Source organism: Cynocephalus volans, chromosome 1, assembly GCF_027409185.1.
Source record: "Cynocephalus volans isolate mCynVol1 chromosome 1, mCynVol1.pri, whole genome shotgun sequence".
Taxonomy (NCBI): domain Eukaryota; kingdom Metazoa; phylum Chordata; class Mammalia; order Dermoptera; family Cynocephalidae; genus Cynocephalus; species Cynocephalus volans.
In genome coordinates this window covers 299,683,305-299,827,483 of record NC_084460.1, presented here as the reverse complement: position 1 = coordinate 299,827,483, position 144,179 = coordinate 299,683,305, and the positions used below count along the sequence as shown (strand labels likewise).

The 144,179-nt window shown below is 45.5% G+C and overlaps 3 protein-coding genes across 7 annotated transcripts in view; all 3 read right to left on the bottom strand.

Moving 5' to 3' along the window:
• ESPNL (espin like) overlaps positions 1–14,520 on the bottom strand; it is a 28,517-nt gene extending 13,997 nt beyond the window's left edge. For both annotated transcript variants that reach the window (XM_063101103.1, XM_063101107.1), the window contains exons 1-4: positions 14,227–14,520; positions 13,051–13,241; positions 10,367–10,553; positions 8,214–8,396 (exon numbers count right to left, since the gene is read on the bottom strand). In XM_063101103.1, coding sequence (XP_062957173.1) covers positions 8,214–8,396; positions 10,367–10,553; positions 13,051–13,241; positions 14,227–14,520 — 855 coding nt within the window. The remainder of the gene's footprint in view (positions 1–8,213; positions 8,397–10,366; positions 10,554–13,050; positions 13,242–14,226) is intronic.
• A 1,060-nt stretch (positions 14,521–15,580) lies between these two features.
• SCLY (selenocysteine lyase) lies at positions 15,581–55,024 on the bottom strand. 2 transcript variants are annotated; one of them, XM_063101116.1, is made up of 12 exons: positions 54,962–55,024; positions 52,660–52,772; positions 46,467–46,567; positions 40,233–40,413; positions 33,349–33,476; positions 31,694–31,858; positions 30,585–30,691; positions 22,855–22,891; positions 20,214–20,297; positions 19,692–19,791; positions 18,311–18,386; positions 15,581–16,862 (listed from the first exon to the last, which is right to left on the bottom strand). In XM_063101116.1, exons 1-12 carry the CDS (start codon positions 55,015–55,017, stop codon positions 16,709–16,711), a joined length of 1,302 nt encoding a protein of 433 aa, XP_062957186.1. In that variant the 5' UTR covers positions 55,018–55,024; the 3' UTR covers positions 15,581–16,708. The 2 variants fall into 2 exon arrangements, with proteins under 2 accessions (XP_062957186.1, XP_062957192.1); XM_063101122.1 differs by lacking the exon at positions 54,962–55,024 and adding an exon at positions 46,871–46,968 and having other exon boundaries at positions 52,660–52,748.
• A 16,850-nt stretch (positions 55,025–71,874) lies between these two features.
• Positions 71,875–133,249, bottom strand: UBE2F (ubiquitin conjugating enzyme E2 F (putative)). Of its 3 annotated transcripts, XM_063099923.1 has the most exons (10): positions 133,105–133,212; positions 128,387–128,520; positions 117,148–117,177; positions 113,442–113,507; positions 93,629–93,696; positions 85,825–85,895; positions 81,198–81,255; positions 79,658–79,690; positions 77,098–77,160; positions 71,875–72,748 (listed from the first exon to the last, which is right to left on the bottom strand). In XM_063099923.1, exons 2-10 carry the CDS (start codon positions 128,502–128,504, stop codon positions 72,698–72,700), a joined length of 558 nt encoding a protein of 185 aa, XP_062955993.1. In that variant the 5' UTR covers positions 128,505–128,520; positions 133,105–133,212; the 3' UTR covers positions 71,875–72,697. The 3 variants fall into 3 exon arrangements, with proteins under 3 accessions (XP_062955993.1, XP_062956009.1, XP_062956001.1); XM_063099939.1 differs by lacking the exon at positions 128,387–128,520 and having other exon boundaries at positions 133,105–133,249; XM_063099931.1 differs by lacking the exon at positions 117,148–117,177.
• Positions 133,250–144,179: the final 10,930 nt, after the last annotated feature.

Below are 144,179 nucleotides of genomic sequence, written 5' to 3'. Positions count from 1 at the left end.
CACTGGCCTGACAGACACCACCAGTCTCCCAGCCTCCTTTAGTGGCACTCCACGGTCCAGCTAGTGGGCCAGCCACTGTGACCTCAGGGGTGAATGTCTTGTCCCTGGGGGGTGGGGGGGGTACATGAACGGTCCTTCTCGGGAGGGGTTCCCTTCCTCCTGCCATCAGTGCCACAGCCATCCTGGAGGCCAGGGTGTGAGGAGAGGCCAGAGCCACCAGAGGAGGGTAGGCAAGAAGGCGGGAACAGCCCAGGACCCTGGTGGCCTTGCAGACCCACAAGACCCAGGCCAGAAGCCTGGGCTCCACACGTGTTGCTGAGCAAGAAGAGTGCACACCGAGGCGGGCCCTGGTCGCGCCCGCTGAGTGCACGCCTCAGGGGACACTGCCCTCCACAGAGTCAAGGTCTCGGGTGCAGTGGGCCACGCCATCTCTCCCAGCTGTGCGCCCCCAGCTGAGGTACAAGAGCAACCTCCAGGGACAGGCCAACCCGGGTGTGGCCGTGTGCCAGTGAAGCTTTATTTATGGGCACTGACGTTTTCACTTCATATGTCTCCTGTGTCATGAGATAGTCTTCTTTTCTATTTTTCCCCCAGTCACTTAAAAATGTGAAAACTATTTTTTAGCTGGGGGCCCACAGAAGGCCAGGCGCTGGGCCAGCATCTGCCAGAGCCCAAGTCGCCATCCCCAGCCTGGAGGCTGCCAGGCAGCAGGAACAGGATGATGCCCTAAGGGGCTGAGCCCACGGCCAGGCATGGTCAGGACGCAGGAACCACTCGTCAGCTGTGCAAGGAGGCTGGGGCCAGAGAGGGTTAGGGAAGGTCGCTGCAGCGGCCCCGGGAGAAGGCAGCAGCCCAGGCGCTGTGGCCGCGTGAGCCGCAGGAGCCTCCTGGGACGGGGTGGGGGGTGCCTGGAGTGGAGCCTGCCGGGGGGGAGGGGAGGCTGGGATGGGGTGAAGGGAGGTCACGGGGCTGCAGGAGCATGGGGCATGGGGGTCACAGCAGAAGCAGTGTGGAGGAAGGGGAACAGAGTGGCAGGCCTGGTCCCAGACGGTGCTGGAGATGGAGAGAGGGCACAGCCCCGACCACCGGCCGCGGTGTGGGGGAGGGAGAGACCTTTCCCACAGAAGCAAGGACCCATCACTGCTGGGGTTTGTGCACAGAGGGTGGGTGGGGACAGACAACACATACTGAAGTCTGGGAATCTGTGAGGCGGCCACGCCAGTGTAAAAACAGGTGAGCTGGTGGATCCACTTCAGGAAGGAGGAAACCAGGTGGATCGGACCAATCCACTCCTCAAGGACAGGGTAAACATGGACCAAATGTAAAAATTAACTTTCTAAAGCATCAAAGAGATAACAAAGAAGTGGGGAATGACCAGGCCAAACTCAGGAGAAAAGGAAAACCAGGGGGAGAGGGGAGGTGAGCACAACACTCGGAACCGCCTTTGCCCCAAGAACGCGATGACGCAGGAGAAAATCATAAAACTGAGCTGTTCTTACGGCAGCCCCAGGAGCCTGAGGAGGCCAGCAACAGGGCAGGGTCCAGCAGAGGTGAGGACTCTGACGAACCACCTCCCACTGCAGGCTGAGGGCGCCACCCTCAGAGCAAAGGGAAGCCAGTCCTCTGGTCCCTGCCACCAAGGTGGTCCAGGGAACGTCCAGCCTGGATGTGGGTTAAGATAATCCTGGGTTTGTAATGTCCACAAATGCCTGGCAGAGGGAAATACGATCTCACCCAAGGCCTCCAATTACTCCCACAATTATTTTTCAATTATAATGTCCAGCACACAGTCAACAAAAATCAGGAATACAAGGAAATAAGACACCAAAAATGGGAATAAGAAGATTCGACTCACATGAAATAGATCCACAAAGACCTGAGAACAGACAGACTATAAAACAACTGTGCTTACTACTTTAAAGAAACAAACCAAACTTGAAAATTTAGGCATGGAATTATAAACTATAAAAAGTGACATGGTTTGAAAAATAACTAATTAGGTCTGGAACAGAAAAATACTTACAAAATTAAGAACTAAAGCTGAGGAATTCGTGAACTATTATACAGAAGGACAATCCGGAATACAGCACAGAGAAACAAAAAGATGAAAACAGAAAAACCAGTAGATACGATAAGGTCCAACACACATGTATTATTAATCTCAGAAAGAGAGGAGAAACAAAATGAGGCCGAGGTAATACCGGGAGAGAGAACGGCTGAGAATTTTACAGAATGGATGACAAACACCAAAGCACAAATTCAAGAAGCTCAGACAATCTCGAGTAGAATAAACGAATAGCAATCCACCTGACCGTACCATAGCGAAACTCTGGAAATCCGAAGAGAAAAAGAGATGAACTTCAAAAGAGTGGCCCCTGATGGCTGACTTTCTGGCAACAACAACAGAAGCCAGAAGGTAATGAATAATATTTTCAAAACACCAAAAGAGAATGACCAGAAATTACCAAACTATAATTCTATACCCAGCAAAAATATTCTTCAGTACTGAAGACGAAATAAAGATATTGCAAGGCAAACAAACAAAACAGAGCAGAATTTTCCAGCAGCAAACCCACACTAAGGGAAAATCTAAGATTTACTTGAGGCTGAAGGAAAGTGACTCCACCCCAGTAATTCCACGGCTAGGTATATACCCCAAAGAACTGAAACAACAACTTGAGCTCACACAACGTGTACGTGAATGTTTACAGAAGTACCATTCACGACAGCCAAAAGGTGGAAGAGACCCAAATTCCATCAACGAATAAGTGGATAAACAAAATGTGGTATATCCATAGAATGGAATATTATTCAGCCATAAAAAGGAATGAAATTCCGACACGTGCTACAACATCGATGAGCCTCGAAAGCATTATGCCACATGTCAGCTACATACAAAAGGCCACATATTGTATAATTTCATTCATATGAAATACCGCAATAGGTAAATCCATAGAGACGGAAAGTAGATTTGTGGTCTCCAGGGGTTGGGCTAGGGGAAATGGGGGGTGTCTGCTTAATGGGTATGGGGTTTCCTTCTGGGGGTGAATGAAAGTGTTTTGGAACTAAGTAGAGGTGATGGGTGCACAACATTGTGAATGCACTAAATGCCACTGAATTGTCCACTTTTAAATGGTTACTTTTTTGTATGTGAATCTTACCTCAAAAATATATATATTACCTCCCAGAATGCTATACAATTCTTACAACTTAGACTGTTGTAAGAATCTCGTATTGTCTAGGAAGAGAGTGAAAGGATTGATTAACTTTAGATTTGGTTAAATTAAGGATTCAAGCTGTAATTTTAAGGCAACTAAAAGCACATAGTGTATAAATTCCAATACGGTAGAGGAAAAATAGTGGAATGACTTTCTAAAAATACAAAAGAAGATGTGGTGGCCACAGAAATGTGCCTTTCAGGTCTAAAACAGCAGGGGGTGTAGGTGATGACGGTCCTGCTGCTGCCTCCAAATCCAGCCCCAATTTCCTGCCGAGGCTCACTTCCCGCGCCATGGCCCCACATCCCGCGCCATGGCCCCACATCCCGCGCCATGGCCCCACATCCCGCGCCATGGCCCCACTTCCCGCGCCATGGCCCCACTTCCCGCGCCATGGCCCCACATCCCGCGCCATGGCCCCACATCCCGCGCCATGGCCCCACTTCCCGCGCCATGGCCCCACATCCCGCGCCATGGCCCCACATCCCGCGCCATGGCCCCACATCCCGCGCCATGGCCCCACATCCCGCGCCATGGCCCCACTTCCCGCGCCATGGCCCCACATCCCGCGCCATGGCCCCACATCCCGCGCCATGGCCCCACATCCCGCGCCATGGCCCCAGCTCCCACACTTTTCATGCGCATCTAATCCTTTCCTGGCCTCTCTTTCTTGGAGGACCTGAACTAAACAGAAGATAGGGAAAGGTAAAATAACCTAAATTAGAAAAGATAAATTAAAAGTTCAAAATAAGAGGGCAAAAAGAAACTCCTAAATATTAGTAAATACTCTGACTATAAATGAACTAAATGCACCGGCAGATAAAGATTGTCAGGCTGGTAAAAAAGTTAAATAGATTGCATGTGGTCAACTACAGATACGGGGAAAACATAAGAATTCAGAACGCTGAAAGCAAAGTACAGAATAAGATTTATCACGCAAAGAACTAATGGGAAAAAAGCTCCTGGTATCTACAGTGATATATCAGATAAAACAGACTAGACATGGACCTTTCAAATATACAAACAAATGGTCACAGGATTATAGGATAGGAAAACACAGACAAATCCAGAATCATAGTCAGAGAATTTAATACACTTCTCTCCAGCAATTTGAAGTCCAACAGACAAAAATTTGTACATATATAGATTTGAAGGACACAATCAACAAATAGACGTAATGTATATATAAAAAACAATCCACAGATTCTACAGTCTTTTCAAGAACATACTAAACACTTATAAAAATTGACAATAACAGGGATATAAAGTAAGTTATAATAAAGATCAAAGGATTGAAATCCTCAGAGTATATTTTCTGACTACAGTGCAATCAAATAGAAATCAATAACAAATAGATAACATGAAAACCTTCGTGTTTGAAAATTAAGAAACACACTTCCAAGTAATCTTTGGGGCAAAGAAGAATCCAAATGGGAATTAGAGCATATTTTTAATTGAACAATTATGAAATTGTGGGACATAGCTAAAGCAGTACTTAGACAGCAAGTTATAGCCTTAAATAAATATGTTAGAAAAGAAAAACGATTGAAAGTAAATGAGGTAGGCATGTATCTCAAGAATTTAGGAAAGAAAACAGAACAAAAGAAGTAATAAAAATAAATGCAGAAAATAATGTAATAGGAAAACAAACATTCATTAGAGAGAATTGACTGCTTTTTTGGAGGACCTTGAACAAGCCAAAACCTAAATTGTCAAATGTATTAGCATAAAGTTATTTATAATATTATCAGCATTCTCTATTGCCTATAAGACAGTTAGTGGTTTCCCTGTTTTTTATTCCTGATATTGCTCACTTTTACCTAAATATTGAAAAACTAAATATTGAGTAACCTTTGTTAAGTCTGATTGAGACAAAAAGAGAAAGGTAAAAATAACCAATATCAGGAATAAAAAATGGGGAAATCACCAAATGTCCTACAGGCAATAAAAAATAACAAGAATATTATAAATAACTTTAGGCCAAGACATTTGACAACTTAGGTAAAATCAATTCCCAGAACTTTTCTAGGGGGAAAAAATCCTAGAAAATAAAATTTACTAAAACCGATACACACATAAAATAGAAAATGATAGTAGTTCTATAATTAATTAAATTATATTAGTAATTAAAAACCTTCCCTCAAAGAAAATGCCAGATCCAGATGGCTTCACTAGTGAATTCTACCAAACATTTAAAGAAGTAAGTCTAATGTAACCAAATTTCCCAAAGAAGAGAAAAATAGGAAACACTCCCTAATTCATAGCATGACCTTAATACAGAAATCCAACAAGGACAGAACAAGAAAGGGACATTACAAGACAATTTTACTCAAGAATAGAGGCCAAAATCCTAAACAAAATGTTAGCAAATTAAATTCAGCTATAGATCAAAGAAATAATATATCATGACAAGGGTGAATTTATTCTAGGAATGCAAGGTTGGTTTGATGTTTAAAAAATAATCAGTGTAGATCCAGCAATTCTGTTTCTTGGTATTTATCAAAAGCATCAAAAGCAGCATCTCAAAGCGCTATCTGCACGCCCACGCTCGCTGCAGCATTATTCACAACAGCCCAAAAGCAGAAGCGCCCAAATGTCCACTAACAGATGAGCGGATAAAGGAAGATGGGGTATATACATAGAATGGAATATTATTCAGCCTTAGAAAAGAAGAAATCCTCACACATGCTACAACATAGATGAACCTTGAGGACATTCGCTAAGTGAAATAAGCCAGTCACAAAAGGACAAATGCTGTATGACTCCTCTTCTATGAGGCACATAAAGTAGTCAAATTGACAGAACCAGAGAGTAGAGCGGTGGTTGCCAGGGCCTGCGAGGACGGGCAGAGGGGGCACAGGGCTTCAGGTCTGCAAGATGAGAAAGTTCTGGAGACCTGTGGCACAACAATGTGAATACACTTAACACCATACACTTAGAAATAGTTAAGATGGCATGTTTTATGTTAAGTGGTTTTTAAAAATCACAACTAAAATTTTAAAAGAGTAATCAGTGTAATTCATACCACTGAAAGAATAAAGACTGGGATATATTGAAACTTAAAACATACTAAAAATAATCATTGGTGCCCTTTAGAGGCTGCTAGAACACCAATTCATTATTTTGAAGTTTTGTTTCTTAAAATGGGGAAAAAATTGTCACAGCCAAGAGGAGTTTAAGGAGACTTGATGACTAAACACAATGTGGCATCATGAATGGGATTCTGGAACAGAAAAAGGACATTAGGTAAAAACTTAGGAAATCTAAACAAAATATGGGCTTTAATTAATAATGTGGTATCAATTTTGGTTCATTAACTGTGACAAATGTACTATATTAAAGTAAGTCATTAACAATAGCGGAAAATGGATGTGGGGTATATAGGAACTCTGTACTATTTTCTCAATTTTTCTATAAATCTAAAACTATTCTAAACTGTTCTAAAATAAAAATTTATTTTAAAAGACGGCCAGGGACAGGGGAGAACAAGCATTATCCTGCATTTCCTGGATAAAGTACGAATATATCTTTAGAACTGTTAGTGGATTAAAAGATTTAAACGACCAATCAACGTGTGGACCTAATTTAGATATCGATGGTAACAGGGAAATTCCTTAATATCAAGAAATTACTGTGAATTATATTATATTAAGCAATTACTGGGAATTATTTTTTAGGTGTGACAATGGTTTGAAATTATGACTTTAAAAAAAAAAAAAAAAAGGCATTCTCATCTCTTGGAGATGTCTGCTAAAGCCTTCATGAATAAAACAACATGGCGTCTCTGATTTGCTCTTAAACGATCCCGCGGGGCGGGAGGGAGAGTCTGGAGTGAAGGCAGGCGGGGGACACGCTGTGTGTTCCTAATCCCACAACCAAGAGATTTAATGGGAAAGTTCTCCGCACCGAGGCTTTGCTTATTTTGTTTTCAGAGTTCAGGAGGGCGTGGAGCCAGAGGAGTCTGGGTTTATCTGTTAAACTTCCTGAGCTCCTACAGAATGTTTCGTCTGTAAGAAGATTTTACTGCTTAAAAAAGTTTGAAAACCACTGACCCGGGCTCCCTTTCCCTGTATGCGGAGGGGCCTGCGTGAGCCACAAGGCACTGAGCTCAGAGCCCTTCCTGCCACCAGCTGCCTGTCAGGGTGCACCTCCCGGGTCCCACACCCAGACCTGCGGCCCTGTGAGGCCCACCTAAGACAGGTGCCTCCTCTTTGCCAAGCGCCTCTGACCGATCCGTCACCTCCTCCCAGATTCTTTTTTGATGGAGCAGGACAGAGGGTGACTGCAGGGGCATTTGCAGAACTTTGCTCTTCTTTCCAGGCCCGTGGTTGACCCCAGCCCTCCCCATCTAGGGAGGGACAGAGACTGGGGACACAGACGTCGGGGTGTGAGTTGTGCAGGGCTGGGAGGGGTAAGTGGTGGTGGGGGCCTCAGGACTTGAGGGGCGAAGAGTTGGGGAGAGACTTCCAGCAGGGCTGCTGGCAGCGGGGACTGGGCCTCCTCTGCATTCTTCAAAAGGTGACCTCAGTCCCAAACGCTTCCAATGGCCCTTCGTTGCTGCGCTGTGTGTGATGCTTTTACTGGACACTGCTGAGACTGGGCCACTGGGGCCCCCAAGATTTACTTAAATAATAGCAAAGGGCTGACATCTCGCCCCTGGCACGGCTCTGTTAGTTCCCAGCAGAGGGCCGGTAGTCAAGGACTATCCTGGGAAGACTGTCACCAAGACCAGTCCTGAGCAGGCAGCAGGGAGCCTCTGTGCAAAAGGAGGGGGCACGAGAGCATGGAGTTTGGATCCTGCCACATGACTTTGGGCAACTGACTTTGCCCCTCTGAGCCTCAGTTTACCCATCTGTAAAAGGGGAGTTATCGAACCTATCCAACAGGGTTGCTGTGAGGGTTGACGCATTTAGAAAGCGCCTGGGCATGGTGAGCGCTCGGTAACTGCTCACCCTGAGTCTCCAGGACCTACCTGGCGGCTTCCCCATGCCTCACCTCCATCTGCCCGTTCTCTGCTGCGTCGTGGAGGGGGGTGCCGCCCCAGGAGTCTCTCATAATGGGGGCGCCCATCAGCAAGAGCCGGTCTAGAATGGGCGTGTGGCCGCCTCTGGCTGCAAAGTGGAGGGCCGTGGCCCCCTCATTATCCCGCACCGTCAGGCCGATGTCAGTGAAGGTGACCTGGGGAAGGAGGAGCAGAGGGAGGTGGCCCAGCCAGCACAGGCTGGATGTGGGTGATCACTCCTAGAAGAAGGGGCGTGGAGGAGAGGGGAGCTCAGAGCAGAAGTAGGAGCTGACCCTGGCTGTGGCAGAGGCAGCCTCCTGGCTGTTTAGTGCACTTGCCACCTGCAGCCCTGACGGATCCCACACTCAGCTCCATGTGTTAGGAAAAGGACAACCAGCTGGGAACAGGACCCTCCCATCCCCAGAGTGGGCGGCCTGGCTGGAGGCTGCCGAGGGATTCCTCATCTGGAAAGGCCTTTCTGGCCCTGGCTGCTGCTTCCCTCAGCACAGCCTTTGGGGCTCACGGACACCTGTCCCTTCTTCCCCATGCCTCTGAGCTGCTGCTGTTTCTCCCAGCCCATGGGCTCACGTGCACATGGCCAGAGAAGACCAGCACTGGGGCTCACCCCAGCACCCGGAGCCAGGCACAGGGTGGGCACATTTGGGAGGCCATGGTCTGCGGTGACCAGGTCAGAACTGCAGGAAAGTGAGGACGGCCAGGTGGGGCAGATGTCTGGGGAGCTGTGCAGCAGGGAGCTTCCTCCTGTGAGGGCCGACCCCGGGGCAGCGGGCAGTGCATGCACAGACGAGGCGCTGGTGGGTGCCGCAGGTGCTGCGCAGGGAGGCAGGAGCCAAATGCAGCAGCCACTGGGGCCAAGGTGAGCAGGCTGGGTGGCATCCTGGGGGCAAGGGGGAATCCTTGCTCCTTCCTTTCAATAAACATCTCCTGAGCCCCGACTATGTGCCAGGCACGGGGGATGCAGCAAATGGACAAAATGTCTGCCCTCAAGGAGCTCCTGGAACTTATAGTCCGGGGAGAGGAACAGACAACCTCAGGGTAAGGAAGTCAAACGCAATTTGTCAGGTGTTGGTGCTGTGGGGCAAAGGAAGTGGGACGGGGCTGGGCAGGTGGCTGCCATCCTAAATGAGGTGGGCAGGGAAGGCCCAAGGGCACCTGGGAAGCTACATGCCCAACACAGGGTGCAGGACGTGCAAAGGCCCTGAGGCAGGAGTGAGTTCAACCTGCGGGAGAAAGAGCTGGAGCCTGGAGGAGGCCCCACGGCAGGTGTGGGTGTCTGAGCAGGGCACAGTTTTCCCTTCTCCACCAGCAGCCGGGGTGACCTTCTGAAATGCCAGACAGATCCTGCTACTCCTGGCTAGAGCCTTCCATGGCTCCCCAGTACCCTCAGGAAAGAGCCCTGGTCCTCCCAGGGCCTCTGTCTGCTCTTCCCGCCCCACCCCAGGCCCCAGCGTACCAGGCTCTCCCACCTTTGAAAGAGCTGTGACCTACTCTGGGAACTTGCTTTGGGCCCTGCTCTTTGTCCAGCCACCTCCTGTCCATCTTCAGTTCTGCCCGCAGTGTCACCTCCTTAGGGGGGCCTCCTCTCCTCTCAGGCTTCATCCAGGGTCTGTAATGGACCCTCCGAGCTCCAGGACCCCCCATCTGGTCTGGTTTTTTGTTGTGGAGGCAGGAAGTCCCCAGCTCACCCTTTAAGAAGACATCCTGCCACTCTGTGCTCAGGGGGTTGGGGGCTTTCTTCCTGAAAGAGGCCTGAATGAACGGTCCAGAAGGGAAGAGGGGTGGGGACTGACCCAGGGTTCTGTGGCCAAGTGGCCTGGGCACTGGTGACAGGACACGTCACCTGGGGTGACGCCAACCCTGAGAGCGCCCAGAAGACCCTCAGGACTCCTGCGGGAGGGAGTGGCCAGGAGAGTCCCAGAGAGCCTCGGCGCCCCGGTCCCCTTCCCCGTCCCCGCAGGGCTGCAGGCGCTTCGGTCACAGCGCACACACAGTGCTGGCGGGCAAAGCTGGGGGACCCCGCGGGGCCGCACACAGGCGCTCGGGAGCCATGGCGGCACATCTGCTGCCCCAGCAGCCCTGTGTCCTCACCACCCTGGTGGTCCCCCGGCCCCCGGCGCCCCCTTACCAGCCAGACGACGAGCGAGTAGTGGCCGCGGGCCGCAGCGGCGTGCAGCGCGCTCATGCCGTCCAGGGCGCGCAGGTGCACGTCGGCGCCGCAGTCCTTCACCAGGAACTGCGCCAGGTGCAGGTGGCCCTCCTGGCAGGCCAGGTACAGCGGGGAGGCGCCGCTGCGCGTCCGCAGGTTCACGCCACTGCAGGGGACGGAGGGCTCAGGCGGCGCGGGCCGGGCGTGCACGGGGCCCTGACTGGTGTGTGGGGCTGGGGGGCGTCCTGGGCACCGGGCTCGCCTGGCTGTGCCACCTCTCCCCCTCCCCCACTCGTAGGGATGCAGGGTGGGGGAGGGGAAGGCCGGCCCCGGATCCTGCTCTTAAAAAGGGCCTTGAGTGGGACAGCAGCCGTGGGCACTCAGGACTGGCACCCGAATTCCAGTCCCCAGGCAGGATGGACCAAATCCCAGTCTACCCTCAGGTTGCTGTTGGGCCCAGGTGAGTCCTGGGTCCCCAGTGACCAGCTGCAGGAGGGCGTGGTCCCTATCCAAGGCTGACCCCATCCCCTGGTGACACAGACGTCGCTGCTGACCCCTGACCCCTGCCCTTTAGGGACTGAGTTTCCCAAATTCCTTCCAGCTGCCGCCCCTGGCTGGGCGCCCCAGTGGCTGTGCACCCTGTCCCTGCCCGTCTTCCTCTCCTTCTGACTTCTGGGTCCAGGCTGCAAACACCAATCTTTCTGGGATTTGATTCTGAATTCTCAGTCATACCCGTGGAAACACACAAATGACCCCCAGCTCCCGCAAGGGTTTCCCTCTGCGTTTGAGCCCCTCTGTGGCTGGTGGTGTCTGAATGCCACCGCTCCCTCAGTGGCGGCCGTGAGGAGCTGGGCGGGAAGCCTCTGGCATCCGCTCCTCAGCTCTCCTGGCTCAGCCTGCTTGTCCTCTGAGGCTGCTGACCAAGCCCCCCGCCCTGTCCCACACCCTCCACCTCCAGGGCCCTCGGGCTGGCTGCGTCTCGGGTGGGGGAGGCTGGTCAGCAAGGACACGCTCTCACCAGTGCCCTACAACTGTCCCCACCCCCACTTCTTATGGAGAGTCCAGCCACAGGTCTCAGCTGGCAGAAGGGGAAACTGAGGCCAAGAGCACAATGATTGGCCCAAGGGCCTGTGCCTTGGTTTGAGACCCTCCTCCCATGAAGTCCGTGCTAAGGCCAGCCTCCTGCTGTCCTCTGTTGCTAGTAAGATGGACACAGGGCCCTGGTGGGTGGCCCTGGACTCAGACCCACACCATGTGTGCTCTACCCACGCAGGGGCTCCTCTGTGCCCTGGACCCACAGAGCCAAAGAGTCCACTTCCTTGTGGAATGTAACCCAAAGGGCCGTCTGTGCACCTTGGTGCCATTCCCGAGGGGAGGGTCCGTGCTTGCACCAGACTCTGCTGGGGTCCTTGACCTGAACTAGGATTAGACCAGGCAGGTGTCCAGCGCAATGGCCACCAGGGGGTGGGTGATGCAGCCAGCAGGTCTGGAGCAGCCCTCTCTCAGCCATGTGGGAATGTGGGCCAGGAGCACGGGACCTTCTCATTTGTGTGTATGAGAACACGTGAGTGCACATGTATGTATTTATGCACGTGTGTGCGTGCGCACGTGTACTGCGCTTGCGTGTGTGTGCGTGCAGGCACACATGTTAAAGTGAAGTCTCCCAGTTTTCAATGGCGGAAACTACTTTAAAAGCTGCGAGGTCTAAGAGACACTGTGGCCACCAGGCCTGGGGGTGTGTGGGAAGAGCTGCAGAAGCGAATCCCTTTGCCTTTGCCGAGTGGTCCAGATGGGAAGACCCAGGAATAAGGACACTACTCTACAACGGAGCTGTCAGGGCTTGTCCCAGAATAAACGTGGGTGGCCGGGACAAGAGACATCCAAACAGGAGGTCTGGTCAGAGGCTGCAGCCTCCTGGGGAGAAAGGCAGCAGGTGGACACCAAGGTCTGCTCCACCAGGATGAGCCTGGGACACATGATGGCCAGGAGGTGAAGGGCCTGTTACTATGACAACAGTGGCCCTTTGTGTAGGGCAAGGACCCGGTTGAGGAAGGGAAGTCCTGCTGCCACCTGCCTCGGCTGGCCAGTCCCTGTCTCTGGCCCTCCCTCTTCTCCATCTACCAACTCTGGTGGGTGGGCATGGGGCCTCTGAGACGACGGGAGCAGCCCCCAGCTCAGGGGGCTCCCAGTGCAGGGGCCAGGACCGTGCAGAGGGCAGCAAATCCAGGCCAATGTACTGGGGCCTCAGTGCCCCCAAGTCCATGCCACAACCTCTGATCCCCCAGGAGACTGTAGGTGCACACACGTCGCCAGCATGCCCACTTTCCCAGCTATTATGGGCCCTGAGGTGCCCAGGCAGGGCTGGGAGCCACCCCCAGCATCTCAGCAGCCTCCTAGCTGTTCTCACTGCCCCCTTCAGTGCCCATGCCACATACCCGCATTGCCTGAGGCACCTGGCCTAGCACTGGCACTGCCCGCAGCCTGCAGGGAAAGTCCCTTCCTGAACCCCACTCAGAGCCTCGGCCCCACTCTGCCCACCCTCTGGCTCCAGACTTGCCCACGTGGGGACGGTGACAGCGTGCCTGCCCTGCAGAGCCCACCTCAAAGGCCACGGCACGTCCTCCTCTCCCATGCTGCCCCACAGAGGGACTTCAGCTCCTCACCTGCTGTGGGCGGCTGCCAGGAGCTTCAGGCAGGTCAGGTCCCCACTGACGGCGGCGTGGTGCAGTGGCAAGGCCCCCTCCAGCGTCTCCAGCGTGGCCGAGTGGCCCTCTTGGAGCAGCCACTCCACCAGGACTGGGTGTCCAAAGCGGGCGGCCAGGTGCAGTGGGGAGACACCTGAGGCATCTTGGTCCTACCGAGGCACAGGCCAGTCAGTGAGCCAGTGGCGGGCGCTGATCCCCTCTGCTGGGCAGCACCATCATCCAGAGCCAGCTGCTGGGGCTGGTCTCGGGTGAGGACCCTGCACAGCCTGCAGGCAATGTGACAGGTTCTCTGTCCTGCCTCCTTCCCTCTGTTTCTCTCACAACACAGGACGGAACTCTCCCTGCTGGGAATGAGTGAGGCCACCTGCGAGGACTCAAGTCCAAGACTTGTAAGTCCAAGCCCTGTGATCCTGGCCGTCCCGGCTCCTTCCAGCTCAGCTGAGCCCCTGTAGCCACTGCCCTCTCTGCTCACCTGCCCAGCAGTGCCCATGATGGGTGTCCCAGGATGCCAGCTTCTGGGCCTTTGTTCCCCCTCCCTGCCTCCAGAGCCCTCCGCCAGCCTCAGGTCCTCCAGGCCAGGGAGCAGACCTGGGCATTGTCCAAGGGCCTCATGATCAGAGATGAGTCAAGAAATGGGCTCGGCTCCCACTTGCTGCTTTCAGGGTTACAGGAAGAACCTGTGAGAACAGGTCTGATGAAGGCGGGAGCAGCTCAGTGCTCTGAAGAGCCACATGCCAGGGAGTCCCAGTGGGTCTTTCTGACCCCCACCCTGACACTGGCCTCCAGGAGGGTGTCCTAAGGCCCGTTAGAGCCCTGCTCCCCATCCTCCCAGGAACTCAGCAAGGTTAAGTGCAGCTCAGCGGGCCTGTGCCTGTACAAAGGGGCCAGGGTGAGTGCCCCTCTGCCCCCTGGGGCCCCTGGCTCCCGCACCAAGTTCCTACTGCATCTCTTTATGGACCCATTTTTAGACTCTTTGGGAAACAGTTCCTGTCAGTCAGTCCTGATCAGAGACGGGGTCCTGAACACTGGCAAGACTCCTACTGGCAATGCCAAGCACTCCTGTGATCAGACCTTTGGGCTCACACCTCCCCCACTCCTCCTGCAGACCACAGCCCCCACCCCGCCTCTGCTCACCTGCAGACCACAGCCCCCGTCGCGGACGAGCCAGCACAGCTCGGCCAGGTTGCCCGTGGCAGCAGCATCATGCACTGGTGTGGCCCCGTTATGGGCCTGCTGGTTGCTGGGCAGCTTGGCCCGCTGCACCAGGAACTTGACGCAGGCCAGGTGGCCAGCCCGGGTGGCATGGTGCACCAGGCCAGCCCCCAGGGCATCGGTGATGTCCGGGCCCAGGGTGCCAGCCTCTAGCAGCTGCTTCAAGGTGGCCACATCCCCGTCCTTGGCGGCCGCAAGCGCCCGCTGCCCCTCCATCCTCTGGCTCTGGCTCTCAGCAGCAGCTCGTACACAGTCCTGGGCTTCCTGTTTCAGGTGTGGACGCAGCTGCCGGCTCTGGTTACCCGATAAGCAGTGCACAGGGCAGATGGGAGGCGGCAGCAGAGGGGCAGGCCTGGGGACCAGCCCTCACAGTCCAGCCCAAGCCACTCCCACGGTGCCTGAAGGCCAGGTCCCAGAGCTGCTGTGGGCACAGGTCACAGGGGAACGGCCTGTACCAGTTTAGGCCAGGGGATGGATGCCAGCTAGCAGAGGCGGGAGGCTCACCTGCTGGCCCAGACGCTGCCAGGAGGCTGGAACCTGTCTTTTCCTCCTGGCGCCTCCCTCCCATCAGCAGGGTGAGGGGACAGGAACGATCACCAAGTTTTTTGTAGGAGTTCTGAGCGGCCATGCGGGGACTACCTGGGAGGATTTTCCTCCACCTCCATGGAAGGGCAGACTTGCCCAGTATGTCTGCATGTTGGCTGTGTCATTGCCCAGCGAGCTGAGGGCCCCTGCCCATGGGGAATCTGCCTGGATCCTGGCCTGCAACTGGCTCTAGGCCCTGGAGGCTCCTGTGGACCTCTGGGGAAGCTGGCGGCTCTGTAGGGCCTGTGATGGGCACAGGCCCTGACACTGGGTACATATCCAGGGGACTGCTGGACAGGAAGCCAAGGTGAGAACAAGGGCCTCAGACCCCACCTCCCCCAGCCCTCTCCAGCTGCAGTGACCGAGCCTCTGTGGCTGCAGCCAGAGGTCCCAAGTGCATTCTTTAAGAGTTGCTGAGCATATCTTTCCAGATTGTTCTTTTCAGTGGTCTGGACACCCCATAGTTCTTTGCTAGGGAAATTAGGACCACCACAGCATCTTTCTGGGAGCAGCAGGAAGCTGCAGATTAGGGACCTACTTTTGGGTGCTCCCAGAGCTCCCATTTCAAGCTGAATCTCTTTTACAATGGTAAACTGGGAGGCATGGCACACATGCAGGTGCAGACACTCCCGGGCCCCGATAGGGCTGGGCAGAGGGCCTGCAGCGCCCATTAGAAAAACCACAGCATGCCTGAGCAAGCACGGAAATCTTTTATTAGTTAATTTCCGACAATTATGTCCTCAATGTCACTATGTAGTTCTCTGTACTTAAAACCACACATTATATATTCCATTGAAAATCACTCCTATGTAAATATTGATGTTTGATGTATGTCAGAATGCAAGACATTTTATGTAGATAAAATAATCCTTTTGCAAATAGAAGAAAGAATAAGATGAAAGTTGAGTTAGGGATGATCTGATTTCCCACCACAGGAATGACCCAGAGTCCCACAGGCACCGGCTGACCCATGACCCAACGACTTTGGAGTTGAAACCCTGAGTAAAGGATCAAAGGAGAAAGTTGGGAGAGGCCTGGGTGACTTTGGGTGGGGAAGCATACGGTGACCTACAGCACCAAGGGATGGCGGATAGGACAGGTGCACATCTGCCAGGAATGCGTCCTGATGTGGACGAGGGAGGTCGGTGACGTGGGAAGGGCAGTGGCCACTAAGCAGAGAGCAGGGCCCGGCCTGAGGCAGCCACCACTCAGCTGGGGTCACCGTACACTGAGGTCAGAGAAGGACGGTGTGGCAGGGCTGACTGAGGCAGCATTGAGAAGGGGCTTGGAAAGGGCCCTGGGGGCGGCCCCTCTGCAAATGTGTGCGTGGGAGGCCACAATCAAAGCAAAAAAATGAAGTTTCCTATTTTCATCATGGCAATCAACTGACAATGAATTATAAATACATGAATTTTATATTCCGCATAAAAACACCACCTTCCAGGAAGCGTGCTCACAACGGGCTCGCCCAATCCCCATAGGGGAGTGCGGACGTGGCCAAAACGTTTCCACTTCAACCTGCGCCATTTGGCAGCAGGGGACAGGACGATCCTAGGTGGGCATTGGTGTCCTGAGTGTGTGAGGACTGCACGGGGTCTGTGTGCCGGCAGACTGTGTCCAGGGGAGCAAGCCCAGGGCACATGCACAAACTGCCCAGCACTCAGACACTGCAGCACAGAATGAAAACGGAGAGAGAAGTTGGTCACTGTGGAGCTGCCCCCAGGAGGGGACGGAGGTGAGCGCTGGCGCCTGCGAAGGGCTTCCTATGAGCGAAGTGGCCGGGCTGTGTCCTCGCTGCACGGCAGGGCAGCCCCCGGCTCTAGGCCTGGCCCTCCAGCCGGGCCACGGCCTGCTTCAGGTCCCGCACGACGAGGTCCACATCGGCCCTGGTGGTGCTGCGGCCCACACTGAGCCGGAGCGCGTTCCTGGCCACATCGAAGGGGATGCCACAGCTCAGCAGCACTGGGGACGGCCTGGAGGGGTGAGGAGACTGGGGTCAGCTGCTGCCAGGGGAGCGCTCTCCTTGGCACTTCTTGGACACTGGGAAGAGACGCTGTCCCCGGTGCTCCCAGCCAAGTCCCCAAGTTGGGGCTGTGTCGCCCCATGGCCCACCTGCCAGCCTGGCTCCATGTCCTCCACACAACTCCCAACCCATCCTTCCCCCGCTGGACTCCCTCAGCCCACCCACAGCTCAAGGTCTGGCTCAGACACCGTCCCCGGTCCCCATCCCAGGTTTGCTTATGCTCAGAGCTCGGGGCTGCACCCCCTCATACACTTAGCCCCTCTCCCCTGCAGTGCGGAGGCTGTCCCAGCAGTCAGCTGTGTCCTGCTTGGCGCTGAACCCTGGAACCCAGGGCTTTCTTGTCCTTCACGGATAAGGCAAAGCGCCTCAGCTCCTACAGGCATGCCTGAGCCAGCTGGGTAGCTGCCCGGCACCTGGCACGATGCCCTGCACACACTAGGGGCCTGGCTAGCCACTGTGTGGGAGGCGTCCTTGAAGCAGGACGGCCGGGGCTGGCCACAGCACACCTGCCCCTCACTATGACAACGCAACATCCGTCCTTGCCGCAGTCTAGCTGAGAGGGTGCGCTCACCGCCTCCAGCCCCCATAGCTGAGTCATGTCCTGGGTGAGGGCAAGACCAGGAGGGCACAGCCTCAAGCCAGTGGCCTGCCCCCAAACCCCCTTAGTAGCTGGGCCCTGCATAGAAGGGCCCTCAACCAGGTCCCCCAGGCCCTAAGGACACTCCTGTGGGCTCTGGCCCAGCCCAGTTCCTCCCCCACCACCTTAAACCTCTCCCAACCCGGGGGGAGGGTGACTTTGCTTTCTGTTCCAGGCGGGCACAGAAGCCATCAGAGGGGTGCCCCTGCTTCCTGCAGCAAGAGCTGTGAGGTCTGCCTCCCCCTTTCCTTCCTACCCTCAAGGGCCCTTGGCCCTTCCAAGCTGTATAGCCAGCCTCTCCCCTCCCCGCAAGCCTCCTCTCCTCAGCTCTATGGCTGTTAAGACCACAGACCCTGTGCCTGCCAGCTTGACCACTCTGTGCCTCAGCTTTCTCGTCTGAGAAATGGGCTACTCACAGATCCTCCCTCGCAGAGCCATGATGAGCATTGTGGGCAATGGCCACCTCAGTGCAGTCAGGGACAGCCCCCACATGCCCGCCCTCCCCTCCGCACCTCCCACCCCTCCTTTGCACCCAAGCTGGCCATGGCCTTGCTGCTCTTGATGGTGACTCTGGCTGCCAGCGCCAGCCCTGAGGGACCATCTGCTGCTAATTGTGGCTCTGCCCTCCCTGGGAGCCCTGGCCCCTTCATCCAGCTGCAACCCCACCTCCCACCACTCGTGACACTCCTCTTCCTCCACAGCTCTGCTGCTCGGTGCCCTCTCCCTCTGCCTGAGTGCTGGATGTGGTGAGGAGCACTTACTGGTCCCCGTGGTCAGAGTGGCACGCGGCTCCCACACTGGCCAGCAGAGTCCGGCACTGTGCGAGCACCAGGCGGCCTGCAGAGACAGAGCACACGCCCCTAAGACCGGGTGAAGGCCCCGGGCCACCTGCTCTGCCCTTTCCTTGCCTCCTGAGCCCCTCAGGCCTCCTCCTCCCCCCACCCCCCCGCTCCAGGCCACAGTGACAGGCTCACAACAGGACACGAACAGCTTCTGCCCCACCTTGGCTGCAGGAAAGCAGTCGCTATTCTGCCTCATAAGACTGGCCTGGAAAATAGTATTTCTAATCACTTGCCGTCAGACACCAGGAATTCTGACTGGCTGCGTTTCTTAGCAGCTTGTTGCCCTGGTAATATTTAAATTTACATCTGTGCTTTCTAAGGGAGGGACACTCGGAAGTTCTCTAGGCCAGGAGGCGCTTCTCTCTTTCACAAGCACAGAGAGGAAACATTTAAAAATTCAACAACTGCTGATGTAAATAAAATGAGGAGCTGTCTCATTTAAGTCAACATGGGCCATCCCAGACTTCTGCCCCCAGAAAACACAGGAAAGATGACAGAGGGACTTTCCACGTGTGGCAATGGGTCTGACAGGACCGCAGAGGAGCCTACCCCTCCCCGCCAGCCACGCTCACGCTCACACAGCCACAGGTCCACCAGGTTTCTCTGCATCATCCAGGAAGACAAAGGAGGCAACACCCTCCTCTGCTCAGCAGCCTGAACCCAGCCTGCAGACACAGCTCATCTGAGGTCTCAGGGCCATGACCTCCGCCCAAATGACACCCGGCTGCTCAGTGCTGCACTCCAGCTCTCAGGGGACCAGGGCAGCCACGTTTCACACGCATCTGGGGCAGGAGAGGCCCCGACCACTCCGCATGGGAGGCAGACGTCGCAGGAACAAATGAAATCCGCGGGTTTGCACTTCATGCGTTTCCGCAGCCAGTGTCTAACGTGGACTGACTCTACTTCCCTCACTCTCATAAAGTATCTTATAAAGACTGCTAACAAAAATGGGCAAGCTAGTCTAAAACTCAGCTACTTTTCTTTCTTTCCCTAACACTTTGCAGGTCGGTGCTGCTGACCGGCGTCAGCACCAAGCACCATCCACATCCAAAGCGTCAGTGAAAGGAGCAAAGCCGGGGACAGAAGATGCTGGTGACAGGAGCCCCAGTGGACCACAGAACAGCCAGCCGATGGGACCGCTCTGCTGTCTGCGCTGGACTGGGCTCATCGGGGCAAATGCCCTCTGACACCACCAGCCGTGTCACGCTCGGGCGGCCCATGGTGAGTGGCCTAGAGCCAAGTCCAGGCAGCACAGGTGCAGCGCACACCATGGAGAGACTGAGAGGGGACAGGCAGTCACCTTGAAGCTGGGGTCCCCGGATGGAAAAGTTACAGGTATTGGGAAGCCGCTCGGTCCCTGGAAACTGGCTATTCAAATGGATTCTCTTATCAAATTCAGTCTGAAAAAAATAAATGAAATATTCGGTGACAGCTTCAAAGACCCCTCCTCTCCCCACCAGCAACTGTTTGAACTTTAGACTTTTCTAAAAACAAAACCTCAGTGTATAAACATTTACCTTATTGACAAGCATCTGCCTATAATAGTTAAGGAGACTGACTGTGGAAAGCAAAGTTAATTAGGAGAAAAAAGAAATGTTCTGAATATCTATGTACTGTCTACGTACAATCACTGAATAACTATCTCTGGTATTGACTTGGTCTAGGTCCGTCTTTGGGGGTTTCTGACTCCAACTTCCTTCTCAGCACTGAACCCCTCCTCTCTTTCCTCCATACCTTCTGCATTCCTGACCTTCCAGCTGCATCCCCGTCAGCACAGGTGCCACATCCTGCACCACCACGTCCCATCCCGCACAGCACTAACCTTCAGCCTCTCCTCCAGGTAGTCTCTAATGTCTTTCATGTGGGCCTCGTAAGCCTCGCAGTTCTGGGTGACCAGCTCCGCGGCCTGGGGACACAGACACCAGTGCATGGAAGCGCACTCACCATTGCAAAACAGAGACACCAACAAAGCCACAAACAGCACAGATGATGCTTCCTGCTGAGGGCGACGTGTCCTCAAGCTGCTCACTCTCCAGAGCATTGTAAGCAGAGGTATTTTCTGAGTGCCGACCACGTGTGGGGACACAATGCGTGCTGCGAAGGCTGCCTCTGCTTGTACAAGTTTACTCACAGGGACTTCCTGATTGCTCTGGCACAATAAGCCCCCACGGGATCCCACTCCTCAAGGAACCTATGTTCTAGAGGCAGAGAGACAGATCAAAACATGCGGAGAGGTGAACAGACTCACACCAACGGTGTCAGTGCCATGGAGGGACTGAGAGGGCCATATGGCGGAGGGCTGACAGAGCGTGCCAGGGCAGGAAGCACTTTCCAGCAACGGCCCTGCAGGGGGACAGACAGCTGTGTCCCTGGGACGGGGGCCCAGTGTGGCAGATGGAGAGCGAGGAAGGGGGAAAGGGAGAGATTTGCAGGCCCCGCAGGCCCAGTGACGAGCTGGATCTGAAGGTAAGTGCAATGGCAAATGCAATTAGATTCTGAGTAGGGGACGAGATGATATGATTTGCACATTTAACGATCATTCTGGCTGCAGCTGGCATCCAGCACCAGATGGGGACAACTTGTCTAGGGTTGGGGGCCATGAAAACGACAAGAGGCAGGTCCCTGATATATTTTGGATGCAGAACAGACAGGCCTGGTTGCTGCACCAGGTGCAGGGGACAAGGACAAGGAAGGGACCAAGGACAGCTCTTAGATTTCTGAAGTGAGAACATGGATGGTGAGAGGTACCTTGGGGCGAGAGGGCAGGACAGAGGAGAGAGATCAGGACATGTTTTACACCCAGAGGAAACGTCTAGGAAGCAGGTGGGATGTGGATCTCCCAGGAGAAAGTTCAAAGTCATGAGCACAGGCTGGTTGTGCAGCCCGGGGCCAGAATGGGTGTAGGAAGAGCGCCAACAGGTAACAAGGGAGGAAGGGAACAGGTGTGGAGGGCAAGCTGGAGAGGAGGGTGTCCCGACAGCAGCTGGTGCCCAGTCATGGCCAGTGCTGCGGGAGGCTGAGGGCAGGGACGTGCCCAGGGGACATGATCACAGGGTGTGGCTGGGGCCTCCTCCACAAGCTTCAGGGAGGAAGAGGAAGGCTGACTGGCCCCAAGGATAGAAGGAAAGGTGGGGAGAGAGTGGGATGGAGGGCCTGGGAGAGAGGAGTTGAAGGCTGGGGGAACATTCCAGTAAAGAGGAAAGTGATGACATGCCAGAGGGGACAACCGCAGCAGGCTCTTCTAAAGTGGGCATAGGGAAGGGACGTAAAACTGAAGGGACCTTGACATGGCTGCCTGCACAGATGGAGTCCAGCCTAGGCAGGGAAAGAGCTCTGTCCAGAGTGAGGCTGGAGAACTGCTGGGGGCAGGGGCGGTGCTGGGGCCAAGGCCGAGCCGTGGGCATCTGCACAGTTATGGGTGCAGGTGCATCCACAGGAGGGGGGCTGTGAGCCCTGGCTTAGGACGCTGCTGTAATGCCCATCCTGCAGGTTGAGGGGCTTGGCCCAAGGCACAGGCAAGTGACGCTACAGGCAAGTGACGCCTTGAGCCGGAATCTGAACCCAGGGCATCTCCAAGCGGGGGACCTCATCACACTTCATCGCTGGCTCAGCTGGGGGCAGGTGCTGGACTCCCACTTAACACCCTTCCCTCTAGTAAATGCAGCCTTAGCTATCACAGCGCAATGCTTAAATGCAACTGTAGCCAGTGAAGAATACAACTTTGAGTATTCTGAGTAGCAGTAAATTCCTTCATACTCTTCCCAAGGGCCTACTATGCGCCCAGCCCTTCTGTACTGGGGATACTGAGGCAGACAAGGCCAAGTCCCCGCTTATGGCACTGACGAGCCCCTCTCAGGGGATGTTGGTGGGGGTCGGTGTACATATAGATATAGAACATCAACTGGGGAAAGTACAGCAGGGTGGGAGCAGAGAGAGACAGTGAGGGACACGGACAGGCTACTGTGGATGCGGCTCATGGGGGGCTGCCTGGAGGAGGCGGCCTCTGAGCAGAGCCCGTGTGCAAACACCCGGGTGTAGCTGGCACCCCGGCTTCCACATCAGGAAACTCCGGCTCCAGTAGTTTCTGCTCCACGCCCCAGTGGAGAGCTGGCAATGGGTGCTGTACTGGACCATGGTGGCCTCCAACCCCACAGGTAAACTGGGGACAGAGCCGGTGGTGCAGGGGCTGCTGACGGCTGTGGGAGCAAGCAAAGCACGGGCCTGACTCTGTCTTGCTGGAATGATGTCATGGTGCTTCTCATATTAGAAGAGACAATGAGCTTCATCCTTTTAGATGCTAAGCATGTGCAACCCACCCTACAGATCTCGGAAAGTACAGTCCTCCAGGTGGATAAAGTTCTAGGCTTTTTCTCAGTCCATTTAGCCCTGGGCTCCTACTAAAGCCACTGGGGAAACTGATGACAAAGAGATGGGAGCATCTGCTCCAGGTTGCCATGGCTTACCTTCCCAAGGCCAGCAATCATTGGGGTGTTCTCTGTCCTGTAAGAGACCAGGGTTTAGCAAGAATAAATAAATGCCCCAGGAAGGAATCCTGTCTACACGAAAATCACTGTGTTAAAATACAAACAAAATCACACCATCTCCCCTCAACATGTGCCACACAATTGCCACAGTGGGTTGGCAGGCCCCCAAACTTTCCATGCAAGGTTCTTACCCGTCTGGGGCCATGACGGTCAACAGGGCCCACTGTGGGCAACATACATTGGGTGTGCACAGTGACAATTCCATGTGGACCCGATCCTACACAGAGAAAGCCCTCCTCCCACGGGCCCCAAGAGCACACCTCTTTGGTCCCCACTGCCAAGCCAGGGAAGAGTCCAACAGCTCATCCCCAACACTGTTCCCTTCAGATGACAGTGTGGAGGGCACCAACGTTAATAAAGCGAATGTAGTTTTAGCAAGGCCAAAGCCCCTCAGTTTTAGGAACAGCCTAACTTTTTAGAATTACACATAGAAATGCTAAGCTTGGGAAAAACAGAAAACTTTCCCAGGACTAAAGTCTCTGTTGTAGATAAAAAAATTGTAACACAGCAAAAATGCTTGCTCCAAGGACAGTCGTGCTCGGTGCAGCTAAACCTAATGATGGGAAAGTGTGTGGACTAAAGGCTTCAAGGCTGCTGGTTGGGGGATGTTTTCCTCATCTTGTCTTCAGCTGTTTCTTTGTTTCTTGGGAAACTAAGTGCTGCCATGATGATTATCTCATGGTTTTTTTTGTAACCACCTATGTTCCTTTTCTGTAACTTTCTTGCCAGACAATAAAAACTGAGAGAAAACCTCATTCAGGGTTATTTCTTAGGAATTCTTCTCGCTTGAAAGAATTTCCTGGGATTAACCCCTTCTGGGCCTCTCACTGCTGTGGAGAAATGGGCTTTGAGTAACCCTCTGCATCTCTATCACCCTGGGAGAGGTGACATGACAGTGTAACATGGGACAGGGGAGAGTCCTTTGTGCTAGAGAGGTCAAGCACCAGCAAGAAAGCGCTTGTGTGTGTGCGTGTGTGGGCATTTTCAGAAACTTTTTTTTCAGAAAAATCAAAGCATTAACTTAATAATTTTCTTAATCTAAGTTTGGCTGCTGCTAGCCAATAGGTGACACTTTCTCTGCACCCTCACAAGCATCTGGTGTGGTCACTACTTTTATTTTGTTTTACTTTACATTTATTCTGATAGGTGTACAGTGGTATCTCATTGGGGCTTTCATTTGCACTTCCCTAATAACTAATGCTGTTGAACATCTCTTCATGTGCTTATTGCTATCTGTGTACCCTCTGGTGAAACGTGTTTATGTCTTTTGCCCATTTTCTGATCGAATTGTTTTTCTGCTTTTGAGTTTCATGAGTTATTTATATTCGTATGTTCTAGATTCTAGCCCTTTCGAGGATCTGTCATTTGAAAATGTTTCCTCCTACTGTGTAGCTCATCTTTTCGTCTTCTTAATAAAGTCTTTCACAGAGCAAAAGTTTTAAATTTTGAAGCCCAATTAAAAAATTTTTCCTTTTATGGGTCATGCTTTTGGTGTCAAGGCTAAGAACTCTTTGCCTGGTCCTAGATCCTAAAGATTTTCTACTTTTTTCCTAAAAGTTTTGGAGTTTTATGTTCCACATTTAATTTCATGGTCTATTTTGAGTTAATATTTCATAAGCTGTGAGACATAGATCAAGGTTCATTTTTTGCCTATGGATGTCTCATTGCTCTGCCACCAGCTGTTGAAAGGCAGTCTTTCCTCCATTGGATTGATCTGCAGCTCTGTCTTGTGTCTTTTCTGTTCTACTGATGAACTTGCTGGGATTTGGGCAGAAATGGTGAGGCTTGTATATCAACTCAGGGAGAACTGACGTCTTTACTATGCTGCATCTTACAGTCCATGAACTAATGTGTCTCTCCACTCAGATCTTCGTTATAATTTCTTTCATCCACATTGCGTAGTGTTCAGCATACAAGTTCTATACATTTTCTTAGATTTATATCTGAGTAGTTTTGTTTGATTATAAATGGTATTTATTGTATTTTTAATTTTATCGTCCATCTGTTCATTACTGGTATATAAAAATACAGTGAATTTCTGCATGTTTATCTTGTGTCCCGCAACCTCGCAACCTCGCTGTACTCACTTATTAGTTCTTGCACATTCCTTGGGATTTTCAACACAGACAATCAAGTGATCTGATTAGGGACAGTTTTTCCTCTTCCCTTCTGATCTGTGTACCTTTTACTTTCTTTTCTTGCCTTACTGCACTGATTAGAAATGCTAGCAGTACGCTGGATAAGTGTAGTGACAGCAGACAGCCTGCCTTGTTCCCAATCATAGGGGTAAAGCCCTTAGGCGTTCACCATTAAATACAATGTTAGCTGTAGGTCTTACATAGATGCTCTTTTCATTTGAGGAAGTCCCCATCTTATCCTATTATTCTGAGAGTTTTTAACATGAATGACTGTTAACTTTTATCAAATACTCTTTCTGCATCAAGTGATATGATCATGTTATTTTTCTTCTTTATTTGTTAGCCTGTTAAATGGTGGGTTACACGGACTGATTTTTAAATATTGAGACAGCTTTGCATCATTGGAGTAAACTTCATGTATTAATCCATTTCTGTTGCTTATAACATAAATACCCGAAACTGGGTAATTTGTGAAGAAACAAAATTTATTGCTTATAGTTTTGGAAACTGTGAACTTCAAAGTCCAGGGAACACATCTGATTAGGGCTTTACATGGGCTTTCACATGGTGAACCGGGGAGCTAGAGAGAGAGACTAACCTCTTCACTGGTTCTCCTTTTAAAAATCCTCAGAACAATGCCCATGACCACCATTAAACCATCAACTTGTTAATCCATTTACGAGGGCACCCACCTTTCAACTACCATAATAGGATTTCCCACTCCCTTAAACTGTCACAGTGGGGTTAAGTTTCCAATTCATGGTCTTTCAGGGACACAATTCAACACACAGCACTCCATTTGGTCATGGTCTTTTTATGTATTGCTGAATTCTATTTGCTAACATTCTGTCATGTGGAATATACTATAAAGCATATGTACTTCACAGGGCCTGGTTTTCCAAAGCCTTGCAGTTTCAAATATTGACCTTGTGGAGGACTGGAAATTTCCCTCAGGGTATAAGTCTCTGTTGCAAGATAAGGATTGTGGCACAGCAGGTTGCTGGCTCAAAGACAGACTAGTTACTGATTGTTATGTAAAGATACTGAGAAATTGATGTTAAGAAGGAATGTTGCTGAGATCCAGCTTTTGTTGATAGGACCACTTAATTGTCTACTGGAATGTCATCTGGCTTGTTTCACTGAAAGTTTCCAGCCTATACTGTTAAACTATAACCCCACCTTTGTTCTCTTCCTGTAACTTCCCAGTCTGGAAAATAAATGCAGGAAGAGAACCCCAATTTGGCGTTAATTTCCCAAGGAAGGGATCCCTCTGTCTTGAGGGTTCCAGGAGATCAACCACTTCGGGGCCTCTCACTGCTCAGAAGAGATGGGCTTTGAGTAATCCTTTCATCGCTGTCACCCAGGGGAAGTGGGGTGACAAATCCGTGCGGGGCAAAGCAACACTGTCAAAAAATTTTGCATCTAAATTCATGAGGATACTTGTCTGTAGCTTTGTTTTTTGTGCCGTCTTTGTCTGGTTTTGGTATCAGGGTGATACCAGCTTCATAAAATATGCTGGGAAGTGTCCCCTCCTCGTCTATTTTCTGGAAGAGATTGTATAGAAATGGTTTTAACTCTTCTTTAAACATTGGGCAGAATTCTCTAGTGAAACCATCCGGGCCTGGAGATTTCTTATTGAGGAAGTTAATTTACAAATCCAATTTTGTAATAGTTACAGAGCTATTCAAATGATCTATTTCATAAGTGAGCTGTGGTAGTCTGTGATTTTGAGCAAGTGGTCCACTTCATCTAAGTTGTCATCTTTATATGTGGTACAAGTGTTTGTAGCATTCCTTTATTACCTTTTTGATTCTGCTGTCTGTAATGATATCCTTTGTTTCGTTCCTGAGATTGTGTCTTCTCTCTTTTTTTTTGTCAGTCTTGTTACAGGTTATCAATTTTATTGATTTTTTTTTTTTCAAAGAGCCAGCTCTTTGTTTCATTAATTTTCTTCTTTTTTCTGTTTTCAATTTCATTGACTGCTGTCTTATCTTTATTTCCTTTTTTGTTTGCTTTGGTTTTATTTTGCTCTTCTTTTTCTAGGTTCTTCAGGTGGGAGCTTATATTATTGAGATTTTCCCTCTTTTCTAACATGCATTTAGTGCTATAAATTTCCCTTTGTGTCCCACAAATTTTGATATATTTTGTTTTTTTCATTCTCATACCTTGATGTTCATGATTTGTTGTATTTTCATTCAGTTCATTGTACTTATTTAACTCTCTTGAGACTTCCTCTTTGACCCATGGGTTGTTTAGAAGTATTTCTAGAAGTTGTTTCTAAGTATTCAGAAATTTTCCTATTATCTTTCTGTTACTGACTTCTAGTTTGATTCCAGTGTGGTCAGAAGACACATGCTGTATAATATCAATTCTTTTAAATTTATTTGGGTTCATTTAATGGCACAGAATATGATCTTAGTATATATCCCATGGCAATGGAAAATAATGTGTATTTCGCTGTTGCTGGGTGAAGTGTTCTAAACATGTTGATGTTCTAAACACCTTGTTGGTTGATGGTGTTCTTTAGTTCTTTTATAACCTTGTTAATTTTCTGTCTAGTTATTCTATCCATTACTGAGAGAGGGGTGTTGAGGTCTCCAACTATAATTGTGGATTTATCTATTTTTCTTTTCAGTTCCATCAGTTTCTCTTTCATATATTTCACACTGCTATTGTATTGTTCAGTCCTTACACATTTACAATTGCTATGTAATCTTGGTGGATTGACCCTTTTATCATGAAATAATGTCCCTTTTCTGTCTCTGGTAATTTTCTTTACTCTTGAATCTACTTTATCTAATATTATACAACCACTCTTGCTTTTCTTTTAATGTTTGCGTGATGTGTTTTTTTCCCCACCTTTTACTTTCAGGCTGTCTCTATCACTATATTTGAAATGAGTTTCTTGTAGATAGCATAGAGTTGGGTATTTTTTTCTTTTTGGAAGCTGGCTGATACATGGATCAAACCTTAGACTGTGGCATTATCAGCACCATACTCTAACCAACTGAGCTAACCAGCCAGCTTTTTAAAAATTCACTCTGCTAATCTCTTTCTTTTAACTGGTATATTTACACCATTTACACTCAATGTGTAATTACAGAAATGTTAGGGCTTTAAGTCTGCCATTTTACTTTTTGTGTTCTGTTTGCTCTGTTTATTTGATTCTGTTTTCTTTTTCATGCCTTTCTAGGAGTTACCATTTTTTAGAATTTGGTTTTGATTTATATATACTGTATTTGAATATCTGTCTCTCTGTATAGTTTTTTTAGTGACTGCTGTAGGTACTACATTATACGTATTTATAAAACTTGTCACAGTCTGGCTGGCTGGTTAGCTCAGTTGGTTAGAATGCAGCCTTATAAGACCAAGATCATGGGTTTGGATCCCTGCACTGGCCAGCCACAAAAACAAAAAACAAAAAAACCAACAAAAAAAACCCACACCACCCCAAACTTCAGTCATCTTACCAGTTCAAGTATGGAAACCTTATCTCTTTTTAGGTCCCTTTACCTTTGTCTTTATATAATTATTGTAAGTATTTCCTTCTCCTCTTTGGTGACAAATTCTCTTAGTTTTCCTTCATCTGATAATAGATTCCTGAAGGATATGGTTTCTGAATTTAGGTTATTAGCTTAACAGTTTTCTTTGAGCACTTAAAAAACAATGTGCTACTTTCTTCTGGTCCCTATGGTTTGTGATGAGAAATCCACTGTCATTCAAATTGTTTTTCCTCTACTGGTAAGGTGTCATTTTCTCTGACTGCTTTCAAGAGCTTTTTCTGTCTTTCATTTTGAGAAGTTTAATTCTATGTCCTGGCATGGATTTCTCTGAGTTTATACTACTTGTAATTTGCTCAGCTTCTTGCAACCTGTAGGTTTATGTTTCTTGCCAAATTTGGGAAGTTTTTCAGCCACTGTTTCTTCAAGCACTTTTTTAGTACCCTGTCCTCTTTCTCCTCTCCTTTGGGGACTTCAGTGAAATGAATGTTATATCGTTTGTTACAGTCTCACAGGTCCCTGGAGCTCTGTCCATTTTTCTCCCAGTCTATTTCCTCTCTGCTGCACAGATTTCTACCATTCTATCTTTCAGTTCACTGGCTCCTTCCTTCGTCCTCCCATTCTGCTGCTGAGCCCATCCACTGAGCTTTTTATTTTGCTTATTATAGTTTTTAGTTTTAAAATTTCCATTTGGTTCTTCTTTACATCTTCTTTCTCTTTGCTGACACTTTCATTTCATTTGTTTTATGTTCATAATTTCTCACTGAACATTTTTATTGTGTCTGTTGTAAAGTATTTGTCAGATATTCCAACATCTTTGTCATCTCAGTGTAGGCATCAATCGATTATCTCCGCTCATTCAATTTGAGACCTTTCTGGCTCTTGATATGACAAATGATTTTCTACTGAAACGTGAACGTATTCAAATTATAAGAGTCTGTATCTTAATTAACCTTTTGGTTTTTGCTGGCTTTTTCTGACAGTGAACTTGCAGAGGAAAGAGTGTGCCTCCTCATTACTGCCAGGCGGAGGTAGGAGTTCAGGTTCCTTACTCAGCTGTGTTGACAACCCAAGGGAGGAAGTTCTTTGTTACTGACGGGTGTGGGTGGACGTCCAGGGCCCCCATATGGTCTCTACTGAGACAATGGTGGGGGTGCCTCATAACTGACTGGCAAGGATGAAAGTCCTGGTTCCCCAGTTGGCCTTCTCTGACACGCATGGTGGGGTTATGGGGGTGTCTCATTACAGCCTGTGTGGGTGGAAGTCTTGGCCTTTGCTGCTGTGCGTAGGGGTGGCAGCAGAGTTTTCTCTGTGGTGACTGGCTGGAGTAAAGCAGGTGTTGTCTAAAAGTTTTCTGTCTTGCTAGGCAATCTCTTTCCTGGTCTGGTGGCTAGAATGAGCAAGCTTTAGCTGGAGCATCTTCTGTCTGCCCTTACTGGTGTTTCTGGGTTTCTGGCTTCTTCAGCTCTAACTGTGGGATATAAGAGGCAAAAAGAAAACCCAGGGAACTTACCACCAAGTTTCCAGTCTCTCCCTCTTCTTATAAAGTGTCTGACAAAAAGTGTGATGCTGGTTCCAACTAACTTCCTGATTACAACAACACTGCACATACTGGGGACACAGGAGCTATCAGAAAAGAAACCAGGGTGTGCCTACATAGCCCCCAGATCCCCACAGTTAAGAGAACAGCAGCACATCTCACCCATAAAAGGTCTGGTAGCATCCCTTTAGTGGGATGGGCCACAATACAGGGGGGATTGGATGCTCTGATGAAATCAAAAGCAGCAGAGATTTCCTTTATCAGCTTTGAATCATTCCCAAAGAAACTACAGATTTTGTGAGTGTAGAAATTTACCAGTAGAGCCAATTCTGATTTAGTAGTGATGTGAACTATGCTATCACAGTGCTTCCAAGAGACGTAAGAAACAGCAGAATGTTTCTTTTAAAATGTCACTGCTCTACAGACAAACGTCATGGCCAGTAGGTCAGAGACTTTAACTTTCTACCTTACCCAGGCCTGTAATTCCATTCTTGTCCACCTCCAAACAGCATAGGGTACAGAGGGGTCAGTTCACCAAGCCCTCGTATGTAAAGTGCACCAATCCTGGGACCATAGAACTGGAATAGAAAATCAGTCATTTAGTCAACAAGAACTTTCCAAGGTCCTACCCTGTATATAGGCTAAGTGCTTAGAGGCATACAGAAGAATACTCTGTAATGTATATTCCTGGTGCTTCCAGAGTCACAAAAGCCTTTGGGGGCAGGGCAGGGCCCCAGCCTGAGGCAGGGCAGGTGCTGAACTTCCGTTCCCAGCTCTGCAAAACTCTGTGGGCAGAACTCCCCTGCACATCATGTGGCAGAATTTGTAAAAGGAGAGGGGTTGTAACTAGAAATTGCCCAGGGCATTTCTTGCATATGATTCCACATTTCTAATTCGTAGGATACAAAACTTTTAAGTGTCACAGTGTCAGGCCAGCATATACAGTCCTTTGGAAACTAGCTAAAGATTGTGCTTCAAAATTGAGTACTAAAACAATTTCAGGTCCTAGTCAGTGGCCAGAAAGATAAGTAAAAGCTTCAGAAAGCTCCTCGCTATTAACTATTTTCCCCATACTCCACCTTAAAGATAAGAGTTGCTAAAACTAACCCTTTATGCTGACAAGCCACATTTCAAATCAAGTAAGAGAAAGCAACAACTTCTTGAACCCTGCATCTCCTGTCCTGGGGGTCTCTGTGGGGGCCGACGAGGCCTCTGCATGTGCTCTCCCTGCTGTAGAGAACACTCACTACCTAGCCAAGACCCCCAGCCTTACATTCTCCCCTTATACCTCAAGGTCTCCACCAGCTTTGCCACATATGGTTGGGGTGTCCCCATTATCCCTGTCATGACACTTGTCAAGTGGCTTCCTGGCTGCCATTGGTCTTCCCTTCTTAAAGCTCCTGAGGACAGGATTTGTGCGAGTGCCCCAGGGCCTTGCTCATGGGAGGCACGCAAGGTTAACTGGACTGAAAACTGAATTATCAATGGTGCTGTGGATTCTGCTCTAATGAGGGCCTTAAGCCAACTAGGCACCTTCCCTTCCCCTCCTCCAGGAGGAGTAGAGGCCTTTGGAGACGTACCTTGTGCCCTACAATCGTAAGGAAGTCCACACCCAGGTCCTGCACGTCCACACGCCTTTTCCCCAATGCCTGTGCAGCATCTGTGTGCACGAGAATGCGAGGCAGCCCAGAAGCTACCCTTTTCTGGTTCAGGGCCTTAATGCGTCGACTGATTTCAGGGACAGCCTAAAGCGGGGGAAAATAAACAGTTGAGTATGTTGCTTTGATTTGATGGAGACTGAATGAAAGAAATAACGAGTAGTTAATGAGGACAGACACAAAGCGACAAAATTGAAGAATAGAGGAAAAGAAGAGGCCCAAGCTGAGAAACATGAAAATACAATAGTATCAGTCCATTCTGTGCTGCTATGACAGAAATACCTGAGATTAGGTAATTTATAAAGAACAGAGGTTTATTTGGCTTATGATTCTGGGACAGCTGCATCTGGTGCGGGCCTCAGGCTGCTTCTACTCATGGTGGAAAGTGGCAGCAGCCCCAGATCTATAAGACCCAGATCTATAAGGCCACTGGCAATGTGCAACACTGGCCTGGAAAAGCCACAGGCACCAACGCAGCCCACTGGGCTACACTTGGCAGAGCTGTGGTAGTTGTGCTGCCCAAGGTTTTAGGAGTCCAAATGCCCAACTGTGCCCAGGATGTAGGACTAGGAATCAAAGAAGATTATTTTGGAGCTTTAAGACTTAACGTCTCTGGGCCAGCCCGTGGCTCACTCGGGAGAGTGTGGTGCTGATAACACCAAGGCCACGGGTTCGGATCCCATATAGGGATGGCCGGTTAGCTCACTGGCTGGGCATGGTGCTGACAACACCAAGTCAAGGGTTAAGATCCCCTTACCGGTCATCTTTTAAAAAAAAAAAAAAAAAAAAAAAGACTTAATGTCTGCCCTGCTGAATTTCGGATTTGAGTAGGGCCTGTTTCTCCTTTTTTCTGGCCTATTCCTCCCTGTTGGAATGGGAATGTGTACCCAATGTCTGTTCCACCATTGTATCTTGGAAGTAGATAAATTTGTTTTTGATTTTTACAGGTTCACAGCTGGAAGAACTTTTGCTTTTGGTCTCAGATGAGACTTTGGACTTTTAAGTTGGTGCTGGAACAAGCGAAGACTTTTGGGACTGTTGGGATGGAATGATTGTATTTTGTATGTGAGAGCGACATGAGTTTTGGGGGCCAGGGGCAGAATGATAGAGTTTGGATGTATTGTCCCCTCCAAAACTCGTGGAAATTTGATCCTTAATATGGCAGTGTTGGGAGCTGTTTTGAGTCATGGGGGCAGATCCCTCATGAATGGATTAATGCTGTCCCTAAGTGGGGGGTTAATGAATGAGTTCTCGCTCTATTAGTTCCCATGAGAGCTGATTGTATAAAGGACCCTGGCACCTCCTCTCTCTCTCTCTCTCTCTTCCTCTTGCCATGTGATCTGCTTGTACCCGCCAGCTGCTTGCCACTTTCTGCCATGAGTAGAAGCAGCCTGAGGCCCATGCCTGATGCAGCTGCTCCAGAATCATAAGCCAAATAAACCTGTTCTTTAAAAATTACCTAGTCTCAGGTATTCTGTTATAGCAACACAAAATGGACTAATACAACCATAAGGTGGAGTCTAAGCTACCTTTCTTCCCCATCAGATTTTCTTAAAAAGAAAAAAAGGCTGATTCACCATGATGACACCAGTCTCATTGTTGGCCAGCATGATGGTCACGAGGCACGTGGTTGGGCGAATGGCCGCAAGGATGTCATCAACCTCTGCCTGCCCGTTCACCTTGGACACTGGGACAAAGGTGACCACTGAGATACAAAACACAAGTACCAAGGTTAACCATACAAATTAATTTCTCTTGAAATTTCATCTAGATATAGCTTCTCAAAACTATTTTCCACAGTAATAAAAATAATTAATTGTCAAAGTTTAGGAAATTATAAGGAATGAATATAAGCAACCCAGAAATAATCACTGCCAGATGTTTCAACTTGAATGTTTCTTGAACACAGACAAATTTGTTTCATGGAACATATACTCCTTTCTGCTTCTAAAAGGACCCATGGGGAAGTAATACACCAGGGATGAAGGCCCACTCTCAGTTTACAAGAACATCTTAATGCATCAAATACTTAACTTTCACTCACGCAACAATGTATCAACATTTGTGAAACACCTACTATGTGTCAGGTACTGTTCCAGGATTTATGATCCCATCACTGCAGATTAAAAATAAGCAGAGGTGATTAGATTGAACGTTTTATTTTAAAATGGTGGAGACAAAAGTAGCCACTGCCCACTCAAGTCCCACTGAAATGAGAGAATAGATATTTCTCTAAACTTGAGTGAAATTACAATATCAATAAGGGGAATCACCTGCGGACCAGGAATTTTGAGAAATCCCCCAAATATACAAAGATGATGACAACATTAGATTAATAAGAGTAGGGGGGGAAACCACTCAGAACACTTAAAGGCAAACATGAAAGGATCTGGTGAGCATCCAAATCAGGGTGAAAAACATGAAGAGCAGGGCCAGAGGCAGCTACTGAGGCAGGAAAAGACCTGGGTTCAGATGTCTGAGCATGCCAACTCATACCTAGCAAAGCAAAGGTACTGGCCTCAGGCTAAGACAGAGCACCACACATCCAAGAGATGAATGACAGACAACAGGCAGCTCCTGGGATGGAGGTAGGAGGTAGGAAAGGGAGAAGAACTTGTGGCATCCACTATAGGACTCAAAGAAGAGCAAAGGAAAGGCAACTCTGCCTAAGAGAGACACAGAGGAAAAGGTGGAAGGGGGACCTACATAGCTTGCCAGTCACTACTCCCACCACCTTAAAGAGAGCCCACAGTGAACCCTCTCTTCCAGGGAGACACCTCCTAGGGAAAAAGATCTAGAACTGAAAATGAGCCCTCCCTAGCCACATATGTCAAACAACGGAATGCTTCATTCATCAATATGGACAATTTGTCAAGAATATAGAACAAGGCAGGAGGGGAAGTGGTGGATTAATGGGTACAAAACTATGCTATGTACCTTAAGTCAATCATTGTACAGTATATGAATGTAGTGAAACAACACACTGTACCCCACATATATATAAAATTAAATATTAAAATAAAAAGAATTTTTAGAAAAACAATATATAACAAATATAAACATATATGCACCCAATGATAGAGCCCCAGAATACACAAAGCAAAAACTGACAGATTCAAATGGAAAAATAGACAATTGATCAATAACAGTTGGGTAACTTAAAACCACATTTTCAATAATGAATACAGCAACTAGGCAGAATTTTTAAAAGGGAACAGTAGACTTGAACAACACTATAAACCAACTAGACCTAACAGACATCTATAAAACACTCCACCCAACAATAGCAGAATACACATTCTTCTCAAGTGCACATGAAGAATTCTCTAGAATGAATTTTTAAAGGATTAATAAAGTATGAATAATAAAGTATGTTTTCTAACCATATGGAATAAAATTAGGAATTAGTAACAGAAAGAAATCTTAGAAATTAAAAACTACATGGAAATTAAACAGCAAACTTCTAAATATCTAATCAGTTAAAGAAAAATTTACAAGGGGAATTAGAAAATACTTAGAGATGAATGAAAATGGATATACAAATATTAAAACACATGGGATGCTGATAAAGCCCAGCTTAGAGGGAAATTTATATTTGCAAATGCCTATATTAAAAAAGAAAAAATGATTTCAAATTAATAACTACCTGTCTTAAAAAAGAAGAGGAAATTAAAACTAAAATACATAGAAGAAAGGAAATAATAAGGATTAGGGTAGAAAAGAGCAGAGAAACAACACAGAAAAGTCAAAAGTTCTTTAAAAAGGGTATAAAAAAAAAGAAGACAAGTATTTAGCTAAATTGATCAAAAGAAGAGGAGAAGAATAAAATTACTAAAATCATGAAGGAAATATATCAACTTTACAGAAATAAGAAAGATTATAAGATACTACTATAATCAATTATATGCCAACAAATTAGATAACAGATGACATGGACAAATTCCTAGATGGACACAAACAACTGAGGAGGACTCAGGAAGAAATATAAGGTCTAAATTGAGCTATAACAAGTAAAAAGATCAAATCAGTAATTTAAAAATTCTTCACAATGAAAAGCCCAGTCCCAGATGATGTCACTGGTGAATTCTATCAAACATTTAAGGAAGAATTAATACCAAGTCTTCACAAACTCTTCCAGAAAATAGAAGAGGAGGGGACATTTTCCAACTAATTAATCCTATGAGGTAATTCTACCCCGGCACTAAGCTAGAAAAAGACATCACAAGAAAACTACAGCCAATACTTCTTATGAATATTGACACAAAAATCCCAACAAAATATTAGTGAGCCAATTCTAGAAACATAAGAAAAAGATTATACACCATGACCAAACGGGATTTATCCCAGGAATGCAAGACTAGTTTAATGTCCAAAAATCAGTGTAACACACCATTATCAACAGAATGAAGAACAAAATCACATGATCATCCCAATAAATGCAGAAAAAGCATTTAACAAATCTAACATCTCTTCATGATAAAAACACAACGAATGGGAATAGAGGGGAACTTCCTCAGCCTGACAAGAGGCATCTACAAAAACCCACAGCTATCATCATACTTACTGATGAAAAATGAATGCCATCCCCCCAAGCCCAGGAACAAGACATGGATGTCCACTCCTGCCACTTCTACTCAACATTGTACTGGAGGTTCTAGCCAGGGCAATTAGGTAAGAAAACGAAATTAAAGGAATACACACTGGACAAGTAAAACTGTCTCTATCTGCAGATGACATGATTTTCTACACAGAAAATACTAAAGAATCCACTAAAAACTATTAGAACTAATAAATGAGTTCAGCAAGGTTGCAGAATACAAGATTAATATGCAAAGTCAACTGTATTTATATACAATAGCAATGAATGATCTAAAAATGAAATAAGAAAACAATTCCATCTATAATAGCATCAAAAAAGTGAAATACATAAGGATAAATTTAGTGCAAAACTTGACTCTGAAAACTATAAAAATTGTTTGAAAATTTTAAAATAACCAGAACGACATCACACATACATGGAATGAAAGACAATAGTGTTAAGATGGCAATACTGACCAAATTGATCTACAAATTTAATGCAATCCCTTCCAAACTCCTAGTTAGATTTTTTTGTGGAAATTAACAATCTGATCCTAAAATTATTTAGGGAATTCAAGGGACTCAGAATAGCTAAAACAATCTTGATAAAGAAGAAAAAATTTGGAGGATTCACACATCCCAATTTCAAAACCACAAAGCTACAGGAAAACAGTTTGGTATCTACATAAAAACAGACATATAGATCAATGGAATTGAACTGAGAGTCCAGAAATAAATTTTCACATACTTGTACATGATCAATTGATTTTTGACAATAGTACCCATATCATTCATGCAAAAGCATGAAGTTGGACTCTTACCTCACACCATATGCAAAATTCACTCAAAATGCATCAGAGACCTAAAGGTAAGCACTAAAACTATAAAACTCTCAGGAGAAAATATAGGAGCAAATCTTCATGACCTTGGGTAGGGCAAAGCCTTCTTAGATATGACATGAGAGACCAAAAAAAAAAAAAAAAAAACCACACAGATTTCATTAAAAGCAAAACCTTTCATTCTTCAAAGGATAACATTGGGAGAGAAGAGAAAACCCCTAGGATGGGAGAAAATACTTGCAAATTATACATCTGACAAGGAACCTGTATCAAGCATATATAAAGAACATTTACAACTCAATAATGAAAATATGGGCAAGGATTTGAATAGACATTTCTCCAAGAAGACATATACAAATGGCCAATAAGTACATGAAAAGATGCTCAAAACTATTTAGCGGGCCGAGCCCATGGCACACTTGGTAGAGTGCTGCGCTGGCAGCGCGGCGACGCTCCCGCCACGGGTTCGGATCCTATATAGGACTGACCGGTGCACTCACTGGCTGAGTGCCGGTCATGAAAAAAAATGACAAAAAAAAAAAAAAAAAAACTATTTAGCCATCAGGGAACTGCAAATCAAAACCACAATGAGATACTACTTTACAACCACTAGAAGGGCTATAATAAAAAAGACAAATAAAAAAGATAACAAATGTTAGTGAGGATATGGAGAAAGTGGAACCATCATAACCTGCTCATGGGAATATATAATGGTATAGCTACTTTGGAAAACAAAGGTTAAGGTAAAACACAGAGTGACCTCAGAAATTGTCAAACATGGAGTTACCATACGACCCAGCGTCCCCAATCATAGGTACAGACCCAAGAGAAATGAAATATATATCTGCACAAAACCTCATATACAAATGGTCATAGTAGCATTATTCATAGTAGCCAAAAAATGGTAGCAATCTAAATATCTATCAACTGATGAATGGATAAATAAAATGTGGTCTATATATACAATGGATTATTATTCATCCATAAAAAGGAATTAAGAACTTATTCATGCTACAACATGGGTAAACCTTGAAAACATTATGCTGAGTGAAAGAAGCCAGTTACAAAAGACCACATACTGCACGATTCCATCCATACCAAAGTTCAGAACAGGCAAATCTACAGAGACAGAAAGTAGATTAGTGGTTGCCTGGAGTTGAGGGAAATGAAGATTTAGAGTTGATTGGTACAAGGCTTCTTTCTGGGGTGATGAAAATGTTCTGTAATTGGTTGTCGTGATGGTTGTACAACTCTGTGTATATACTCACAACCGGTGAATCGTACACTTTAAAGGGGTGGATCATACCTCATTAAGGCTGATGTCTAAAGAAAACCACTGGGCGATGTGCAGATGAAGGGGTGTGAGGAAGTCTCAGGGTCCAGTCCTCATTTTTATATTGGGGAGTCAACAACAAATGCTTGAGCTGATAAACCAAGAAATGCAGATCATGTTTTTTAAGCTTTTTAGTATTAAAATGAAAGTAACTGGAATTACACAGATAACCACAGAAAAACTCAAAGCGAACTGTGACAGTGGCTGTCTGTGAGGAGGACTAGGCAGGGAAGAGCCTTCACTTTTTCTTCATGTTTCTATAACGTTTTTGCTATTTCCAACACAGGCACATCTATACTTTTTAAAATCTTTGTATGATTTTAAACAAGGTTAAATGCAACAGTAACTAATAATGATCTCCACTAAGTTGCCCTTCCCTGTATTAGTAAAACACAGAAAAAAAGGTATCAGGGACTAAAAGTAACTACGACTTACATAAGAAAGTTGGATCACGGGCCGGCCCGTGGCTCACTCGGTAGAGTGCGGTGCTGATAACACCAAGGCCACGGGTTCGGATCCTATATAGGGATGGCCGGTTAGCTCACTGGCTGAGCGTGGTGCTGACAACACCAAGCCAAGGGTTGAGATCCCCTTACCGGTCATCTTTTTTTAAAAAAAAAAAAGAAAGTTGGATCTGACATTTTTTTTAAATGGTGAAAAATTTAATCTTGGCATCTAAATCCTTCATGTGAATATTTTCATCTGTTTGCAAGCATTCATGTAAGACCATGAAGAAAAAAACTTTTCCAGCAGTCAAAGAAGAAAATCAGTTAAAAGGCTTCATAGTCAAATCAAGCAGCTCTGCTACCGTCCCTCAATCTTCAAGATAAAAATACTTTCCTTTTGTTCACCTTCAGGTTCCAGGCAGATTAGATAAGAAAGAATGGTGAGAAGAAAATCATTTTCGTATTTACAGGAGAGTGTCAATTGACCTTGGCTGTCCTCTGGGAAGAAAAGGGCTCTTCACATTTTCACAAGTTAATAGTCTACACCCCCTGAACGTGTTACTCCTTCTTGAGACTTCCTATCACAGGACAAGTGAAAGGACACCCAGTCCGTGTGTGTGTGACAGTGACTTCTGTCACTGCTGGCCAAGCTTGCCTCCTCCCTCAGACTGCCTCACAAGCTGCAGGCCGTCGCCCACAGGCCTCCCGTGCGGCTCCTGCTTCCCACTCCCACGGTGACAGGCCCTCGCCTCCTCTGTGTGGACATAAGGTCCAGCGGGAGCTCATTTATTATTGTCTTCACACCGGAAGTTTACGTTTATTTGATCCTTCATATCAGAGGACGTGGGAGTCAAGATTTAATTATTAAAAGCAAATAGTGAAAAGCATTATTTATCAATTTATAGACACACCATTTAAAGGTTAAATACTTATTGTATATGAGTTTCAAATATCATTCAGTAATACAAATCACTAGTTCTACACATTGGTGATCAATTTTTTTTCCTAAGGAAAAGTGGTGGCCTTTACCAACTCCCTGTGTGGCAGGAGGGATGCAGCGTACCCATGCTCCTAGAAGGGCAGGCGGGAAGCCCGCATGCAGGGGAGCACGTGCTCCAGCCTTGCACCCTGCACACAGTGAGTGAGTCAGGGCCAGGGAGAGCTGAAACTCCATGTCCAAGGTCCATCCCGGCTCTGCCCACGGGCCACCCTCCCCAGTGGAGCTCAGCAGGCTGGTTCCAGGGCCGGTCCCCGCATTCACTCACCAGCCACTTGTTCTTCTGCCAGGTGTTCCAGGGGCAGACGGATGGAGTCGTGTTCCACTGTGCACGTGATGAAATGGGGCTTGGCCCCCTGCACTGGGCTGTGATGCTCAGCCGTGTCCCCCTTAGAGGTTTGGTTTTCATGGAAATATTTCACCATGGAATGGATTACTAAATTATTTGCCTGCGGAGACACAGTAGAAAAAGCATTTACAAAAACTGTCCTAAGGGAAGAGCTAGAGTAACAATCTCTCTCTTTTGTCATTTCCTTTTGTGGCTAACACTTAAAAAGATAATAGCCTCAAAAAATTAAACTTCCTGAGCTGCATCTTTTGAAAGACCTGTGGGTTTCAAACTTTTAAAAATTTTGGAATTCATTTTCAGTCAATTATGTCTATTTCATTGTTGAGCCACATTATGAATTTCCAAATTTTACACACCGGTCAAAAGAGAATGTTTCACCCAAGCGCCCATTGCTAGTGGGAGTATAAATTGGCATGAGGCATATGTATTATTAAGCGCCATGTGGCATACATGTCAAACAAACCCTTTGACCTGGCAATTCTGTTTCTCATACTTTTTCCCACAGCTACACTTGTACAGAAGCAAACTGATGGATGTGAAGGTTATTTGCTAAGTGTAGCATTGGTGTAACAGCAAAACCTTGGACAGCCCTTAAATGTCCAATAAAGGAACTTGTTAGATAAATTACAGGACATTCACTCAAAGGACACCAAGTGGATGTAAAAAACACCAAGAAAATGCTTAATATGCTGATGTTGAAAGATCCCAAATATATTGTTTTAAAAAAAGGTGGCAAACATATATGGTATCCTACAATTTGTATAACAAGGGGGAAATAAATACACATTTGCTTATATATGCAAAAGAATCCTTTATAAGGTAAAAAGGGAAGAATATACAAAGCTACATGCTTATTTGCTTTTAATGCACAGGCTGTATCTCTGGAGGACGTGAAAGAAAACAGCAATATTGGTCTCCTGCAGGGAGAGGAAGTGGATGACTGAGAGATTGGGGTGGAAGAAAACTTTTCTCTCATTGCTAAGTCTGGCAGAAAAGTGTGTAAAATATAAACATAGAGCTTAAGGAAAAGTAGCACAGTGAATACCTGGGTTTGCAGACAAAGAATCCTGCCCAAGCCACGGGAGTCCCTCCAGCCCCCCCCCCCCCCCCCCCCGCAGGGCTAACACCCGCCCCGGCAATCATTTCCTTGCTTTTCTTTATACTTTCACTTCCTGTGTAAGCATCCCTAATCAACATTGTTTAGCCTCTTTTTGACCTTCATATGAATGGAACTGAACTGAATTTTCCTCTCAATTAGAGACTTGACCTATTCGAGTATCTGAGAACAGTCCACAGCGGAATCTTGGCAGAAGCTGCTTGTACTGAGCCGAGACACTCACATAGAGCAGCCTGCACTCAGAGTACTCCGATGCCACCGAGAGCTTAATAGGTGTGCCCCGGGGTGGGGGGAACCGAGGAAGCGACCTAGTGTTTCATCCAAATCTGAGAAGCACCAAATTTAAAAAAGGTGAGGAACTGGTCAGGGATGTGCAATTCAGATATGCTTCGATAAAGAGATGGGTGGTTCTTTTAAAGTCCCAGGTCAAACCCTTGTAGAAACACTGATGCCCAGCACAGAGACTCTGGGTCCAGAAGGAAGGCCTTCTAGGCTCCATGGGGCTGCAAGGCCCTGCAATCCCCTTTCAGGGGGTCCTGTGTTCACCACAGGGACCAGAGGTCACAGTGGATGGCGGTGTGAAAGCTGATCCCAACGACGGATGTCCTGAGACCCTGCTGTGCTCTCATCCATCACAGGTAGCTGCTGAGAAGAGGCACAGGACTCCACATTGACCAGGCAGATCCTGTCATCCCCAAGAAACCCGGCAATGGCAACTCTCCCCCAAGCGGCACTGGGAACACAGCAATGATCTGTCAGAACCAGTACGTCACATTTAAAAATGTATCCATGTCCTCCCAGGTCACAATGTTCCACAGCGCCTAGCCCCAGATCGAGACCAGGAGGGCCCCACTGGGCAGCTGGAGCTGAGGTGGCTTTTCCTGGTAAGCCACAGAGTTGAGTCCTGGGGTCAAGGTCACAGGGCCCAGGGGACTGGTGGCACACTCTACCTCCCCTTACTTGGTCAAGCCACCGTGGCTCTGCCCTGTCAGGAGAAACCCATTCTTTTGACTGACTTCTTTCACTCGACACCGTAAGCTACACCGTCAGTGCTGCACACAGCTGTGTGGTTTCATACTGCATGACTGCATCACAGGCATTAACACTTACCAATTCTACTTGTGGAGGGCACATGGATTGCTCCCAGTGTTTGCTATTATGAATGACACTGCTATGAACATTCTTGTACCTGTCCCCTGGAGCACTGCCACGTGTTCTAGGATATATGCCCATAAGTGGAGCTGCTGGCTGACAGGGCATGCATGTGTCCAACTTTACCAGGCAATGCCGACCCATGTCCCTAAATGGTTTTCCAACTTACACTCCTACCAGCACCGTTCTTTGTACCACTGGACGTCTTAATCAATTTCTACTGTTCTGATGGGGGTGTAGAGGCCTTTCCTTGTTCATTCTTTCACTCTGACGACTTATGAGGCTGAGTATTGTTGCATATGTAGAAACCATGTGGGCTTCTCCTTTGTGAACTGTGTATTCAAGTTTCTTGCCCATTTTCTATTGCATTATCTTCCTTTTAATGATTTGTATAAGTTCTTTCTTGTATTCTAGATGCTAGTTTTTTGTCAGTTCCGTGCTGGAAAAATCTTCTCCCATTGTCTCGCTTGTCTTTTTATTTTTTTCATAGTATTGTTTGATGAATCCAGTTTGTTTTATTGTTTCTGTTGTGACAGATTTCCTCAGTGTTTCCCTTTACAGTTAATGCTTTCTGTACTGTAAGAAATCCTTCATTCTTAAATACCACAAAAAAAGTCTTAAGACATTGAAAAAGACTAAGATCATAGAAAATATGACCACAATAAGGGAAGGAAATTTAGAAAATACACAAATGTGTGGGAATTAAAAAACACTCTCCTAAATAAACAATGGATAAAAGGAAATATCACAGGGAAATTAGAGAGTACTCTGAGATAAAGATCACAGCACAATATATCAAAATTTTAGGATGCAGGGCTCATGGAGTGCTTACAGAAAAATTTATACTTGTAAACATATATATTAAAAATTTTTAAAATCTCAAACCAGTAATGTAAACTTCTACCTTAAGAAAATAGAAAAAGAAGAGCAAACTAAATCAAAAGCAAATATAAGTAGGAAATAACAAAGATTACAACAGAAATATATGAAATAGGGAATTAGAAAAACAATAGAGAAAACCAACAAAACCAAAAGTTGATTCTTTAAAAAGAGCAATAAAATTTGCAAACCTTTATCTAGATTGACCAAGAAAAAAAAGAGTAGACTGAAATTACTAAAATCAGAAATAAATCTGGGCCATTACATTGTCATTATGATTTTTTGTGGTGGTAAGATTTAGTTTCTTTCTCTCTTTCTCATTTATATTTTTGTTCTACCAGTGAGTTTTGTTCTTTCTTGTGTATTTGTGGTAGTGTTTATTGTTTTTCAGATTCCAGATGCTGGACTTCATTGAGGATTTCTTGTAGGGCTGGTCATGTGGTGGTGAACTCCACAGTTTTTATTTGTTTGGAAAATACACTATTTTCCCTTCATTTCTGAAGGACAGCCTTGCTGGGTATAGTATTCTTGGCTGGCAGGGTTTTTTTCTTTTAGTATTTTGAATATATCATCCCATTTTCTTCTGGCCTGTGGAGTTTCTGTTGATAAGTCTGCTGTTAGTCTGATAGGGTCTCCCGTGTAGGTGACTTGACACTTTTCTCTTGCTTCTTTCAAGACTGTCCTTGTCTTTGAGCTTTGCCAGTTTGAGTACATGTGTCTTGGAGAAGATCTTTTTCGGTTGAATCTGTTTGGGGACCTTAGAGCCTCCTAGATCTGAAGGTCTGTGTTTCTCTTTACATGGGAAATTTTGTTATTATTTCATTAAACATGTTTTCAATGCCTTTTCCTTTTTCTCCTTATGGAACAACCATAACTCAAATGTTTATGTGCTTAAGGCTGTCTGATAACTCTCTTAGATTTTCTTCATTTTTAAAATTCTTTTTTCCTTTGTCTACCTGGGTTATTTCAAAAAGACTATCTTCAAGATCAGAAATTCTTTCTTCTTGTTTCAGCCTGCTGCTTAAGCTACTAGTTCTGTTTTTTATTTCACTGAGTGAATCTTTCAGTTCTATGAGTTCTGCTACATTCTTGTGTGTGTGTGTCTTAAAAGTTCATTTATTTTAGAACTGAAAGATAGAGGTTCTTTTTAAAAATTTTTTACTTCTCTACATTCTAAGATGTAGTTGTGGAGCAGACGGGGGAAGGGGTAGAGGGAAAGGGTGGGAAGAAGAGGAAGGGGGGGTTGTGGTCAAAGCCCATGGCACTCCCTCATTCCAACAGGAGAGCCCGGGGGCTTCCAGCAGTGGCTCGGTTGTGGCTTGGCTGGATATGGACTTCAGTGGGGCATGGCTGAGGTCTTTGGCCCCCTACTACCCTGGCTCAGAAGCCCAGAGTGCTTCCAGCGGTGGCCTGGTGGTCATTGCTGGGCTGGGTGTGGATGTCAGGGGGTGTGTGGCTGAGGTCCTTGGCCCCCCCACTGCCCAGGCTTGGGGACCTGGAGCAACTCTGGCGGTGGCTCAGTGGTTGTCACTGGGCTTGCTACGGACATCAGGGGGGCGTGGCTGAGGTGCTCAGCATCCCACCCACCCCAGCTTGGGAGCCTGGGGCACTTTGGTGGTGGCCTGGTGGTTGTTGCTGGGCTAGATGCAGATGTCAGGGGATTTGGCTGAGGCCCTCGGCCCTCACCCAACTCTGGCTTGGGAGCCTGGGGGGCTTCTGGTCCTTCTAGGTCTTACAGGTGTTCTTTGGTAGTATTAGACCTTTACTGGTTAATATCACAACTTTGTCTGATCTATGGGTGTTTTGTTTTTTCTTTCAGTTTTGTGTTGGATTATTCACTATTCCCACCAATTAAACTCTGTACTGGAACTAATTTGCTGCCCTTTGGTTACTTCTAAAATGGGGGAACTTCCTGTGGGAACTAGCATTTGAGCCCCGTGGTTTAGCTAAATTGCTGCTTTGCTGCTGCTCTGGGGAAGGCTTTTTGTGCAGCTCAGGTTTTAACTGTTGACCTTGTAAGCACTTCTGGGTCTTGTGAGGTCCAATATGGCTGGGTTATGTGGAAAGTCTTGTCTGGGCCCGTGTCTTTTCAGCAAACTGTACCCCCTGCAGTTCTATATTCCTGACTAGTGTCCACCGAGTGGGCATTTGCTGATTGGGGGGCAGATCGCTGTGCCCCAGTGTTCCCCCGGTGGGCTTTGAAGCTTTCAGTAATATTTCTAACTTTCCCAGTGGTGGCCAGAGTCTTACAAATTCTTTACTAGATTTAGTATTTGATATTTTTTGATGCTCTGGCAAAAACCTATTTGTTGCTAGCATATAAAAATCCAATTGATATATATATATATATATTTGGCAGCTGGCCAGTACAGGGATCTGAACCCTTAACCTTGGTGTTATAACACTGTGCTCTAACCAAATGAACTAGTTGGCCAGCCCTCCAGTTGAATTTTGTACCTAAAATCTATGCTAAATTTTCTTATTAACTCTAACAATCTAGCTGTAGCTGCTTTTGGTCTTCCCCTGTGGACAGTCAAATCACCAGTGGATAACTGTTGGGCCTTCCTTTCCAGGAAGGGAATGAAACAAGGTGTGTGACTAATTGAGCAAAGGCCGTGATGCCCATCACAACATTTTTGAGTATCTTCTGTCAATTTACAAATAAGTACCTTTGGGATTGATCAAACCCCAAATTCTTGATAAGACAGACAATTTAGTATGGATTCAAAGGAATGATTCCAGGGCAAAATAAAGGGGAAACTTTCTTTATTGAAACAACAAAGCAAAGCAAGTTACTTTATCCATTATATTACAAAAATCCTAACAGCCATCATGAATTTACTTATAAGATAAACATTGGCTAATTTGACATAGAGCAAGACCAAGCATTACTCTTTCTTAAAAAAAAACAAAAAAACCCAAAAACAACAACCAAGAAGGAACCATCTTCCATATTTTATTACAACTTATAGTTAGAAGAATGTGAGTTTATTTAGAAACTTTACCTCGGTGCCCCCAGAAGTGAAGATTATGTCTTGAGATTTTCCACCTATCATCTTCGCAAGGTTTTCCCGAGCTGTATTTATAATATCCTTGGCCTTTCTACCTTGAGAGACCAAAAAGGAAATTAATTAGCATTGCCTACAAGGACAATCAACATGTTTAAAAGAACAGCCAAATGCAAACGAGCAAGAGATCTGAGTGGGCAATTCTAAGAGGAAACATGTCCCATTAACGTGAATACAACAATATGCTACAACCTAGAAATAACTTGGCAAAGGGACAGCAGTAAGACATTAGCAAATCAGTGAAAACTACTGAGATTTAAGTAACTTAGTGAGAGCCAGAAATAAATATGGGGGGATGCGTGGGAACCCTAAAGTTCCCTAAGACACAGCTTTCTTCTTACCGGAGGCTACAGGAGAAGGGAAGCTGTGGCCTTCTGCCTTGCTTCCCATTCATCAAGACAGGAGAGTGAAAGGATGGAATAATGTGCTTAAGGTCACGCTGCAAAACAACAAAAATAAGCAAAAATAGAACTCATGACTCCTCAACACAAAGTCCAATGCCACATCTCATACTGCAGGTGACCCTAGGTATACTAGAAAGGTTACTATCTCCAGATTGTATCTGCTTTCAAATAGGGACTATTACCCAGTTTCATTGTCTAGTAGGGAAACGCAGGAAACAAACCTCACAGCAGAGAAAGAAAGGCGCTGGGATGGGAATTCTGACAATTTCAGTGACCATTCTTAGTCTATAGACCAGTAGTCTCCAATTGACTATTCAGTCTTATTTGTAAAAACATTTGAGCAGGAGCCATAAAATATCATAAAACATCATAAAAAACAGAAATGTAAAAAGGTGAGGTAAAAATAAATATGCAAGGTAATTCTCACATGCCTCAACACTACTGTACAGATTTTAATTATAAATAGTGAAGGGCTATAGTGTCTAGGAAAACCTAGTCATCTTAGTTAATGCTATGTCAAAAGCACTGTAATAAACGTCAGTAATCTCAGGCAGGACTACTGCCTGTCACACACGCTTAGCTCTAGCTGGAATGTCACTCAAATCCTGACCACATACGTGTTCCGATTCTTTCTCCGAGATTCTGTTGAAAAGCCGCCCTCCCCCTCCAAGCCACTGGGCTGATTCCAAAGCAGGACTCCATCTCTGCCTCCTTTCTCACTTTCCTCCCCTTGGCCATCACTGTTGTGAGCATGGTGTGTAAATGTCCAAACTTTTCTCTATGTATGTATATGCCTTCATATAAGCATTTCATATGGTTTTCCTTTCTCTTTCCAAAATGGGTTTCATAACTGACATACTGATTTGCAAAAACGTCCTTATTCCACTTATCAAGAAGTTTGGAGACCTTTCTAAATAAGGACTCATGGGGCTAGCTTACTACTACCATATGCCTATTAGGCTGGCTGAAGTTAAGAGACTGCACATTCCACATGCTCGGGAGGGTATGGAGGAACTGGAACACTCAAAACAGTGCCAGGGGGAATGGAAAATGGTACACCCACTTTGGAGTGAGTTGGACAGCTCCTTACAAAGTCAAATGTACACCTACCATATGAGCCAGCCACTTTACTCCTAGGTGTTTATGGTAAACATTGTTTACCCAAGAGAAAAGAGAGCACATGTCCATCCAAAGACTTGACACGAGTGTTACATCAGAACCTGGCTTCCCTTTGCTATCTGCGCTCCTCTCCATATCCTTCTGAGCCCACTGTGATCAGGCATTCAGGCTCCTAGGCCCCCAAATCTACTCTTACCCAAGGTCCCTGTGTGGACAAATCCAAATTCAGGTACGAGGCTCAGTCCTCACCCCCTGCCCCTGCCAGCATCTCTCCCCTAGACCACTCGTCATCTTAGGAACATCATTTCAGGGGCCCTCCCTCCCCTCCGTGGCCAGGATTCCTTGGTCCCCCTGGTGGCTCAGCTCCAACTCCAGACTGCAGATGGCCGTGGGCCCTGCTCAGGTCCTCAGCCCCCTTCCCCCCAGCGACTCAAGGCTGTGAGTGCCCTTCCACGCTGGTGACCCCCAGGTTTCTAGTTCAGGCCCCTCCTCTGGACTCCACTTGCTCCTCCTGGACATCTTGCAGGCATCTGAAACCGCACATGCTCAGAGTCAAGTGCTTGATTTCTCCCAGAAACTTGCTCCTCTCTAAACCTTTCCTGTCTCAGTAGATAGCAACATAATCCTTCCAGGGCCCAGGCCTTTCTCATACCCATCAACCAATCCATCAGCAAATCCTGCAGGCTCTGCTGTCAAAACATGTTCAAAATTTGACTCTGCCACTCCACCGCCCCAGCCGCCAACTAAATCCAGGCCACCACAGCTCCCCTGACTCCACTGACCCCACCACGGTCCATTCCACACCTAGTGGTCAGAGTAATGCCTCAAAAACCAAAATACATTTTGTGCACCATGCCTTACCCCTTACCTTAGAACAGTGCTGGGCATACAGCAGGTGCTCAATCAATACTGGCTAAATCAGCTGTTTTCAAAATGTGGTTTGGAGAACCCTGGAGTCCCCAAGGCCCTTTCGGGGGTCCACAAAACCAAAACCATTTTCACAGTGATACTCGCTTGCCTGCTCCCCACAAATCTCCTCACAGTACACAGGGAAGCCTTCCAGAGGCTCCATGTGCAAATATTGCAACAGACTGCACACAGTAGGGCTAAGCACCACTTTTCTACTCAGCCAGACATGAAGGAGACCTTCAAATGTACAACAATGCCATTCTTCTCATTAAACTAGTTCTGTTTTGCAAAAGAGTTAATTTTTCATAAAAAGTTAACGTAATGAAATATTTTTAAAGAACTACTAAATACATACTTTTAAAGATTCTCAGTTTTAATTTCTAATATGGAAAATATCTATATGTATAGCATGCATAAACAAAAGCTCTTTGCAGTCCTTAATAATATTAAGAGTGTAAGAGGGTCATGAGACCAAAATGCTCGAGAGCCCCATGTTAAACCACTCTGCTCCGAACCCTCCAGCTCTCTCTGCCTCACTTCAATGAATGCAGGCCCCACAGTGGCCTCCACAGGCCTAGAAGAGGTCACCCCCCCAAACTTCTTGGACCCCATTCCACCACCCCACAACACTGCGGCACCACTTGGGCCCTCGTCACCTGTCATCATGCATACCCTCTGCCTGCAGTGCCCTCTGCCACACTCTGCCTTCTCATCTATGCAAATTGTGGTTATTAGAGAGGCCTCCCCAGGCCGTTCCATACAAGATGTGGCACCTCGGCACTGCCAAGCCCCGACCCTGCTCTGTGGCTCCTCACAGGACTTCCTTCACCTCATGGGTTTGTACTCGTGGATCTGTTCCTTGGCTACCCCGCCCCTGCACCCCCACTAACACGGATGCTCCAGGAGGGCCAGATGCCGTTTATTTTAGTCACTGCTTTGCCCTCCGGCACAGAGCTGCACAATTGAAGTGAATGCATGGATGAACTGAAACACCACAGGAGTCTGATTTTACATGCCATAGCAGGACTTGAGTCAGCGGAAATGAGGGCCCCAGTCTCCTAAGTCGCACAGACCCTCCGTGCTGACAGCACCAGAAGATGGTATTGGCACAGGCCCTGGAGAACTGAGTGGTGATGGTGGGAAAAGACCACAACCCAGAGGTAAAAGAGCTGGGTTCTATCCAGAGACCAGCCACATGACACTGTGTACCATCTGACTGCCCTGAGGGTTGGTGTCTCAACTATAAACCTGCCCCCTCACACGTTATCACTAATAACGTGCATGCAAAGGCACTGCAAACCCCACCCACGGTACAGCTTCATGACATCCTCCCAGTCGTCTTCCACAATCAAAGGGCATTTGTTTGGAAAAGCATTCACAAGTGACTTGGATGGAGAAGCCAGAGCACACAAGAGCAAAGCACATGCCTGTTGTCATTTCAACGTAAGAGCAGGAGGGAGGCACACTCAGAAAGCCATGCTACAGTGAATCCAATTTTTGCAATTAGCAAAGCTAAAATTTCCTTCCAAGTTTAAAAGAGATGTCTCCCTAAACCTGGGCTTTGGTAAACTTTTATTTTCATTACATTGTGTATGCCAATTGTAGATAAATTAAAAAACAGGAAACAAAAAGAAAATACCCCAAACCTCCCATAATACCCCTATTTGAGAACAACTGGTGTGAACGTATTTGGTGTGCATCCCATCTGGGCTGGGCTGCCAGCGGTCTTCTTACCCATTGTCTCTTCCTACCATGGTGGCATGGCCTTCATCTGCAGCTGGCATGTGACTGCCCAGAAGTAAGACTGCATTTCCCAGCTTATATTGCAGTTATGCGTGGCCATGTGACCAACCTCTGGGCAGAGTGGTTACTTGCAACTTCCAGAAATGTCCTTGAAGGACTCAGGCACACCTTTCTCCTCCTCTTCTCTCATTCCCACAGATGGGACTGCTGACACTATGGCTTGAGCTGGAGCAGCCATCCTGACCACAAGGGCCAAGGTGCATGCTGCGGATGGAAGAGGAATATGATAGAAAGACCTGGGTCCCTGACAACAGTGAAGCGACCACATGCGCCCTGGACTGTGCGAGACAAGTGAACTCCAAGCTGGTCAAGCCACTGCGGTTTTGATTTTCTGTCTCACAGCAAAACTATATAATACACTTCACATACGTGCTCACACACAAGTTTTTCTTGGGGATGGGGACTGGGGAAAACAATGAAGTCACTCTGCAGACCCACAACACGCCTTTTCCACTTGAACCAGATGCGAATGAGTGTTATCTTTCTAGGTCACTGACAGAGTCCATCATTGCTTTGAAAGGGTCCAGAACTCCACTACGAGGCTTTGCCACATTTTACAATCAGTCCTCAGCTGATGAACATGGAGGTTATTTCAAGGTTTTTGCTATTATAAGCAAGGCTCTGATAAACATCTTGGGTACCTAAAATTTTCCCACACATCCTCAATATTTTTGTTGAAATTCCTCTCAAAGATTTTAAATCATAATATTGTGAAAATAATTAAACCATTCTATAGTAAAGTGATTTTTGCTATTTTATTTTATTTTTTTGTGTTTCTACCTGAGAGCCAACAGAGTGTGAACTGCAATGCAACTCTGAGTTACAGTCCTTAATCTGTGTAGACAAAGACTGCCAAGCAGGCTAAAAGCCACTGACAGGCTTCATTCAGCCAGGATCATTATTCCTCCCTGAGAGGTATTCCCAAACTTCATGATAAAATGCCTTTTATCAGCACTTAATTATTCTCTGTAATACCAAGTTTAAAACATCAGAAAATTCAGTTTTACTAGAAGGGATGAGACACAGTCAATGTCTGTAAGATTAGCCAGAATACATGCACCGAACAAACTAACAAATAAGTTAACGAATGACTAGCATCTGATTTTGAAAAAGCTCTTAGTTATCAAGTTGCTGTGAAACATTTAATAAGAAAATGGATATGAAGACACATTAAACCCTGTAAAGCTATACATATGTATTACAAAATCCTACAGCTTGGCAACATTCTGTTTGAAGAGTTATTCCAGTTCATCATAATCCACAGTTAATTTATCTTAATTAACCCTAATAAACATTAAATAGGAAAGGTGAGACTTTAGCCCGCCCATTCGTCTGAAAAACATAATGTAACTCTGCCACATAACTACTGACTTGAAGCAAATTATTTTCCAAAACTTCCAATTTACTGCTGTAAATTATAACAATACATCAGAAACAAATAAGAATATATTTATAATTATAACTAAAGTAATGAGTTTTAAAGTAATTTTCACTTTAAAAAGGCCAGGATTGTATGTGACCCTGGTGTTTTAAAAGACACATTTTGTAAATTTTGTGAGGATCAACCGAGCCAGATATGTGAAAGGGTTTTAATAGATACTGTTACAAATAATTCTTAATAAGACATCCTTTTCATCTGGGAAAGGGTGACAGGAGAGCACATTAAAGATTAAACACTAAAGGTTAAAGATTATACTATCAGCGAGGTTCAGCTTACAAACCTGGACTTCTCAAAAGAAAACTACCAAAACCTACAGCTAAAGATTTGCAGGCAACAGAAAATCTATTCAAAACAGAGCCATTACATATGGGTGTACAGTTTCATTAAGAGCACCTCTGCCCCCCATCATCTCCGATCTGTGACTTTGTGCCACGTGCACACGTCCTAGAATTACCTGCTGGATATGGACTGCTGGGATTTCCCCAGGCTTCCTGCATGGCCTCGGTCATGGCCAGGATAACTTCTGGCTCTAAGGGAGTGGTTGCATTATAGTCCATATAAACTTTCCTGAAGGAAAGAAAAAGGTGATTAAGAAAAAGGAAATAAATATGGGAAACTCAGCAGCTCTATGTCTATCATTACATCACCAGGAGCAAATGACGTGAAGGGTAGGGTGACCTTCTGCTTAAACACTGCAGGTTTCCACAAACTGCACTTAAGAATATCCAGATCTTCATTACGTATGGAAAATGTACACGTAACTGCTAATCATCTAGTACTTGCAAGTTTCTTTTATAATCGACAGGAGACCATCCATTTAGGTTTTCAAAATTTGGTTCCACCCCTTGGTAGGATTAGTTCTGGTGGGCCTGGATTGGACACCCGCCTGCTACAACGAATAGGTCTGCAGCTTTACTCTGAGGGCAGGACATTCAGGGTGCTGCACGTTCCTGAGGAATTTTCCTGTTTGCTTAACTTCATCAGGAGTTTTCCTCTATTTCCCTGCACCCATTTCTGTGATGGCCTGTGAGGCTTCAAGGGGTCTGGGTGCCCACTTCCTCCCTCCTAGCTTCCACCACACTGGCCTTCCCCCTGGGGCAGGCCTGCTTCTGCCTCAGGCTCCACACTTCTGGCTTCCTTTGCCCAGAATGACCATGCCACCCCCTACCCCGCCTGACTTTTTCACTGCCTTCGTTCCACCTTGTCCTTGGTGGGGCTCCCCACAGCTCTATTTAAAATTGTGGCCCCTGCCCTGGCCTCCCCAGAAACCTGTTTCCCCTTCCCTCCTTTCTTCCTCCACGGATCATGTGACAGACCCAGTGTGTTCCTGTTTAGTGTCTATCTCAGCAAAGTAAGAGAAGCGCAGCTCCACCAGGGTGCGGGTTTTGTGTTTTCCTCACTGCTCTATGGCCAGCGCTGAAGACGATGCTTCCACGTAGCAGGGGCTTGATTTACAAAATGATAAAGTAAATGCCACAGAAAATACAAATCCCCTGAAAGATTCCTAAGAAAAATTTATCTGTATATATTTTTACAAGTTTCAGAAACCTTCAGAAATATATATAGTAGGTAATCTTGCCTGACACCACTAATTATTTTACCTGATTTTTAAATAAAGATCAGTGTTGAAACCAATCCACGTGAAAACTCAAATACAATTACTAATGGCGGCTGTTAAGCTCTAGAGTGTGAACAGAATGTGCCTTAGTTTTAATGCAGCACCTTTCCCACAAGCTGTTAAAATCTCCCCGAAGGTCCAAGGCTTCAGGGCTTTGGGGACCCTGACTGCCCATCCTTCACCACTCTGGTATTAGTGTTAATAGTCCCAGAAATCTCCTGGTCACCACTCTGGTATTAGTGTTAATAGTCCCAGAAATCTCCTGGCCCTGCTGAGACTTTCCATGTGCCTCTAAATCTGCTGTTCTTTCCTACTAAAAAACGACTCCAAAGTACCTCGGACAGCTCGTGTCTGCCGAGCAAAAGCAGCTTTTCAACCTGTAGCTCGGCTGAACTGACTTGCGGCTTGAATTTCAGAATATTTTACAGGTTACTCTGCTCCATGACTTGCTACTTCCTTAAAGCGCTATCAATATTGGATGAGAAAGTTAAACTTTATTAGTTTCATAAGCAAAAATTAAAAGGCATGGGAATCTCCTCTCCACTTTCTCTTAGGGGACATTTCCCCAGGTCCCTTTTCTCTGTCCCAACCACTGCAGGACATCTACTGGAAGAGGCGCTGAGACTCAGGCCTGAACCCGGATTCTAAGGACCCTCATATCCCGGTTCCCTGCTTGCTCCCCTGACCCCCCACCCTGCCTCTACTCTCTACAAAGCAGCCAAAAAGGTTCACTCAAGACACACTTAACTTACATCCCCGCCCTGCTCCAAAGCCCCCACGCTCAGGACAGACCCCTTAGTCTCCCTGGACACTGTGGCTGTCCCGGGTCACCCTGCCCAGCCCCCGCTCTCCAGCCGCGCGGGCTCCCTGCCGTGCCGCACCCGGGGCTTCCGCAGGGCCGTGCCCGCCCCCTGCCATACTCTTTCCCGGAGCGTGGAGGCCCGACGCCTGGACGTCACTCAGGTTTCAGTTCAAGGGTCACCTCCGGGCCCCTCCGAGGCCACCCTCGCGCCCGCCCGTGCCCGCAGCTCGCATCCCTCATTTAGGCCGCCCCTCCGCGCCCTGGCTCTGCAGTGCCCAGAGGGCTTCCTGAAGGAAGGCGCGCGCAGCCCTGCCCGCCCTCCGCTGCGGCACGCACCAGTCCGGCGCGCTCTTCTCCAGGCGGTCTCTCCTCGGCGCCGCGCCCGCCTCCATCGCGCCTGCTTCTGTCGCGCCCCGGGGCGCGCCCGGATTGGCTGAGCGGCGCCGGCCAATCCGCGCGCTTCAGAGGGCCGCCCAGCACGCAGCGGGGGCCGTGAGGCCAGAGAATTGGCTGTACGGGGTCAGGTGACGGGAGGGGGCGGGGCCTGGCGCGCCGCACAGGGCTAGTGCGGAGGGCGGGCTGCGGCGGCGTCTCCTGGGCAACCTGAGGCTTGCCCGCCCTTTCCTTCCGGGGCTGCCCCGGGCCTTCGCGCTCCGAGACCGGACCGCGGCCGGGCAGTCGGCGAGACAGCGGGCGGCGCCCGAGAGCCGGACGTGAGGGCGCGGCCTGACGGAGGAGCGACGGCCGGGGAGGGCGGCGGCGCGGTCCGGGCGCCTCCTGCTCGCGGCTCGCGTCCGGGGCCCTCCTCGGCCGGCGGGACCGCGCGGCTTCGTTCAAACGCACCGGTGGAGAGAAGTGCCGGGACGCACAGCGCGTCCCATGGGCCCTTCCCGGCCGTGAGACGCACAGCCCCGGGCGCCACCGCGACGGGCCGGGTGGGCAGGGCCGCGGGGCCTGGCGTCCGGGACGGGTCACCTCCGTGGTGATTCTGGTTGGATTTTTTCCGTAACCCAAATACGTTTTTAATAAAAATGTCATACGTATGTATGTAAATAAACAACGATATTGCACCGAGGGCCTCCGTAAAACATTCGGTTGCTTTGCAGGCTGCTTCGCCAATAAATGGCACTCAATTTGTTTTAAATGCTTGAGATTATAGAAAACTGTTCAAACTTTTCATCAAAAACCAGGTGGGATTTCCCGTAGATGTAACAGACATGCAGATCGATGCAATCTCTGTGCTGAAAGCCCACTCGAGCTGCACAGCGGAGGACGAGGGCCCTTCAGTGCTGAAGCTGTGGTGCCGTCTGTGCGGACAGACAGGCCGCCTTCACCAGATACCTTCTGTCCTTGAGAGGTCAGCCCAGCAAGCTGGCGCATCAGCTAAATCACGTGGGCCAAAACGCCTGCTAACCAAACAGATGAATAAATTCAAAGCAGGAATTCTCTCATTATCTTTGCTATCCACTAAGAGCCGCATTTCTTGCAAGCTGCCGAATCGGTGAATGAGCCTCAGGTAATAAAGGTTTTTCAACACAAGCCAGCAAAGCACAAAGCCGGCTTCCCAATTCTGGAGTGAAGTCTCTTTCTCTTTCTCCAAACCAATTACTCAGATATCCCAAGACACTAGTTACTGTTGCCTGATTGATTCTGCTAACAATACTAAGGGGGGAAACCAATCTGTACATAATCGATTCCAGGACTTTGACCTGTAGCTGGTCCGGCATCCCCTTCAGCACGTAACTTTTCACCCAATTTTTTCCCAGTCGTCCTCATCTTCAGATTTTGGCATAGTTACGTTGCTCTCCAGCTGTTGGGGTCTCCAGTGACTTCCGTTTGTTCGCGCTGCCGCATAGTTGAAAACTGTGCTACTTGTTGCCACTGGAGTGTTGGGGAATAACCTTCAGGGGCAGGTTGGCAGGATGTTGTGGCTACCGCAACATCCGGACATAGAGTAGCTTCGATCTGGACCCACCTCTGGTATTCCTGAAGAGTCCTCAGGGTACCAAGGGCTGGCAACAACCGGGGTATCAACCTCTACTGCAGACCCTGCTGATTGAAATTAGAGGATCATTTACTGAGGATGGATTTGAGGGTAGGCCGTTCGAGAGACTGTTAAAATATTGTCAAGACGAGGCAAGGAACGCTAAGTAGTGGGCAAAAAAATGCAGGAAAGTTGAATTCAAGATATGCTTAGAATGTAAAATAGCAGGAATTGGGGAAAGTTGAATATGGAGGCATGAGAAAGAGGGAGGAAACAAGGATTACCCAAGCGACTGCGAAGATGTTAGCACCTTTATCTGGGATAAGAAGAAACACAGGAGAGGGGAAGATGATGGGCCGAGTTTTGGACAGGTTGAGTTGTCTGAGACAGTTCAGTGGAAAAGTCTTTCAAGTGTCCTGCCAACCATCTTAAAAAGTCGGTTGTGGGGCAGGCCCCGTGGCTCACTCGGGAGAGTGCGGCGCTGGTAGCACCGAGGCCGCGGGTTCGGATCCTATATAGGGATGGCCGGTGCGCTCACGGGCTGAGCATGGTGCAGACCACACCAAGCCAAGGGTTGTGATCCCCTTACCAGTCAAAAAAAAAAAAAAAGTCGGTTGTGAAAGTGGTAAGAAAGGGCAAAGCTCCAGATTCTTGAGTTCTAATGAAGTCATCGCCCCTTGTCTTTTTGGCATAATACAAATCTCTGAGCCTTTTGCATGTGCCAAGTACTGCTCTAAGCATTTTCATGTGTTCACTAATTTAATCTTGATAACTATCCTATCAGGTAGGTAGTTGTCCCCATTTTATGTATGAGAAGACTGAGGTACAGAAAAGCACCTTGCCCAAGTTCACACAGGTACTGTCAGAACCAGAATTTGAATTCAGGCATGCTTCGTCAAGAGGTTGAATTTTAATTGGTTTTTCATAGACTCTCAATTTCATCTCCTCTTGGGGTCCAGAATAACTTGACTTTTCGAGCACGGCACGTCTGTACACTTCCAGACTCATTTCCTTTCATTCCTGCCTGTAAACTGAGACCATTTCTTGCCAAATGCAGTGGATGGCAAAAGGCACACCCACATTTAAGAAGCGAATGGACGTTCAGGAGCCTAAGGCCAGTCAAAAGAGGAGGAAAGGGAATTAGGAAGAATGTCAAAGAAGCCAAGGGTACAGGCAATACTGGAACGTGCGGCTGAGAGAAAACTGAAAAATGTCTGCTGTATGTGACCATGAGGGGCACTGATGAATTCAGTGAGAGAAGTCCAGTAGAGCAGTGGGGAGAGGGGTGGAAGTTAGAGTGCAAAGCCGAGGAACGAACTGGACAGGAAAGAATGGAGAATGTCAACTCTTTTGAAAAAAGGGTGAGAAAGGAGAAGCTAAAAAGGGGTACAAGATGAAGGGGAAACAGAGACTGAGTATGTTCATAGGCTGAATACAGGTAGCTAACGGAAGGAAACTGAAGATAGAAGAAAGAAGAGCCAAAGTCCTGGAGGAGAGAGGACATGGGATGAGATTAAGAGCAAAACTGGGTGGGGAAGTTGAAAAGCAGGGGGTGAGTTTCATTTTCTAAATCTATATGGAAGGCTTTAAGGATGGGAGCCGGAGAGAGCCCAGGAACAACTGACAAGGTGATTGATTCATCTCAAATACTCCTTGGACTGATTAGGCAGCAATAGTTTGTGCTTCCAGATGGATATAGTGAGTGTAGCAGTGTAGTCAGAGAGACAAGATGGTGTCCAACGTGGCTGGTGATACCCAGAAAGAAGAGAGTACCCACATACAGACGACCAGCTTATCTCTCCACTCTTACTAAAAAGTGTCTGGTGCAACATGCAGGAGCAGCTACCACCATGCTGAGTGGGCTGGTCAAACAGATGCAACAGAGGACCTGACAGGATGTCTCAATTACAAAAGGTAGGTGCCCCACAATAACCAAACATTTGAGGACTGCTATCTGCATGGAAGTGAGATCACAAAGGCAACAAATGCAACTCATGCCTAAGGAAAAAAGTTAATAAAGTCGTCAGAATAAGCCTCCAGTAGAGAAACAGCTGCAGGGAGAATAATTAATATTTTATTTAAAAAAAAAAAGAATAGGCAGTTATGAAACAAGGACAATGGAAAAAAGATAACGGACATAAAAACTATGATAACTGAAGGGGGTTTAGGGAGATGGAGTGATGAATAAACAAAGCACAGGATTTTTAGGGCAGTGAAACTAATTTGCATGATACTACAGTGGTGGATACATGTCACATATTTGTCAAAACTCAGAATGTAAAACAGCAAGAGTAAACTCAGATGGAAATTATGGTCTTTGGGTGATAATGATGCATCGACGTAGGTTCGTCCACTGTAACAAATGTACCACTGTGGATACTGACAGTGGGGGAGGTCGTGCGTGTGCATGGGCATGGAGTATACTGCTCAATTTTGATGAGAACTTAAAACTGTTCTAAATAACGTCTCTCTCTATATATTTCTAAAAACCCTCAGTAGATGAGCTGAATAACAGAATAAACATAGCTGAGGAGTGAATTAGTGAACTAAATGCCTGAGCCTAGGAATTCTCTCAGACTGTAGCTCAAAATGATAAAGAGATGGAAAATAATGAAAGAAAAGAAATATCCACCCAATACAGTGATTCTCAACCAGGGGTGATCTTGTTCTAGGGAAATCTGGCAATATCTGAAGACAATTTTGGTTGTCGTAAGTGGAAGGGAGGTGTTTCTGGGTTGTAGTGAGTAGAGGTCATTTATGCTACTAAACATTCTATAATGCACAGGACAGCTGCCCCCCCCCCACCCCCCGGCAACAACAAATTATTAATCCAAAGTCAATAGTGCCAAGATTAAGAAACCTTGACGTGGTTCCACATTTCCTGCCTGAGGACTTTGTTCGAAATTTCTTGTGCTAATCTGCTAGCATGACTTCTTCCAGCTTTTGTACTTGTGAAAAAAAGGCTGTATTTTGACTTCACCTTTGATATTTTCCCTTTATCTAGAATTCTAGCTTGAAGTTTTTCTTTCAGCACTTTAAGGATGTATCTCCACTATTTTTTTGCATGCCTTGTCTGCAATGAAAAACTCTGCTGTCACCCTTATTTACCTTCATTCCTCTGCATGCTATGTCTTTATTTCCTTCCTGCTTTTATATTTTTGTTCTATCATTGATTTTAAGCAATTTGATTATGATGTGATTTGGTGTATTTTTCTTCATGTTCTTGTACTTTCAGTTTGTTGACATTTTTAGATCTGTGGATTTCTAGTGTTCATCAATTTGGAAATTTTTCAGTTATTATTTCTTCAATTATTTCTTTTTCCCCAATTCCTTGGGGATTCACAATTACAAGTTATCTCATACCCCCACTAAAGTTCTCGTGGGGAGTTTCCCATTTTTTGCTTTCATTTTGGATTGTTTTTGTTGCTGTATCTTCAAGTTTGTGAGTCTTTTGCAACATCTAATCTGTTAAACCATCCAGTGTCTTTTTCATCACAGATACATATTTTTCTTTGGAAGTTGAATTTTTTTTCTTTTTTATATTTACCAAACCTTTACTTAACCTATGCAGTCTTTCCTCTACCTTCTGGAACTGTTTTAATGTTTTTGTCCACTAATTCCATCATACTTGTCATTTCTGGGTCTGTTCCTATTAATTGATCCCTGCTGAGCCCCACCCCACCACGGGTCTCATTTTCTCGCTTCTTTGCATACCTTGCAATTTTTATTGAATACTAGGCATTGTACTTTTTACCTTGTTGGTACTGAATATTTATTTTTAGTTGAAAATTTTATGAAGGGCTGGCCTGTGGCTCACTTGGGAGAGTGTGGTGCTGATAACACCGAGGCCATGGGTTCAGATCCCTATATAGGGATGGCCAGTTGGCTCACTTGGGAGAGTGTGGTGCTGACAACACCAAGTCAAAGGTTAAGATCCCCTTACTGGTCATCTTTAAAAAATATATATTTTTTTTAATTGAAATCACTGTAGATTTACATTAAGATGTAATAAATAATAGAAAGAGATCCTTTTCCACAATAGAAACATCTTTGAAAGCTATAGTATAATATCACAATATGGATATTGACATTGATACAATCCATCTTTCTTATCCAATCTTCCCCAGTTTTACTTGTATTTGTTTGTGTGGGTATTTAGTCCTATGTAGTTTTTTGTTTTTGGAGGCTGGCCAGCTGGGGGATCCAAACCCATGACGTTGGTGTCACCAGCATCACACTCTCTCAAGTGAGCAAACTGGCCAGCCCTTCAATGCGATTTTTTGACGTGTAGTTTTGTGTATCCACTATACAGCAGTTCCATCAGGACAAGGATCCCTAGTATCACCTTTTTATAAATAACCTCCCCCGTCACACCTGCCCCTTCCTGTCCCTAACTCCTGGCAGCCACTAAACTGTTCTCCATTAAAAAATTTTTGTTTTTCAAAATGTTACATAAATAAAAATATACAGCATGATTCCTGTTGAGATTTTTTTCACTTAGAATAATTCCTGGAGATTCATCCAAGTTGCTGTGAATATCAACAGCTCATTCCTTTTCAATACTAAGTAGTATACTCATATACAGGGTGGTGTTTAACCATTTAACCACGGTTTAACCACGATTTGTTTAACCATTCACAGGATGAAGGACAGCTGGGTTTACGGCTATTCCGAATGAGGCTGCTATGAGCACTGGGGTAAAGGTTCTTGTATGAACAAAGTTTTCAGTTCTCTGGCATAAATGGGCAGGAATGCAATAGCTCATTTCATTGCAAGTACCATATGACTCAGCAATTGAGATTCCTAACTATGATTGTGGATTTGTCTATTTCTCCTCTCAGCTCTTAGTTTTTACTACATGTATTTTGAGAGTCTTGTTTGGGGCATTCACATTTAGGATTGTTATGCTTTCCTGGTGGTGAATCTTTTGTTATGTAATATCCCTCTTGTCTGTGGCAATTTTCTTTGCTCTGAAGTCTAAATTATGAGGTATCAACATACTCACTGTTGCCTTTTTTTTTTTAAGTTTTCATAGTATACATTTTTTCATCCTTTCAATCTACAAATGTCTTTTAATTTGATGGGAGTTTCTTCTAAACTACATATAATTTTTTTTAAAAAAAGGCATAAAATTGAGGCATGTCTTTTAATCCACTCAGCCAATCTTTGTCTTTGGTGTTTTTTGATCACTTACACATAAGAAAATTATTGATATGTTAGTTCTTAAACCTACAATTTATTATTTGTTTTCCATTTGGTTCTCAAATGAAAAAAGTTCTCTTTGTGTCCCGCGCAGCTCTCTCGCCAGCAAGAAAGACGCGGTACACACAGGATCCTTCTGCAGTAAAGCTTTAATGCAACTTGAGAGGCAGTGCACAAGCTACTAGGGCGGAGACCCCGAACAGGAGAAACCCGTCCCCTTATATATCAATCAGTCCCTCGCTTAGGACGTGTCCTTTCCTAATTGGCGGTCGCACTGATAGCCCAGATGACGACACGGGAGAGGCGGAGATCAGAGGTGGGGGAAATCCAAGCGCGCGCATTTCAATCTTGTGACACCGGATGTCAGCGCCATCTTGTAATGGCGATTGCAGCGCGGTAGGGCGGCTCCCCACACCTCCCCCTTCTTTATTATAAAAGGAGGCTGGTACAAGCTTAATGGCCATAAAATGTTTTTGCCAGCAGTCCTGTCTTGGGTCGACCCCCTTTTTCAGACTATGACCTTACCCGTCACAGGTTAACCCTATCGCCACCGGGCACCATGTCTTAGGTTGGTACATGTCTGGGGGGAAGTTGCCCGTCTCTGGATCTACTGGAGCGAACCTTAAAATATGGGCCAGTGTGAGCAAGGGCGAACTCCACTGATCGATTGTCAGGGAGGCCAGCCGAAGGAAGAACAAATGAAGAAGAAGGGGGGAGATTTATACATTATAGCCAAATACCAGGATCGGCTCCCTGTTCCAAAGCTATAAGCGCTTGGGCTATGACCACCTTATCTCTCCGTGTCTGGGCTCTCAATTTGCAGACCAGCCATAATGATAACAACAATCCCCCACTTAGAAGCATGCCAACTCCAACTACTCCCGCCCACTCTTTGAAATGGGACATGGCGGATCCAATCCAGGAGGACAATCCATCCGCAAAGGAGACATCCACTCTTGTTGAATTCACGGACACAATGGCAACACGCAGTTGGTCCATCAGGGAATCGAAGTGTCCTGTCCAATTTCCTAAAAGATACTCAGACAATTGATTAGACAAATTCGCAGCCCTGGTAAAATTCTCATACTGACCACCATCAGTCCTCCTTTCAGCTGAGCATTTATCCCAGATTGTGTCTCCAGGGCTTGGGCCACGGCGGAGGACAAATTATTTAATGCGGTGGCAGTTTGAACCGTAGTGCCCAATGACACAGCCGCAGCTGTGGCTGCAGCTGCCGCCAAGGATACAGCGGTAACTATTGCTGTGGTAATACCAAAATCCCTCTTTTGTCTAAACAAAGTCATAGTATTAGGGGCCTCTACAGGGTAAAGGCTATCCTTTTTTCTCTGAGATTTATTTGGGTATTGATTCACTCCCTCGTCAGTAGACTTACCGGGAGGGCCTCTTTCCTTTTTCACTCCCTCGTCAGTAGACTTACCGGGAGGGCCCTTTTTCTTACTGGAGACGTCTCTCCTTTTGCGGGTACCCATCCTCTCACTCCGTTCAGTTTCTGACATGCTGTCTTGGACCTCCTCTAATGTATTTTGCCCTACTATCACTACCGGTTTACAGCCCTCATCTTCTAAGCAATTTTTAATAAACTTCCAAATGGTCTTGGTGCCCTGACGGAGGTCTCCCTCCGCGTACTTGCGGTCAAGGTCTCTGCCTAGTTTGTTCCTGTTTCTAATGCAGCGTCAGTCTGACCACACCAGCAAGCAACATCAACACGTTCGGTGGCAAGGCATTTCAGAAAGAAACCTCAAACAATCCCTTTCATGGAAGTGACAGACCCAACCCAAAGTCAAGGACAAGCATGCCTCTCTGAACTTACCTCCCTGCAGTTCTGAATCCTCCTTGTTGCCAAGGGGTCTCCGAAGGTGCTGACGATGTAAAGTATTTCCCGGGTTTCGGCACCAGTTGTCCCGCGCAGCTCTCTCGCCAGCAAGAAAGACGCGGTACACACAGGATCCTTCTGCAGTAAAGCTTTAATGCAACTTGAGAGGCAGTGCACAAGCTACTAGGGCGGAGACCCCGAACAGGAGAAACCCGTCCCCTTATATATCAATCAGTCCCTCGCTTAGGACGTGTCCTTTCCTAATTGGCGGTCGCACTGATAGCCCAGATGACGACACGGGAGAGGCGGAGATCAGAGGTGGGGGAAATCCAAGCGCGCGCATTTCAATCTTGTGACACCGGATGTCAGCGCCATCTTGTAATGGCGATTGCAGCGCGGTAGGGCGGCTCCCCACATCTTTGCTTGCCTTTCTGTGGGTTATTTGAACATTTAGTATTGTCTTGATTTCTTTATATTGCTTTCAAAAATTGATATAATCAAATACCATAAAATTAATCCTTTTAAAGTGTATGAGGTGTCTTCAAAGGTTTAAGGAAAAATAGAATTAAAAAACAATATGAATCCCTCCATGAACTTTTTGAAGACCCCCTCATATAAGTCAGTGGATTTTAGTATATTCACAAAGTTGTACAGCCATCACCAATAATTCCAGGCCATTTTCATCATCCCAAAAAGAAATACAATACCTGGGACTTCCGGTCAAGATGGTGGAATAGATGGTCCCCAGCGTCACTCTCTCCCACAAATCAACCAATTCACAACTATTAGAAAGCAATGACAGCCAAGCTGGGGCCACTAGAGCTCAGGGGAAGAGGAAGAGAGACCTACAGAGTGCATGAAGGCAGGAGAAGCCATGGCGAGAAAAAGAAAAAACAGCTCAGATCATTTCGAGTCCTGGCCACATCCAGGCTGGAGTTGCTGAGCACACGGAACAGAAGCTGGCAAAGGCTGCAGCTGCGCCCTCTGGATGGAGTTGCTTGGAGGTGGCAGGGGAGAAGAGGGTCGTGGCAACCCTCAGGCCAGCAAGACCACTAACAGGGTTCCCATGGACTCACATAGGAGCGAGGAGACACAATGGAAGAAAATGAGCCAGTCAGGGGCTGGTGAGTCATTGTAAGTGACCAGTGCATGACTCATCCCATGGGAAGTGTTTGCAGCATGGGCAGTGGGGGAGACGGGCCCATCGGGATAACACTGGGGCACAGCAAGGACAGCTGGTCTGCACCCCTATCTGTGAAGGACCACTCACAGGAGACTGGTCAGGAATATGGAATTGAATGGGGTGCAGTTTGATGAAAAGACTCAGGCCCAAACCAGAGTTTCAGATCTCTCCAGAGCTGGAAGTACCTATAAGGTCAACCATACGAACCTGAGCTGCACAAAAAGCCTTCCCCAGGGAATCAGCAGCAAAGCAGCAACTTAGCTCAAACACATAGCTCAAATACTGGTCCCTATAGGAAGTTCCCCATTTTAGAAGTAAGCAAAGGACAACAAATTAGTTCCAGAGCAGAGTTTAAGTGGTGGGAACAGCAAATAATCCAACACAGAACTGAAAGAAAAAACAAAGTACCCACAACCAGAGACAAAGTTTCATATTAACTAGTAAAGGTCTCATTTCACCTAACAACACCTATAACCCATAGAAGGACCAGTAGTCCCCTGGGATACCAAGCCAGAAAGGGGGGAAGGCTGGGGGCCTCAGCACTGCCCCCAACACCCACAACCAATCCTGAGGGTAGAGGATGAGGGTCTCGGTCATGCCCCTGCCAACACCCGCAGCCAGCCCAGCAGCGACCGGTCTCTCCTGACCTGTGGTGGTGGGGGGCCGAGGGACTCGGCCGCACCACCCCCGAACACATGCAACCAGCCTAGCGACAACCAACAAGCCACAGCAAGGGCCCTGGGTTCCTGAGCTGGGATGGTGGTGGGCAAGGGCTTTTCCATGCCCCCTGACATCTGCACCCAGCCCAGCAATGACCAAGCCACTACTGGAAGCCCCCCAGTCTCCCCTATGGGAATGAGGGGGTGCCACAGGCCTCGATCCCACCCCTCCTCCTTCCTCCTTCTTCCATCCCATTTCCTTCACCTTTCCCTCTCCCCACCTCCCAGCTGCTCCACAACATCCTAGAATGTAAAAAGTATTAATAAAATTTCATTTTCTTAAAAAAAGTAAAAAAGCATTACTATACCCATGATCATTCAATCTCCACTCCCTCCTCCCCACAGCCCCTAGCAACTGCTAAGCTACTTTCTAACTACAGATTTGCCTACTCTGGGCATTTCACATAAATGGAATCAAACAATGTGGCCTTCTGTGTCTGGCTTTTCACATAATGTTTTCAAGGCTCAGCCAGTTTGTAGTATGTATCAGTAATTCATTGCTTTTGGGGGGATGAATACTGTTCCTTTACATGGATATACCACATTTTGTTTATCCATACATCCTATCATTGGGTTGTTTCTAATTTTTGACTATTATGAATGGTGCTGCTCTGAACATTCATGTACAAGCTTTTGCATGGATATATGTTTTCAGTTCTGTTGGGTACATACCTAGGAGTGGAACACTGGGTAATATGGTAACTCTGTTTACCTTGTTGAGGAACTTCAAAAATGGTTTCAAAAGCGACTGCATGATTTTACATTCCCAACATCAATGTAATGGGATTCCAATTTCTTGACATCTGGCAGTATTTGTTACTGTCGTTTTATTGTGACTTATTACAGTCATCCTAGTGGGTGTGGTCTTTACATTTCCCTAATAACTAATGATGTTGAACATCTTTTCATGTGCTTATTGGCCATTTGAATATCTTCCTTGGAGAAATGTGTATTCAAATCTTTTGTCCATTTTTAAAATTAGGTCTACTCTAGATACTGGATCCTTATCCGATGTTATGTGCAAACAGTTCTCCCTTTCTGTGGGCTGTCTTTTCACTTTCTTGTTGGTGTCCTTCGAAGCATAAAATTTTTAATTTTGAAGTCCAAGTTATCTTTTTCTTTTATTGCGTCTTGATGTCATATCTGAGAATGCTTTGCCTAAGCCAAGGTCACAAAGATTTGCTACTATGCCTTTCTATAAGTTTTATTTTCAGCTCGTATATTTAGGTTTTTAATACATTTGATTTAATTTTTGTATATGGTATGAGGTAAGAGTCCAAATTCCAGTTGTCCCAGCAAGATTTCTTGAAAATACGATTTGTTTTGACACTCAACAAAAATTGATTATAGATGTACAGGTTTATTTCTGGACTCTCCCTTCTATTCCATCGACCTACATGTCTCTCCTTATGACACTACCACACTGTCTTCATTACTATGGCTTTGTAGTTAAGTTTTGAAGTCAGAAATGTGAGTCCTCCATATTCTTTCCTTTTCAAGATTGTTTGGCTATTCAGGGACCCTTACATTTTCATAGGATTAGCTTGATAGGGTTTGCACTGAATCTGTACATCAACTTGGAGAGTATTGCCATCATGAGTTTTCCAAGCCATGAACACAGGATGGCTTTCCATTTATGTTTAGGTCTTTAACTTCTTTCAATGGTTTTTTATAGTTTTCAGTCTACAAATCTCATATTTATTAAACTTATCATTAAGTATTTTATTCTTTTTTTATGCTACTGCAAATGGAATGTTTTTAATTTCACTTTTGAACTGATTTTTTGTATATTGATCTCTCTGTAAGGGCAGGAACAGCTCCATAGCAGCAGCATCATGTGAACTGAGTCTTGAGAAGCGCCTCAAGAGACAAGCTGAGTGTCCTGGGAGAATGGACCTTACCCCAGAGGGTGAAAGCACTACTTTGAGGCCAGGGTCTGGCAGGGATCAGACTGGCAGGTACCCAATCACAAAGGGCTCTGCATGCCAGGCACCAAGGTGCTCATTCTGGAGGCAGTGGGAAGATATGACATGGTCAAACGTGTGTTTTAAAAATCCCTCTCTGGCAGCAAAGTGGGAAGGATATGGGGAGGCCATCCCATTAGTTTATTTTGGTTTCACCCAGAGGTTTGGCCAGTTGTTCCTCCACCCCATTGCTCTTCCTATATAGGTTTATGGCTTCTGTCACACACCACCGTCACTGGTCTGGCAAGGTGCACAGCTCTGGCAGTGGGATCCACGGAATCACTGGGCTCCAGCTGGGCCTCCTGCTCATCTAGAGCTCCTTGTCACAATGTTCCCCCAGGAAGACAGTTTTATCTTTTCAGATTAACTTGAAGCGGAAACCTCTTAGGAACAGGAAACAGGCTGTTTACCCACAGTTCTGTATCCAGCTGTGGCTCCTCAACATCACCATCCATGGTTAGGGGAAGGAAGGACACAGGTGAATAGTGCCACTGAGGTTGGAATAGGTTTTTTAAAAAGAAGAGATGTTTGATAATATCAATGACTGGTTTGAGACAATCTTCCAACATCATGTATCATAATATGGGAGTGGTGAGTTGCTAGGAAGGTCAACGAGGCCAGACGCTGAGGTGATGAAAATCCAACACCAAAAAATACAACAAACATGAACAGAGAAAGCGTGTTGGACCACAGAGGAGGCCTAACAGACATCACACAGGTTATCAAGGCAGGGGAGAAACATACCTGCATGTGAGCCGTGCAGCAAAGGCTCAATGAGGACGCTGAATCAGGTACTAAGCCATCATGGCTACTCTCTAACTCTTCTCTCCTGCTTACTAGTGACAAGGATTTATCCCAGTTGGCTGTGTATGAAGACCCTGTTGACAGGTCTCCTTTCCTCTGCACTGGGAAACTCTTGGCGCATGCACTGTTGCTTCCAAGTGGCCCTGACATAGGCTAAAAACAAAAAACAGGGAATGTACTGGAAGAACTCTGACTCAGTGAATGAGTGGAAAGGAATGGGCCCTGAGCCGAGCTTTCTAAACAGATAATTCTCTTCTTCGTGTAACTCAAAGTGAACATTCTTAACAATGCAAGGTCCCCAAATGCCTCCATCACTGGGTTACCTGAAGAACTTTTTTCAAACCACAACATTTTCAATAAATCAAGTTTGGTAAAGCATGGAAACCCAGGGCAAGAAAGGTAACATCGATGGGTGATACGGACCCCTAGGAACCAGCCCCTCCGAGCTGTTTGCTATTTTTTGTTTGAGGCAGGGCTGGAGGACGGAGGAGAGAGGGGTGTGACAGGTTTTCTCGTTTTTCAAGTTCTTCTTTTGCAAAGAAAAAGTAAAACATTTTCCTAAGACTACATATTAGCATTTTACTAGACACATTCTATGGACATAGCAAACTTGCTGCAAACCTGAATTTCCAAGATTTGTAAGTGGATGAAGGTGAAAACAATCCTGGAATGGACAACACACCAGCAGGGAAAGAAGTGTCCACTTAAAGACTGCAGATGTAATTGCATCTTTCACTAATTTTACATCTAACTGAAAATGTAACTGGTGGCTTACATGTTCATGATGGAATTTTTACATGAAAAAAATCTGATTTGATTATAATTAAAAAGTCTGATGTAAACAGAAATTTGTGATGAGTTTTAAAAAGAGTAAGGAGGTTCTATCTAACGAAGGTAAATCAGAATGCACCATTAATGTCTTGGGTTCTGTAGGGAAAGAAGCTGAAACAATGGATCAATTTCAAACTGTTTTGAAAACTTTTTGCAATAGTTTCTTCAGGAAGGGGTCAGTGTCATATCAGAGAAGTCCTGGGAGCAGCAGGATTTGTTCACTGAAGACATATAACAGATTTCGGTGATCATGAGTGCCTCCAGGATTTATTTTTAATGTCCAGAGCCTGGCAGAAGGGCTATACAATTTTTCTGCTGCCGTAAGAAAAAGACATGCTGTGTCTGCTGCCGGTGAACTTTACGTAGGTCTGGGACTCTGATGAGACTGGCTGGCTGTGGCCAAGCCATAGGGAAGCACACTGTTGCCTCCTGCACCCCCACAATGTCTTCCCATACAAGTGTGTGAACCCCAGGAACAAGTTAACTACAGACAGGTGGAAATATCACAGGTGCTTTGAAACATTTAACTGCCAAATAATAAGGGACCCGTTCCTTTGAAAGGTTGTACATTCAAAATGTTTTAGCTACCAGAAATAGTCTGAGGCAGCTCTCCTCAAGTTTCTACATGAACTTTTGTACTACAGTGACTTATCTAGCAGGTACACAACTTGGCTTAATTTGTAGTTGCTGGAAACCATCTAAGCAGCCTATCAGACTTTCAGTGCTTGGAGATGAAAGCAGGTGAAATCAACCACAACCCGACACTGCTCCCTGGGGCCCGTGCTCTGCAAAATTCCCAAGGCAGTGGGTGAAAGAACCCAGAGGAGTGAGGCTCAGGGCCGCGGGGCAAAGGGCAAGAGGGGCACAGCTGAGATGTGTTCAACATCCAAGTAATACTCCTGCCTTGGCTCCTCAGTAGAAAGATTGTGGAGGGGAGGTCATCTGCTAGTGGTATGTTTAAGGAAAGATAAGAAGGGCCCTTCTCTTCTGAGAGACCTCCCCTGGAAGTGTTTCCTTCTAAGAGTGCTTGGAAAAACATGCAGCTTAAACATCAAATGCTAAGCGGTACAGTCATAGGCACCCTCCAGAGCACAGCTGAGAACCAGGAGTCAGGAAGCAAAGGTTCTGGATGTCCAACTGGATGTGACAGCTGCCCAAGAGCTTAACTTTCTCAAGGGCCAGCCCACTCCCTTGTCTCCAGGGCTGGACTCTGGCCAAGTCCAGGGATTCCCACCTCCTGGCAGATCGGAAATCATCAACTATTACCAGGCTGGTTGAGGCACATGGACCAGCACTTTTCCTTTTGAGTGGGGAGGAGATCCCATGAAGCCATAACATCTGGAAGTCAGGGTTGTACAGTAACCAACAGGTCCCATGGGCCCCAATGGCCAAGTACCCAGCACAGTACCAGCTGCTCACTGTGATAGGTCAAGTCTAGGTGTGCTCAAGACAGAGGTAGGCAAAAGAGCTCTGAAGGATTTCCACTGGACAGAATGGGATGATTCAGTTATCTGGAAATGTCATTTTAAAAGAATTACTTAATCTCTGATAATAAACAAAGACTTTTTCTACTGTGCAAATATTCTGAGGTCATAATAACTGACATTACCATTTTCCATGTGGTCTAGAGGGCACACTGTCTTTCACCTACACCGAATAAATGCTGCCACTGAACCACGAAAGCTGGCACTATTTCTTTCACACAAGCACTCTCATGAGAGAGCCCCACCATCAGTGATAGCACCACCAGCCGGGCAGCTCGAGGGAAGCCCCAACAGCTAATGTGGGATGTGCCATGACCTGGGCTTGGGACTGGTGCAGGCAGAGAACTGCACCCCTGGGTCAGCAGGGACAGAAATCAGGTGTACGGGCAGGAAACTGCTGGCCTCCTGACCTGCCTAGCGAGGGATGCTCAGTGCTTGGTGGGTGAGCTCCTCTGACACTGGGCAGAGGAGAAGTACATGAGCTGCAGTGCCTCCCTCAGGCCCTGGGAAGTGGGGATTACTGTGCCTGCTGGACAAGCCCTGAGCCACTGAGATGGCACCATTCACTTTATCCAGCCTCACCTTTTCTGCTCTGTGCACCAAGACATGTGGCCCATTAGCTGGGGCCACCCCCAAGACTAATGGGCACAATTCCTGTTACAAAAGAGAAGCAAGGCCTAGATTCCTCAGCTGCTGGATCTCCATGACAGATCTCACCATCAGAAATGCTGTAAATCAAGAAAAGCAAAGTAAACCCAGTGGATGGCCAACAGGGGAATCCGGAGGTCTAAGGAAGCTGGCAGTTAAATCTGAGTGTTAGGCAGGCAGCAGAGGAAACCAGACAAACGTTTATTTTGCATTTGATTTCATTGGCTGAAATGTCTAAATGCTGTGTAAATCTACTTGCCCCTCTTCAGGGCTCTTCCTCTGAAGTTCATTAACGTGGCTGAGTATGGCTGTATATCACTGCCGATTCCTGGTCATCCAAGGCCCAGGAGGCTCACCCCCAGATAGGGCCCAGACCACAGCCAACTCAGAAGGGCACGGGTACAGTCTCAGTGGCATCAGACACTGTTTGAGCTGATTCCTGAGATATGTTTCCTGTCTCTCTGGACAGTGAGGGGTCTGTCTGGTAAGTAGCTATTGGCTCAGGGTCATGTGACCACTGCAGAAACACCAGTCCCCCAGTGGTGCAGGCTCCAGCCAGTTTCCTCTCAGCAGCATGTGAGAAAGGGCTCCCTGCCTTTTTGTTTGTTAGTTTTTATTTTTATCAACTTTATCTAGGCTCAAAGGGCTCCAAAATGTCCTTGCCACATCTCAACCTGAAAGAAAGAGCTGATTTTTAAGAGCCAGATTCTTGTTGCATTTGGACAGAACATATTTTCTTTGTATTTCTCTTCAATAGTTGCTTGACCCAACATCTTTCTGTCTGCTCTATACAATGAAAATACAAACTAAATGAGAATAGAAAAAAATAATTAAAGCATTAAATTGTACAAATACAAATCTGTTCCAAAATATACTTACATTAAATAAAATATGCATTTCAGTAAGAGATCTACAGTGAATAACTCTAGGCATTCTGGGAAGCTTCACAACACCTGGGCAGGGCCAACGTTCGTGGAAGAAGCTAAGAGAATTTGCATCCAATCACAGTTTGCAGCGGATTTCTTATTGCCAATCTGCAAGTTACACTGAACACATCATTAGCATCACTTGTGCATGAAACCGATTTTGTGTAGGAAAAGGGTAAGCAAGCTCTAGCCTCAATTTTGAGTTCATTACAACTTCTCAAGAATTTCACCAACAGCCTACACAGTACAGTTTCAAAAAAGTAAACATGTTAAGGTAAGCAGACAACTCTTTAGAAGCCCAAACACATTTTCTTGCTGTATTTATGCAGAATTCTCCATCTACAGTGGGCAGTCATGAAGATGGTCTTCTTCAGGACAACATGGTCACAGGACTGGGACAATCCGGTGGGACTGGGAGGGAGCGTGAGGATGGGGGCGAAGAGGGGCTACCTCTTGCTGCTTCATGTTATGGGCCTGAGATCTTCTCCTTCTATCATCTGGCATAACGCTTGATGTAGTCCTCCACTTTACTCCGGAAGTCCTCCTGTGCAGTAAGAGGGTCAGAGAGAAAAGAAAGAACAGGAAAAGTGAGTTAATGAGAGCAAAAGGACACTTTAGGGACAAGTCAGATCCACCAAAGCAAGGGCCCTGAGTGGAGAGGCCTGGCCTCTCATCACTGAGGTGGCAGAATGACCAGAAACCTTACTGAGTCTAGTGCCATTTCTCCACGATTCTGGTGCCTGTGCGCAAGACACGGTACCAGATGTCCTTCGGGAGGGGGGGGGGGACAAACACAAAATATCTGAGTAGAAGGAGAGACTTAAGAAAGCACCTTGCCCACCTCCCTTGTTTTGCAGATGGGGAAAGCACAGCTCAGAAAGTGTGGGCAGGGTCACAGAGTGGGCATGCTGCGGCTGCTGCTCTCAGGAAGGACTTTGTTTCTAAGTCTGTCTTCCCAGGATGACTTCCCTAGACCTTGCTGCCAAATCAACACATGCCCACTCTTCATGGCCCACGTACAGCATCCCCTGCCCCAAGGGTGAGCACCCTGCCCGGAGAGGGGGTGCTATGCTGTGAAGCCCCTCCTTACACATCGAGAAGCAGGTGGCCACCTGGGCTCCTGACCACCTCAGATGACAAAAGGCAGTATGGGCAGGAAAGCCTTCCCAGATCAGGGCCACTGCCCCCTGGTCTGTCCCTGGGCCTGTTCTCCCCAAGGTTAGGGGTAAAATCCCATAGGACTATATGAGCTGTAAGAGTGCTGGGAGCCCTCCACCTCTGACTCCTATGACACAGCTGCTTGGTGCCTGTAGGGTCATGCTATTTTGGCCCCATCAATGCCACACAACTCCCACTGCACAGGAACTCAGCACTGTAGTCATAGCTCCTCCTCCTCAGCTAAGCTCGCAGTCCCGGAGAACTGGCCTGTTCTATGCTTCCGCTGCACGCTCCCCACACCTGGCGATGTGTAGGGCACTCCCGTGATGCCCTCCACAGGTGCCTGCCTTCCTGCTACATGCTTCATTAGCACAGGGACCCTTTCAAGGTCAGGGTGAGATCCCAGTTTGAAAGCTATGAGACCATCCAGTGACTTGCTCCCGGTGTCAGGTGAGGAAGTGGAGCTATGATTTCACCCAGGTGGCTCTGCCTGCCAACTCCCCACGCTTGTCTACAGGCCACATGCAAAGGCTCCACCACCAGTCCTTTCCCCCATGACAAAAGTGGGCTGTGCAGAAACCATGACTGGCCTGTCAAATACAAAAATGTTCCCAAGGTCATTTCCATAGTCCCCAGAGCCAGACAGTCCCATCAGCTCACAGGGCCACCGTGAGAGTTCACAGGACATGGATGAGGCCCCGCAGCCTGCCCTGAGGATGAGTGATGTGACTGTTCCCTCTTTGTGCCTGTGGCCCTGCTCTTCTCCCTCAGGACAAGCCCAAGTGCACGGCCACAGGAGTCCCCTACGTTGCAGCCTCTGCTGCCCCAGAGACCAGCAGGTGTAGTACCTGGTGATACCCCAGATACTGGAGCCAGACCACCTGGGTTCAAATCTTGGGCTTGCCCCTTACTGGCTGTGTAATCATGGCAAATCTAACCTCCTGGTGGCTGTTTCCTCAGCTGCAATACAGGGCTAACCACAGCACCTCCATGAGAGTTGTCATGAGAAACAAAGCATTCCGTGTAAGGTGCTTGGGGCAGTGCCTGGCACCTGGCCCCGGCCACCCCTGCCCGCTATCCTCCTGCTCCAGTCATACTGGCCTCATTACTCTCCTGAGAACCTCAAGTGTGTTCCTGTCCCAGGGCCTCTGTGCTGTTGTTGCCGCCCTCTGGGATACACTTCCCCCCACCACATACTCCCTCATCCCCTCCCTACCACATGATATGTCTGTTCATCTGTGCTCCACCTCCTGCCACTAGTGTATGCTCTGTGGGGACAGGGACAGTCATTTCCACAGTGATTCCTAGCACTCGGCCCCTCCCCTGGCACATGGGTGGCCATCAGTCAACCTTGTGGTGAATGAATAAATATAAAATATTCAATAACTGCTCATTACTCAGCACGAAGATGTTGGTGGGGCTGGGGCACTTAGAATCCATGTGGCAGCATCACTGATTGGAGGATTTGGGTTCCATTTTACTGCGGTTAAAAAGTTTATCAATTGCATAGTAGTCCCCTTATTTCTCACAAGAAAGATGAAATGAGAGACACTTTAACAAAACCTTTCTCTGCCTGGATCTGCAGGAGTGTCCGCCATTATCACCACTTTCTAAGCCCATAAGGGCTAAGCAGGGACGTCCTCGCCAGCACCGATGACAGCAGAGAGGAGTAACAATAGGGATGGAGACTCCTAGAAGCTGGGGCAGAGAAACCCGTCCGCCCAGGGCTTGTCAGTGCAGTACAACAACCCGGGCAAACCGCCAGGACCAGGCAGGCTGAGCCAGACAACGGGCACTGTGAGAACAGAGCTGAGGTACAGCCCACTGCCAGGGCCGCCTCACGCTGTGGGCACTTCTGAGGAGCTCTGCAGCCCCAGCCCTGAGCAGCGTCGGGCCCCTGAGGATTATGCCAGCCTCACTGAGGGCCGCTCTGTGCACTATGCAGTCCGAGCAGGATGCATGCTGGGTGGCGCTTCTCTTGTCTCCCTGGCAGGGGCACTCACACCCTCTCTCAGGGCCTTGGTCAGGCCGTACCACCTGCTCTGAACTCAGATGAAGACCCCACACAGTCTCTGGTGCACAGTAGGTCTTACAGAAACAGAGGCCATTGCTCTTAACATTTAGCACGAAGTTTAGAACCAACTCAATGGCTTTTAGAATCCTCTGTGTTCAGAGCAACGCCAGCCAAGCCACCAGTGTGAGGGGGCCAACCACTGGCAGGGGTGAGGATGCCATAAGGAATCTGGTTCAGAAAACAAAACTCGAAGTCCTATCACCAAATTCAGTCACAGCACTGCAGCACCAAATGCTCAATCCCAGCCCCACGGGGACTGTCCACACAGACTCTGGCTCAGAGCACTGTGACACTGCTCCCTGCATTCATGCAAGGCCCTGCCAGACAGTGCTTCCCTCCCTTGGGACTTTTAATGCCTCCTTTCATCAGACAGTAAAAACAGCAGATCCATGGTCGCCTTGCTGCCTTGCTACCCCAAGTACAGTCCACAGTCAGTGACTGTAATTCCATCAGCTTGTGTTTTTACACACTTTCCTTCCTAATGAATTTTGATATTTTGTTTCTAGGTAAGTAATCTTCTTAAGCAGGTGTTTTACTGGAAACACCTCAAACCTATTTGTAAGTATGCAAGACAGAAGTGCAGTCTAGCAGAGACTGCAGTCAATCTGCCAGACCTACACCCCTGGTATTTGCAAAAGTGACTGATAAAAGGCTCATATCCCCAAAAGACAAAGACCTCCTAAAATTCAAAGAAAATCAGAATAATCTAATACAAGAATGGCTCAAAAATAAGGAAGTCAGAGATGCAAATAGCTACTACACATTTATATAAAAAGACAGCCAACCTTGCTAGAAGTTCAGGAAGTAGTGTCCACCTCTCTAGTGTACACCCAGTGTGGGGCATTCAGGGAAACAGGTGTCTGCCTACACTACTGCTGGGCATAGACGCCACCACAGCCCTGAGGAAAAATGGTCTGGCAAAAGCTATTCAAATTCAGGACACATGCAATCTTGGACCCCGTAACCCCAGTTCTAAAACTCTCCTCTGTCAGAATAAAAGCACCAGTATTTAAGGATGTGTGTACAAGGGATGTTTATTGCATTACTGTTTGCACTGGAAAAAAAGTCCCATGGAAACAAACCTGAATGCCTGCCAAGAAGAGAATGGTTAAAGAAAGCATGGTAGAGCCACTCTACGGACTATAATGTAGCTCCTGAACTGAATGAGCGATGGTCTATGCATTGACTTGGAAGGGAAAAAATTTAAAAAAAAAAAAAAGAAAGAAAGAAAAAGGAATTGAAGATTAAGAGCAATGAATAAGATCCCATCATTGTGGGTAAAAATAAAACCAAATGCACATGCATGTACAGGAGTGCAGCAGACGGTGTGAAGGATAAAGGCAGCCTTGCTAGAGGCCTGGGGACACCAGCCATGGGCCACTCCGTTCTCCTCTGTGGCCCTTTACTGTTCTTAAGGGAAATTACTCATGCTGAATTCTCCTAGGAAATGACATCTAATAAAAACCACTTCTCTCTGACCTTAGGTAAAATACTTTGGCCAAGATCACATACATTTATTATAACACATTACTTATAAACTGCTTTAAATTCTAATCCTGCATTCCACCATTCTCAATTTCTTACTTATCCAATCAACAGAGAGTAATAATTATCTTTTTTACCAAATACATTAACCTAGAATAAGCCTGTTACTGGCTTACCTTGTCCCGCAAATGATGTTCTGCAGCTTCAATATTCAGTGGATCATCAAAATTCAAAAGATCCTTAAAAAGAGAGAAATTCAAAGTAAACAATGGAAAGAATCTGTTTTGCTACCGTTACAAATCTTCACTTTATAAGCAGCAACAGAGGTCTCACTAGCAAATGGCAGACCAACTCGGAGAGTTGAGAATCCCATTAAGAACCCAAGTTCTTTTGATGGAAGAGTACTGAATCTGGGTCTTTTTCATAACTGTGATTGAGAGTCGACTATCAACATGATAGTCAGGGATATGATTACACACGAGAGTAATTGTCCAAAGTTTGGTGAAAATGGAGGAAATAGCAATTAATTGCATTAATTTCTAATGCCAATTTTGATAACTGGAAAATGAAAATCATGCTCGTTATAGGCATCTCCAAATATAAATTCCATTCTTCTTCATAAAAACTCATTTTCCTCTTTTAATGTATTTTGTGATTAGCAACTCTGCCTCTGTGGTTCTACAGTTGGACCCTAACTGGATTTTCCCTGAATCTCCTGCTTCACCTTCACAAGCGTCCTACTCTCAGTCCAGCAGGGGCAGTGTGTCAAACCCAACCACACGCAGTACAGCACTGTCAGCCAGTGTCCCAGCCTCAATCTTAGAAAACCTCAACACGGTTACACCCCTTCTTCCAAGACACACCAGGACTGCAGGCCAGAGGTGGGGTGCAAGCTCCACCCTGCCCACCCCTGTCTTGAAAATCAGGTAGTGACACTGGTTTCCATGGATGAGCCACTGCTTTCCACAGAGTGCCATATGATGGTCCAGTGAAAAGACCACCTTATTGCTCATCAGGAATTCTGTTAAATTTTGGGATTGTCCTCCTCATTTGGAAATAAATGTGGGTGTGACCAATAACGTGTTACAAAGAAAAACTGGAAATCTCTATGACCACCGCAGATGGAAATTAGACTCCAAGTCCTAGAAACAGGCTAAAATATAAAGTGCTGATTATAATAGATACCCAGTGTATATAAAGACTATATCAGACACACAAAATTTCTTATTTCCTTTACTCTATGTATGACCTAAAATGAATATATTGGTTGGAATAACCATTACAGACTTAATTAGCAATTTTGAGTGGCTATTTAAAATTTGGAAGGTTTGAAGTGCTTTGGAGATGGGGAGCTAATTTGGCTGTGCCAGATTTCTTTAAAAAAAAAAAAAAAAGAAAGAAAAAGAAAGTTTCAAGGAGCCAGTGTTTATTTCCCAAGTCACCAGTCAAAACTTGCTCATGGCTGAGGAACCTGGGGCACATGAGGGGTGCTAGAAAGGATCCACCACAGTGGCAGATGCCAACAACGCACCTGTCCTCTGTGGCTCACTTGATCAAAACTGGACATGCAAAGGCTAGACTTCACCAGGAATCATAGCCACTAAGGCAGACCTTAAATCATGCTTAGCCTTCACGGCTCCAGAAGTGAAACTTCATTCACTTCAATGAAAAAGCCAAAAAGCAAACCACGACAAAATGACTGAAACCAGCAGAAAACTGTCTAGATGGCTCAAGTCCAGGTTGCTCCTCTCAGGTGACAGCTCTTGTGGAGATGCAGGAGGTCCTGAAATCACCCCAAGGGTGTGGCTGCTTTGCCTGTGTTCCAGTTGTCCACTCAGTAACGCCATATGAGGAGGCAAAAGGTAGGACTCACAGTTCAGTGTGAGGCTCAGCTATTGTTTTCAGACAACAGGAGAAGGAGTAGACTCGCCGCGGTGTAAATGTGCTGTGCAGGTACACCTGCTGTAGGCACATCCAATGTCCTGCATGATACTGGTCACGAGCCACTCCTTAAACAGCCCAACCATCCTTGGCAGACTATCCAAGATCGGATCATTGTCATGGAGGAAGCTTAGGTTTTACCAAAAGTAGCAAAACTTTTTTATTTCTTCAGAGACAGATCCCTGAATTTCATCTTTTTTAAAAGTTCTTTCATAAATCAAAAAGTAAAGATTTAAAGGAACAAGTAATTTTATGTAAAAATCCAAATAACAGCTTTCAGTGGTGTCCTCTAGCCTCCCCTGCCCTAGAGCCATTGTTCGAGATGGGCTGTTTTCTGAAAACAGCCAACTTCAGCAGCTCGTTACTGATAATGAGAGAACAACTCTGAGGTTCTGGGTTTGTGAAAAGCCTCAAGGCTGGATGACCATGTAATCATCCATCCAAACCAGGACTCCTGGAGGGCTGGTGAGGCCACAGGTGCAGACAGGGGCTGGCCAGGCCAGTCTCTGGAAGGGCTAACGCAAATGGAACCAGCCTTGTCCCCAGAAAGTGGAGGCAGCCACTCCAGCAGGGCAGAAGTGGGGCTGCTCTGTCCCACCCCACAACTTGTCACTCCAAAGCTGCCTCAGTCCCCATCTCACTGTTCTACTTCTGATTTTCAAAAGGGCAACAGAAAAGAAGGGTAAGTATGTGCATGGTGTGTTTTTAATCCCCTTTTGTTTTTCTTTAGGTGACGTTTAAAACCAGTAGTCAAGGGAATCAAGGAAAACTTGGGATTTTGATCAATATACTTACAGTAAATAAAGAATTTAATCCCCAAACAACATCCTGAAATAAGAAAGAAAACAGAATACAAGTTTCAGGCTTCTCTGCACTTAAAAGTCTTTTAAACCCAGAACAAGAAACATACATTGTTCTGTATCAAAACCTGCCTCCAGCACATGGTGTTTTTCACAACACAGAAAATTAAAATGACCTCTCTTCAAGCATAATAACAAACTCGGAATTTCAAAGAGATGAGCAGTCACAGGTAGTAAATATAAAATCAAAGAGAACCTCAATTGCCCTCCGGTGAGACCCAGGGCCTGATGAGCCCAGTCCTGTGCACGACAGAGCCCACAGGCAAGCACTTACACAGAGAGCTCCACCTTAAGTCACCTCTTACCTGTCATTACCAAATACAGCTCAGACTTCTGAAAAGTCACCTAAATTTACAATAAACTCCGTTGTTTTTAACATCTGCCTCTTGGGCACTGCAGATAAGCTAGTTACCCACTGTGCAACTGAGTCCTCTTAATAATTTACTTGAAGAATCAATGGAGACCAACATTTCAAGGATTTTCATTAAAATAACAATGAAAACAAATGTTCTACCTGTACTGACTCAAAAGCTGTGACTCAATCACTAATCTTCTCTCCACGACCCCCTAGTCACCTCAGGAGTCTGGTCCTGTTTAGGTCTGTTCTCATGCTCCCGCCACACTCACAGCTAGTGGTACTTCTATTTGTCCTTTTCTGTTTTCTCCCACCCAGCCCTGATCTCCTGGTGTGCGCCAGCCTCAGGCAGGAGCCGGGGGTGAGGACAAACTTTCGGTCTGGTGGAGGAGGTCAGACAGACACCAGGTCAGCAGGCTAGTGCCTTCCACAGAGGAAGTGGCAGCCACCTGAGGGATCTGCAGGAAGAGAGAGCACCTGACAGGTAGAGGGACAGCCTGTGCCGAGGCTGAGACCTGAGAGGGCAGGACATGTCCAGGGCATGGCAAGAAGCTGGAGAGGTGGCCAGGTGGCAGAGATCACAGCTCAGGAGGAGCTGTGTCATGACTGCACGAAGCCTGCATGTTCCCTGATGCTGGAACAGGGCCCCAAAACTCCTTTCCTGCGCTATTCTCCCAAGGTCTCTATTTGGTGACAGGTACCCAATACCTGACAGTCCTTTCTGGCCACTGGGAACAATCTATAGGCCACAGTTTGCAGTTCTCTCCTTCACTTAGCGGCCAGAGGGCTCCAGGCATCCCTGCTGAGTGATTACTGTGAGGTTTTCTACAGTGGAGACAGTCTGGCTCTGAGGCCTGCAGTTTGGGCTCCTGTCTCTGGTTCTTGAATGGTGCCTGGCACTGGCCGACAAGGACACTCATCCAACCAGAACTGGCTGGACTCAGTCAGTGATTGGCTGAGCAGCCCAGGCAGCAGGTGGAGGGGTAAGGAGGAAGAAGGGTGTGTCTGGCCACCTGCGTGGATGTGACAGGCAAGGACACGTGCTGTTCTTACAGGAGGCTGGTTACCTGAGGGAGAGGACTATAGGGGAGGACTGGTGCCCAGGAGGCAACAACTCTACCTTTAATGTTCTCGTGGGAGCCCAGCCAGTGCCGTCAATCGAATGTTCTCTCAGTAAACTGAAAAAGACAAACACACAGCGGTTAGCAAAAGCACCACAAGCTGCAGGCGCACTACGCATGCTGCCCATGAGTCCTCTTGGCCTATGTTTTGTCTTTCTTTATGCCATACAGGAGATCTACTTTTTATTTAACTTGACTTTTTCTCTGTGGCATCCCAGTTTTTTTTTCTTTTAATTTTAATTTTTAATTTATCAATATACACTGTAGTTGATTTTCATGTCCCTTTACCAATTCCCCCCTCCCCCTCAGCTTTCTACTGTGCTGAGGAAAGCCTTCTCAACCTCCAAGGTTATACACACACCCGACTATAATGTGTTATGGTATTTTTGTAGTACATGGGGTCTTTAATCCTTGACATGGAGGTTTAAGCAGGGGGAAAGCATGCTTAAAACAATATACAAAGAACATCTGTCAATTTAATGTGCAGAAAATGACGATGGCAACAGAAATGACAACAGGAGTAACTGAGGCTGAGAGCTCACTATTTTTGTGTGCCAGGCACAACCCTAAGTGCTGCATCATTAAACTCACTTGATGCCTGCAATGACCCAGGAAGGAAGTGCCTTCACTTCTCTGTCTTATAGATGTGCCCAAGGGCACACGCCTGGTGAACAGGTGCACCTTTAAACCTGGGCAGCTCACCTGCAGCCTGCATTCTGCACCGCTGCCAATGCAGGTTAACAACCATGTGAGCTCCTAGCAAAGGACCTTTTAACAGCTGTTTTTTAAAAAAGTTCATAAGGGAAAACTTAAAGATAAGAGCAGATTAATGCAAAATTCTGGACAGCAGTCCCTCCTTGGGTGGGTGGACCATGTTTAGGGAATGTGCACCTGGGCTTCAGAGGCACGTGAGGCTGGAACTTGAGAGTCATCTCCACCCCTGGTCTACCATGCCTGTGCAAAATTCACGTTATGTACTCTCACATAAACGATGACTCCATGCTTTAGAAAATTACAATTTATTGCCAAGCTTCCTTCTGGAGATAAAATTACTTTGGCATTTGTTGAATTATCATGTCGTAGTGTGGCTTTGATCTGTACATAAAAGACCCCAAGCTAACATGCCAATATCAGGCCTTATAGGACATAATTGTTACCTGTGACAAATTTTTTTGAATTACAGTAGGTTCTAATTCAGACAAGTCAATTTAGATCAGAATATAAATATGTAGAACTTGAATCAGGCTATAATCTTAATTGTCTATGAAGATCAGTTAGAAAAAATATAAACAATCTTAAATTGACCATTAAAATTTACTTTGAGCCTTAAGGAGAAAAAAGAAAAATCAAAATGAGAGAAAATAAAATCGGTGGACGTCTTTTCACCCTATAGAGGTATAAGTGACTTGTGGACCTGAAACTTCTACAACTTTCGAATAACTTTTTGGGAACCATCTGTCAAATCCTAGTAGCTTTTGTGATCCAATGAGAGATTTTGTTACTAGAATGGAGGAATTATTTCTGATCTAGCTCATCTTTTTCTTTCATAGGCCTTAACACAATCCTTAGTTATACACTTGTTGACCTGTCTAACGCCTGTCTCACCCACCAGCCAGCAAGCCCCATAAAAGCAGGGAATACAAACTGCTCTCCATGGTGCCTGGGCTCAAACATTAGCTGACTGAAGGAAGGAAAGAAGTTCAGGTTAATTAGTTGACCTGTCAGCATCCTCCCAGGCTTCACTGTCAACAGCACAGCCAGGGCAGAAGGGCTTTGCACCCGGAGGTAGGTAACCCAGCATCTGGTGGCCATGGGTCTGGGCAGCCCCTGCACAGCAGTGAGGTCTGCCAGGGGTGCGGTGCCCCTAGTTGCTGTACAAGTTCTTACCTGGCTTCAGCAGAGAGTAGTCCCAGTGAAAGCTCAGGTGACAGAGACACTTGGCTATCAGAGAAGTTACTAAGCAAGGGGAAAGAGGACACCCTAGGGACTATCCTGGAAGCTTGGACTCCAGGAGAAAAAAACTTAAAGTGCAACCAGTGAGCTCCTGACCTTGGGCCCTCCAATCCCATAGACATGAACCTCTGACCATGTGCCAGAAGGGTGAGGGCCCCCAATGGGGCCAGGAAGCCCCGGGAGCGAGACACAGAACGAAGAGACAGCCAGGGGAAATCTCTTCGAAAGAGGGAAGTGTTCCTATGCACTAGAAATGACACGTATGCCCTGTGGAGCCACAGGCACCAGTCAGGCCTGCTGTGGGAAGAATCCAATTAGATGCTGCACCGTGACCACCACAAATCAGAGGCGTGGTCAGGCTTTCTCCCCATACATGCAGGAGATGCCATGAATCAGCTTGCATTAAGCCACTGCTAGATACCATCTGCTTTTACACTAACAGGTAGTCCTTGTACATAAATCTAGCACATTATTTCCTTAGATTAAATCCCTACGGGTGCAGCTGACAAGTCCAAGGATAAATACAAGTTAAATGTAGAAAGTATTGCTGAAGGGCCAACAAAAGGTGTACAGAGGTATGCACCCTCAAACGATGAGAGAAAGCCTGCTCTCTGCACGCTCCCTCCTTCTCTCTCTCTCTCTCTCTCTCTCTCTCTCTCTCTCTCTCTCTCTCACACACACACACACACACACACACACACACACACACACACGTCGCAAAGTATCAGACTGGCAGATACAAAAGCAGATAAGTGGCAAGCCACACCTTGTGGTTTTCCTGTGACTTTCTCTGGTTACCTCCAATGCAACTGAATATATCCTCAGTGTTTACTGCTCACCTGTATTTCTCCTTTTATGAATCATCAATTTGTAGCTGATACTCAGTTTTTCCAGAGGAAGTGTCTACCCTTTTCATAATGATTGGTAAGGACTATTTACATACAAAGGATGTTAATCTAGTTGATCCTTTTTATTTCAATTTTGTGTTTTTGTATTTTAAATTTTAATGTGGTCAAATCTTAATATTTTCCTTTCAGGTTTCTGGCTTTTGTATCAGGCTACCATCTGCTAATTCCTGTCATATTTTGCTAACAACCTGATTTCCCAGAAGACAGGAAAAGTGACAATAAGAATTCCCACTCTGGACCCAATTCTGACCAAGGCAGGGGACACAGCAGGGAAGCAAAGTATGGGGAGTCCCCCAGAGAGCAAGCCAGGTGTCCTCTGAGCACACGAGACAACCTGGGAGAGGGTAGGGTCTGGGCCAGATGCATTTATAACCTGCAACTGAAGATGGCAGAGTTTTAATGTTTAAGTAGATATTTCAAAGGGAAGATGTCCTTAAAAAGGATGTACTCTTCTAAAATGTACTTTTAACTACAGTCATACGTCACTTAATGACAGGGATTTGTTCTAAGAAATGTGCTGTTAGGCAGTTTCACTGCTGTGGGAACCTCACAGAGTGTACTGACACAAACCTAATGGTCTAGCCTCCTACACCCCTAGGCTATACGGCCCGGCCACTGTTGTGTGTACTGTTCATCGTTGACCAAAACACAATGATTACGCAGCACATGACTATATCCATAAAAAATGAGACTGATAGGAAAGAGCTGCACATACAAAAATAAAATGGGAAAATGGGCACTAATTGAACTTTTGAGAAAAAAAGAGGAATCCTGATGTAAGACTTTCTAGCAGTGAGGAGGAGCCACAGTTTATATATTTCCTTTCAAAGGTGATTAGTGTTCACAAAGACGGGAAGAGGAGTGAAAGAAAAAAAGATACAGAGGCTGAGCAGCATGAGAACCAACTTAGATCACAGTGTTTCATGTTGAAAGAAAGAAAAATGTGCTAAAGGAACACCGCGTGCCTACTATCCACACTGGGGGCAAGTGTGAGGCACACAGTAGTCAAATAACTTGCCCAGAGCCCCACAACTGCCAGTGGTGGGGCTAGATTCAAATCCCGGTGGCCTGGCACCAGAACCCCTGCAATTATTATCACTGCCTTACTAGACGAAGGGAAAAAACACAGAAAAATAAAGCCCAAATGTTAAATTTACTTTAAAAACAAACCCACATACTTTCTCTAGTTCTCTACCCTAGAGACCAGTAATCTTAGAAGAGATAAATCACTGATGCTGACATTCTGCCATCAGAAGGATGTGTAACACACGCTACCGTTGACATGAAGCTCCAGGAAGCTGCCCTTCTTCAAAAGTGGTCCTGCATGTATCACAACCACTTTCAGAGAGAGGACATCTTAAGCATAACTGCCCCAGGTCTTCTTAAGCCTGCCATCTATATTTTTTCTCCTGGGTTTCTTCAATCACATTTTCTTCTCTCAGCTAAAATCAACCATGTGGAGGGAATGCAGTCTCTCATTAAAATAGGAGGGGAAGAGGTAAGGGCTGTGGGGTGAGCAGGCTGTGCTGAGAACTAGCAGGGCCCTGGCTGCCAGAGGGCAGTGGGGGGGTGCCAGGCTGCAGGCAGACACTAGGCTGGGGGCTAGGAGCTGGCAGATGACTGCAGCTACTTCAGTTCAGCCCTAACCTTTTCTAACCTGGGCCAAGCCTCAACATTTTATCTCAGTGGAGATAACATGTTAAAAAGCCCAATGCTGGCACACAGTGCCCACCAATGCAGAAAAAAGGAGAGAAGAGTGGCTCACCTGAGACATATTTCACCTGTCTCTGTGATGTTGGGGTGCCAGATCCTGGTCAAGCACTTCACTTTGGGAGGCTGCAACACAGATAAAGAGCAGGGAGACAGATCACAAGGGCAGTCTCTTCAAATCATGCCCCAGCCCAGAGCCTCAGCAGATCCCGTCTAGCCACTTCTTTCATAGCTATGCAGCATATACCTTGGCTCACCAAGCATGCATTCAGCCTCGGATACTGGCTCACTTTCCCTGCACAGGGGCATGCTTGCACACTGCACCCACAGGTGCCAGTCTCACCAGAAAAGTCTGCCCAGAAATCTATCACCGCCACCCCCCCCCCCCCCGCCCACTACCTCCATGTCCTGCCGGTGCCGGTGCCTGGGCCTCTGCTACTTCCCACACCCCCTCGCCTGGCCTGGGCAGGAGTCTGCGCTGTACTCTAAGGAAGAGCTCTGCACCCTCCCGGCCCCCAGCTACAGCCGAGAGCCGACAGCTTCCTGAGCACAAAGTTGCTGAACTGCAGCGAAAGTTACTACGCCTGTCGAGAATGGCCCGTTCCCTTTGCTGCATGTTTCTGAAGATGCTATTGTCACATACATTTTCCTAGATGAAAGTCTTAGTCCACTCTATACATAAAGGAGAGAGGAAGAATGAAAATGAGCACATGGGTGTGGATAAAGTACAAGGGGTCTTCAGCAAGTTCATGGAAAGATTCCTGTTCTCATTCAATTCCATTTTTCCACAAACTTTCTGAAGTGCCCTCATATGTCAACATCATTTATAACCTGGACTTTTGGAGAAAGTTCTTTTACGATACTTTCCTTATAAAAGCAATCCATATTCAAATGAAAGGGAATATATAAATATATAAATGCTCCTTTTCATTTTTATCTTTTATATACGTATATACACACACATCATCACCGTAACTCCACCCAGAAATGATCTGTAGTGACACCTGATGTTCATTTTTTGAGCCTCTTTTCTAGGTCACACTACATACGTAGATATGTGTGCACGCACATTCATTTTTCTTTACAGAAGTGGGAAAATGTGCTGTTTTTTTCATACTTATTTCTGTCACCATTGCAGATGGCTTTTCCACATTCCATGATACAAATGCTAGCACTTAACAAGCCGCTTCCCTATCACTGGACACTGAGATTGCTCCCCACTTATATCCAAGTCCTGTTACACCAATGCTCCTATCTTTGCTCATACCCTGTGTGAAATGTTTCCTCGGGATGAAGCCCAAGAAGAGGAACTGCTGGGCAGAAGCCCCGGCTTCTCACCCCATAGCAAGGCCTCCCTGGCTGATATGCAGTAAGCGTCATCTTACAGCATCTCACTAGAAATGTCACCTCATAAGAGGATCAACCATTTGTCAAACAGGAGAAACATTTTCCTTCTTCTCATTTGGTATTAAATTTTATTTATTTTCTGAGGAGTGGAAGGTTTTTTTAATCTTTGGAATCAAATTTTTATCTTTGATCCCATATTCAGAAAATACTCGGATAACATCCAAATACTTTGGATGACAATCCAAATAATCTCCTGTACTTTTTCTAGTACTCTTAGTTTCATCTTCTTATTTGTATAAAGCAAACATACTCTTTCAGCACCCTAATTAGTTTTCTTCCTGATTTCAAAATACTACAAAATCAAGAGACTCCTCCAAAATTATTATACCAATTGTGCAAATGCGTGTGTCCCAGGACTGCAGAATTTCAGTTCATACACTATGCTCTGATCTGCTTTTCTGCAAATAAGTGAGAATGCATCTGACAGGAAGGATGTGACTATATCCTCCATTTCCAATGAGACGTTGAGGCTGAAGAGGGAAAGTCAGACTGTTGCATGGAAGAGGGCTGGATACATCCCCCGGGTAACTGAATGTAGGAACAGTCTAGTGGTTGGACTGAATCACCGACTCTTAGTATTTGAAAGCACTAAAAGAATGGCAAGCTCAATCTCTCTGCCAAAATGGGTGCCCCATCTGTAGAGTCCCCGATACACACACCTACCCAGGCTGGTGTTTGCTGCATTTCCCAAGTGCTCAGTGGCATTGCCCTTCCTCCTCCTCATCCTTCCACACCTTCTGCAGTTAGATGTTAGCCCGGATGCCTCCTCTGTCACTGGTCTGCATCAGAACTGTGGCCCTGGATTCCAACACACATGCTTTTTCCAAACTGAACCCATCTTATAGCACCTCCCTGCCTCCAAAGCTAGACAAACAAGAAATGCCCAGCCCCACCTCCCACACCCCCCTCAGGGCTTGGCATTGCCACCCACCCAGTCCCACAGCTAAGAGTGCAATATATGACAAATATCACATTTCAAATCAACAGGGAAAAGTGAATTCTTTTTTTTTTTTTTTTTTTTTTTGGTCGTTTTTTTGTGACCGGCACTCAGCCAGTGGAGTGCACCGGTCATTCCTATATGGGATCCGAACCCGTGGCGGGAGCGTCGCCGCGCTCCCAGCGCAGCACTCTACCGAGTGCGCCACGGGCTCAGCCCGGAAAAGTGAATTCTTCAGTGGGCCACTGGCTAATCATTTGGGAAAATACAGTTAGATCCCCACTTAAGAGTTTTGTTCCAGATGCATTAATTAAACATAAGAGGACCATAAGAGGACTGGAAGAGAATGTAGATGATCATCTTGGGGTGTGAAGGTGCGCTTTTAGCATTTCATAACATGAAAAACCTGTGAAGCAAAAGATTTGACTGTAGTAGTGAAACAAAGAAAAAACTTTTATAGAACAGCAAAAGAAGACAAACGCAAAACAAAGAAAATACAGCATCGCTAAGCAAAAAGTTTCATATACTTTATACATGTGAATTCATAAATCTACAAGAAAAATAAAAATCCCAATGTAAATATGGGCAAAGGACATAATAGTGGCTCATAAAATGTATAGTTAGTAGGAAATAATATTTAGCGCACTTATTTAAGAAATAAAAATCCAAATGACAATAAGATACATTTATTTCCTCCCAAAATGGCAAAAAGAAAAAAATAATGAAAACACTGCATCTTGGTGAGTTTAGGAAGAGAATTTTCAAACACAGGTGGTAAGGAAGCCACTGGCACAACTTCTCTGAAGGGCAATTTAATAGTATTTCTCAAGAGCCTTAAAACTGAGCACTGATTACTCAATACCCAAGATGGTCTCCACAGGAAAGAGGTAGACGCACCAGATGTGTGTGTCCAGGCCATCCTTGCGGCCCTGCTTTCTCCAGGGGCAGCACACCACAGCCCACGCCAGGGCCAGGCCGGGCCTGTTTAGCCTGGTCCAAGATTGATTTTAACATTTTTAAAAAGTTGTTTTTTTTAAAAAAGAATATGTGACAGAGACCATATATGGTCCACAAAGTCTAAAATATTTACCACTTGGCTCTTTATAGAAAGTGTGGTTTATATTACCAAGAAAAAAGAAAAGTCAACCAGTGATAAAATACTGGTTTAAAATCATGATATATCATACAATGTAGTACTCTTATTAATGATGTAATCATATATTAATTGGCAATGGGAACATATGTACAACAAATTATAATGTGAAAACTCCCAAGTTACCAGGCAATGTGCAGAGTAACTCCATTGGCATGCAGGATTATATACCAGCATTGTTTGTAACAGACACCCAAAAGTTCTTGGTGATGATCTCCGGGTGGAGAGATTACAGGTAAGTCACATTCTATCTTTGCATAACAATGCTTTCTTAGTTTCCTATGAAGTATAATAAATTATATAAAAAGGAGAGGGGCAAGGAGTTCAGGCATCACTGTGGTTGTCCATCATTACTGCCACTTGCAATAAGTGTCTCTGGCTCCCCTCCTTTGGGGCACACAGCAGGACTGCCCTTCCTCACCTGCCCTAGGGATGCCCATGGCCATGTTATTTGATTTGGCCAATGGCAGGTGAGGGGACATGACTCGTGTCACTTCCAAGGTGAAACCCAGCAAAGGAGCAAAGAGGTGTGTTCCGTCTCTCCTGCTTCAGCATGCAGTTTCCTCCAACCAGTTCAGGACCAACTCGCTCCAGAGACTGTGCATGGTGGCGAGCCGAGCAGCCTCTGGACTGATGCCTCTCTCCTCCTCCAGGGTGCCCCCAGGGCCCTGTCACGTGCTCCTCCTCTGGGCATCCCTGCCACCCTGAGGAGTCCTCTTTATATCACTGTCAGTGTCTGCATGGGTATCCCAGGGGCCTGAAATTCTTAAAAGGCCCCTGTGGTCTCATCTTTAGCACTGCAGTGCCTGACACTGTGGAATCTAGCACACTGAAGTTCAGTAAATGTCACTGAATCAATTCTGCCAATTTCTAAGACAGAGAGATTACTAGGCAGGCTTCATTCTGGCTGTGAGTAAAGTTCAGGGAAAAAGGGACACAAAAACAAAGAAAATTTGAATTTTGGCTGCTGGGATATAGGGGTGTGTGTGTGGGGGGAGGGGTACCAAATAGGTATTTTTTTTAAAGTTTGTTTTAAAAGAATGATTCATTTTATTGATTAAAAGTTTTTCAGATTCACAATCTTAATAACAGACCTTCATTAAAGGAACTGTCACTATTATGGGTTATAAAAAAGTCCCCATGAAATACAGAAATCATATAAAGTCATGGCGGAAGAGCCTCACGAGCCCTCGGGCTGCTGTGCTGAAAACTAGCGTGTCTCCTGCAGTGAGTCCCGATGCGTCCTAGCTGGCTCTCATAATTGCTACCCCAAATGCCTGTAACCTACATATTATCCTATGCTGGTTTAGTTTTTTAATCTCTGTTTTCCACACTAGGAAGTTTGGAGTGGGCAGAGACAGAGTCTAGCCCTGGACAGATCCGCATTTGGGTGTGGTATGGCAGGCGGGGCTGGGCACTAGAAGCATGGGTACGTGCGACAGGCACACACCCCTCCTTCAGGAGCTTATGATCTAGCAGGAAAGAGACACTACAGAGAATCTGTAATTAATTATAAACATGGAAAACACAACTATTTTCATATTTAACCAAGTACTACTAGTACTGATGGTCTCTGGGAGACTCCTTGCTGTGGACCACAGTGACACACACTGGCCTGTCATTAAGAAGGTTGCCCCACATTTGCCTGGATGAGAGACACAGAAGAAGAAAACGCAGGGAAGGGGATGGAGGGGTAGGCCAGGAGGGGGAGAGGGAAGGATCTTCACAGAAGCAGAAGAACCAGGTCCACCCAAGACGCCAGCCGCTCTCAGTGCTTCTTGGTTTGAGAACATGGAGTTTATTCCTGATGCAATGTGACCAGCTCATCATTTAGAAAATTTCCAAAGGAGACAGAAATGAAAATATAAATCATTGTAACAAAGGTAAAGGTCAAACACTGCATGGGGAACTTCAGAATGGCTGCAGGGATGAAGTGTTTCTATTTTCTGTGGGGATAGGGGAAGGGGAGGGGGGCTGGAGAATGAAAGGTGAGAGAGGGGACAGTAAAACCACTGGGAAAATTCACTTTACCCTCCACCTCAACCTCTGTGATAGCCACCAATTAATAAAGGAAATGAGCCTTTGGGGCTCAGTGGTGTTCTATCTACTATTTATTCCATTTTCTACCTCTCCAATTCTTGAAGTCACAACAGGAGATGGGACAGTATGACAAACATTTTCTCATTATCTGCTATAGCAGGAAGGACACAGGTTTAGAAGCTGGCAGCCCTATTCATGAATAGACTTCAGCAATTCAGCCATCTACACTGGCAGAGCTAATTAGGTAGGTTTTTAACTTCAGCCTCGGAGCCCTAATTTCTAATATATAAAGGTCTGAATGGTAAGACCACCCAATGAACCATGCAAATGATGAAAAACGTGAAGTGAGACAGACAACCGGCACACAGAAGATCTCAATAAATGCCTGCTCCTTCCTTGATATTTTCTCGTTTTGTTTTCTTCCTAAAACGAGAACAAGAACCTCAGCTACTAAACAATGCCCGACATACCTGAAGCAATGGTTCTGAGTCCTCGAGGCTTGTTTGGACAGTTTATCAGCTTATGCTAAAGTCCTCCCTAAGCTATCCCAAAGGACAGTGTCAACAGCTCACCACCCATCAAAGTAATTCTTACTTTCAATGCATAATCCACAGAGATGACCGATGTCCAGATAATCAGTGGCAAGTCTGAAATTTTACATAATGTATGTCCGGTTGTTTCCAGAAACTACCAAATAGCCCCCCAAATTCTAAATATCTGTACTTACAACAAACCTTTCAAACTACCTCTCACCTGAGGAAGTACACAGGGTCCTATCAGCCAGGTTTCTCAGTTTGTGATTTGGGAAAGATGGAAAGTTTCAGCAGGTAGCTGGGTAGCTGGGTGGGTGGGTGGATGGGTGGGTGGATGGATGGACAGACGGATGGACGGATGGACAAAGACCTGAAGTGTGTATTTTCCTGTCTTTGTTTAAAAACTAAATTTTTTTTTTCTTGTATTGCCAACTCTTCCTCATCCCCATAAATTACATTTCAAGAAGAACTTCTAACGCAGTAGCCCAGTAAATATCAGTTTTCGTAGAAAAGGTTTGGCTTCAAACAAGAAAGTGTTACAGCCACTGAAGTGCGCCCTGCTGGCTGGCTCGGTGGATGATGACTCTGTTTGTCAGGGAGCAGGGAGCATAATCACCTCAAGCAAAGAAACAGGGCACATGGTGTCCCCAATACCCACATCCTCAGGTCAACAAGAGACTTCAGTTTTTCATTATATCACCATCAGATTTTTCTTTGTATTTGACAGGCTGAGAGGGTTAGAAAACATCAGGAGAAATACACATATGCTCAAATGTAAGTGAAATAAGTTAGCCGAGCTGGCCATATGCAAAATGCGTCAGTTCAGACTGAGACATGCCGCAGTCTCACTGAGGCATGGCTATACCTGCTCTAGCGCCCCTAGCACTCTAGCACTCTAACGCAGGGTGCATGGAGTAACTCAGGACCCTCGATGGTTTGCCAAATTGGAAATGTCCCACAAAACCCCCGAATCTGAGTTTTCTCATTTTCTCCCCTATTATTCCCCAACTCCAATTCTTTGTTCAAGTCGAGCTGGTCCATATGTCTTCCATAGGTTGCAAGTTCTCATTTCTGCACCTATCACTACAGTTCCACAAGTCCCCAAGTCACCTCAAACACCCTCCCCGGGTTCTGGGCCAAATCAGGATGACTCAAATCCTACTTCTCCTTAAAAGCTGAAATGGCCTCAACCACTTTCCAAAGTGATCATTTCTTTTTTTCCTTTGAACTCCCCTAAATTAGCTTCCATCATTCTCAACACCTCTACTGCAGGCTGCCTACCACTTTTATCACTTTATCTCACTTCTCTAGCTGGTCTGCAAGTTCCTCAAAAGCAAAGACAGAATGTAAAAGTATTTGGTGTAATTGTTACCTAGAAGGGTCTTTGCGGGATTAACATGTAGCTATGGGTATAAATTAACTATAGTTTAAAACTACAAGTCATTATTCTCTGAAATGCTAAAATACACATTTTACAGACTTCTAGAATTTTGGTGTGATACTACAAACAAAACTACAGTCTTAAATAAAATGCTTTTTCTTCAGTGCCAGACTTTATAAGATTTACATAAAATACACAGGCAGACTGCCTGGCACACATTTGTTGAATAAATGAATTTCTCTACTAAAAGTTAATATACTGCTGCTGAGTGGCATTAGCCACAGAAACACCAGCAGCTTAGTGCTCGGTCACACGCGGGCACGGGTGCTGGCCCTGCGTGGGAGGCGGTCGCCGGTCCCAGGCACCAGCGGAGGACGGACAGGACAAGCTCGAGCGCGGGCTACTCACCACCATGTTGTACGCATCGGGAACTTCAGTTTCAAACTGAAATTTTCCACCCTGGTAGTAACCCTCATCTATCAAAAAACACAAAACAAAACAAAAAAAGCCTTTATATTAAAAAAAAAAAAAAAAAAAAGGAAATAAAAAGCAAACACTACGTTAGGAAATGGCAAATACAGAGAATCAGTTTAAAAACAGGACTGCAGTGTTCCTCGGTTCGTACACCAAATGCAGCGCACAGGGAACCCTGCTCTGCCCAGCCCAGCGGTGGGCTCCAGGCTGTCACCCGCCTGCAGGCTGTCACCCGCCTGCAGGCTGTCACCCGCCTGCAGGCTGTCCCCTCCACCCTATGGGAGACCGGCTCCTGCTCCGCCCCTTCCCCACGGAGCACCCTGCGCAGCCTGCAGGTCTCACGTCACATTGTCCAAGCTCTTCTGCACGTGCTCACTGCTGGTCTCCCCGTGAGAACGTCGGGCAGGGAGGCTGACTGCGGCTGGCTGCTGCATCCCCAGGACCCGGCATGTGACGATAGTCACTCCACACAAGTCTGCTGAGCACCCGCCCTCTGCCGGGCACGGTGGCACAACAGCGACCAGACAGGCAGAACCGCGGCAACCGGCTGCGGTGCTCCGCCAGCAGAGGGCGCTCCGCCAGCAGAGGGCGCTCCTCCAGCAGAGGGCGCTCCTCCAGCAGAGGGCGCTCCTCCAGCAGAGGGCGCTCCTCCAGCAGAGGGCGCTCCTCCAGCAGAGGGCGCTCCAGCACAGACGGGCCTTGAGACACCGCCCAGGAGTCGAGTTACTTTCAACCATCAGATTTGACAGTCAGCACCCTCTTTAAAATGCAGGTTCCACCTCCCCCAAAATAGGCATCTTCAGAGCAAATCAGCAACGTTAATTAAACCTTGTGGCTTCCCTCAACTTTTTACATAAAATGAACACTTAATAGCAAGTTGTTAGCCTCAAACCAAAAAAAATTGTATTCCTTAATTTTGAAAGTGCATCAACAGTTATGTTGTACAGCAGTTAAAAATGGCATTACCTAGACCCCAATGTTTCCATTCTTTGCTAATCTGATAGACCAAAAACACTATTTGTCTTTTATTTTACATTACCTGATGAATACTAGTGAAGTTGAAATTTATTTCATATTATTGGTCATTTGCATTTTTTCTTGTAAGAACTGAAAGATCAATTGATCTTTAACTCTTCTATTATTGAGGTATTCATTAATTATCAATATAAAAAAGCTCTTACGAAAATTGGCCTTTGCTTTTTATATTTGCTAGTTTTTCTTAGTCTGCTGTCTGCCTTTTGCTTTTGTTTCTGAACACTAGTTTTCCCTTCTTAAAAAGCCAGTCTTTTGTTACAGTTTCTGCCTTTGGTATCATGACTTAAAAAGGCCTTTCCAGCACCTCCTATCCCTTCTTCTAAGAATTTTATGGTTTCATATACTACATTTAATCATTCATCTAGTCTTTATTTTATAATATAGACTAAGGTGGTATATTTTTTCCTAATTGGTTGTTTAACCATCCCTACAGTATTTCTTAGTCTGTCTTTCCCCTACTTATTTATCACGTATCTTTCTAATTCTTTAAATACACTTGAATTTGTAACTGATAGTATAAAGTCTTTGGAAAAGATACTTGTTTGGGAAAATTTTTAACTCCAGATACAAGAACTTTTAAAATAAGTGTCATCACACATACAAAACACTCGGAGGCATACCCTTGCTCACCGAAGGCTCTGCAAACATCAGACTCTCATATTCTGATGCTGATCACTGTGGCAAAGAAACTCAGCGTCAGGCTTCTTCACTTTACAGACCACATGATCCACTCTGAACTGTCATCACAGCTTCCGGATGACGCTACTGCACCTGCCCTGTCCTTTTCCTTAGGAATGACTTTTACCCACGTGAGACACCATAGTCTATCCTCAAGGCTGTGCTCTGGACATTCCATCTTGCCATACTGTATTTTTTCTTCAGTTGGCTTTCCATTTCACTGATTATATAGTTTCAAATCTATTGCCTGCTAGTTTTAAAGATGCTATTTGGTCTAAGGTAGTTCTGATTTCATCATATTTCTTCTGCCCCAGTCAAGTTCTTATTTAATAATTATTATAATTATATCTTCTCTTAATTCATTGAAAACCAAGCTGGCTTTTTTCTTTTATGAAACAAATCTCAGGACAATGGTCTGCTTCTTAATCACTACTTCTTTCTCCTTCTTCAAAGCTGAACAGCTTTTCAACCTAATCAATTCTGCTTATGTATTACTGAATTTTCCCAGAAAGTTCACAGTCCAACTTAAAAAGCAGCTGGGGAGCAGACTGGACTAAGATGAAACCCAAGAACAGCAATGGCCCAGTTGAAGAGGTCTCTCTGATTCCCGTTCTGCACCTGGCTCAGAGTTTGCACTGCTCAGGGTGCAGAGAGGAGGAAGGCCTGCTCACCTCTGGAGCTGGCAGGGAAAGGCTCATTGAGGGCATTTGTAACCACAGTGCACACCATGGCCCAGAGCACCACATCCACGTCTGGGATGGGCCAACTCTATGTTACTATCAATGGCTGCTGAGGCTGAACACATTCTGCTTCTCAGATAACTGGGTTTAAGCTACAATATCAATGTGGTAGAGGAAAGTTCCTGGCACCCAGCTCTCAATGGGCCAGCACGGTCCCCACCTCCACCCCACAATGAAAGGAATTATTACCCTTTGCTCCCCCTGTGATTCAGAGCCCACTCCCTCCTGCCTTCAAGGAAATGTACACCAGTGTCGTCAAAGGAGGTTACAGGTAACCCCGGGAGAACAAAACCTTCCAAGGGGTAAATGGGCACAAACTACTCTGGCAGAACCCACTTCTAGATGGCCAACTTCCACAAGTGCTCTGTTCTAGAACAAATCTGCTGACAATGCTCTTGAGGCCAAGGAGTCTCTCTCCAGCTCTGCCTTGCCTTTCCTCCACTCCTTTCACAACCATTCTCTCACCTTTGAAACAGGGTCTCCTCTCATCTGTCCTCTTACCATGATGCACAGCCCCCAGGCATAAATGCATCTCCAGGGGGCAAATGGATTGGGTGATGTGCAGGTCACACAAAAGCCTCCCTGAGTGGAGGTGTTATGGCAGGGTTGTGTATTTCCCTATCGTATGCCCGCTTCTGTAAAGAGCAAAGCCATGGCATTATATGAAAGATATCCCCCTACCCACGGTGCAAACATTGTGGAGTCCTGTGTCAGGGATGATTGAAACCTCATGTAGTTTCCTCAGTCCCTAGACCGCTGTAAAAGAAAGCACTGCCCCCCATGAGAAGCAAAGCACCTTATGAAGGTGCCAGGAAGCAGTAGCCATGGTGTCTTCTTCCACCCAGGTGACGGGCTCCATGCCTCATCTATTATACCCAGAAGTGAGAAGCCTGTCAGAGGCATATTAGTAGAAACTAAAAGTGAAGATTTTGCTCAAAAGTGAGTCTGATTTGGCTGACTGGTTTGACAATTAATGTTATGGCAGATATTTCTGACAAATTGAATGAGCTAAATCTGTAGCTCCAAGCTTTGGATGAAAATATAAAGAATGCGATAAGGTTTTTAAAATATTATATTGGTAAGAATATGTGGAAATTAATAATATTGTAATTTTCTCAACTCTGCATATTTCAGGTAAAACAAGATGCTCTGAGGTGAACAGTGACAGGTGTGACTAACGGTAAGTGGACAGGAATCGGGAAAATGGTTTTGGCGCATGCCTCAGAAACTATGAAGTGAAGGAACTCTAATGACTGGGTGACAAAGCCTCTTCCAAATCAGGCAGTTTCCAAGACTCGAAATGACATAGTACCTCTTCCATGTGTGTCTACTTACTTATGTGAAAAAGCAGTTCTCATTGTTTGCATCTATAACGACAAAATGAAAGAAGAAAACTGGTGTCGAACCCTTCCTTCAAGCATAAAGTAATATTCATTCACAAATATGTCAAAACTGAGTCAGGGAAAAATGCTAATAGTAACTCCGTCATCATTCACAGAGATACAATGCAGATGAAATGTTATTTTATGTTTAATGATCATCTAAATTTGCCATATATTGTTTAAATTCATTATTCATTCAACAAATATTTGATGAGTGCCTACTATATGCCAGACACTGTTCTACGCAATGGTGACACATCAATCAGAGACAATTCCTGCCCTTACGAAGGTTATGTTCTAGTGAAAGAAAGACAAAATAAGTAAACTATAAACTGGAAGGTGAAAGAGCCAAAGGAGTAGGAAGTGGGAGGGGCTGCAACTTCAAACAGGGTGGTCGGAGGGAGCGAAGACTTGGAGAAGGGGGGTGTCAGGGTGAAGAACACTCCAGGCAGGGGAAGCAGGGTGAGGCCAGCGAAAGGCCTGGTGTGTCCTCTGACCATGGCAGAAGCCAGGGTGGCCATACAGCAAGGTTGGGGAAAAGAGAAGCTAATGTCCAAGAGGTGGCAGGCACAGATTGTCCTGACTTGCAGGCCCCTGTAAGTATACTGGCTCTGAATCACAGTGAGATGGAAAGCCATGAGAGGGGTCTGAGCAAAGGAGGGACAGGATCACACTGACAGATCACAGGCAGGAGGACACTTGGGGGTACTGGTTGATATCATCCAGCTGAGAGATTATGATGGTTCAGACCAGGGTGGGAGCAGCTGGACTGGATATACTTTGAGGGTAGCAACACGAGGATTTGCTGAGAGATTAGGCGTGGAGTCGGGGAAAGAAAGGAGTCAAAGAAGATGCTAAGATATTTGACCTTGTCATGGAAAAGGCAGAGTTGCTATCAGGAAGATAAAAGGACTGCAGAGGGCTCAACTATACCAAGTTCAACATCTGACACGTTGATCTGAGATTTCAAGTTAACATCCAAGTGGAGGTGTTGAGTCGGCAGCTGACAGATCATTCTTGAGTGCAAGGAGAGGTCAGGGCTGGAGAGAGCAGTTTGGGAGCGATTCAGTGTACAGAAGCATTCCGATTTTCCCAGATGGTGAGGTCATAGGGGAACTTAGTAGGGAGGCCCAAGGACAGGACAAAGCCTTGAAGTACCCCCACTTTGAGGGGTTGGGAAATAAGAGAGAGGAAAGGCAGCCAGAGACAAAAGAGGAGAACCAGAAGCCAGGAGCCTGTACAATTTACAACTGTAACAACTGTCCAAAAGAAAATGTTCAACACTGAAGAGTCTTACAGTTACAGGAACTTTTTAATAGTTTATCTATCTACCTAATTACAGAAAGAGTATGAGAGAGAGACAAACATAATATTTGGAGGCATAAAAATGTTTATTTTAAGACGAGATTCTATGCAATAAGTGGAATGAAAATATGAGGCCAGGAGAAAAAGTAGCCAGGGAAATTTTCCGACCACTGAAGCAGAGCTTCTTCACATTTTTTAAAAAAATGTATGATGGTAGCTGTACCTGTGGTATTTAGATTCTATACTGGAAACATTTCAAAGAACAATATAATACTTTTATTTTAAATGTCAATATTTACAGCACATTGGAAATTATACCTTGTACAAATTTTAAATTTAAAAGGCAGGAATTACATTGTCCCTGCCATGATGAGCTTACAGATCAAGGATCCTCAGCCTTTTTCTGTAAAGGGCCAGATAGTAAGAAATTTAGGCTTTGGGCCAGAGGTTTCTATCACATATTCTTTGTTTCATTTACTGTGTAGAGCAAGGAGGAAGGACAGAAATGGGTACTCAGGAGTTGGGCAGGGCAGTGAAGGGCCCCTGGGTCACGGCCAGGAGAAGTGGGCAGCACCCGGCTGTGATGTGGGGGACAGGAAAGCCAACGTGGGATGCAGACAAAGACATGAAAGCAGCTACTATACAGAGGTGCTGAGATTTAGAGGGAAACATGAACATGATGAGAAAAGAAATGGAAGATTACTGAAAAGGAACCAAGTGGAACATCAATATCTGAAAAATGTAATATCTGAAATGAAACATTCACTGGATGAGCTTCACAGCAAATCAGATTCTGCAGAAATAGAAATTATCCAAAATGAAGCACAGAAGGAAAAGTGAGTAAACCTTGTGACCCAATGCAGGTGTGATGCACATGTAAAGGTAATATATGTAGGTAAGAGGTATAATATACACAAACTTGAGTCCCAGGAAAGGGTTACAGAAAAAATATTTTTTAAAATGTTAGCCAAATTACTTCTGAGTTTAGTGAAAATCATAACTCACAGATCCAATAAGCTCAATAAACCCCAAGTGAGATAAAAAGAAATAAAACGACATTAAAGCATGTTATAATCAAACTGCTGAAAACAGTGGTAAGTAGAAACCCTTAAAAGCAGCCAGAGAATAGAACACGTTGCATAAAGTGGAACAAAGAATTACCACTCACTTCTAAGAAAAAAAACCAAACCAGAAGGCAGTAGGATGACATCCTTGAAATGCTGAAATTGTCAACTTAAGAATGCAGCATCCAGAGCAGCAGTGATGGGGTTCCTCCTGAGCGAACCGCACGACAGAAAACCCTCAAGGACGTTCTTCAGGCAGAAGGAAAATCACAGATGGAAACCCAGGTCTAGACTGCTTAGTGACATATTCTGGGTTATAACACTTATGACAGTAAAGTGAATGGGAACTACAAAATAAAGATTGCGATGGGTACATGGAAATATGCTACTATCTGTTTAAGCTTCTACCTTAAGAATTAGAAAAAGAACAAATTAAACTGATAACAAGCAGAATGAAGGAAATAAAGAACAGAAAAACAAAAAACAAAGGAAAAATCATGAAGCCAAAAGTTGTTTCTTGTAGAAATCAATGCAACTGATAATCCTCTCACTAACCTGATTAAGAAAAAGACACAAATTCCAATATCAGAACTTAAAGAGGGGATATCAACACAGACTCTACAGAACTTAAAAGGATAAGAAGATATTAAGAACAACCTTATACCAATACATTTGAAAATGTGGATGATACAAACAATCTCTTGAAAGACACAAATTACCAAAGCTCACTCAAGAATAACTGTTTAAGTTATTCTTAAACAGCTCTATATCTACTAAAGAAATGGTATTTATACTTAAAATCTTACCACAAAAACAAAACAAAACAACAAAATTCCAGGCCTCCACATCTAGGTGTCTTCACTGGTGAATTCTACCATTTAATAAGGAATCAATACTAAACCAACACAAACTCTTCAAGAAAATAGAAGAGAGGGGAATATTTCCCCATTCATCCTAAAGCCAGATTTATCCTGATCCCAAAACTAGACAAACATATTCTAAGAAATGAAAACTACAGACAAACATTTCCCACAGACAGATACAAAAATTCTTAAATATCAGCATGTCACATTAAGCAATATATTAAAATGGATAACAACACCATTAACACATAACACATGATGAATTATGGTTTATCTCACAAATGCAGGACTGGTTCAATATTTGAAGAAAAAATCTATCAATGTAATTTATCATATCAAAAGTCTAAAACAGAAAACTACTTGACCATCTTAATGGTTCAGGACTCATTCATGATAAAAACTCTGGCAAACAAGTAGAAAAAGAACTCCTAAACTGGATAAAGAGCATCTACAAAAAACCCACAGCTAACCATATACTGAATGATGAAAGACTGATAGCATCCCCGTTAAGATTAGAAACAAGGCAAGGATGTCACCACTTCTATCTGTCATTGTACTGGAAGTCTTGGATGGTAAAATAAGGCAAGAAAAGGAAATAAAAGGATACAGACTAAAAGGGAGAGATAAAATTGCCTTTACTGACATATGACAGGATAGTTCACACAGAAAATTCTATGGAATCTACAAAACAGTGACTAGAACTAAAAGCAGGCTTTTCAAGGTTATAAAACGTAAGGTCACTAAACAAAAATAAACTGTATTTTTATGTAAAGTACTAGCAATGGAAAATTTAAAATGGAGATATAAACTATGTTCATGGGTCAGAAGATGCAATATTTAAGATGGCAATTCTCCCCAAACTGGTTCAATGCAGTCCAAATCAAAATCTCAGCAAGTTATTTTGTGGAATTTGACAGGCTGATTATAATATGTACATGGAAAAGCAAAGGATCAAAAATAGCCAAAATAATTTTGAAAAAGCAGGGCAAAGTTGAAAGAGTCAAAAGTCACATGATGGGATTTTGAGACTTACTATAAAGCCAGTAGTCAAAACAGTGGTATCTGTATAAGCATAGACATATAGCAAGCACATAGCACAATGGAATAGAATAAAGTCCAGAAATAGACCCACACACATATGGTCAAGTGACGTCAACAGAAGTGCCAAGGTAATTAAATGGGAAAAAGATAGCCACTTCAACAAATGGTACTAAAACAACTGGACACCATATGCAGAAAGAGAGAAAAGATAGAGAGAGAAACTAGACCCTTATCTTGTATCATATGCAAAAATTAACTCAAAATGGATCAAAGAACTAACTGTAAAACCTAAAGACATAAAACATCTACTTAAAAACAAAATAGGAGAAAATCTTTATATTTCTTACACACAGATTTCTTAGGACATAACACCACAAACTATTCGTATTAGTTTTGTATTGCTGCTATTGTGAATCACCACAACGGTCTCACTGGGCTAAAGTCAAGTTTGTGGCAGGGCTACCTTTCTTTCTGATGGCTCCAGGAAAGAATCCATTTTGCTGCATTTTGCAGCTGCCAGAGGCGCCCACATCCCATGGCTTGTAGCCCCTTACTCCAGCTTCAAGGCAGCAATGGCCAGTGTGTCTTTTTCACAGCGCCTCACTCTGACCTGCTTCTGTTGTCACACTCTCTTCTCTGACTCTAACTCTGCTTTTGCCTCCCTCTTCCACTTTTAAAGACCCCTGTAATTACACTGGGTCCACCCAGACACTCCAGGACAATCTCCTTATCTTAAGATCAGATGATTAACAACCCTAATTTATCTGCAACTTAAATTCCCCTTTGCCATGTAACATAACATATTCACAAATTCCAGAGATTGAGACATGGACATTCTGACTACCACAGAGAAAAGAATCATAAATTGGATATCACCAAAATTAATTTAAATTTTCTGTTCTTTAAAAGACAGTATTAAGAAAATAAAAAGACAAGCCATAGACTAGGAAAAGATATTTGTAAACACACATCTGATAAAAAAACATCTAGAATAGAGAACTCTTGAGATTCCATAAGAACAAAAACAAACTTAACTTTTTCAAAAGAAAGCAAAATAGTTGAGCAGACATTTCTCCAAAAAAGACATAGTCATTAAGGAAATACAAATTAACACAATTAAACACCACCATGTACCCATTACAACTGAAGCTTTTAAAACTAAATGCTGGTGAAAATATGGAACAATTAGAATTCTTATACATTGTTGGTGGAAATGCAAAATGGTATAGATACTTCAAGAAAAATGTTTTGTAGCTTCTTATAAGTTGAACACACATTACCATATGAGCCAGCATTTCCACTCCTACATATTTTCCTAAGAAAGACCTATGTCCCCAGAATGACCTAAGAGCAAATGTTTACAGCAGTTTTATTCATAATTGTAAAAAACTAGAAACAACTCAAGTGTCCACCATCTGATGAATAATCAAACTGTGGTATACCCATACAAGTGAAATAATATTATAAAAAACACCATAGATGAATCTCAGAAGCACCTAAGTGAAAAAACCTATACGCACAATTTTACATACCATTTTGGTTTATTTATGCAGCGTTCTGGAAAAGGCAAAACTATAGGGAAAGAGATCAGATCAATAATTGCCAGGAGTTGGGGGTGGATAGAGGAGACTGCTTTTGTATCTTATAAACTGGCGTGTGGGAACTTTTTGAGATGATGGAAACATTCTATATCTTGATCGTGGTGGTGGTTGCACAACTGTATGTTTGTCAAAATGCAGACTAATGTTTACCTAAGAATGGTGAATTTACCGTCTGTAAATTATAGCTCACTAAGCATGATTTTTGAAAAAGATAAAGAAAAAGCCTCTGTCACATAAGAGGCACCATCAGGTGGAACGGGAAGCTGAACAAGTGTTGGTAAGTTTTTAAATGCCAAAAAATTTCATGTCTACACACTATGTCATTTTTGGATATTTTATACTCATTATATACATTTTTATTGGTGACCAGAATATATTTTTAGCCATGGGAATGAATGGCTTTTAAATTCTTTTCACAGTCACTTAAGGAAGCCTGAGCATTCCATGAAGGAATTCAACTTGGAGTTCTGTGCGAGGCAGGGGGAAGAAACCAGTGCAAGAACAAATCAGAGGTATCTGTACCAGATGACACGGGGTCGCCTACTCAGGAGACACAGTAAGCAAAGAAGCATTACACCAACAGAGTGCTAGCCACAAGCAAGGAAAAGAACAGTGAATGCTTCTTAACAAAAGTTAGATGATGCTAAGGCAGATAACTGACTTTTAAGAGCTCACATCACATTTCTATTATACATAAAAGGAGGAGAATTGCCACCTATATTTTTAGGGTTATTTGAAAGAAAAGACTGTACCAGAAAAAAAAAAAAAAAATCTGTTCCTTTTCAAATTTATCCCCCTTATAATTGTTATCTCCATACTAAAATTAAAAATCAATCTAGAAAGACCAGGGATGAGGGTATAAACTTTATGTCTGAAACCTTGACGTATTAACAGTAAACCACCACATGCAAACTACCATATGATCAGGATGTTGGTCAAGCCAAAAGGTCTGCTTCAGCGCTCCGCTCCATTTCCATCCCTTTCAAAATCTCCGTGATTACTTAAATGTTCCAAAACGTTCACATGTGAAACCAAACCCAGGTTTCAGGCTTACCAATCTTATTTCTTTGCTCAGAAATTGGGATCCTGCTTCATTAAACACTTAATATGTTTAACTTTTTAAACATTCTTTTTTTCCTCCAAAGCTCTGAAATAAAGCTAAGAATGACAACTAACCAAATGTGATGGGAATAACAGGTAAGTTCATTAAAATTTTATGACTCAACATGAGTTGTACTTTTATTATCATGCATAAGAGAGCTTTTATAAATGAAATGTTCAAAATAAGAAAACAAATAATCTAATGACTAATACATTTTAAACAAATTTCAGTGAATACACACATAACTATATAAGACTTATAATCTAGCTATAGAATTCCCTGATCAGAATTTTTTGTATATGCAATATTCATAAAAAGGATGTAATCAACCATGAAAAAGCCACCATATATCTGATAAAGGACTTATATCCAGGTATATAAAGAAATCTTACCACTTCATAAGAAGACAAGCAACCCAAATTTTAAATGGACAAAATATTTGAATAGATTCTTGAACAAAGAAGACATACAGATAGCAAACAAGCATAGGAAATGATGGACATCACGAGTCATTAGGATGCAAATTAAAGTCATAACAAGATACATATCTACTAGAATGGTTAAAATTGAAAAGACTGATAATATCAGTTGTTAGCAAGAGTGTGGGGTAACTAGGTAGTCAAGAAACAGCACACCTGGGGTCCTAGGCAGGAGCTGAGGGCAGCATCCCTCACAACCGGAAACAGACAAGGAGCACGCTGAAAACACCACTTCCTCGCAGGTGGCCCACCACAGGCACCGCCACAACCACAGCTACCATGCAAGTGGCCAACCAGACTCCTGACTGCAGTGACACAAGGAGCGTCAAGAGTGGAGATTGGAAAAAGAAGAGGACGTCTCTCTCCTCAAAGCCTACTACAGTGTAATAGAAGAAGCAACTGCTCTATCATGCCCCTGCTTTATCTCTGATTTTAGTAATTTCTGTCTTCTTTCTTTTCTCCTTGGTCAGTCCAGAAAAAGGTTTGCAAATATTATAATCTTTTTAAAGAATAAAAAAATAAAATAAAATAAAATAAAGACTATTAAGTAGTCTACAAAGCACTATTGATATAAATGTTTTAATCAAACATTAACTTTACATAATTCTTTTAGGGTATAATAATCTTTATATATATTATGTAACTTTTTAAATATGTAACTATCATTCATTTTCTTTGAAAGACTCTGTTATGGGAGATTGAAATCAAGCTCAGAACTCATTTCTCTTTATGATCTAAGTTTTTTTCCTTTATTTCTTTTCTGCATCTCTTATGACAGTTTTGAATTTTCTAAATCAGACAGTTAAGAATAATTTTGTTTTCAAAGAAGGAAAGTATCTCAACACAATAAAAGCCATCTATGACAAGTCCACTGCCAGCATCATTCTGAATGAGGAAAAACTGAAGGCTTTTTCCCTTAAGAACAGGAACAAGACAAGGATGCCCACTCTCACTATTTCTATTTAACATAGTACTGGAGATACTAGCCAGAGCAATCAGGCAAGAGAAAAAAATAAAGGGCATCCAGATTGGAAAAGATGAAGTCAAACTGTCCCTATTTGCAGATGACATGATACTATATATAGAAAAACCTAAAGACTCTATCAAAAACCTCCCAGATCTGGTTAAGAATTTCAGTAATGTTGCAGGATACAAAATAAATACCCCCAAACCAGTCACATTTATATTCTCCAATAATGAGCTGAGAGAGAGAAATCAAAAAAGTAAGCCCATTTATAAGTCATAAAAAAAAAAAACCCTAGAAATCAATTTAACCAAGGAGATGAAAGATCTCTACAATGAGAACTACAAACCACTATTGAAAAAAATTTTAAAAGACACAAAAAGATGTAAAGACATTCCATGCTCTTGGATTGGAAGAATTAATATTGTGAAAACGTCTATACTACCCAAATCAATCTACAGATTTAATGCAATCCCTGTCAAAATACCAATGACATTCTTCACAGAAATGGAAGAACAATCTCAACATTCATATGGAACAGCAAAAGACCCCAAATAGCCAAAGCAATCCTGAGCATAAAAAAATAAATAAATAAAATAAAGATGGAGGCATAACATTACCTGACTTCAAATTATACGACAAAGCTATAGTAACCAGAACAGCATGGTACTGGCATAAAAATAGACACTGGACCAGTGGAATAGAATAGAGAACATAGAAGTCACCCCTCAGGCTTACAGCCATCTGATATTTGACAAAGGTAACAAAAACCTACATTGGGGAAAAAACAGCCTCTTCAATAAGTGGTGCTGGGAAAATTGGATATGCATATGCAGAAGAATGAAATTAGACACGTACCTCTCACAATACACTAAAATCAACTCAAAATGGATTAAAGACTTAAGTATAAGACCTGAAACTGTAAAATTACTAAGGGAAAATACAGGTGAAACACTTCAGGAACCAGGTCTGGGCACAGACTTTATGAACATGAGCCTGAAAGCACAAGCAATAAAAGAAAAAATAAACAAGTGGGACTGTATCAAACTAAAAAGCTCCTGCACAGCAGAAGAAACAATCAACCAAATGAAACAACACCTTAGAGTGGGAGAAAATTTCTTCAAACTGTGCATCTCACAAGGGATTAATATACAGAATATACAAGGACCTCAAGCACTTACACAGTAAAAAAACAAATAACCCAATTAAAAAAATGGGCAAAGGAAGAGAATACACATTTTTCAAGGGAAGACATAGAAATGGCCAACAGGTACATGAAAAAATGCTCAACATAACTCGTCATCAGGGCAATGCAAATTAAAACCACACTGAGATATCACCTCAACCCAGTTAGACTGGCTATAATCAAAAAGACGGAGAATAACAAATGCTGGAGAGGGTGTGGAGAGAAGGGAACACTCCTACACTGTTGGTGGGACTGTAAATTAGTACAACTACTATGGAAAACAATATGGAGGTTTCTCAAACAACTACAGATAGATCTTCCATACAAGCCAGCAATCCCACTTATGGGTATATACCCAAAGGAATGGAAATCATCATGTTGAAGGGATACCTGCACTCCCATGTTCATCACAGCTCTGTTCACAATAGCCAAGATACGGAACCAACCTAAATGTCCATCAATGGATGACTGGATAAGGAAAATGTGGTATATATAAACACAATGGAATACTACTCTGCCATAAAAAAGAATGAAATTCTCCCATTCACAACAACATGGATGAACTTGGAGAAACATATGTTGAGTGAAATAAGCAAAGCACAGAGGGATAAATACCGTGTGTACTCACTCATAAGTGGGAACTAAGAGAGAAAGAAGGAAGGAAAGACCGTAGTGGTGCATTGGACTTGCAGAGGGAGAGAGCAGACCTAGGGATACAAAGTGGAGTGGGGAAAAGGGGATGGGGAGGGAGGACATGGATAACTGGTGGGGGACACAGAGTATAGTTACAATTTATGGAATGGGCATGCTGCCATTATGGATCTGGCCATCACATCTTGGGCACAAGTGATAACGATTAGCTTTGTACCCTATGAATATTCATAAACAACTTTTTAAAAAGTTTTGTTTTCAAGAGTTCATAATACATTCCTATATTATTAAAAAAAGTTCTACCAGTTTATACTTATACTAGAAGATTTTGACATTGTTTCTTTCATAGCACCAGTATTATATTATATTATTTTTTCAGTTTGAGAAGTGAAAAAGGTCATTTTTTGGCTTTAATTTCCATTTCTATGAACATCTTAGAATGTTAAAAAAAAAAAAAGCATCTGGTAATAAAATTCTCATTCATTGTTAACAGGAATGAAAAACTTTAAGAAACTTAATGGCAGAGTATTTTATAAAGTTTAACTTTATTTAGAACAAACTTTTATAATAATAAATTCTACAGATTAAGAGAAATGGACAAATTCCTTGAAAGAAAAAAATTACTAAAGCTGACTTAAGAAGAAACATAAATAATGAATAACCCTATATCTATTAAATAAGTTGAATTCATAAATACCAACTTTCCAGAAAGAAAACTTCTAGCCCAGATTGCTTACCTGGTGAATTCTACCAAACATTTAAGGAAGAAATAATATCAATCCTATACAAGCTCTTTTAGAAAATAGAGGAGAAACACTTTTAACTTATTTTATCAGCATGGCACTGCCTTAATGCCAAAATCAGAAAAAAATTACAAAAAAAGAAAAATACAAAACAACATTCTTCACAAATATTGATACAAAACTCTCTAACAAAATATTAGAAAATGGAACCCAGCAATATAAAAAAAAAGATAATACACCATGACCAAGTAGGATTTATCGCAGTAATACAAGGCTGGTTTAACATTCAAAAATCAACGTGTGTAATTCACCATATATATAAAACAAAAGAGAAAAACCATATGATCATCTCAATTGATGTAGAAAAAATTTAACACACATTCATAATAAAAACTCTCAGCAAACCAGGAAAAGAAGGAAACTCTTCAACCTGATAAAGCATATATACAAAAAACCTACAGCTAATATCATATTTAATGAATAGTGAACACTTTGCCCTCAGGACCAGGAACAAGACAGATGTACGCTCTCACTACTTCTGCTCAACATTGTGCTGGAGGTAACAGCCAGTGCAATAAGAAAAAGAAATAAAAAGCACACATACTGGTGAGAAAGAAGTAAAATGTCTTTATTTACAGATGCAATGATCATAGACATAGAGTCCTAAGGATACATTAAAAAGCTACTAGAATTAATAAGTGAATTTAGTAAGATCACAGGACACATGATCAATATTTAAAGATTAATTGTATTTTTACATAAGAGTAACAATTAAAGATTGAAATTTAAAAAACACGATTTATAATACCTTCAAAAAACATGAAATACTTAGCAATATATTTAACCAAGTACATGTATTTACAAGACCTATGCACTGAAAACTGCAAAATACTGCTGAGAAATTAAAGATCTAAATAAACGGAGACACTTACCAATGCTCATGGGCTGGAAGACTCAATATTAAGATGTCATCCTACCTCAATGGATCTAAGCAACATTATCTCAATCAAAATCCCAGCAGCCTTTTTTGTAAAAATTTAATTTATAGAGTGGTTTAAAAATTTAAATGGAAATTCAATGAATCTGGACTTGCTAAAGCGATTTTTAAAAAGAATAAAAGTGGAATATTTACCTTACTTACTCTATTTCAAAATAAGCCACTATAAAGCTACAATAATTAAAACAGTGTGGTATTGGTCTAAGGGTAAACACAGAGACCAACGGAAAAGAATAGAGTTCAAGAAACAGACCTACACATGTACACTCAATGATTTTTGACCAATGTATCGAGGTAATTCAATGAAGAAAGGAAAGCCTTTTTAACAGACGTTGTTGAACAGCTGGTTATCTTCACAGACAAAATAAACTCAACCTCTGTCTTACTCCATACACAAAAATCAATTCAAGATGGATCATGAACCTTAACATAAAACGTAGAATCACAAAGCTTATAGATAAAAATATAGGATAATATATTTGCAACCTTGGGGTAAGCAAAAATTTCTGATAGGACACAAAGCACAAACCATAAAAGAATTTGTTAAATTTTATATCATTAAAATTTTCACCAACAAAAGACAGGATTAAAAAAATGAGTAGAAAATTCACAGAATGGGAAAAAATATTCACAGCTCATGTATCTGACAGAGGATTTGTATTCAGACCATCTAGACCACATAACAAAAAGATTTTAAAATGGGCAAAAGACTTGGGCACTTCACAAAAGAAGATATACAACTGGCCAATAAATACAGAAAAGATACTCAACATAATTTGCCATTGGGAAATGCAAATTAAAACCACAATGAGATAACATTTCGCACCCAAATGTTGATAAGTATGTAGAACAACTGAAACTTCTCATTCATTGCTGGTCAGTGTACAACCACACTGGAAAAGTTTCTTAAAAAGTTAGACACGTATCTTTCCTATGACTCAGAAGTTCCACTCTTGGATGGAACTGAAGAGAAAGGAAAAATATGAGCATAAAAAACTTGTTTGAGAATGCTCATAGCAGTCTTATTCATAATAGCCAAAAGCTTAAAGCAATACAAATGTCCATCAATAGAAAAATAAATAAATTATGGCACATTGACACAAGGAACAAACTACTGATACACACAATATGTGTAAATTAAAAACTATGTTAAATGAAAGAAGCCAGAGACAAAGAGTACATATATAAGATTCCATTTATATGAAATTCAAGAAAGTAAAACTAAGTTATAGTAACAGAAATCAGAAAGGAATTTTTTGGAGTGGGGGCAAGAAATTGGCTACAAAGAGGCAGAAGAGAACTTTGGGAGTGATGGAAATGTTTTTCCTCTTTACTGGGGTTTTGTATACACAGGTGTACACATTTTCAAAACTGCTTAAATTGTACAGTTCAAATCAGTACATTTTATTTTTTGCAGTGTTATACTTCAGTAAATCTGATTTAAATCATAAAAGTTAAAATTCAAAAAAATAGTTTTTATTTAAGTCAATGGTCACTTCAGCCTGAAACCACAAGCACCACCACAGGAGGGCAGGCTCAGGTGACCTCCAAAAGTCAGCCAGGCCACTCACTGAACTAGCCCAGTTTTTCAAACTGTCCCACTAACTTCACAGAAGACTCCGCAGGCTGTTTCAGTTTTTAGGTTTTTGTTTTGTTTAGTTTCATTTTACTTACTTTTTCTTGTTTTGTGAGCTGACGTGAAGTGTTTTTCTAAATTCAGTCCTCTTCTTTTCCCCTATCAACAAATTACATTCCCATTTTTTCCTCTGAGAGTATATTTATTGCCAAGCATGAGCAACCATTCTAAAAACAAACAAAACTATGAAAATGCTACTAAGTGTGAAGAGGAGCCAGAATAAGGACCACGCTGGGCTGAAAATCATCTGGACCATATGCTTTAATGAGTTTTCAGACCTAGCCCTGAGATTACTTGGCTATAAATGAGCCAGTTTCAAAACCATTTGCTTCACACATAGTTAAAACTTCACTACTTAGGCATTGCTCTATATTTTTTTTCAATACTAAGAGGGGCACAACTCCAAAAAGTTTTTTAAAATCATATTAGGCAGCTGTTAGGGTTGGCAGATCTCTCTTATACTTCCCTTAATAACAAAGGGCAGAAACCACCGGAGCCTTCTGATTCACTGACACTGTAAAACAAAGGCACATACACAGTATCTGAAAAGCATGGTGAGCACACAGCTCAGTGTGACAATAATGTCCCTGATGCGCATTTATGACAAATATATACACTAAAGTATTAAGTATTTACAGGCACCAAAACACAAGTTACTTTTTTACCTGATGGAACAGTGAATACCAGAACTGTTAACAATTATGCTCCATTTTCAAGAACAATTATAAGAACATCAAAGATGCTCAATAATTGCAACATTCATGTGATGCAATAAAAAATTTCAGTCAAAAAGAAAAAGGGAAAAAAATATAGACATCCAGAGGTTAGACTTGACAGAAACCCAATCATATGACAGTAACAAGCCCGGAAAAATCAACAAAGGTCTTTGAGTGACCAAGCACGGCAAAGGCCATGCTTGGGAAGAGGTGAGAAGAACAACAGACTCTCTGACAGCCACTGAAGATGCCCTAGAAAGGCAGAGGGAAGAAAATGAAGTTCATAAGGGTGACCTTGAGTCACCAAGAAAGCATTAAAGGGCGCTCAGCACCCCTTGTTAAAAAGAGCAGAACCAAAGGATGGTTGGAATCCTGGTCATTTCCTAGTTTCAAGTCCTTTGCTTACCTACAGATGTCAGGTGAGTTGAACACCCCATTTCTAACAGCGGTGTTCTGGTATTCACTATATCCACGTACTCTCCTCATCTTAGAGGACTCGCTACCAGACTGAATTTACATTCATGTCACAGAGCCCTTTGTAGAAACACACATGGAAAAAATGGAATTTTAAAAAGTTTCAAGCACATTTTGAAATTGGGATTTCTCATGTTATTATCATAAAACATCTTCCATGGAAAAAAACTCATCTTACCCACAGAGAGACAAAGGCCAGGGTTTATTCATAGGCTCATTATCACCTACTGCAATTCTGTATTCTCCTCCACTTTTTAATTAGCTAATGACTCACTATTCTCATTTTTCACTCCTTTCTATCCCCCGAATAAAATAACACCCTATATTTCCACCACAAAACTCTCTGCCCTCTTGTTAATTCCCTTTGTCCTCCTTTCTTCCTTCCCCACCTACCCCACAGCAGCATCGACTGGCTGCCACCCACTGCCCAATGTCAACACCAGGGATGTGCAGGGTGGAATCTGCAACCCTTGGAGCTGCAGTTAACTAGAAAAAAACACAAGTCCTTCCTCTTGCTGCCCAGTTTGACCAAGGAGAATATGTTGCCATCCTAAGGACATGGGGAGATTAGACACTTATCAGTCCTAACAAGGACAGCTGGTAATCTTCTGTACGCTTCTACATGCCAGGCCTGCGCTTAAGTGCATTACATGTACTATCTATTTTGTCCTCACAGCTGTCCTATGAGATAGGTCCCCTTTGATCCCCACTTTGTAGATAAGTGAGTTGCAGTGAGAGGTTAAGCAACTTAACTAAGGTCACACTGGTACTAAGTGGGGAAGCAGGATCGGAACCCACTTATAATTTCAAAGCCCGCACTCTTCACTGTACGCCAACAGCCTCTGTGCTCATTAACTTTAGTTGTCAGGTTTATACATAACTATTAGAGGGTACACTGAGTGCCTCAGGTTCACTTTACTATGCTTTATATGACTACAAAGCCTGTATCTTACCTTCACATGGAATGGTTATTAATGTCTTAACTTTTAAAAAGCTATAGACAAATAAAGCCAAAGATTATGGATCTGGGCAGCCTTTAAAATTTGCTGTTTGAAAATCATTTTAACACTTAAGTATGTAAGAATATTACCTGGGGTTACAGTTAGCTGAAAGCAGTGAAGCTTGTTTGGATCAGGAAAGTGCACTTTACATGTACCTGCAAAAGAAACAACACATCAGGAAAGCCTGGCAGTGAACAGCAGTCTTATGTTGAGGCTAACCTTGGAACACACATAAAGTTAATGATGCTGGAGGGGCTTTATGGTTTATGGATCAAGTCAATAGATCTCCCTTGCTATTTGCTAGGTAGTACTCATGCCAATATGCTAAGACTGCCAGCCAGTGGTTTTTGCCATGTGTTTTTCTCCTTATAGTCTTTTACTAGTTAATTCCAAATTGAGATGTTTTCCTTCAACATTTAAACGGTCACTAAAAATAGAGATCTTTCCATTAATTTCAAGAAATATGCTGCTTTTCTTTGAAAAGAAGAAACCATACCTGAGAGAGATTAATACATGTATGTAAAGACTAACTAAACATGGAAAAGCCAGGAAAAGAACTGAGGCGAACCTGTAGTCTGTTCACCTAACGTCACAGACATTCATACCCACCACAATAAATGGAATTTAAAAAGAAGCGTGCCACCCAAGAGTGAGCTCCCACCCAGAGTTTACCATGGTGCTCTTTGTTAACTTCTTCATAGCCTAACTAGTAACTCAGCTTGCCTGCTGGTGCTCTGCAGACCAAATGACCATATTCTGTGCCCACTGGTCCCGAGACAGAAGGAGCCTGATCAGAACAAGGAACTTCCCCGGAGATAAGAGCTCCTGGCTGCTGGTACAGGCCAGAGAAGAGATATCCCTTGTGTGCCTCCTTCAAACAAATGATACAGAAGAATGGTAGCTATCCGTAGAATATACACAGAAATTTTCTATATTATCTATAAATTCAGAAAATATTACACTAAATTCCTCAGTTCACCCACTGGCTATTTCTTACAAGTCCCACTGAAAATATCTTAGTTTTGCAATAATTTAAATTTTCATCAAAAATAGGATGATTCGTATTTAGACTCAGAAATGGCCTTAGAGATTATCTAGTCCAAAGTCCTTAGTTACAGCAGATGACACAAAGGTCCAGAGAGGCTCAGTGACTAGCCCAAGATCACAAGTTATGATAGAAGCAGGGTAGTCCCAAAGTAATAATTAGTTCATCACTCCTTCCCCTACCACATGCCTCATTTCCTTTGAGTACTTCGTGAACATGTTAGACAAGGGACACTGAGATATGACACATAAAAAACAACAAAGGATTGTTGGGTTTTTTTTTTCAGAGTGAAAGATAACTTAGTCTAGAAGAGCAAGAAGTGGTCTTAGAGATTACACTGTCATAGTCCTTTCTTTAGAAGTAAAGAAATTGGGGCCAAAGAGTTCAAGATGTTCCCCCAACTCACACATTTGGAACTGTGTATGGGTCACTTATAATGGGCTTCATTTTTCCTAGTCTTAACTTGAAAAGATCAATGCTATCTTTAGTGAGATAACGAAACACACGGCAAGGGCTTGAGAAGGATGGGTTGAAGTTGGCATCATCCATTTGTTCTTAATACCTAGCATTCTCCTTTATTTTAATAAATGTACTTCAGACATAGAAACCAATCCCTCTCAAATAGACTGGCCCATCAAGAATAATGAAATTATCAAGGTAGATTAAAAAACAATAAAACTACTGAAAAGAACCAGAAATTTTAAAGATCAAAAAAGGTTCAGTTCTAAAAAACAAAAGGTTACAAGTCAGGTTTTTGTTTTAGTTCAGTGCAGAGGTTTTACTAAAACTCCAGAATTAAGCTTTTTTTCTTATGTAGGCATGGGCTATCTAAGACTCTAGTAATACTTCAGTTTATCTGAAAGAGACGTTTTCTATTTTTTGCAAATGAGAAACCTCTATAAACTTGCATATACAGAGCTCCAAACTAGTTCTGAATAATTACTAAGCAGCACTGCTACATGGCAATTTATTTTGTTCACCTTTGCAAATATTTTTGGAAGATAATTAAACAGAAAGTAAAGATATATTCATTGGTGTCTTCTTGTTTCCTCTTTAAAATAATGAGTTGCATACTTTTGGAAAGCATAGTTTACTTGTATAAACTGGTTTAGATCCCCCCCTCTTTGGCTGGAGGAGAGAGTGGGAGAAAGGCATGAAGAAGAGGCATGTAGCATGCTCTATTTTCATCTGGCACCTTAGCCACAGGGCTAGGAAGACAGACCACACCTTTTTCAAACATAAGGTATCTAGTTAAAATCCTGATTTGAAAGCCAGTCATAAAGTTTTGTTGTTCTTAAACTACATTCTATGGGTTTAAAAACCAACAATCTCTGTAAGAATCATATTCAAGAACAAAATGTTTGTAAGTGAAAACATTTTTGTGGTCTTTGATTAAATGTCCGCATGTGTAAAAATGTTCAAGATGGTATGATAGAAAGGTATGATGGGAGTAAAAAGCAGAAGGATCAATTTATTTCATTTTTTTAATTAGAAAAATATCCTAACATACATGAAAGTGTAGAGAATAGTCTAATAAACCCATCACCCAGCTTCAATAGCCAATCTTGCTTCATCTATCCTACACACCCCCATACACTTATTTGTTTGTTTGTTTGTTTTCTTGGAGCATTTTAAAGCAAATCATTTCATCTATAAAGACTTGAGTAGGTAGAAAGATAACCTTTTAAAAGAATCTCAAAACATTACCTTCAATTCTCAAAGAAAATTTGAGGTCAAGAAATCCGGTGACTTTCAACACACTTGTGACTGAGACTCAAAGTAAGAAACATATTTTATATCACAACGCACTATACCCAAACATAAATACTATATGTTAAAAATAATTTTTCAAGAAAAAATATGTACTTACCCTCCCAAACTGACTTCACCATCCCTTAAGGGCTATAGCGCCCATTAGCTTTGCAGCGTTAGGTGGAGGCTGGAATGGGCTCTCTTTTACCCCACATCAGATGCGCCGCCACATCAAAACCTAAGATCTCTGTAGCATTTACCCAAACCAAGAGACCCACTTATAAAATTTTCAGACATCCTCAGCCTCAGAAATATTTTTAAACCAAGTATGATAAAAGGTTACAATTCAAACAATACTAAAATGATCAAAAGTTTCAAGTTTGATGGTTTTATGAACTATAAGGGTTTAGAAAGGCATTAATAATAGAAAAATAGGAAAATCTGATACATATTACACAAAGCAATTGCCTGGTAAGCAGGCTTTCCAAGTGTACCATGCTCATGAGTGAAGACTGTATGGTGGGTCCCACGTGGCTAGGAAAGGAAGATCAAGCAAGGTGAAGACACCTGTCGACTGCAAGGCAGATCAGTTGCCCTGCCTTAAACACAAAGACGAATTACATATAAGCACTATCTGGACCGAAAAGGTGGTACTGTCACTAGCAAAAATAGGATTGTCCATTATTGATTTACATACCTTTTCACTCAAAGGGGATGTGGGACAGAATGCACGTGGAAGAGGTACAAAACCTAACCAAACCCACCTTTGCTATATACTAAGGAGACAGAAAGCATGTAAAGAGAAAGAAAGAATGTAGCACATTCAGAAAGACTACAGGACCCTGTTCTCATTAGATCCTCTAAAAGATTCTACCTTTTGCACAAAATTAAAATCCATTCCTAACGTACATGAAAATATGTTATTAAAACATAAAACAAGCTTTCTTCATGCAATTATTTTACAATACTTAATGTTTGACTGGGGATGCTATACTTACAAGGTAAATTAGCTTCAAGTTCTGCAACCTCTGTAGAAACAAAGAGATTATAATTAATATCAGTCAATTACTCCACATAAAATCATCTGTTCTAAATTGGCAAAAAGCAAACAAACAAAAAAAACCCAACAAAAAAACAACAAAAACAAAAAAATAGACACACAGACCAATGGAGCAGAATAGAGAGCCCAGAAATAAATCCAAGCATGTATTTATGTCAACTAATTTATGACACGGGCACCAAGAAGACACCAGGAGGAAAGGATGGCCTCTTGAATAAATGGTGCTGGGAAAACTGATATCTGCATGCAAAAGAATGAAACTGCACCCTTATCTTACACCATACACAAAAAACAACTTGAAATGGATTAAAGACTTAAATGTAAGACCTGAAACTGTAAAACTCCTAGAAGAAAATATAGGGAATAAGCTCCTTGACATTGGACTTCACAATGATTTTCTCGATATCACACCGAAAGCTCAGGCAACGAAAGCAGAAATGAACAAGTGGGATTATATAAAACTAAAAAGTTTCTGCACAGCAAAGAAAACAACAAAACAAAAAGGCAGCCTATACACTGGGGGAACATATTTGCAAATCATATATCTGATAAAGGATTAAAACCAAAAAATATAAGAAACTCTCACAACTCAACAGCAAAAAAGCAAATAACCTAATTTTAAAAATGGGCAAAGGACCTAAATAGACATTTCTCCACACAAGACATAAAAATGGCCAACAGGTATATGAAAAGCTGCTCAACATCTCTAAGCATCTGGGAAATGCAAATCAAAACCACAATAAGATACATCACACCTGTTAGGATGGCTATTATCAAAAAGACAAGAGATAACAAATATTGGTGAGGACGTGTACACTGATGGGAGGAATGTAAACTGGTACAGCCATAATGGAGAACATTACAGAGGTTTCTCTAAAAGTTAAAAATAGAACTACCATATGATCCAGCAATCCCTCATCCAGCTATATACCCAAAGGAAATGAAATCAGTATGTTGAAGAGGTATCTGTGCTCCTATGTTCATTGCAGCATTATTCACAAATAGCCCAAATATGGAAACAACCTAAGTCTCCATCAACAGATAAATGAATGAAGAAACTGTGGTATAATATACAATGGAACATTCCTGAACCTTAAAAAAGGAGATCCTGCCATTTGTGACAACATGGATGAACCTAGAGAACATTATGCTAAGAGAAATAAGCCAGACACAGAAAGAAAAACAGTACATGATCTCACTTTTACGTGGAATCTAAAAAAGACGAATACATAGAAGCAGAGAGAAGAACGCCGGCGATCAGGGACTGGAAGTGCTGTGGAAATGGGAAGATGCTGGTCAAAGGCACAAAGTTGCAGTAATATAGGATGAATGAATCTAGAGATCTAAGTACAGTATGATACAGTTCATAACACTGTTGAATATACTGGAAATTTGTGACAAGAGTAGATTTCAGGTGCTCTTACCACACACTCATGTACACCTACGCATGCGCACACACACACACAAGGTAACTGTGAGGAGATGGATATGTTGATTTGTCTGACTGTAGAAATCATTTCATTATGTAAATTTACATTAAAGCATCATGCTGTATATCTTAAATATTTACAGTAAACAATTAATTAAAAATAAAAAGAACCACAGTCTTGAGGGTTGAGGGGAAGGACACATCCTGAAATGACTAGGCAGCAAAGTCGTCCCTGTCTCAGACAGAAAGTAATGTGCTCTGGGGTGTTTAGGCTACAGCTGTGGGAAATAAGGGAGGTTTCTGAGCTGGGATTTAAGTAAGTAGACTCCAGTCCTGCAGAGGCGGGACAAAAGGTTATTCCAAACAGGTAAATTAGCAACGTACAAAATAATAGAGCATGGAAAAGCACAGAAACCACAAGGCATACAATGTAACCAGAGCAAAGGTCCAAAAACAGCAGCTGAGCAATGGGAATCAAGGTGGAAAAACGGCAACAGGACTGTGTAGAGAACTGTTGGAGATTTCTTAACAAAAAGTCTCCAAGCTTTGCCTTAGAGGACAACTTTTAGAAAGGGCAGAGTGGAGGCCAAGTGACCTGTGAGAACATCAATGGCCTGAGAGCAAATGGAACTGGAAGGTTCTGGCAGCTGTGCGTGTGGTGAGGGGTCAGAGGTACAGGGCCAAGCTGATGTGGGTGTGCTGGGGAGCCCGGGAGCAGGAGGTTGAAGTCTGGGTGTACAGTCAGGGCCGGGGGAGGGATCCCTGCAAAGTGACGTTGCTTGTCATTGTGAGAATGGGTAAGGCCAACAAAGGGGAGAAAAAAGAACCTCGGTAGAGATCAGAGGCCAAGGAGCAGGAAGGTTACAGATGAGAAACAAGCCGAACCATAGGAGAGCTGCCAGGAAAGTGGTGATTCAGTGAGAGGACAGAGTGGTCCCAGGGGAGTGTGGCTTACAGAAAGGCCATCAGAAGCAGATCAGACCCTGCTGATGGCATTGGAAACAGAAGTAAAGCAGGAGGACAAATGGAAACCAGTGTGCAAGAAGTAAAGCAGCAAATGAGTGGTGGAAACAGAGCAGTAGGACGACAAGTCCTTCAGGAAGTGACATGGGGAAGGGAGAGACAAGGAAGGGACAACGGAGGCGAGAACACGCACAAAGCTGGATGCTGAGTGGGGAGTGGGAAGACCTGCGGAGGGGGGATCTCCTCCAAGGAGCAGGGGGCAAGACACCCACAGGCCTCTGATACTGAGAAAAGCGGCCATTAAGTGCACTGGCTCTGGGGCCTTGGGGTGTGGGGTGGGGCAGAGGAGGAGCTAGGGGAAGGGAAGGGGCTGAGGCTCCCATCTGCGTTCTAGTTGGGCCGAGGGCTCTGCTCAGGCTGAAAAAGAGCCGATCTCAGTGGAGCTGGGCATGTGGAGAAAAGGAGTACTCGTTCATTGTCCTCTTGCTGTGACTGGGAAAGGAACAGGTTCCACAACCACATGCAAGCCTGGGAGTCTATCTTCTCAGCACTCCTGGGCTGCAGTACATTACAAATGTTCACTTCACAAAACGTAAGCGTGAAGATCCGGAGCAAGGTTCACTAGCTTTATTCTTACAATGACCACACCGGTCTTAGCTGTGTCCACGCTCTGCTCGAACAGGTCACACAGGGCATTCACTTCAGAAGGGAAGAGCACACATTTTAGCAAGTGAGTCACTCGTATTGATCATTTTTAAATAAGTGTTTCCATATAATTAAACTTTATGTTTTTATGGTAAAAACTAACATTTTTTTCTGCTATTATTTATGTTTTTGTTGATAAGAATTTACAAGAAACTCTTCTTGAGGGCCATTCTTTTGAGAGACTGATGGTGGCCAGGGGAAACTGGCCTTCCTTGCTTCACTCCATGGCAGTGGTCCAAGCCACCAGAGTAGAGGGACTATTCTCTTTGCAGTGTGATAACTCCTGTCATACAGCTTTACCTAATGAAATTTTAAAATGTGCCCAGAGGGCATGGTGAGTGACTGTGGATTTCAAGTGGAGAGGCCCGTATAACAGAACAAAAAGTTCAAGAGAACAGTCCAGTTCCAAGGGACAGGGAAGAGGCAATACCTGGGCATGGGGGACAGCAAGGCCACCGATCAGTGCTATAGATTGTGACATGGTCGGGCAGGAGGAGAAGGAAGGAGCTGGGCAGAAGCATCTTAATGAAAAGCAACAGAGTAGACTCCTGTGGGGTATGGGAGCAAGAGGCAGGCAGGGGCCAACAGGGTGGTGGATCAGAGGATGCCCCACCATAGAACAGGGATTCTCCGCCCTGTCTGCACATCATCAGTTGGGGAGTGCTTTGCTGGTTTGAGTTCTTCCACAGCTTTGTTGAGGAACTATTTACATACTATAAAAGAGACCTATTTTAAGTAAACAACTCAATGATTTTGAGTAAATTTTGAAGTTGTTAATCCATCCCACAATCCAGTACTTGCTGAGCTTTTAAAAATCCTGATGCCCCAGCCCTGTCCCAGACCAATTACATCAAAAGTTCTGGGTAGGGCCTAGGCCTCAGTATTTTTTTATTCTCACTAGGTATCTCAGTCTGTTCGGTCTGCTATAACAAAAATTCCTTAAATGGGTGGCTTATAAACAACAGAAATCTCTCATAGTTCTAGAGACTGGGAAGCCCATGACCAGGCATCAGAAGATTCAATGGCTGGTGAGGGCCTACTTCCTGGTTCATACATAGCCGGTCTTTCTGCTATGTCCTCACAGGGTGGAAGGGGTGAGACAGCTCTCTAGGGTCCCTTTGATAAGGGCACTAATACCATTCATGGGGGTCTGTCCCCATGAGCTAATCACCTCCCAAAGGCCCCACCTCCTAATACCATCACATTGGTGATTAGATCTCAACATATAAAATTTGGGAGGGGGACACAAACATTCAGACCACAGTACCAGGTACAATATACTGCTGTAGGCCACTTTGCCACGCTAAAATATGTACACACAGAATTGTACACATAAATAAATTTAATAAAAATTTCTGCTCTATGGAATACAAAATAACTTCAGACTGTTGTCAAGAATTTAAATTCCAAGGTGAGTGTCATGCTTGCATTTGGGTGCTCAGTGTAACTCACTCAAGGGCTGAGGTGCACCCTTGGACCCTGCCTACTGATGACCCCCACCACAGTCAGGGCCCCTGTGCAGACTTTTGGTCCAAGAGCCAGAGCAAGCAAGGAAGACAATCCTGGCAACACAGGATTTCAATAAAGACGCTCCGCATTTTAGATCAGCCCAGTGCTGAATATAAAATAAGCCAGGCACGCTCATGCAGTGCTTCTCTGTGTCACAAATGACAGGTAATTCTTCTATACTTCAAATGATGGCAAATAACTATTCATTATCATCAATACTCATCAACTTAGAGCCGACGTACAAGAAGACTATGACCGAAGAAACAAGCCAACTGCTTTGTAAGCGTGGTGGCCTCTTGGCAAAGCAGCATCCCTTCCTTGCATGACCTCTCCACCCGAAGGACACTACCTCCACCTATAAGTAACATGAAATTACAGATATTTTTAAACTGCTAAAGTCTCGCCTGCTCCATGATGCTAACGCCTCTCCACTCAGCGGCCCAGCACTTCTTGAAGGCACCTGTCACCTTGCACAATTCCGTGGCTACACAATTTCCTTCTGAAAAATTGGACTCTTCGTTTCTAACCAAAGATCAAACCACAGGGCCCACCTGAAGCATGACTGTATCAAAATATCAGATTACAAAATCCACCTGATTACCACAGTAGCCCCCACGGCATGTACTCACCTCCTGTTGCTCTGGGCCACTCATAACACAGGGCTCTAGCTGCTTCCTCACCACCTGCCCCCCGAGGGCTATACCTGGCACTGGGCTGGGCACTCACGGGTGCTCTGAGAATGTGGGACACATAAGCACACTTGCCTGCAGGGTGGCAGTGAGTGGCATCTGGAACACCAGGAGCCTGTCTTCTCACAGAGCTGGGAACTGAGGAGGTATTCTGAAGTGCTGTGGACTGAATTGATGCCTCCAACCCCCCAATCCATATGTTGAAGCCCTAAACCCCAATGTGATGGTATTTGGAGATGGGGCCTTTAGAAGATAATCAGGTTTAGATGAGACCATGAAGGTGGGCCCCCATGATGGGATTAGTGCCCTTGTAAGAAGAGGAAGGGACAGCAGACCTCCCTCTCTCTCTTCCATGTGAGGACACACCAAGGAGGTGACTGACTGCAGGCCAGGAAGAGAGCCCTCACCAGGAACATGATCTTGGACTTCCAGCCTCCAGAACTGTGAGAAATAAATGCCTGCTGTTTAAGCCACCCAGTCTGGGGTACTTTGTTACAGCAGCCTGAGCCGACTAAGACAAAACGCCGGTCATAGATGCAGCTGGCTCTTAGCCAGCTCCAAGCCCCATCAGACAACCCCTGGCAGAGCAGCTGAGCCTTCAGCCCAGGTAGAGAGGGCAGCTACTTCCAGGAGATCTGATTACTTCCTTCCACCTGAAACACTGCCTCATAGATTTCTTGAACTAGAATTTTCTCTCTTAGTTTCCTGTCGTTATGCATTAAAATTGCCAAATCCCATCTCTGCTGTATTCCCAGCCTCCACTCACAGTGCCCTTACCTGGGAGACACTTGACTCACACTTGGCTTCAGCCCCTCCAGAGAGAGCACTTATACAGCCAAGATCCCACATCTGAGGGCTTTCTAGCACCACACTGCAGAGTGCAGGCCTAGAGCACTCAAAGCCGCCTCCACGCCCTGAAGAAGCAAGACTGTAAACCTGAAAAGCAGACGCAGGCCCCTGCAGCAGAGCCTGAGAATGGAGCCCCAAGGCCTCACACCACCTACTTTCAACACGAGCAGAGGGTGTCAACTCAAGCCCTAGTCTATAGCTTACACAGGTCTTCCCTGTCTCACCAGGCTATCTGGCGTACCTGAGGGGGCTGTCAAGTTTTCCTGGGCAGCTTCACTGGTATTTAACCCTCTGACAAAGCATGTAAAGGCCAGCCTTGTGGTCAACTGCCTCATCTCCAGGTTAGCAGGATTCCTGCTCTCTGGGCCACTGCTCAGATTTTTAAAATATGTAGTATAGCTAGTATTCCCTCTCCACCCACCCAGCTTTATATGCTGCTAAGTACTGTAACTACCCAGACAATGTGGCAAGCCAAACCCAGAGCCCACCCACCAGAACTCTGGGCAAGGACCAGCTGGAGAGAGCAGTTCTGGAGAACACTGAGTGGTTTTCTTTCTTCCCCTCTTCCAGGAACCATGCGGGGATGGAGACATGTGACAGACTTGGTAGAGGAAGGTGAGGAGTCCCACATGCAAGACAGCTGCTGTATGCTCACAGAAGCCCTCACAGAGGGAGACACCTGTACCTGGACACTGGGAAGCATGGGCAGGTGGCAGCTGGGCTCTGCAGGGCGGGGAGGAGCACAGAGCACAACACCCAGCCCCAGAACCCACCAGCAAAACAGGAGAATGTTAGGAACCACCTGGGGCCTAAGAGCTGTTAGGGACAAAGGCTACACACAGAGTCATTCTCTCTAGTTCCCCTAACTCCAAACCTGACCCCAAACTAACACAATTCCAAATCTCCAAATTTAACAAAGACTGATATAGGCAAAGGTTCCTGCCAGCCTGCCTGGAGCCTGTTGAGGGCCTCTGGGGTCATTAACTGCATGCTGGCACTAAAATGCTCACTGGATGAACAAGTGAAAGAACAGGGAGACAGACAGGCAGTCAGCCTTATATGAAAAAAGTGTCAAACTTCCAACAGACAAGGAAGCAATTAATTCTGCCCTGAGGAGTGTTTTGGAGGGGTGGGGGATCACCACAAGATTCAGAACTTGGACTCACCAGGAATGCTGACAACACTGGCAATGGCTCCCCAGTCAGGCTGACCAAGTTGGGGCCAACAGGAAATGCACACATCTGACACTCTCTCTCTTCAGTGACCCCAGCTCCCAGGAGTCAGCCCAGAAACACTACTGTTCCACACCCTGCAGGAACTGCTGCTACAACATCTCTCCACTTCCAGCCCGGAGGACACCCTCAGAACTAGCCTGGGGGTGCTAACCGATGTCTATGGCCAGGGCGAGCCCTTGCCTGTGTGGTGCAGGCCAATCCCAGGCAGGCCAAGTGTTTCCAAGGACCCAGAGTTGAGCAGGGAGAGCTGGTTCCGGCTTCCTGTCACCCTGCAGAGCTGAGCCCACTATTCCAAGAAAAAGGAGGGGCTTCTGCTGTGCAGCCATCAGCTCTCCCCAGCTGGGAAAAGCTCCAGTCTCCCCTTCCATCAGCTCTGCCCTACAGCATCTGCACCAAACCAGGGCCCACTTCACAGAAGGTCAGCAAGGCAACAGACCAGTTAGGAAAACCTATCTTGGCCTGTCAGTGTCTGCGCTCTTTCCTTCAGGCTCACCTGTGGGATGCCATGGCATGGGCATCCTCCCTGGGATGCAACGCCCAGATCCCCTCTCAGCAAAGCTGTGGGCAGTAGGTCTTCAGCAGTCAGCCCTCTCAGAGATATTGTGGCTGCACAGACCCCTGCCCCAGGCCACACTCCTCCCAGGACAGCCCCCATCTGAAGACTGATGGACAGGAGCAGGAAGGCCTGATCATCTTGCCAGTTGGGGACAGCTCTGAAGGGCCACGCCTCTCCAGAACAGAGGCTGTCGTGGGGCCCTCCTTGCAGCACGGTTGTCCCTGTGCCCGCTCCTGCTTCTCTCGCCTCCCTCCACAGTGTTGTCCCATGAATACTCCTTAATAACTAGCCTGCAGGACAAACTCCCCACCTCCCCTTCCTGGAACCCAGATTCTGGCATTCCAAAGACACACTGACACAATTTTCTACTACCTATCAATCCTCACAGATAACATCCTCAGAGGAGCCCAAGTCACAGGCCAAGATGACAACTCTGACCGTAGCAATCTTGCTGAACTTGAACACTCTGCTTTTCTTTCATTATCACCCTCCATGTGCCTCAATATCTGTGGACTCTGCTGTCCTCCACAGACCACTTCTACCATCATAAAACCCCAGAGGATGGAAGGCCACCACATCAAGACCGCCACAAATGTCAACACATGACCCGAAGGGCAAGCTAAACAAAGGAGCACTCTGGGTGTGGCCCAAGCAACCACCGACCATCAGAGCGTTCTTCACACCCTTGGTGCTCACGGCCTCCTCTCTCAGGTCAGGCCGACTGTTCTCTTCATCCAGCTCCACCCCAAGCCCGAACTGCTCCCCACTCAGCCAGCCCAGCCTGGCTCAGAGGTGTCACACTGAGCTCTACTGCCATTAACTGCAAGTGCTGTGGGCCCCCAAAAAACTTGATAATCACCAGTGCCTGGGGAGGATGGAAATGGTGGCCTCCGGAAGTAGGTTCATCTCTCCTTGATGGGTCTCAAAAAGTCAAAAAACTTTAGCTGGGCCCTGTCAACCAAGTCAAAGACATCTCTTGTCCTCTGATGTGGGAAGAGTCCAGCTTCATGAGCCTCAATGGGCTCCCCTGGGCTCTGTCAGCCCTAGAGCCATTTTAGAGCTCCCAGGTGAATCCCTGAGCAGGTCAGAAGGTGTGGAAGAGACTCCGAGCCTCCTTGAATTCTCTTTTCTGTGGACTTGAGCTTTTGTTCTGCTCATTCAGTTTCTGCTTGCTAAGTCTGCTTCCCCAGAGCCTGCCCCACCCAGTATGTGGGTCTGGCCATGCTGTTGCAATAAATCTGCAACCTGGGCACATTTCTTAACCTCTCTGAGTCTCAGCCCTTCAGCTGTAAAATGAAGCACCTGCCTGGCAAGGCTTTGCAAAAGTCAAACAAGAATTACCCTATAAAGTGCCTGCTGTGGTTTGAATGTATCCAACCTTCATGTTGAAACTTAATCCCACTGTGGCAGTTATTAAGAGGCGAAGCCTTTTGGGAAGTGATTCAGTCATGAGGGTTCTGCCTTTTTGGCCTTCCATCTCTTCCACCACGTGAGGACACTGTGTTCCTTCCTCCCCTCCAGAAGATGCAGCAACAAGGTGCCATCTTGAAAGCAGACAGCCCTTACCAGACCCCAGTCCTGCTGGCGCCTTGATCTTGGACTTCCCAGCCTCCAGAACAGTGAGAAATAAATTTCTGTTGTTTATAAATTACCCAGTCTGTGGTATTTTCTTATAGCAGCACAAGTGGACTAAGGCAGTGCCCAACAGAAGGCCTGCCCTAAGTGCTCAGTGTACAAAAGCTGCTATTAACATGACAATGATAGGGTAAAGAAGATGGGAAAATCTATTTGTCAGCTTCTATGTGCTCCTCCTCAGCTGCCATCTGGGCCTTCCTCACTGCAACTCACCAGACACTAATACACTCCCTACTCCAAGTACTGCAACAACATACCTTCAAACACCTTTACCTGGCTTACTTGGCACCTGGCTTCCTCTGGCAAATGGAACCCTTGGAGCCAGAATGTGAGATAGGACTCATGTCCTATCAGGCCCACCCAAAGGAAGTGCTCCAGCCCATGCCCCACTCTCTGACCCCCCACAGAACAAACCCTCTAGCACCATAACAGCAGTCTAGTATTCTCCCAGATTTAGCAGGTAAGACCAAGTTTTTTAAGGCCAAGATGTAAAAAACGATTCTTATTCCACTTTTAACCAATCATCCACTAGTCTGGATAACCCAAAGCTAAATCAAGATTGGGGTCGGGGGAGAACAAGGAAGAGTACACTGTCAAGTCTCCATGAACCCGGTGTTTCCTGGTTCCCATTCCTTCCCCAGCTGAGCAGTGATTTGTTTCTGGCAATGAGAACACAGTGCATTTACACACACCAGTTCTCCTGCCAGTAGATTCATTTCAGGATACACAAATGCCATAATCCCTTGTTATATACCTAATTCAACATGAAAACAGGCAGTTCTAACACACTACTCAATGCTTCTTTGCTTTCTAGCTGCTATACGCATACAAAATGTAAACACTTGTTATAAAATAAAGTAAAAAGTGCTGTAAATTATAAGCTCCTTAAAGGCAGCAACTGTTTCTTCTTTGGTAGGCCTCATGACCCTAGGAACTGCCTTTGTACCTAAAAGTAGTAAAAGTTTGCTCAATGAATGAATGCAAAATTTACACACAAACACACAAATGAATGCACATCCATGCACACACGCTCACACTATATACACCCTCTCCCATGATAAAATCTTCCTTCAGCAACATGGACAACAGAAGCGACTGCAGCTCTAGGACACCTTCTACATCATTAATTCTGTGAAAAGATCTAATTTTACTCAAGACTTGCCTTGGGCACTGACCTGAATAAAAGAGGAATGGATCCTAAGAGAATACAGAATTCACCTCCCTTACTTTACAGACTGGAAACCATTGAGCTGAGAGTGAGGAAGAGAGGAAGATAACGACAGCACTGAAGCCAGTCTCAGGCCTGCCACTCCCATGCCTTAGTGTTTCCACTGGCATCATGTCAGACCCTACAGAGAATATTCCAAATGTGTGAGACACACCGCAGTTTCTAATACCATCTCCTTGCCATAAACATTCCCCTAACGTCTGCATAATACCGAGTACTTCTGCTGAAAGCAGAGGCAATAAGCAAATATATTTTAAAATCTTTTCGAACAGGTACTTCTATTCAGCAACAGGCTGCTTTATATCCCAAAGAGCTGCCAGTGAAACTGAACTTCATTTTGTTATTGGATATAAAAGCACCTTACATGGATGGTCGTTACCTTTGACTAGCAACTTGTCTCTCACAGAAACCCTCCGAGTGGAGTCAGATGCTGTGGCTGCTGCCCGAGACCCTTTGAGACCATCATCCCTCTTCAGTTTGCTTGCCAGTGTTAGCATTACTGCTACCTTTACCCTGAAAGGCAGGAACAGAAACAGGGTTAAGGACCATGTCTCTAGACAATGATTAGACATTGCACATGTTTTTTTACTTTGATTTTTTTCTATAATTTATAGAAAAATTTAGCACACATTAGTGTGCAAAGACTGGATCCTTTCACAATGAATTTTTATGTCACCCTAGATAAGTCTAATTTTTTAAAGTATGAAATAAAAGTTTAAAAAAGGGACAGTCATGCATTTAACACTGATTGGGCACCCATTAAGTGCCAGGCCCTGGGATGTGGTCATGACAAATCTCCTGTGGAGTGCACAGTCAAGAGAGGCCTCCATAGCTTCTCAACCAGTGTGCCCCACCGATGGGTTCCGCACAGGTCCAGCACAGTCCACGGTGAGTCTGCCCTTCCCTGCTGCGGGGATCATGCACCTGTTTGTGGCCCAGGACCTGGCCCATCACGAACTAAGGGAGCAGCAGCCTCTGGGGAAGGGGGGGGCACCAAAAAGCTGTGCTTTCCTTCCTCCTCCAGGAAAGGTGTGGACAGAGCCTTAATAAGCATCTTCAGATTTATTTATGTTGTACTGAAGTTATTTATGTTGAGTCTTATCTACGTTTTTTCGCAATATCAATATCAAGACTAAGTTATAATTAATGTTCCAAATTAGATTCTGTTCACTTGTTGCTTCCAGCCCATTTGTGTTTCAGATTCCCCCACTGAAAGCTCCCTGGGAAGGACAATAAAGACCAAACACAGGTGATGCCCCTGACTGTTTGGGGGAAAGGCTAGAGAAATGCCACCAATTTTTTTAAAGATTTTTTTTTTAGAGTAATTTTAAGTTCACAGCAAAATTAAGAGGAAGGTACAGAGATTTCCCTCATAACTCCTGTCCCCACACATGCAGAGCCTCCCCATTATCAAACTCCCCCACCAGAGTGGCACATTTGCTACAACTGATGAACCTGCACTGACAAATCATTATCACCCAGAGCCTATAGTGTACATTAGGATGCCACCATTTTAATAGGTATAATTATCCTCTAGAATCTTACTTCTGTTTCTAACATAAACTGCCATTAATCTGATATTCCTTCTAGCTTTTACTTATTTTACCACAGCCACAGGGGGACTCTGAAGCTTCTTTTAACTGAGGACAAAAATTGGTCTCCAGTTCGATATTTCCATTGTTGCTGTAATATGATTTCCTTTCAATACCACTTGGATCATTTCAATAGAAAATTATCTAAAAATCCCATGTGAAAAGCTTGACCTAAGCACAAAAATTTTAGTTTGAGGCTAAGATCCTGAAAGCCAAAACGTAAGAATACCCCTCACCTCACTGGTATTTTAAACCATTTTTAACCCAGTTCTAGCATAGCTTCTCATACTATCTTCTGTGTATCTCCCAAAGACTGTCAGATTTTATTTTCTATTGTTTGTATCATGAAAACTATGCATTGGATATGATCTTCTGAACTGTACATGGCCTTTTCCATACTGAAGACACAGACATACACACCCCCTAGTATCCTTTAAAAGCACTGGTCTAAATGCTTCAAAAGATACGTTACATTAGTGTTCACAAGCTCTTAGAATTGCAAATCTGGGAAGGATTTCTACCTGCCCCCCAGTCCATTTTACCATGTGGACCCTGGGAGAACAGGGGCCCAGAAGGTGGGCTGACCAAGGCCACTCAGCTGCTAGAAGCAGTCATCACAGAAATGCAGGTTTCCCTCTCGGCGATGACAGAAGTGTTTTTATCTTGAGCGTGGTCAAGGTTTCTGCGGTATATAAGTATGTCAAGACTTATCAATTACATACTTTAAATATGTGCAGTTCAGTATACTTCAATAAGTTGACAAAAATGTGAAAGCAAATGAACAGTTTCTTCATCCCGTGGACCCACACAGAGGCACAGACAGAACAGTGAACACACACATCTTCATGGCTTCACCCAGGGCAAGGCAAAATCAGTTCAGCTGATGAAGTCACTTCACAAGGGAACAGTCAGCAACACCCAAGGAGCACCATCTAGAGCCAAGCTCTCCTGCTTCGCCCCCACCTGGAATGATCTTTATGGAATCCCTTAAACAGAACTGGATCATGAGCTGTGTGTATTTCCTGGGCCAAGTCTGCTGCCACGCACCCAGACTTGGGTACATCAGTCCCGCCACATCATCAGGGTCGCCTGATGATGTGCCAAGACACGCATCCATCACTCAAGGGTCAGCTGGAAGCTCCATACAAGGACCGCAGCGTTTTTATCCTCTGACTGACATCCACAATGCAAACAGGGCAAAAAGTAAAAAGTAAGTTAAAAGCAGAATGTGTGTGGAGAGTTCAGCAGGCATATAAATACCCTAGGAGAATCATAATGAAGAGTCCCATGGAAAAGTGAGTGTCAATGCATGGTCCACACCCAGCTCCCTGAGGATCTGCAGGGAAGGAGCTGCTCAGAGGGGCCTGGCAAGAGTGATCACTCACATAAAGAAGGGCTCACCACCAAGAAACTCTTCTGCATCACTGCAGTCTGCGGGCTGTGCTTAATGCTTTTACAGCCCCTCTGTGGGCAGAGGATGCCCCAGAGTCCATTTCACTGAAAGAGTCAGATTCCTGGCTTACTATCTTCAAAAAGTCTGTGGCTCTTAGTAAAACACATGGGGCACTGACTGTGCAAGGTATGAAAGATAACACTGGTGTTTTATTTCCATAGAAGATAATACAAAACTTACTTTCCTAACATTCTAAGCAATCTAAGTATATACCGACCATCTATTTCCCCACCATCTGCATCATCACATAACACATTAGGGATAAACTAAAGACCTAATTTGGGAATGTTTCCTTAGCTGTAAAATTAAATCTATACAAAAGGATTTGAACACAAATAATTATTCAAACTGTCAAGAGGTTAGCTGAATACCTGAACTTGTTTCAGAATTCACCTTTCCTTCTTCGATATGCCTCACCTCTTGAAGATCTGGTTCAAAACTAAACTTCCCCTTCACTGCAAATTACACTCTGACTAAGGAAGCATTTCAGTAACAGACCAGCTATTCTGCACAGCATGGTCAGTCTCTAAATTCCACGAGTTGTAATTGGCCCAGTTAAGTTCCTCCTCTGGGTGGGACCTGCTTTCAGACTGCCCAAAGAAGAGGATTCTTGTGTGCCATTTATTAGTCTCATCATCAAGTGATATTTACTCAGCATTCCTGTGTGCAGTGGCAATAACAGGCCATGTCACCTGTGCAGGGATACTGGGAGCCAGTCAGCTCAAGGTGAGGGGAACTCCTCATTTACAATTCCTCCTGCTGTGGAGAAGTCCCAATCCAAGCAGAAAAGATGGAACTGCAGGTCACCAGGGGACACTCAACTTCTCCAGCCAAAGGGTCCCAGATCAGGATACAAAAAAGTCCACACCCCACTCTTCTCCTGCAGAATGCCAATGCCCAGGAACTTTCCGCCTGACACAGGAGTTCCTCGGGCTGGCTGGCCATCTTTGGAGTCCAGCTCTTTATTTTCAGCGGTAAACCTGCCCCCTTCTGCGCTGCCTCCTACCTGAACGGCAGGAATGTCCAGGTGGGGGTCTTCAAGCCCACATCACTAAGGTGATTCCTGTCTCTGAATACTTCTTCCACCTCTATGCTTCCCCTGACTTCGTCTCTCTCTCCAGCCAGGAACCTTCTGTACCAGGCAGGCCAGCCTCCTCACCCTTCCTCAACAACATCCTGCTCATTTCTGGAAGCTTCTGTTCAATCTGATATCCACGTCTGGAACACCCTGCTTTCCCCTGCCATCTAATCCCACCCCTTCCTCAAGGAAAACAGATTCCTACTTAGATCCCAATGCCTCCTGCCTCCGAGAAGCCTTCTCTGCTGCTCCAACCCATCCTGACCCCACTCCTCCACGGCGGAGGACGGAGAACCGAGAACACAGAACGCAGAACGCAGAGAGGGGCGGGCCCAATCCCCTGCTGTGACAGGTGAGGAAACTGAGCCCAGGGAGGGGAAGGCCACACCCAAGATCACACACCAGCTGAACCAGGTCTGGAATCAACACTTTGCTGTACTAATTGTCCCCAGATGCCCTCCCCTTCTCTACGGCCCTGCCGCGGTAACATTTCCCAAACCAGCCGGGCCGCCTCGATGGTGGCTGAGGGCCCCTTCATACTCTTTCCGCCGCCGGTAGGTGGACGAGGCGGGAGGATCGCTCCTCTTCACCTTCCCGGCTCCTATGGCCTAACGGGACCTTTGAAGCCATCAGGCGTCCGAGCCCCGCTTCCTCCGGCCACGTCGGAGCCGGTGACCTTGGCCCGGCGCTCGACGCCCCGCTTCCCCTGTACAACGCCGGCAGCAGTTCCCGCAACGGCGCGGGGCCTGGCGCACTGCCGCGCTCAGGGCGGGTGTCCGGTCGCCGCCCTCGGCCCCTTCCCATTCACGTCGCCCGGGCTCGCGTCCCCGGTGCCCACGCCCGCCGGCGGCCTGAGGCGGGCCCGGAGCTGCCGGCGACCTCCGGCCCGACCCGCAGGCCCGCCCGTGCACCGGCGCGGCGGGAACCCGCGGCCGCCTCTCGTCCCGGAGCAGGGCCGCGCGATCGCCCCTCACCTGGGCACCCGGAGACAGGCGAGGCGGGCCCGGCGCCCAACACCATGCCCGGCCCGGGCGGCGGCGGCGAGACGCGGCCCCTCACAGCCGCATCGGTTCCCGGCGGCGGGACCGGATGTGGCGGGGCGGGGACTCGGCTGCTCTAGCCGGCCGCAGCCGCTACGATAGCGGGCGCTTTAAAAAAAAAATTCAAAGCCGTGAAGAACTTTATTTGGAGCCTGACACGCGAACAGCCGCGTGCGCCGACCGGGCCTGGGCGGGGCGACCGGCCTCTCGGATCCCGCTCATTGGCTGAAAACGCGGCAGGAGGGGCGGGAACGGATTGCGCAGCCCTCGCTGATTGGCGAGTGCGGGAGGGGTCGGGGCCCGGAGTTGGTTCCGGAGTCGGAGCGCCGCAGGGTGGGAGACTCTGCGCCGAGTTCCTCCCGCCGTTTATTTCTGGGTGTGCGGGGTTTGGGTCCTCAGACGCCCGGCGTATCCCGTCCTGGAGGAGCGGCCGGGTCGGAACTGATCGACTCCGTGGACGGAGCGCCGCTTTGTGCCCGGCACCGTGTCCGAAGCGCACAGCACCGGCCCCAGCAACCTGCAGTGCGCGGGGTGAGGGCGACGGGGCCGGGGCTGGCGCCCCCGGTGTGCTGCGGCCGCGCCTGCGGGGACGGGGGGGACCCTTCACTGTCATGTGTCATCACTTTGACTCCTTTTTTTTTTTAACCTCTTAAACATGTTTAAAGTACTTTCAAAGTCTCTTCCAGATTGTTCTGTTTGCATCCTGTGGAGTAGATTCTCCTCGATGTCCGTCTGTGTCCGTCTGTGTCCCCGTGTGGTTGGCGACGGGCCGCTCCTGGAGGACTGGGCCGTCGGGAAGAGGAGGTTCGCCCAGACGGGAAGGAAGAACCAAGGAGCTGGATCTTTGTTCCCCAAAGCTCCGTTGAAAGGTCGCAGACAGCTCCTAGAAAAGGGGTGAGCTGGTGGGAGGGCAGCCAGGCAGGGAAGAGGGGAGTCCGGAAAACCCCGGGAAAGGGCACAACGCAAGTCATTCCTTCTGTTTGGAAACACGTCTCTCCCTTCTCTGCCCGGCTAACGCTTACGTTTTCCGAAGCTTGGACGCCTCTTTCTCAGAGAGGCCTCAAAGTTGGGGTGGGCAGAGTGAGGGTGCCCTGTGTGTCTTCATTGGAGCCCTGCACTTCCCCTTCCTGGTGCTCAATATTTATCGTCATTGCCCGTTTCCCTGACTAAGCTCAGCTCCCCAGCCCTCCTCTGCCTTCCTCCCCCTTCCTCCTTCCGTCCCCTGTCCTTCCTCAGCGCATGACAGGTGGTCAGAACACACCTGCTGGATAAATACTGCACGAGCTTGTTGCAGGCGACCTGGCGAGAGGAGATAATCCTTGAAGCAAGGCAGTGGGTGACGGCACCAGGGGGATGGCTGGAGTGTTTGTCTTACTCGCTAAGGGGCACCGTCTGCAGAATGCACTTTGCCCACTGTATCAGTCCGTTTCTGTTGTTCGTAACAAAGGACCTGGAACTGTGCCATTTGTAAGAAAACAAAATTTATTGCTTCCAGTTTCAGAGGGTGAGAAGTCTAAAGTTCAGGGTACACAGCTAGTGAGGGTCTTCTTTGGTGGTGGCTTTACAGCAATGCAGGGGTGTCACGTGGTAGAGTGGTGGAGCAGAGAGAGAGAGACTCTCACTTGCTCTCCTTTCTTTCTTTTGACCGGTAAGGGGATCGCAACCCTTGGCTTGGTGTTGTCTGCACGATAGAATCCGAACCCTCTGCCTCGGTGCTACCAGCGCTGCACTCTCCCGAGTGAGCCACGGGGCGGCCCTCACTTGCTCGCCTTTTTTTTTTTTTTTTTTTTTGTGACCGGTAAGGGGATCGCACCCCTTGGTGTGGTGTCAGCCGCACCGCGCTCAGCCAGTGAGCACAACGGCCATCCCTATATAGGATCCGAACCGCGGTCTCGGCGCCTCCAGCGCCGCTGCACTCCCAGCGCCACACTCTCCCGAGTCCTCAGAACCACGCCCCTGACCACCATTATTAATCCATTCACAATGGCATGGTACTGCAATCTCATCACTTCTTTGAGGCCCCAGTTTTCAATCACCATAATAGGATTTCCCACCTTCAACAGTTACAGTGGGGATTAAACTTCAATGAGGTTGGGGGGGCATCCAGTCTACAGCACCCACATAGGCCCAAATTTCACTATTAGGGATAAATGAAGTCATTTCTAGATCTGTTTCATGAGGCCACCTCATGCCTTCACCTAAGACTTCTTTTGGGACTTACTAGGTTATTACCTCATTTAATCCTCACAACAACCCCATGACCAAGGTATTTTATTATCCCCATTTTGTAGATGAGGAAACTGAGGCATCGAAGTTAAGTAGTCTGCCCAACACAGCAGAGCTGATATTTGAGCCCAGGCAGTCTGACCCTGGGATTTGCCCTCAACCAGCACACCATGGCCCTGAGGCAGATGGAGATGCCAGCTGCAAGTTAAGGGACAAAATTGGCCCCCACATGAAGAATTTGTCTTCTTTTGGGGATCCTTCAGAAACTGAACCTGCACTAGCTTAAGTGCAAACATTTAGAAGACTGGATGTGTTCACAGAACCTAAGGAGGTCAGCTCTGGGAACGTGGGGACAGTGCCAGGAGTTTATTGTTATAGGCTTCTCACCTGAGTCTTGGCCTCTGTGGGCTGGCCTTTTCCTCCCCAATGCCTCTATGGAGCTGGGGCCTGGCCACAGACACATTACAATCCAGGGCTGAGAATGGGCTGCCCCGTCCCTCCCAATTTCACATTCTCTGGGAGAGATTGGCTGGGCTTGGGTCACATGCCCATCGTGTGTGTGTATGTGGGAGGGAGGGGTAAGGATTCACCTGTGAGCCTCCCAGAGGGATCCTGTTGCCAGAGGAAGGTGAGATAGATGCAGTCCACCTGGTGGTGTTCTTCCCATCCCCTCCACCCCATCCCTTAAGTAGTAGCTCCCAAGAAGTTCAACCCCAGGAACTTCGAGCTGGGGTGTGAATGGGGAGATATCCCTGCTATGGTTTGAATGTTTTTGTCCTCTCCAAAATTCATGTGTTGGAAACTTAATCCCCAATGCAACAGTGTTGGAAGGTGGGCCTTAGTGGGAGATATTTAGGCTTTGAGGGCAGAGTCCTTGTGAAAAAGGGCTTGCAGGAGTGGGCTAGCTCCCCTGCTCTTCTGCCATGTGGGGACACAGCATTTGTCCCCCTTTGTCCTTCTGCCTTCTGCCGTATGAGGACACAGCAAGAAGGCCCTCATCAGATGCTGGCACCTTGCTCTTGGACTTCCCAGCCTCCAGATCTGCGAGAAATAAATTTCTGTTCTTAATAAATTACATAGTCTGTGGTATTCTGTTATGGCAACACAAACGGACTAAGACAGTCCCCTGTTTTCAGCCAGGCCTGCCTCTAAAACCAACTGCAGGGGCTGCCCCAGCCTGGTCCAGGGCTCTGGGCACTCTCTAGCCTAGGGAAGCCTGCCAGCTGATTAATAACAGCTAGTGTAAGGGTCTGGCTAGGTGATGGGTGAGGGAAGGGTCTCCAAGGCAGGGAAAGTGACATCTGCCAGTGTTTTAGCTCAGGCTGCTATAACAAAATACCACAGACTGGGTGGTTTAAAGAACAGACATTTATCTTCTCACAGTCTGGAGGCTAGAAGTCCAAGATCAAGGTATGGTAATGTAAGTTTCATTCTCAGGCCTCTTCTCTTGTCTCTCAGGCAGCTGCCCCCCAGCTGTGTGCTCACATGGCCTCTTTGTGCTCAGGCAGAGAGTGAGCAAGTTCTCTTATGTGTCTTCTTATAAGGACACCAATCCTATCCTCATTTAACCCCTTTGGCCCCATCCCCAAAGACAGCCACACTGGGGGTTAGGGCATCAACATGAATTTGGGGGAAACAAACATCCAGTCCATAACATCCAGTAAAGCCCTGGAAGGGGCACACCTTCCTTAGCCATCCACTCCACTCTTCCCTCTTGCACTCACTGTGGGTGGGGAGTTCTCCAGATTCTTTTCCCATCGGAGTAGACATTCCTGACTCCAGGCTTCAGTGTATGATTGGCCTCCAAAGTCTGGGTGAGCTGGCATCAGAGCCAGGCCCTCCGGGACCAGTGCTCCTGCTCCTCCAGTACACACTGTCCTTCCCCTGGCAAGACTTTAGCAATGCTCCAGTGCAACCCCCTGTTGCTGGATTGGGAACACTAGATGCAGAGTAGACATGGGAGGAAGGGTCCAACCCGGCCTTCAGTTGGCACCTGTTCTCACCTGTTCCGTATTGTTCCAGATTATTCCAGGTATGCACCTTCCCTCCAGCTGGGCCTGGTGCTCCCAGGGAGCAAGGCCCAGGACACACACAGGCCCTGTGTTCCTGTGGAGTCTTCTAAAATCTATTTCAATTCAAGTACTATATGATGAAAATCTACCAAGGGCTGAGTGCCATAAGAGTACAGCACACATAAGGTGCAGACCCTACCCTCCCAAAGCATGAGTTCATGGGGGAAACTAGCCCTTTGTAAATCACTATAGAATTGGGAGAGGGGTACAACCGTGACCCCTGAGGTTTGCTCCAGATAGGGGAAAACGAAGCCTTCAGTGTCCCACTTGGGGAAAGAGGTGGGTAGGAGAGGGGGAGAGAATAGCTATGCTGACTAGAACTCGTACCTTAGACTCTAACAGGGGAGGTTAAAGACAAATGTTAAAAACCCAAGTTCCTGCTGGTTCTTTCCGTTGCCCAAAGTGGAGACAGATAAATGGTGCTTTTCTTAGGAAAAGCCTTATTGGGTCTTTCCAGGTAAAAGGCAATGCCCTAGGGCCTAATCTGGGTAAAGGAACAAAGATGAGACCGAAAGGTGGCTGGAAGTGGTTGTGGGGGGGTGGGGGGTGGCAGGCGGTGCTGGGAGGCTCTCAGGGGCAGAAGCTGAGAGGTGCTACCCAAGGCCCAGTTCTGGGATCCTTCATGGCATGAGGGAGGCACGGACATCCTGCAGTTGGCCAGGGGCTCAAATTAATCAACACCATTATGATTTGGTAAGGGGCTATCCAGGCAGCAGACAGATTCTAAGTCGTATCACTTTAATTACATATCTGCAATAATTAACTTTGACTGCTCTTGCAGCTCGCCCCCAGGGAATAATACATTGGTTCCCTCTATTTCTTCAAAAAATAATAAAGTGGTCTGTAACGGCTTCCTTGGAGAGGGACTGAGTCAGAGTGGTGTTTTAAATCTTATTATAGGATTGCGATTTTCATCATTCACCCTGAAGCAGCACTGGGCATGTTCTAGCAAAGGCTGTGCATTGTAGCTAGAAGGGAGACACAGTAGAGTCAGCTCGTAAAGCACCCTGGCCCCCACTGCCCCCTGCAGGCCCTGCTGTCTGGGGTTCTCCCCTCTTCCTGGCTCCCCTTCTGCTCAGGCCCAGAGCTGGCAGATCCCTGCGTGAGCATCTCACATTGAGAGAAGCCGCCTTCCTCCAGAGCCTCCGTGCTTTCATTTTATTGCAGAAACAGATTAAAATTGTCTGATGTTGTCACACTCTGTCCCATTTGCGTTGCACATTCTTTTGTGTTAGTCACTATCCAAGACCAGTTCGTGTTTTCATGTATTTCTATGGAGCTGATAAAAAGTGCCACCTTTTGTGGCTTAGTTCTGGTAGAAGACTTCAACAGGTGTGTGTGTGACCATAAGTGGTAGCCTGAATAGCAGTCCCCTAAAGACGTCCTTGTCCTGATTTCTGGAGCCTGTGAATATGCTATTTTACATGGCAAAAGGGACTTCGCAGATATGAGTAAATTAAGGATTTTGAGATGAGTGTATCCTGGATTACTCAGGTGGGTGCAGTTTAATAACAGGCTTCCTGACAGGAGGGAGGCAGGACACAGTAGTGAAGGATGTGAGGACGGAGGCAAAAGTTGGGAGAGGTGAGGAAGGGCCCAAGCCACAGAACGTAGGGGCCTCTACAGCTGGAAAAGGTAAGGAAACACGTGCCTTCCTGAAACCTCCAGAAGGAATGCAGCTCTGATGTTATGGGTTGAACTGTGTCTCCCCAAAATTCATATATTGAAGTTCTAACCCCAGTACCTTAGAATGTGACTTTATTTGGAGATGAGATCTTTAAAAAGGGAATTAAGCTAAAATGAGTTCATTGTGGTGGGCCCTAACCCAATACGGACTGATGTCCACATAAGAAGAGGAGATTAGGACGCAGACACAGGGAAAACCATGTGAGGACACAGGGAGGAGGCAGCATCTGCAAGCCAAGGAGAGAGGCCTCGGGAGACACCAACCCAGATAATACCTTCACCCTGGACTTCCAGCCCCAGAACTGTGAGAAAATACATTTCTGTTGTTTCAGCCCCCACTCCGTGGTACTTTGTTATAGCAACCGGAGCTGACTAATGCACCTGCCGACACCCTGATTTTAGATTTCTGATCTTCAGAACTGTAAGAGAATGTGCATCGTTTTAAGCAGCTGTTTGTTATAGCAGCTGTAGGAGGTGGTCTCTACCACTGAGCGCTCCTGGCGAATGGCGGCTGGTGGCTGCAGGGCATCCTGGGTCAGGGCTGAGGTGGCCGGGCTGGGGGTGCTGTGGCTCAGGGCACACCATCCACATTTCACAGGGAATCGGGGTGTGGCAGCCACTCCTGAGTGAAGTCTTGCTGCCAGTGTGCTATATTTTTGTAGTTCCTATAGTTTTCATTGCTCTAGGTCTCTGACACTGTCCACTTCAGTGGGTGCTGTGGGAAAAGTGCCACAAAACAGTTTTCCCTTAAAAAAACATGGCTGAAAATGGATACCAGTTAAGTTTATGTAAACACTCGTATGAAAGCAGCATCTCAGGCTGCAACCCCTGGGGCCTACTGGGGTCCCCTAAGGTAGTGCCACCTCCAGGTAGAGCCCCTTCCCCTGAAGCCACAGCTCTGGCTGGAGACTAGGATGAAAAACCAACACTCCATGACTCCTTTCCAAACCCTCAAGACTGAAGTCCAGTAGGACTCAGGTGATAGTGATGCTGTAGGTCCTATCTGAAGAGGAGGAGCTGCCATTCAGAGTGAACCTGGGCTTCTGCTTGCTCTGTGGGCAGCAGGTGACCCAGCACAACCCCTTAGGAGGGTAATAAAAGTCCTAAAAACCTTCTAATCTTCTAACCCAATAATTCCATTCTAGAAATTGCCCTGAAGAAGTAATCCAAAAGCAGAAAAAACTGTGCCGCAAAATATCCATTATATTATGTATAATAGTGAAAACTTGCAAGCAACCTTATGCTCAGTATTAGGGGAATGGTTAACTAAATTACCATTCATTTACTTAAAGGAACATTATGCAGCGATTAAGCATGATCATTATGCGGAACCATGAACATACTTATTAAAGTAAATCAAACAAGCAACACTCAAATTGTATAAATTCGATGATTGCAATTCTGAAAAAGACAAATATATGGGATGAAACTAGAGGAAAGTGAACAAAAATGAATATAATTTTTGTGTCAGGATGGTAGAATTTGGAGTGAATATTCATTTTTTTTCAAACTTTCATTTGTTTATATTGTCTTCATAACACTACAAAGGTTTCTTTTGAGACATGATTTATCCTTAACTTGGAGCACAAATCTCAAAGAAATGATTTTAAGGCTGGTACTTACTAGAGAAATAAATTTGGAGAAGCATAAGGCTTCCCTGGACAGACTGTTTAAAAACACAGGCAACCCAAACCATGCTTCGAAAGCTAAATCCCAAGAAGAAAGACAAAATCATCTTGAAATAAATGTCCAACTGGTGATTTTGGAGATAATATATTAGTTTTTGGTCAAATCTATGTGACAGTAGCACTGCCCATCTATGGGCTAGACTGACAGTACATTTAAGGTCCATCCAGTGAAATTATGAACACACATTTTCTACAGAAAAATAGTCTTCCTCGTGGCAATTTCCAGGCACATACAGTACCTACATCTGTACCAGGGAAACTACCCTTAGGAGCACTGGGGCAGGTCACAATGGAGAGACAGGATGGAGAGGCCACCAGGCAAGAGCTGAGCAGCAGCAGGGTGAAGGAAAATTCGAAGATATCCACTACCCTCACCTAATATTACTATCTAATATTATTCTGGAGGTTCTGGCCAACTCAATAAGGCACACACCAGAAAAAGAAGATGATTATTCGAAAGGCAACAGGATCATTATATGATGAGACCATGTAATCAGCTACCTAGAATATCCAAGAGGCAATGAGCACTGGAAAAGGGACTAAGAGAAATGCAGTGTTCAATTAAAAAAAAAATCAATAGGTATGTTTTATGTACCAATAACAACCAATTAGGAGATATCAAGAAACCCTTTTCACAACAGGGAAAAAAGAAAGAAATGTAAACTATTTAAATAAACTTAATGGCATATAGGCATAACTTGGATGAAGAAACTTTCGAACCTTTATGTTTCTCCAAATGTACATGTCTTGATCAGAGCAGAGTTAAAAGACATTGTCTGCTGCTAGAAACCCAGTGGTGTGAATTAACCCAAGAATCAGCCAGGGTGCGAAAGTGAGACCTGAATCCCAGGAAGGGCCAGATGTCTCTCAAGGACCTAGGCCAGCTTGTAGAGGACGCCAGATGGGAGAACGGGTTAACATAGCATCCCATCACTGCTATAGTGTTCCCAGTAGCAACAACCTGGTAGCAACCTAAACATCCCCCTGCAGGTCCCTGGGAAATAAGTGGTGGGGCCTCAATGAGTGATTCTCTGCAGCTGTTCAAAAAACAAGGTTAAATGCATACTCCCTGCATGGAAAAGTGTCCATCATATATCATAAAATGAAAAAATATGTGGTCAAGTAGCATGAATAGTATAATGGCATTTGTGTAAAAGTAGTCTGTTTCGATAGAGACAGGTTTATGGACTACTAGAGAACATTTGGAAGCATGTTGTATTAGATTGCCAGGGCTGCCGGAAAGTACCACAAACCCAGTGGCTTAAGCAGAGGTAATATGATGTCGCTCAGTTCTGAAGGCCTGAAGTCGAAGTCAGGGGATCGGGGGGCGGGGGGGTGGTTCTTTCTGAGATGGTGAGGAAAGGATCTGGTCTGGGCCTCTCTCCCTGGCTTGTAGATGGCCATTTTCTGCCTGTGTGCGTATCTACCTCCAACTGTCCCCTTTTTATAAGGACACCAGTCATTCTGGAATAGGGCCCACTCAAATGAGCTCATTTTAATATGATAAGCTCTGTAAAGACCCTATCTCCAAATTAGGTTATATTCTGAGGTACCGGGGGCTAGGACTTCAACATATGAATTTAGAGGGGACACATGTCAGCCCGTAACACATACACACCAACCGTTCACAGGTGCTCTGGGTAACGGTATAGGGTGGGAACAGGGTTTTTTTTTTTTTTTTTTTTTTTTTTTTTTCACTTCGTAGAACCCTGAATCGTTTTGATTTGTTTGAAGGGGAGTCAAGGGCTTTGTTCAAAACACTACCCATCAAGGGCTGATGGGGTTTGGGGTGTGTGTGCTGCACCCAGCAAAAGGACCTCCTCAGAGGCTCCCCTCTCCTCCTCACCTTCCCAGGAGCCACGTGGGGGTACTGGCTGTAAATGGCCAAAGCTGCTGTGCCCTCAGGCTGGAGGCCCTTGGGCCACCAAGAAGGTGGGAAAGATGCCTGAAACACCCAGCCTCCTATGAGCATCTCCCAGAAACCTCTGGAAGTGGTCTGGGATGCTAAGGGACCTGAGAGAGGCAGCCTCCCCACCCTATCTCCTGGCACTTGGCATCTGTCCTTGTATAGGGGGCCGGGCCATGGCCACCAGGATGGAGGACAGCTAAGGGCAGTCCACATCAGACCCCTCCTCCGAGTCCACTGGAGGAGAGGACTCCTCCCCTGCTGCCTCTGTGCCTGTGACCCGTGGGAGCCCAGCCGTGGCTGACTCGGGGCTCGGAAGAGCAGGGCAGGCCCGATGGGCAGGGGGGTTCACAGCGCCTCCCGCCCTCCAGCCGCAGGGGGAAGCCACGCACCCCGAGCTCCCCCAGGCCGTGGACCGCCCCTCCAACGTGGACCACGTGGAGGTGGTGCCAGGGCTGGGGCTAGGAGGGCTGTCGTTCCACAGGGGAGCAGCTGGCGTGAGGAGCCTGCTCGCCAGGGCAGCCCGTGGGGGACACGATGTTGCGGGGGCAGCGGGGGGAGATGCCAGGCACTGCGGAAAGTGGGCGCAGGGTGGCGCCCCTTCTCCGCTATTCCTCCCCACCTCCAGCTCGGGCTTTCGACGCGGTGGCGTTCGGGGACCTTCCCCCTGAGCTGCCAGAGGGCCGGTGCCCACAGCCGCTGTCCCCCACAGCCGCTGTCCCCCCCGGGGTCATGGGGCACGCGGCCACACGGGCCGCTGGATCAGACACCGGGCGCGCCGTTCCGCGGGCGCGGGGCTCCAGGGGGCGCGGTGCGGAGCACGGCCGGGCCGCCCACGTCGGGGGTCGAGGGGTGTTGGGGGGTGGGCGCCGGTGGCTTCGCCCGGGGTCCAGACAGCCGGTGGTCCAGGCGCCGCAGTTTCCTCCAGCCCCGCGGGCCTGGCCTCGGAGGAAGCCGGAGGAGCAGCTGCAAGGGCAGCGCCGGCCTCCAGGGGGCGTCTGGAGGAGCCGCGGACACAGCAAAGCGGAGGGAAATTGGGGGGAAGGCGCTGGGTGCACGTGTGGACGGTTGTCACCGCCCCGGGAGGGCTGTCGCCCCTCTCAGGATGGGCTGGAGGACCCCCTCCCAACCCCTCCCAGATTGTTCATCGCTTCAAAGGGGAAATGACCGAGGAACCTGGATTCCAGACGGACCACAGATGCAAATGGGAAGGTAGGACAATCAGCTTTTAGAGGGACTCACAGCAGGGTACTGTCATCTCAGAAGTCGGCTTCCTTAGGCAGGACAGGGAAAGCAGTGAGCGTAAGGGACAAAGTGGATACAGCGCACTACGTCACGACTTGGAACTTCTCTCCATCAGATGACACCACGAAGACTCAAAAGGCAAGCCACGGAGCAGAAGGTATTTGCAGGGCCTGTATCTCACAAAGC

Coding starts and splice junctions, on each gene's coding strand:
- UBE2F (XM_063099923.1), bottom strand. CDS start 128,504: ATGCTAACACTGGCAAGCAAACTGAAGAGGGATGATGGTCTCAAAGGG. Junction 113,508..117,147: donor ACTTGAAGCTAATTTACCTT/GTAAGTATAGCA, acceptor TTTCTTTTGCAG/GTACATGTAAAGTGCACTTT. Junction 79,691..81,197: donor CTCCCACGAGAACATTAAAG/GTAGAGTTGTTG, acceptor TTCTTATTTCAG/GATGTTGTTTGGGGATTAAA.
- SCLY (XM_063101116.1), bottom strand. CDS start 55,017: ATGGAGGCGGGCGCGGCGCCGAGGAGAGACCGCCTGGAGAAGAGCGCG. Junction 40,414..46,466: donor TCACTTCTGGGGGCACCGAG/GTAAAGTTTCTA, acceptor GTGTCTCCGCAG/GCAAATAATTTAGTAATCCA. Junction 33,477..40,232: donor GGCAGAAGAACAAGTGGCTG/GTGAGTGAATGC, acceptor TTTGTATCTCAG/TGGTCACCTTTGTCCCAGTG.